Source organism: Mytilus californianus, unplaced genomic scaffold, assembly GCF_021869535.1.
Source record: "Mytilus californianus isolate M0D057914Y unplaced genomic scaffold, xbMytCali1.0.p SCAF_12, whole genome shotgun sequence".
Taxonomy (NCBI): Eukaryota; Metazoa; Mollusca; class Bivalvia; order Mytilida; family Mytilidae; genus Mytilus; species Mytilus californianus.
In genome coordinates, this window is record NW_026262604.1 from 4,090,659 (window position 1) to 4,234,837 (window position 144,179).

Consider the following 144,179-nt stretch of genomic DNA (forward strand, 5'->3'; position numbering starts at 1 on the left):
TTGCTCTTAAATCTGTAGGTTCTGTGTAGTAAATATGTGTCCGTTTTAAGTGCTGCTTTTCGTTTCTATTAACAACTGGCGTATGTGTAATATGGTTAAGCTAGCTAAACAACCAGATTTAACCCCCCAAAATACTCGGAAGATTTCTGTACCAAGTCATTAAATTAATATAACAGTCGCTGTATAAATGTTCCGTTGGTTGATAAAGTCTAACGTTTGATTTTGTCAGTTTTTATGGACTTTCTGTTCATTAATTTGCCTTGGAGTTTGGTATTTTTTCCAATTATTAAGATACAGCAGCCGAAACTGTTAATACATACATCATAGACGTACAATTTATCTGACTAAAACATTAAAATATAAAAATTACAAAGATGCCAACAAAAAAAGTTGTAATTGGTAGTTGAGAGTAAATAATGCACATACTGATATAGTTGATAGTAATTAAAAATATACTTTCAGGTCAAGTTCACAATAAGGAATTTGACAAAGAACAATGCTCACACTTGATCGGAAAATGAAGATGCGTTTTAGCACCACTTTAGTCTCATCAACTCTTATTTGACTAATAATTGAACTTGAATACTTTCCAATTTGATGGTTTGGTTACAATTCCATGGACTTTGCATTTATGCCAGTCTTTTTGGATTTTGTGTTGACACAGTCTTTCCTATGTTTGTTTTCATTTTTAATTTCGAAAATAAGGGTTATGATTTATTGATAAATGACACTATAACTACTATTCGGACTTGATTAAACTATAACAAATTCCAAACGGGTTCGAGCACCACTTTAGAGAATTTTCTATATGTCGATCGCATTAGACGAACGTGTCAAACAAGAACAACAATATACAATTATGGCGCGCTGAGGAGTTGATTATCCAAAATTGTCAACCCGAGTAAGAGTTATTCCACGAGGGTTTTAGAAGTAAAATATTGTAACAGATTGTCAAAACTCTTTCGTTAGAAAACTATTTTGTGTCTATTGACATTTCGCGTATGTACAACAAAGGTAGACACTTTCTGTAATATAGAGATGATCCTGAAAAGGGCCGTTTACAAGAGATATCGTCGACACTAGATGAATCCCCGACGCTTGTTTGGTCTTGTTTCTTCGTCACTTGATGGGCTCCCTGCAACATAAGCGTTGCCATTTTGTTTATTTACGTCTGCGACGTCATTTTCATGGGAGATAACTCGTTTACAAATAAAAAAACTCAAAGGGTTATACGCCGGTGAATAATAGGGTTATTCACCGCTGGTGTAAAGTTTTAAGGTTATTTGTCCTTCCTTGCAATTGAATGAAAATTAACTGAATTATTCCATATCACGTGATAACGTTTTACCCAATAGAATTGTTTGAAATATATGTCAGGTATAATAACATAGATAAACAGGCAACAAACTAATGTCAACATTTAACATTCAAAGTTCTCTTGTTAAGTCCGTTGTCTCTACTTATTTAAACCTATATTGTTGCTTTTATTTTTCTCTTTCGTTTTTTTTGCTTTGTAAATACAAAAAAGATTTTTGAACGAAAAGAAATCAAATTTCTTATTTCCCTAGTTAAATCCCTTTAAAAGGTCCATTTATTAAAAAAATTCAATATTCCCATATTGATGTGCTTTTCCCGGTAATTCGAATAACCAGATCATAATGAAGATGTTTCTTAGAAATATTTTTGATTCAGATATTATTTATTAACTAATATATTTTAACTCAACAAGTGTTAAGTTTTCTCTGTTGTAAAAATGAACTCATGTTGTTCATGACAAGGATACTCATTCCATAGAATTTTGTCGTCCTCTTCAAGAGCTAAACAATTTTCTGCATGATGGCCTCCGGGTTGATTAGTGCCCCAGTCAGTAGAGTCAAATCTTTCCCTGCTCGTATTCCATTCCCATGTTCCTTCTTTTGTAACGTCACAGGCTCCGACAAAATAAACGCGCAACTTTGCTAGAAATAAACAAGCAGAAGAACTAAAAATTCAGAAATTATTGCGTGCATCTATTATAGCGATTTTGTTATTTTATACTAAAATGTGATTTTAATTTTTGCGGTATTGAGAAAAATTCTGTTAAAAAAAAAAATTAAAATGCGAGTAAAAATTATTCCGTTTATAACCCTGTTGCACTTTTGAAATGATTAAAACATGGCAGTAATTTCTGAATTTACATAATTAAATATTTATGCGTGAATTTTACAGCACAAATGCCTGATAGATGATAGACTGTAATGTGTAAGCATGTGAAAGACATCTGATACGTTTGTGCCGATACTTTCATTTTTTGTTCATGTTGAATGAATTTAATATTTAAGTAAAACATTCTTTGGAACTGATTAAATGAAAAAAGGAGATAAGAGTTAGGGTTTTCTGCTTGCATGTTATTACCAACATTTAACATTTGAAAGGAAAAATAATGTGCTAACGGTTCGACGTTACTTTGCCTAAAAAAATTAAATTTGTACTTCAAATGATTAGAAAACAAGGAAAGATGTGTCGAAAAAGAGCTCTTTAATTTGCACTCAACACTGTCAAGGTTCAATTGCAAGGTTAACGTCATTCTGTTCAGTTGTATCACAGAAATGACTGATGAAATAGGAAGACTACTGTTCGTTTATTATAAAACAAAAATTTACTCTATTATATTCACGAAAGACATTGCACCAATAGACAAGAAACAAAATATAAAAGTATGAATTAAGCAATTATTATTAGGCTTTCCAAGAGCTACTTCATTTAATTAAATCAATGGTAAGTGTTTCATTAAAGAGTCGGAATAAAACAATAATCAGTTTCTACATTTAGTCTCAGACAAATATTAAACTGTATTTGGTGAAAACTACTTTTATTGTGAAATCGTTGATGAGCTTTTCTGAATGAACTATATAAAGGTGATAATTAATGATGTTAAATAAAAAAAAAAAATAAGCGCTTACCACTTTAAATATCTAGTTTTGCTGTTATTAATATACTTTGAAATCACTTTCGCATGTATAATTTTTCAAAACATAAGCAAAATTACACAAATAAGTTAAAATTGCCATTAATGGCATTACCTCAAAATAGTGAATCGTCAGAACACTTTACAGACGAAGGTAGATTTTGACATTGAACATTTGTAAACAAAATTTGTTTGGAAAAAAATTGAAATCACACAATTACTGAACTCCGAAGAAAATTTATAATGGCAAGTTACTAATCAAATGGCAAATCAAAAGCTCAAACAAATCAAACGAATAGATAACAACTGTCATATTCCTGACTTGATACAGGCATTTTCTTAAAATTATTACTCCGTTCTAGCCAGTTTTACTTGTTAAATAAGTTTTTTATATGATAAAACGACTACATGTATAGCGTTGCCATTTTTATAGTAGTTTTGTCAATAGCTGATTAATCCTGTTAATGTTATTTTGATACCCTTCAAATAAATCTGTCGAAAGTGATAAAGTTACACACAAATATATCATTAATAAAGTAAATCAGATATTCAAAATATATTTTCTTTGACATGTATTGAAGTAAGTGCAATTATTTTTCACGTTATAGATACCACTAAGTTGTATCGATTTTTCTTTTTTCCGATTTCGTATACCTACAGATATTTCTGAAACATTTCTATTTACATTGTAAGTTATGTATACAGATTGATATGCATCATTCATTAAATAGAAACCATGCCCCTTTTTAAGTTTAGTTGCAGATTCATATCCAATAGCATAGACGACAAATTGCTAAATAAAAAGAAGTAGGAATTGTTGCATGATTGCGAATGAGACAACTTTCAACAAGAGACCAGATGAAACAGAAATTAACACTATAAATGACTGTTTGGACTTCAAAGATGGACAAAACCTCACTGCCAATCACTATAAATTAAAATACCGAATAAATAAATGAAGTAATAATAAAAAAGCATGGGAGATGAGCGGTTTTTGTTTTTTATTTTCGCTCATTTTCCAATGTTTCCGTTTAGAACAATTATAATTTACTAACAATACCAATCAACTGATGACAAATAAAAATAAACATTATGATGATACGTGTAAACGTTATTCCATGAACATACATTAATGTTACAATAAAAGTCCATGATAAAACCCCAAACATTTAAAAAATTTTCCTTTATCATACGAATACATATTATGTAAACTTTAGTGATTAGTCAAATTTGGTAAGTTTTACAATTGTTGAAAAAGGAACTGGGTTCTGGCCACTACAGGTTGTCTTCATCAATCATTTTATAAATTGTACACGTATATACAATAACGGTACAAATGGCAATGATGCCATATCTTCTCTTTTATTAAAAAACCGCTAGGTGACTTAAACTTTACAATTTCGAACCCTTTGTTCAAATCTTCTTGTCAACCAGCAACTCCTTTTGCAAGAGGTCATAACTAGAAGCACAGTATATGGAACGGTCTTATCTTTTTTTTTTTTACGTTTTCAGTGTATTTTCAACTTATGAGTTGAAATCTTACACCGCTTTTTTATAAAGTAACTATTGTGAGAGGTATACTTTTATGTGGTTTATTCTTTGCGGAGATATTGTTTCGCGATTTTCTGTATGGAAGCTTTTATTTGGTTTAATTTTAGAATGTATGCGATGTGGCATAAGTGATAGAGACCTAGGTTTTTTTTAATAAATGTACTTGTTTTATAAAAAGAAACTAAAATTTTACACCAAAATTGTTTATTTTCCTGTCTATTTTGGGTGGAAAGACCTTCAATTCTTCTCTGAACAATTAGTCTTTATTATGAATTGTTTTTATCCTGAACATGCTTGAAATAGTTTCCACTGGACGTTACGCATACATCATTCAATCATTCAACCAATAAAAAAAATGACTGCCGAACGTTTTTGTCACAGTGTCTTGAAGTTTATCGTCACACCTTTTCCTTAGTATTCTGTATAGTTCACGTCTGCATGGTACTGGAACGACAAGTATACCCTTAGTTTGCATTTCACTATTTTTGAAAAAAGATCAAGCCATACATGTTAATGATTTGCATTTTTACATTTACGTTCATATACTACTGTGTTTAAATGAAATGAAACTACATAGTACAATTTGATGTGTTGCTCTTGCTTTAGGTTTACGTGTAGTTCTCTGTGGTTTTTATTGTTTTAATATCTGTGATGCTTATTCTGGTACAGTTTTGTCATGTTGTCTTTCCTACGTTATGTAAGTGTTTTAATTTCAAAATTCCACACTCGGTCAAGTTACAGGGTTAGAAAATTGTCAGATGGCTAACGTATTTGGTGATGTTTTAGGGTTAGACAAAATTCACTATTGTGTGATGCCTTATCAATTTAAATAGCCTATTGATATATTCAATACGGGTAACAGGACCTGCTAATCCATTTAGAGCACCTGAGATTAGCCCTAGTTTTTTTGTAGACTTCGTGTCACTCAGTCATTAGTTTTCTATGTTGTGTGTTGTGTACTGTGAATTGTCGGTTTCTTTTTTAGCCATAGCGTTCTCAGTTTGAGCAAATTAATCTAGATAGAATTCATACATGTCATACTAAAGTAAGTAAAAAATGTATTGGTTAATTGATGTCTTTAATTTCGACGATGATTCTGTTAAAATATTAGTATTGCTTTTTTATGGTAATAAATATAAAATTGCAATGTATAATTCCTACAAAGAAAAACACAATTTTGTTAAGTCAATCCCCTCGTTCATTCGATCACTAACGCACAGTAATAAACCTATATAGAATAGTTGTACTATACATGAGAGGTGTACCTCAAAAGTGCAAGTAAGAATTCATTTATATTAAAATAAAGAAAGGCGAAAGATACCAGTGGGACATTCAAACTCATATTTCGAAAATAACTGACAAAGCTATGGCTGAAAAAGAAAAAAAGACAAACAAATACAAAAGTACATGCAACACAACATAGAAAACTAAAGAGTAAGCAACATAAACCCACAAAAAAATTGGGGTTATGTCAGATGCTCCGGAAAGGTAAGCATATGCTGCACGACATGTGGCACCCGTCTGTTGCTCTTGTAAATACCATTTATGTTAATATTACAAATCCAGTAATACATCTAGTTCGGTAGGTCAGATTCGGGACAAGGTTACAGGATTGTGATAACAACTTTCGGAACATATGTGCTATCATCTTCGAAATGGATATCCAATAACGATGAATCAACCTGCGGTGGCGTCCTTAAAACTTACGAAGGGATAATTTCAACTTCTCTAATTAGAACTCTTGGTTTGATAGCTTTGATGATAGCAGGAACCCTCTTCCAAGGAAATCATGATAGGAAATACAAGCCTTGGAATACCGACAGGGAGACATATTATTTTTATGCAGGCGCTGCAGGAATGTTCCAACATAGAAATGGAAAGTTCCTAATTTGTTAGCTCTTTTCTTGAAAAATTTTGTTTAAACCAAACCTCAATGTCAATTTTTAGATGAAAGGCTAGATATTAGGCACACTTAAATGTATCTGTTGTTTTATTGGATGTATGAGATTAACAATTTTGAATTATTTAGTGAGAGAACATTATCTATATATAGAACGTAAAGTTACAGACTACTGCTGACCTAATTTATTTCTTCAAGTTTCTGTATGAAGTCAGCCTCATATGAATATATGAACAAGTTGACAAGAAGAGGGACACAGTTTGTTCCCATGGGAATGCTGATTGTTTGTTGAAAAACTAATCAAAAAAGATATATTCTTTGAACCCTATGGTTCAATCAAAACTTGGTCTAACCTCATCATGACAAAAAAAACCTACACATTCAGAAAATAAGTCTGAAGAAAAGGAACAAAAACCTGTCTAGATGAAACATAGCTCTCACGTTTGTTTAACATGGTAGGAATTAGCATTTAAACAGGAAGTTCTTAGTTCGTATCAATGTTGAATTAATTGAACATTCATACAACTATCATCATAAATACATTTCCTTTAACTACAAAATGTATGCAAAAGATTGTTTTTACTTTAAAGTATGTAAGCATGTGAAACATCATACACTTTTTGTCTTGTGATCATATGTCCGGTAGAATAGAAGTAGCTTCATATAATTAGTAGTACTGTATTTTATCACTATTATTATAAGATTAAACGCCTTTGTAAAGGAATTTATTGGTGTATAAACTCGACCAATTCACTCACAAACAAATAAAAGTCCGAAGGACATTCATGATAGGTTTGCGATTGAATTGGTACAGTTTATACACTAATAAATTACTTGAAAAAACGCGTTTAATCCTTATAATTCTTTAAAATTGGAGATAAGGAACAAATTTTCCACACACGTACATTGTTTATTTGTGTCATTGATTAGGCCTGGCGCATGAATATATTTGTTAGTAAATGCAAAAATATGTACTCAATGAAATTTGCAATCTGATAAAAAATAAATTACAAAAACTCTTACATGTATTATCATTCAAACGAATGATTTGTGTTTATAATTTAATTTAACGATTAACGCGAAGTGAAAAAAAAAATTGTTAACGTCGATCCGTATTGTGTCATTACCGACGCAATCTTGTTTACATTGGTTACGAAAGAAGTTCGGTCAACGTCGTCTATCAAAATATAAACAACATCAAGAACAAGCCCTCTCGACCAATCATATCAACGTATTCCCTAATATGCAGATCATATAAGAATTATAACGTATGAATGGTTAACAACTTGTTTTGAAGACAATCTGTGATAAATTCAGTAAAAAATTTCACATAGAATGCTAATCAATGTCTTGAATAAAATTTACAAAAGATTTAAATTAAGAAATCAGAAGCTTTCATATATCATTCATTAAAGTTCAAATGTAGCCCCATATTTTGCAACAATAAACACATAGGGTCATGCGGCATATTAGGGCATTCACATGGCCTTGTTTATAAATATTGTAGATTCACACTTAATTCCTACACTGACCCTCTTTACTTTTCAACCCTGTAGTGAAAAAAAACAGTGCGTTCAGCATTCATGTTTTTTTTAAATTTTTTCTAACTTTAGTTGTGATCCATTTATCAAAAAATATTTATTAAACATTATTTACCAATCAGAAGATCACAGGACTTCAGTGAGTGGTCCCTGATGACGTATATTTATTACTGAATGTACTCCTATAATAGAACACTTGTCAATTAAACTTAAAAATTAAAGAGTAGTTCAGACTAACGTGTATACAGTCAATTTGTTTTCATTGCAATAATAAAGTTTATGTTCACAAGTTGTTGTTTTCTTTTTTATTTACCAGCTTTGAAATACTTTTTTGTTATGTAAAAATATGTCATAAATTCCAATCTCTACAATATACTGCCGTATTTGTTGTTCAACTATTTCTTGTTTCATTTCAATTTCTTTTCTTCTGTCTACACTTCTAACGTCAGTGATTTTCGTTGTTGGTATGAACAAATGCAATAGCTTACTCCGATTGTAATAAGAATTCCAATAGCGCATAATGTGTAAATAATTTACCCAATGTTTGAAGGTCCTTCAACTGCAACAAATAATACCGATTTACGTAAATCAATGAGATGATCATGATAGGAACATGAGTACTCTTTTTAAAAAAACAGTTTTACAAAATATGAGATGTTCAAATAAAATTGTAAAAAAGGGACTTCAAGGAGTCATCCATCTGACCCTCAAGACGGAAAACTAATATTATGATATAATAAAAAATACATCAACCGATTTGCATACGGTCCATGCATCAGTACGTGATAAACAAGTTTATAAAGCTAGCTGTTGCATTGTAAGATTAACGTTTGAGAATAGAACATCAAAGTAATGTAACCTGAAGTTAGATGTACTATTTCTTGGAAATCGAAGGTAGTAAGTTATACTAAACTTATATTTACTTTCAGTTACGGCTTGGAGTAGAGTCTTGCATAACATAGATTAAAAAAAAAAGATTAGAATAATAGAAACTGTGTTTTTTTTCTCTGTAAAACATTTTATTAAGGGATCAAATATTTAACCACACCCTTGATCATGACCCTCGTTGCGCAGCTTTTACATTTTTTTCAAAGTGCAGTTGCCTAATTAGAAAGTGTTTTGTGGTGCCAAAAGCTCTAAATATTTTCAGTTCCTTAAATCGATCATTCCTATAAAAGAGGGGCGAAAGATACCAGAGGGACATTCAAACTCACAGATCGAAAATAAACTGACAACGCCATGGCTAAATAAGTACACACGACACAACTTAGAAAAACTAAAGACTAAGCAACACCAACTCAGGGGGTGATCTCAGGTGCTTTGGAAGGGTAAGCAGATCAAACGATTTGCATGAAAAGAAAAAAAATACTTTATAAATTGAGTACTACATAGCCGCTTCTCGGGATTAACTTTCATCAGGAACGCTTTAATCAAACATTTGAAAACCAAGATTTTTTATTTCTTATATTTGTGAGGAGAAATTTTGTTGCTGATATGTTTAACTGCTACTGAAGAATCAATTTCTTATTTGACATTGATACGTGCAAGGGTAAATTTGTCAAAATTCATCAAATAACTTAAAATTTAGAACCGAATAAGTCACGTTATACATGTACTTACCAGTTCTGTTTGATTCTTGGAAAAGATGTGTCGTAGTAAATTCTGTTATAAAACAATCTTTTTTGAGGTTTGTCATTACAGGAAAAATTGACTATCGATAAATATTTTTATAGTGTATGTCACTTTATAAAAAAACAACATACAGTACAATGTCTCATTATCTGTATTTAGCAATTTTTACATAATTGGGCTGTTTTTGCGATAAAACCTTTCAAATACAAGTACAAGTGCTTAGTTGAAACGTGTTGCGTGTTGCCAAAAACTCGACATGCTACAATTTCTTGAAACAGTCAATCCTGTTAAAATGTTTAACAAATGACAATAAAACTATTTATTAAGGGAATGCATGTACAAGGAAATGATCAATCTAGATATAAAAAAAAGTGCATAAATTTTCATTGGAAAAAAATGCCAATAACATCAACTACACATTGTTTTATTATAGATTAATTTTCTAGGACAAGCGAGAACAGATAGAACAGATGTACTTGTTTTACATATGTAAAATGGTATATAGGAAATACAGTGAATTATGTAAACATGTTTTACAGTATTAAACCAGGCGTGTTCCACCATAGTAGAAGACGTTTACCTTCATGTTCATGGCTTGTAGCTATTGTCGTATTCCAAATACATCCGATTGCAGCATCACAGTTGAAAATGAAATTACAATAAACCCGGACTAGGAATAAGAGCTCTTGCAGGAGGGAGATACATTTTACAATTTTGAACAATTTTAAAACATTTAAAAACAATTATAGCTAATTTTTAATGAAGTACGAAGTTGAAGAGCATTGAGGACCAAACATTCCTATATTCTGATGATTTTCCGGAAGGGTAATCAGATCCTGTCGTGTTGCTCATGTTAATGGTTTCAATGGTATGACAAATAAATATGAATAGAATCAACCACCAAAGTCACAGACCTTAGTGATAGACTTTTTATTAAGAATAGAAGTTCAACATAAATATTTGTATTGGCATCAACCTGTCATGTAAAACATGTTAAAAGAGTCTGCCTTTTGAAAAAGAATAAGTCGGTCAGGAAGAGGAGTATCATTTTTTTTTTTATGAAAGGCATGTCTTACGACAACGACAATTATAATTTCGAGCGTTTGTATTATAGTTGTGGCAACATGTTATTTACGTCCTACATTATTCATGTTATTGGAAAATGTCATGTCTTCACGTATGCAAGAACATAAAAAGAATAACACAGTTTGCAGATTACAAAAACCTTTGAAAAAAATATTCAAAATGCATTACTTGAACGAAACTATACATTTTCTTTTTTAAAGATCGATAATAATGAAAATTGTGTAGAATCAGTAAAAAAGTATAATAATTCGAAACCATAAATTGTAAAAGTTATGACATATACGGTTAATGATGTCTTTGCCATGTATGACATTCAACATTTAAGGAAAACTGCAGTACAGGAAAAGACAGAATATATGATGGTTTATGTGGATATAGGACTTATGATACTCTCAGATATTAAACCTCAGCAATCAGTATCTATTCTATTGAGGTATATCTAAAGTTTCCCCTATTCAGTCATTATCCACACTAAACAAATATAACATTTGTTGTTATATATACTGAAATACAAACACTTTTTATGTTATTGAAAAACATAAAAGTAGTAAATGTGGAAATCGGGTCTCCCGTGCACAGCTTAATGTGCGTATGGTGGTGATTGGGAATAACCATGTATTTGCGGCCATAGATTAGTAATTTTAAAGACGTTTTAGTACTTCAGTGACTTTATTTTTTTTTAATCAATCTATCAGAAACTCTTCATCGAGGATATAGATTGAGTACTCAATTTACGGCTATTGTTATCCGGCAGTGTTCTCTTTTTATTAAAACATATTAAACATAATAGAGAATAAGTGGTTTGGGGAGAACTTAAAGCCAAAAGTTTAATGTCCGGCACAAAAAACACATGTTTTTACATTTTGAAAACAGTTTAATATATTAAAATCAAATTGATACTCCACCATATTGGATAAAACCGGAAGTTGGAGTTTTAAAGACAAATGTCCTATAATATATAATGTATCCAATAGAAGCACTAAAGAATAGTTCCTGCATAATATAATGATAAAAGCAATACATTAAAAAACATTTCAATTACCCTCCCTAAAAATACGCTTATTTCAGTACAATGTCCGCCATATTGGATTTTACCGGAAGTACGGTTTTTTTGTCATATAATCTATAAAATATATCCAAACGTAGCACAAAACAAAGGTTTGTGCTGAGTATAATGAAAGGATCTGATTATAACACCCTTTCACATACCAGCCATCGATATAGGGCTGATTTAAGTATAATGTCCGCTATATTGGATTTTACGGGAAGTGGTTATTTTTTTCAGATTGCCTCCCTATTTGAAATCAAAGAGTAATACTAGAGGAAGCTTTGTGCCAAGTTTCATGCTTGTAACAGGATGTGCAAAAATTTTCACGAAGCCGCCGTACTAAAACCGAAAAACCTTTAAACAAGAAAGTAATGTTCTTTTTACTAGTATTTCGAAGTTGATTGACTTACACATATTATTTGCGATATTCATGTATTCGAAATTTGCTTTTGTAGACCTTATTATATAGTTGATCTACTCTGTACCTCATTCTGCATATGACTGCTGTATACTTTGTGTTTATCAATGTACGTTTAAACGACTCCTTAGCTAGAATGAAACATAGAAAAATATTGATGACCTCGTTGTCAAATTTTACCCTATCATGATCAATGATCAGAAATATTATAAATCACTTAAATTTAAAGCTTTGAACATGTTGAAGAATATAAAACCAACTACGATGATAGAAAACGGACAACAATATAGCACACTGTCTATGAAGTAGGATAACTATATTCTCACCGATGTATAAAACTAAAATAGTCAGCACATACCTGTACATACATTACTTATATTTTCATAGTTATAACAGCATTCATAAGCCCTGTAGAATAATTAGTAATATCAATTCAAAAGATACTGATAAACATGCTGAGGTTTTCGTATTTAGGTATTTAAATCATTTGAATGATATTGCTGAAAATGTCAAAAAAAAGTAAAATCCCAAAATTCTGAACTCCGAGGAAAATTCAACCCGGAAAGTCCCTAATCAAATGGTAAAGTCAAATGATAAAACACATCAAACGAATGGACAACAACTGTCATATTCCTGACTTGGTACAGACATTACCTTATGCAGAAAATAGAAGTTAAACATGTTCAAACCTGGTTTTATAATTGGCTATACCTCTCTTCTCAAATGTAGAAAATGGTGGATTGAATCTGATTTTATAGCGCTAAACCTCTCACTTGTATGACAGTCGCATAGAATTTCATTATATTTACAACAATGCGTGAACAAAACAGACATAATAGGTAAAATTTGTTTCATAGATAGCTCACAAAACTTGAGAAAAGACATTCTCTTCATGCCATCCGTCATCTAGATCTACATTCATCAGGAACGCTTCAAGGCAAACGAATATATTTATCGAGCTAAATGACCAATACATACCTTACTAAATTGTTAGATCAACCAAATATCAATATTTCCTGAAGGAGCTGAAACCTTTGTAATTTCTGAATTCATAATCAGCAAATTTAACAAGTTTTTTAAATAAATTATGTTACATGCAGTACTGAAGTACTGACACCTGAGCTGATAATGCACTTGGGACATATTGTCCACTAGTTTTGTTGTGAGTTTCTGCATGACGCAGTACACTTACATGTAAAGGGCCTTAATTTTAAACGAGAAAAAAAGTAAACTCACAGCTATCAAATGACTTTCTAACAATACGCCATGTATACTGTTTTCCAGTATCTCTGTCACGCGTTGAACACATACATGTTGATTAGGTTGTACAGTGTTGTTCCTTCTGAAGTTTTATGGGTACATTAAATGGTCAATTATTTTCATGTCTGTAGATCTCTTAACTGGTCATGATTGTTTTGATTTTTACAGTATCTTTTTCGAGGATTGACTTCTAAGTACAAATGTATATCGAACAGTTCTGCTTTCGTAAGATACTTGTGGATGCAAAGGATCGACTAAAAAGTAAATCAGTAAAATATCATGAATTTTAAACTTAATTGACTCTGAACAATCTCCCGTCCAAAGCTTAAGCGAATTTCAATTAATTAATTGAGGTAAAGATGATTAAAATAATACAAACAAGCATCGGGTGTAGATAATGTATACAAAACAGATTTTTTATATCAAGTTTGAATCTAGTGAACTATATTTTTGATTCTTTTGTATTTCTAAATAGATGCAAAAATAGAAATGAAGAAATACAGTGAAAAAAGGAACAACCAGTTTTCGTGATGATCAAATCAATGTATTGTTCACCAATCAGATATTTTTTAATAACATGTTATGAAATACATTTGTCTACAATAATTGATAGTGTACAATGTTTGCACAATGTTTTTGTTGGCAATACCTTTAGAAAAGATATATTGTCATGAAACAAGATAACTTTGATATGCGACACTATTATCATGATTATAAAAAATTATACTTAGACGATATTCGATATTTTGCTGTTACCTACAACCAGTTCGATTTTTTAGTCGCTGAAATCAGTCTCGCCATAGCTTCCAACGTTTTTTTTTTTTCATTTGATATTTTTTTCAACAATTGAACACCACATGTATAACAAATTATTTCCTCAATGGTCGCATCTATAAACGTGCAAATGATACCACATTCTTGTATCGTTTGACAATATTTTATTAAGGAAGTTTTAGACCTTATTAGGACAAAATTGAAATAAACTACATTTTAAGTCTATTAACGAATGCTTATCCAATATTCTCTTCAATAAGTTAGATAAAAATGCTCTGGACATACTTTCGACTCGTACTATCAAAACGGTATCTAATGCCATTTCAATAGCTTTATTTATAAATGTTATATGTTTTAGAATAGTCTTGTGCACATAATGATTGTTACTGAAGAATGACATATTCTGAGTACTCTAAATTGTCTTTACTGCCCCAAATATAACTTCATTTCGAATTGTCTTTTGTTTAATGTTTGATATATGTAAATTACTTTTGAAATTCACCAAACAGATAAGATATTAATAGATTTATGTAAGAGATTTGAATATAAGTATAATCATGTAATACTGACTTCTGCATTTATCATTAAGCTTAAACAATGTATTGTCTGCACTCTTCACCTCTAGGTCAGTTATTCATTATGTACCAATATAATTCCAATTCTCAACTTTGTATCTTCTACTTTTTACGTTCATATTATTATAACTAGAAGAGTCCCATGAAATTGCGGTACAAATTGGCAAGTGTTGAAACAAAGAGTGTGGTCACAGTAATGAGATGAACACAGCAAGGATTTAGACCCGGTTAAGGCATTCAACTATACTTCTTTAAAGAAATGAAAACGAGGAACGTAGTGCAAAAGACCCAATGCATCTCGATTGGAAAAAAAAAAATATTGATTACCGTAAGGAAAGTGTGGTAAAGTGTGATTTTCAGTAGGTTTTTTTACACATTTATCGCAATAACCGTATGAGCTAAGTAGCACTTGTTGACATTTCTGAAAGGGATCAAAATGAGCAACACAATGGAAAAAACTCTCATCGAAATCGGATAAAAAATTAGATTTAAAACACTTCATCAGGAATCAATCCCTCTTTTATTTCAAGTATTCTAAATCTCTCGACATACCCCAAATGCAGAATATTATTAAGACAAACTCCATTTAAATACATTGAAAATAAACAATATGTATATGCAAATTTGTAATTTCGCAGGCAGTACGTCGAATGAGCATGCGTCAAAGCCTATAAGAGACAGATCAATAACAGTCACCGAATTTGGATATTTGATAAAAAATTGTCGTTTTCTGTGGAAAAGATTGTTTCAAGGAAGTACACAATAAAATTGAGAATGGAAATGGGGAATGTGTCAAAGAGACAACAACCCGACCATAGAACAGACAACAGCAGAAGGTCACCAACAGGTTTTCAATGCAGCGAGAAATTCCCGCACCCGGAGGCGTCCTTCAGCTGGCCCCTAAACAAATATATATACTAGTTCAGTGATAATGAACGCCATACTAAACTCCAAATTGTACACAAGAAACTAAAATTAAAAATAATACAAGACTAACAAAGGCTAGAGGCTCCTGACTTGGGACAGGCGCAAAAATGCGGCGGGGTGAAACATGTTTATGTGATCTCAACCCTCCCCCTATACCTCTAGCCAATGTAGAAAAGTAAACGCATAACAATACGCACATTAAAATTCAGTTCAAGAGAAGTCCGAGTCTGATGTCAGAAGATGTAACCAAAGAAAATAACACTACTTTAATACGTCATATACCAAATCTGTTCGACTTTGTACAGTTTCAGATGTGTGTCTGCTCAATGAAATCTGTCTCTTCAGTAGAAATAAATACTTGTATTTCCAATGATTAACTTTCAAGTAAAGAAAATTTATACAAATTTTACATGTACATACTTTATAATCTGATTCTTACAATAGCCAGATACACGTTGCAAAGACAATGGGGTTCTACTTATCAAAAGTAAAATAACTGCATAGAACTAAATATGTATCATCTTCACATCCGACAAATAATAATGGTGTTCACAGGAAATGGCATTACACACTTTTGTTCCAAAACAATATAGTGATGCAGATGATTTAATAAATAAATCATCTATGTCATATTTACAAAAAGTTAAAACATTCAATATCATATGCATTCGCTTGGAAATGAAATAAAATGCCATTAGTTCATCTAACTTGCAATATATAGTTATCTTATGTTATGTCAGAATATCAAAATCAAAGAAAATCGAAATGTGAATATTTTCTTATGCAAACAAAGTTAGAATTAAGGCAAAGTGTACGTAAATAATTACTCCACAGATTTAAAGAAAAACTTACATGTGGATTCTGCTTTTAAAAATAAATAAACAAATAAAATAAAAAAGGGGGTAACTGTTTTCGTTTTTTTCAGATACAAGCTGTTGAAATTAACATCAAGAATACAAAGCACTACAAAAGTCTAAAAGTCTGAAAAGACCAGTTTTTGTCTTAATTTGCATGAACTTTTACTCGACATTCTCCAAAAGTATGACTTGTGTCTTAATTTTTCTTGACAAATTCTCATTTATATTAAATTTGTATGAAATTTACTCGACATATTCTCGACATTCTGAATATGGTCTTAAAATTTCTTGACAATTTCTTGACATTTGAATACTGTCTTGAAATTTCTCGACATATTCTCGACATTCTTATTTTTTCTCAGTATGGCTTGACATATTCTGAACATTTTGAATCGTGTCTTAAATTTACTTGACAGTTCTGAGTTTTACAAATCATGACCAATATTCATGATATAACTTTAATCTTTATTTCTCTTTATATGATATACTGTTGTTTCAAGTTACACTTCTTTACAACAAAAATAAAAGTTGGGAATGTAAAATAATTGAAAATTTGGGTATATAAATATTTTTACAAATGCAAATATGGCTATGAAATCTAAAGTATAAAATAATTCAAATGTGGGTGTGTTGATATAAAATAATTTCAATGTGGGTTTTTAAATAATTACAAATTTTGATTCCTAAATCTTATAAATTAAATGATTCAAACCAATCATACTGTAGACAAATTTCATTCTACATTCATAATATTCAATGTTGATATGGTAAATAATTATTATACCAAAATGTGGTTTATATAAATAGCAAATTATGATGATATACAAATCATTCATTTAACAGAAGAAAAATTTGTGTAATGTCATCTGTTGGAATATATTAAGTATTACACATGGACAGGATGTTCCCCATAAAATTAAGGTATTCCACACCCCAGAGTACACGCAACTGTCAAATAGAAGTTATTGCTTTACCTGTAATATAGCCATACAACTTATCAGTTGATCGACCATGCCACTACAATTTAAAAAGTTTGTTGATAGATGAAAATGAAAATCATCATTTTGATGAAAAAAAATGAATTGAAATGGATTTTCTTCATCAAAATTATGAATTATTTTAACATAAAAACAAATTGAATAATTCCAAAAGATTAAAAGAAAATTATTATCTACTCCAGGAATAATAAAAAAAATGTATTTATAATGGGTCCCATCAATGATTTCTATAGAAATCATCGGTCTTATGAAATGGTTCTCAAACAGAGATGCATAATATAGATCTAAACATTTTTTTCTTTTCAGGAAGGAGTTATTTTTGAAAAAAAATTATAAAATTCAACACTAAAATTTGAATAAAAAATGTTTTTGGGTTGTTCTAAAAAATAAATAAGGTTTTTGAATCAAGATGGGAACACATTCTTTGACCTAAACGAAAGCCCCCACCCCCCCCCCCCCTCTTTTTTTAGCCACACAAACCCACACGATGAATTGTGGGGTCCAAAAGAGATACAAGACACCTATTTTAGTAAAGCAAATTTGACTGGCAGTTTTGCGAACGGCAAAAATCTAACTGCTGTTTGTCAATACCTTCGACCTATATTCCAAGTGAAAACAATTACTTAAAATAAAAATAAATCAAAATTAAACTACATGGGGGATTATTCAGGGTATTCTAACTTAGTTGCACCAAAAGGGTATCTTACTATACCAAATTAATCCTTGATTCTTCAAAGTTTAGTTTAGCCATAATAAAAAGGAGTATATAACAGCAATAGAATGTCATAAACAGTGCAGAATTAGTCTGTTCACATTTCAGGCAAAATTTATACTGTTGAGATAGTGTCAAGACATATTTAAGACTGTCAAGAATGTGTCGAGACATATTCAGACATTATTTAGAATGTCAAGAATATCTCGAGACATATTCAGACATTATTAAGAATGTCAAGAATATGTCAAGACAGATCGATACAAATTTGAGACAGTCAAGAATTGGTCGAGACTAATATAGACTCTTATCAGATGATACAGGAAGTGTCGAGAAATTTTAAGACAATGTTCATACTGTCAAGACACTTGTCAAGAAAAATCAAGACCTTATTAGACAAATTCATACTATGTCAAGAATTTTTAAAAATTATTCAGACAAATTAAAAATGTCGAGTAAAAATTCATGCAAATTCATACAAAAACTGGTCTTTTCAGACTTTTTGACTTTTGTAGTGAAGGATACATAGGGAACGTCATAAAAAAGGCACATACTTGTATTATTACTTTACTATTTCCTTATTTGGTGTTTCAAATAATTTTTGTAAAAATCGAAATGAACGACGAATCCTTATCAACTATATCGTCTAGACATTTTAGCGGAACAAAAATAAATAAAATTCGGTGACGTTATTGATGTCCACTGTACCGTCACCATGATATCTACTTTATATGGAGAGAGCTTTTATAGGCTGTGCCTGTTGCTCAATCCTTTTCATATCTTAATGAATAAAATATGTTTAAAATCAAATCAAATACCTACTCCGTAACGCTATTATACCATACAATGTCATGACACAAATCGTGAGTGCGTATAACCCATTCTCCTTATTATTGCTAATGCTTAAGCGTAATTTATTGATAAGGAAATAAATTGACTTACTTTAGGAAAATTGCTGCTGTTAAAAAATATGAAAATTGGCAAATGAATATACTGCAAGTGCAAGAAAGTTACTGTTCATACTCCATCTTTTCTAATTAAGACAGGGTTTCATATTTTTGTTTGTTTAAAATGTTGGTATTGTTCTTATAATAATGATTCAAATATCGATTTCCAATCCTTGTATCTATGATGAGTTTATTTGTAACCACTAGGTCAATGTCACTGCTGGTGGAGTTTTTATTCCCCGAGGGTATCACCAGCCCAGTAGTCAGCACTTATGTGCTGAAATGACTTATCATCGATATGGTCATTATTATTAATTAACTGTTTACAAAACGTTGAATTTTTTAAATACTAAGGCTTTTCTACGTCAGGAAAAGGTTACCTTAGCAGAATATGGCAAAACCTTTTAGGAACTTTTGGCCCTCAATGCTCTTCAACTTCGTTCTTTATTTCACTTTAGTATCTATGATGAGTTTATTGATAGAATAAATCAAAAAATATTTCCCATCTGGTGCATTTTACGTTTTTACAAAAGGTAAAATCAAAAAATGATTTTTATAAATGAAAAAAGGAGGAAAATTCAAAACAAAAGTCCTTAATCAAATGGCAAAATCAAAATCTCAAACGAATGGATAACAACTTGATACCTTATAAAATCTATAATAACTGTCAGTTGAAAAACGGTAGGATTTTTTCTATATCTAATACATCATGAACAGTAAATTATAAAACCTGATTATATTTTTCATTTGCTACAACTGTTTTAAGAAAATAGGTGTATGGAATAGATTGAGATGAGAAAAAGGCTTTGAACAGATGTACCTATCGGACAACATGACTGTGCTTCATCATTGTTCAATCATGGACTAAGATAAAGATGGAAGAATTTGACGGTGAAGAATTATAGCTGACATCTTCAGTTTATACATGTTTATCTAAAAATGAAACTGCAGAAAGTATTAAATTTTGGAACAATTCAAACAAAATATTGCATTAATCTGTGAATTTAATGTGTTACATTATATTTCCTTTTTACTTTCACAACTTATTGCATATCATTACAGTTTCTGAATAAATTTTATCATTAGTTAGATACACAAGACGATAAAAACGGGATGAACAAGTCAAAGAAAAAGGAGACAATACTTTGCCAAAATGCATTTATTTAAAATGTAATATCAATAATACATTATTTAACTTTCACTACATTTAACAATTCAATGGACCAAAGAACTAACAAAAATCCGTGGTAAGAATGCTTGTGATTGATTACGTGTCTAACATTCTTGTAACGATCAACTCAACTTCGTTTAAGAATTTTAATCCTGATAAGGAAGTGTGTGTGCATATTTTATTTTCTTAACGTGGCTTGTGGTATATTTAGTGATTACGTATTGCGTTCATGTTAACCTTGTGAAATCACAATAAAAAAATATTAATATAAATACAAAGCTGATGGAATTTTATTCAAAACGTCGTTTGGTTCTTGATCTACTACAGTGAGTATATCGTTACATTAGTAAAGTATGTTTCTATATTTTCTTGATATTGATGTTCTAAAGAGACATTTTTTATGATGTCCGATGTCTTCTAAGATAATATTATGCCAAGTCATTACTAAGTTGATGATTACCTAGAGCTCGGCACTACCTATTCAACATGCAGATATATCGACCAAGTGTTATTACATGAAAATAGAACTTGTCAACTAGGAGAGAGTTAACCATATGCACGCTCTGCTTTAATGTTGATACACAAATAAAAAAAGACAGTTCACAATGTAATATTAACACAATAATTCATTTTGAATGTAACCCATCTTCTGATAGGCTTAAGTGTTTTGTCTATCAGCTCATATACATAGTACATAGTACAATAGCGGTACTTTATGTCTTTTGGACAATTGATTAGTTTTTGCGTCATTCCGTTCTACGTTTTTATTGTTTTGTAGATGTCATAACTTCTACAGTTGACGCTTGTACAGTTGACGCTTCTATTTGTCATTTGGTCAGTTGTCATGGAAACCGTAAGCGGGGAGAGCTGTTTCAAACCTTTTAGATATCATTGCAGGAATTGCACACCCGGAACACCTTGCTGTGGGATTAAACCATGTAACATATTGTGTTGTGGATGTAAATGTTGTACAGAGCCAAGAGGAAAACATTGTTATGGACGTGGAAATGGATGCAAGTGTTATAACGCCAAACGAAAACGACGTCATGTGTCAAATGATACTACGGATATTTCTGCCTATCTTACATATATTGGACTAGATATCAACAAGTGAGTATAAGCAACTTAGATATCTCATAAAAAAGAAAAAAAATGTCACAAAATCATTAATCTTTATAACCATACATATCTATAAAATTTATTCTGAATTGTTGTCCGTTATCGCTTTTTCAATCAATCCCTTGGTTAATCTGAATGGCGCTTTTAAATACAGATGTTTCTAAGTACGGTGGATTCATTTATTTTCGTGGGTACCAATTTACGTGGGTTGCGGAAAATTTGCCTTTTCGTGGATATGTAATTTCGTGGTTTTTCCAAAGTCTGCATACGACCTGATAGAAAATTTGTACTTCGTTAAACATTTAAATTCGTGGTTCACCTGTACCCACAAAAACCATGAACATTGGTATCCAACAAATGATAATGAATACACCGTAAAAGATTGCTTTAAGTTAAGAATAAGGAATTCACTTGACGATAAAGTAAAACATTCTTCACAACCATAATATACAGATAGGGGTTCAAAAGGGCACCACTACAACTGGATTATACACTTAGTTATGTAGTAGGGCATTATTGAATCTTGATTTTGCACTTGATTACGTAGTATATCATCACTGAAACTCGATTAGACACTCGGTTATGTAGTCGGAAATCATTGAAATTCGATTAGATACTTGACTATGAGATAGGCCATCCTTGAAACGCGATTAGAAACTTATATATGTAGGGTGACATCAATGAAACTCAATAAGACTTTTGCTGGTTTAAAAGGCTTAATTTAAACTCGGTAAGACACTTCGTGGTGTGAAAAGGTATCATTCAGACTTGATAATACACTCGGATATGTAGTAAGACATTGTTAAAAATCACTTACACACTTGTTTATACAGTAAGACATCATTGAAACCCAATAAGACACTTAGTTATGTGGTAGGACATCATTGAAACTCAATTAGACACTAGGTTATGTAGAAGGATGTCGTTAAAACTCAATTAGACACTTCGTTATCTATTAAGACATCATTGAAACTCAATTAAACACTTGTTCATGTAGTAGGACATCATTGAAACTCAATTAGACACTAGGTTATATAGTAGGACATCATTGAAACTCTATTAGACACTACGTTGTATAGTAGGACATATTTGAAACTCAATTAAACACTAAATGATGTAGTAGGTGATCATAGAAACTCTATTAGACAAAAGGTTATATAAAAGGACATCATTGAAACTCTATAAGACACTAGGTTATATAATAGGACATCATTGAAACTTTATTAGACACTAGGTTATATAGTAGGACATCATTGAAACTCAATTAGACACTAGGTTATGTAGTAGGATGTCATTGAAACTCAATTAGAAACTTTTTTATCTATTAAGACATCAGTGAAACTCAACTAAACACTTGTTCATGTAGTAGGACACCATTGAAACTCAATTAGACACTAGGTTATACAGTAGGACATCATTGAAACTCTATTAGACACTAGGTTATATAGTAGGACATCATTGAAACTATTAGACACTAGGTTATATAGTAGGACATCATTGAAACTCAATTAAACACTTGATGATGTAGTAGGTGATCATTGAAACTCTATAAGACAATTTGTGAAGTCGTAAAGCATCATTCTAAAAACGATAAGACACTTGATGATGTAGTAGGTGATCATTGAAACTCTATTAGACACTAGGTTATATAGTAGGACATCATTGAAACTCTATTAGACACTAGGTTATATAGTAGGACATCATTGAAACTCTATTAGACACTAGGTTATATAGTAGGACATCATTGAAACTCAATTAGACACTAGGTTATGTAGTAGGATGTCATTGAAACTAAATTAGACACTAAGTTATCTATTAAGACATCATTGGAACTCAATTAAACACTTGTTCATGTAGTAGGACATCATTGAAACTCTATTAGACACTAGGTTATATAGTAGGACATCATTGAAACTCTATTAGACACTAGGTTATATAGTAGGACATCATTGAAACTCTATTAGACACTAGGTTATTATAGTAGGACATCATTGAAACTCAATTAGACACTAGATTATGTAGTAGGATGTCATTGAAACTAAATTAGACACTAAGTTATCTATTAAGACATCATTGGAACTCAATTAAACACTTGTTCATGTAGTAGGACATCATTGAAACTCTATTAGACACTAGGTTATATAGTAGGACATCATTGAAACTCTATTAGACACTAGGTTATATAGTAGGACATCATTGAAGATCAATTAAACACTTGATGATGTAGTAAGTGATCATTGAAACTCTATTAGACAATTTGTTAAGTCGTAAAGCATCATTCTAAAACCGATAAGACATTTGATGATGTAGTAGGGTTCCTTTCAAAACTCAATAAGACATTTGGTTATTTAGAAGGAAATCATTGAAACTTAATCAGACACTTGGGTTTTTAGTAGGACATCATTTACACATATGAATTTATAAGCCTGGTACCTTTGATAACTATTTACACCACTGGGTCGATGCCACTGCTGGTGGACGTTTCGTCCCCGTTGGTATCACCAGCCCAATTGTCAGCACTTCGGTGTTGACATGAATATCAATTATATATCATGTTTATAAATTTACGTATTAGAACAGTATGCTTTATTCGAAATACTAAGGATGTTCTTATCCCAGGCATAGATTACCTTAGCTGTATTTTCACAACTTTTTGAAAATTTGGGTCCTCAATGCTCTTCAACTTTATACTTGTTTGGCTTTTTAACTATTTTGATCTGAGCGTCACTGATGAGTCTTATGTAGACGAAACGCGCGTCTGACGTATTAAAATACAAGCCTGATACCTTTGATAACCATTTACACTAATTACCCACTTGATAATGTCGTCGGTTATCATTGAAACTATGTTAGACTATTGGTGAAGTATTAAGGTTTCATTCCAAACACGATCAGACACTTGATGATGTAGTAGGGTACCTTTCTAAACACGATTAGATACTTGATGTTATTCCACTATATGTAAATATTGATAGCTAAACGAACATTTCATTGGTTGAGACTGTCCCATGTGATATTTAACAAAACATCATATTCCCCTCTGAAAATCATATTCAATTGTCATATTCCCCTTATTCGAATTTCTCAAGATTATACTAGAGTTATCCTTCTTTGAACAAAAAATGATGAATTGAAAAGTCTAGAGAGCTTCCGAATATTTTTGTTTGTAAACAAAAATGGCCAAACGATTTCATGTGGCAGACGACGATGAAATTGAAGAATTGTTACAAAACAAAGATTCACTAAACACAAAAAAAAGTACTGCAGTTGCAGTTAAATGTTTCCGACATAATCTTGAGGAGAGTGGGAGGGAAAACACAAAATTTGAAGAGTATGAACTTTCAGAACTCGACGTTGCACTGAAGAGTTTTTATGCTGGTGCTCGTAAATCTGACGGAAGTTTGTTCAAGAAATCGGCTATTCAAAATGTCAAATACGGATTAAAAAGATACCTACATGAAAAAAGAAACATTGACATAAACAAGGACAATGAATTTACCAAGAGCAATTTGATATTCCAAGCAGTTAAGGTTGATTTAAAGCGCAAGGGCTTTGCTAAAGTTGATCATTATCCTGATATTTCTGAGGAGGATTTACAGAAACTTTACAGTGGTGATACCCCTGTTTTGACGTCAATACTCCTTATGGTCTCCAGTTCAAAGTTTGGTTTGAGTTAATGCTTTTCCTGTGTAGAAGAGGTCAGGAAAATTTACGTACAATGACCAGAGATACATTTCGTGTGAAAAAAGATGCAAGTGGTACGAAATATGTTTACCAAAACAAGGATGAACTAGACAAAAATCATAGGGCCAACACTGATCCATCTGACTCAGTTACAGAAGGGAGGATGTACGAGAAGAAAGGTAATTTTCCATCTTGCTATTTCTTATTATTTTTGTGCATATATACATGTATTATAAGACATTTGTAAGAAGATGTGGTATGTCCAATGAGACAACTCTCCACTCAGCGACCAAACAAAATAGAAGTTTACAACTATAGGTAACTGTACGACCTTCAACAATGTGCAGAACCCATACTGCAGAATAATCCTTGCTTGGTAGATATATTGTTTAGTAACAAAATGTATAAATTTATGAATAGAACAAAAAAACAAATATACTTTATATATGAATTGGCATAAAATACATGAAAAATGCATTATTGCTGAAGAAAAATTACTATACGCGCACAAGAATATTAAAATAAAAACATTAGAACAGATCTTTGACTGCGTTTTTTCATCACAGAGTCTATAAATTCAATTCAATCATGTCAATTATGATATTTCAAAATAAAGAAATTACAGAAAATTTATTTAAATACATGTATAACTGTCAAAAGATAATTAACATACAGAATCAGTAAAATTACATAAATTTTGTCAGATGGTTTCTAATGAAATTGCATTCATTGTAGTTTTAATGTCTAATATGCTTTATTAAATTGCTATCAGAGAGAAAAAAAAACAAACAAAATCTAGTATTAAATATTTTTATTAAATTTTTCAGGTGATTTGAAATGTCCAGTAGCTTCTTTTGAAAATTATATTTCAAAATTGTGTCCAGATCTTGAAGCTTTATGGCAAAGACCAAAAGCATCCTCTGATGTGGGTGAATCTACATGTTATTGCAAATCTCCTCTTGGGAAAAACACTCTGGCTGGTATGATGTCTGAAATATCTCATATTGCTTTATTGTTTATGGCATATACCAACCATTCCATTAGAGCTACCAGCATCACAGTAATGGACGTAGGAGGGGTAACAGGTCGTCACATAATGAAGGTGTCTGGTCACAGAAGTGAAAATTCATTAAAATCCTACTCAAACCGTGTTAGTGATAAAAAAAAGAGGGAAATATCTGATATTTTGAGCAAGGCAATCTCTACAAATAAACAGGAGCATTCATCAGAAATTGAAAATGTAGTTGTTGAAAAAACTTCTGAAGTACTGCAGCCTATTCCACCACAGGAACTTTTAGAACTGTTTTCAAATGATATGGAACTGGAAGAAGTTAATGAAAATGTCTTGAGTGATATGAATCTAATGCAGGGTTTGAACACAATTAATAAATCATGTGATATGAAAGACAATCGTACACAACCATTGCAAGAAAGATGCATGAATGTCCAAATGAATAAAACCAATCAGGTTGAGTGTTGTGGGTCAAGAGGATTTTTTTCCTTTGTTCCAAAAAAAACAATACCTTTTGACACTTTATCACTTTTTTCAATTACTCATAAACATACATGCACATGTAGCAAAAACATTTAATACTCCAGTATTCACATACTTTATTACATGACAATCATACACATGTATTTGTTATAACTTTTTATTTTGTTTTGTTGTTATTGTTGAAATAAAAAGTTGCAGTTATCTTTTATTGTTGTATTATTTTCATTGTTTTCATATTCCATTTCAGGAAGACAAATTAAATGTAGATAGTGGAATAAAACATTCATTTCCCTTGCCTTCAGGAAATATGAAGATTTGTTCACCCTCGAAAAGTCATATTTCCCTCGGGCGATGCCCTCGGGAAATATGACTTTTCTCGGGTGAACAAATCTTCATATTTCCCTCAATCAAGGGAAATAAATGTATAATGTAGAAATGTACCTTTAAAAACTCGGGAAATCACAAGACTATGTAGTAAGGCATCATCAAATTGGTTTTCTTATTTTTCATGTACGTGCAAAAGTTTTTGGCTCAATATTTTGTTGTCGCAGCACGTGTTTATATTTAAAGCTATGTCATTGGTTGACAACGTGCAATTATATCTTACAATAGATTCATTAAATGAATAGTTTACAAAAATTTCGCAGAACAATATACCGTAAACCAAAGGTGGAGCGATAAGAACCACACCACACATCTAGTCAGCTTATGTTGTCTTTTCCAAAGATATACGAATGCAACTTGTTCATGCTAACTATACACATTTTCTTAAGGATTTTTGCTACTCTTGTTTTTTGTTTTTTTTTGCTTTCGTAGGATATCTTCTATTCAAAATGTATTTTTTTTGTTTCCTAATCTTTTTTTTATAATTTTATAACATATAGTGCAAAAAGTCATTTTGAAAAAAAGTATCTATAACGGTCTTTTATAAAAAGCACATATTTAGAATTAATAGAACGAAAATTTAGGTATTAGATTTATGTCATCTTTATACGCATTCTACACTCACAAACGAAAATTTAGGTGTTAGATTTATGTCATCTTTATACGTATTCTACAATCAAATAAAATCAAACTAGCTGTTTATATGTAAAAAAATCACCTAAATTCCCCAGGTTTATTATTTATTTTCTCTTTGTACCTGTACACATCCGGCGAGAGAAATCTTTTGAATTTGTATTGATTATGAACAGTTAATGTACTAAACAATAATGAAATCTATTATATTTCACTAATTGTTTTTCACTCTTTTTCTTATTCAAAGAAATGGCATGATGGAACAGTTTGAGATCAATAAAGCCTTGAAACATATGCATATAACGGAAAACATGACCTTGCTTCACCATTTGTCAATAATGGACGAAGATAAAGATGGAATTATTTCTCTGGAAGAATTTGTTAGAAAAAAGTAATATTTGACCAAGAACATAATTCGTTTTATATCTAAAAGTGAAGATTGAAAAGGTAGAAAGTATTCATTTTGAAATGAAATAAAACAAAATAGTGTTTTACTTCATGTTTTTTCTTCTTCTTTGATTCGAATTATTTTACTTTCGCCAAATATCGACAAGTTTCGTATAACTTAATTTTTTTTTTATTTCTGAATTCAATTTAATCATTGAGTAAATACATAAGACAATTAAAAATGGGAGGATGATAACGAGGGGTCGAAAAGTCGAAGATAAACAATACAACGACAAAAGTAAACTACGAAAAAACCAAAGTCCACAAAACACTTCATACAGAAATTAGCATCCTTTTCCGTTTTAATTGTTTCACATTAGTCACTGCGGGGCCTTTTATAGCTTGCTATGCGGTATAAGTTTTGCTTATTGTTGAAGGACGTACGGTGGCCTATAGTTGTTAACTTCTATGTAAATTGTTCTCTGGTGGAGAGTTGTCTTATTGGCAATCATACCAAATCTTCTTATCTTTATAATTAGTTTCTGCTTTACTAGCGACACCTGCTGTGTTATTTCCGTAAAAATACGTTTATATGTTATGTCATGTGATAAGAAATCGTACAATGGCAGATTGGTGAATGCCTTTTGTGAAACGTGACGTGATTACAATATTCATCATATAACGGTTTGAATTTGAATATAACATTTTTTTTTCGGGAGAAAGGATAGAAAAGACTTCTAGAAACAACACAGAAATTGAAAAAAATCATATAAAATAGCATTAATTACAACACTATAAAAGTAACAAAAAACCTATAAAAGATTTTAGATTGTCATATGTCATATTGACATTCAGATAGATAAAAAAGAACTATGATGTCAACTTTAATAGAAAGCAACCCAAAAGCTTAAAACCAAAAGATTAAAAGAGTTTCATATTATCCATAAGCTTCTAAGAAATTTAACAGAAATATTTAAATATTTGCCCACATAATTTTCGAAAGGCAACAACAGCACGAATTCAGCAAGTTGGCCACTGACGAAGTTCCTAACAAGACACAGAGGTCCCATTGAAGTAACTAAGGCAGTTGCCTCAATAATATCAGTTAAAAAAAAAGAAACAGAAACTACCCCTTGTTATGCAGTTCTAAAGGACATACACTAGAAAAATTTCCTGAACACCATTTCTATCAGCATTCAATGCCGGGCTTCAGAGTTTTTTGTAAAACTAACTTTTTTAGTGGAAACTAGATCTGGATACCTAACAATTTACTGTTTAGTCTATTTTTGATATTATCCATTTGGCTTGGTACTTATACATCCCGTCATTATGTTATTGTGCTATGGTAAGTTTTTGTATTCCTGTCTTTCGTTTTTGCTTATGTGCTTTGTCTTTATGCATTTTTGTCTTTCTTTGATGACATATTTGTTTGTTTTTACAGTGATTCAGTTTATAACACAATGTTGACTGCTGTACCCCAATTTTCGACAATTTTACCGATTATGTCTGTTTGTTTTGTTCACACATTGTTGTCAATCTAAGACTCTCTCATCTTGCAATAGTATTAAAACATTTGACTCTTCTACACTTTACACAAGTATTCCCCATTCCAAACTAAAAGACAAACTGAAAGAGTTGGTATTACTTTGTTTCATTAAAAAGAATGCCGAACGTAGATACAAGTATCTTGTCTTGGGGAGGGATAAATCCTACTTTGTAAAGAATCACTCTAATTCAAACAAAACATTCTCTGAAACTGACATTATCAAGATGCTTGATTTCTTGATTGACAACATATTTGTTACGTTTGGAGGACGTGTTTTTCAACAGACTGTCGGAATTCCAATGGGAACCAATTGTGCCCCTCTTCTTGCCGACTTGTTTCTCTATTATTATGAGGCTGACTACATACAGGAACTTCTTAGGAAAAAAGATAAGAAGTTAGCAATATCCTTTACCTTTACGTTCCGCTATATAGATGATGTTCTCTCACTAAATAATAAAAAATTTGGTGACTATGTTGAACGAATCTATCCCATCGAACTAGAGATAAAGGATACTACAGATACAGTTAAGTCTGCCTCATATCTTGACTTACATCTAGAAATTGACAATGAGGGTCGGTTGAAAACAAAACTTTACGACAAATGAGATGATTTCAGCTTCCCAATTGTGAACTTTCCATTTCTATGCAGCATTATTCCAGCAGCGCCTGCATACGGAGTATATATCTTCCAATTGATACGATATTCCCGGGCTTGTATTTCCTATCATGATTTCCTTCATAGAGGATTGCTGCTCACAAGGAAGCTATTCAACCAAGAGTTCCAAATGGTGAAGTTGAAATCATCCCTTCGTAAATTTTACGGACGCCATCACGAGTTTGTTGACCGTTATGGAATAACCGTTTCACAGATGATATCGGATATGTTCCTTATGTCGTAACTACAATACCCTTCCCTTTTCACGAATGTGACCTACCGAATTAGACTATTTACCGGATTTGTAATAACTTAAGCAACACGACGGGTGCCACATGTGGAGCAGGATCTGCTTACCCTTCCGGAGCATCTGAGATCACCCCCAGTTTTTGGTGGGATTCGTGTTGCCTAGTCTTTAGTTTTCTATGTTGTGTCATCTGTACTATTTTTTGTCTGTTTGTCTTTTTATTTTTGGCCATGGCGTTTTCAGTTTGTTTTCGATCTATGAGTTTGACTGTCCCTCTGGTATCTTTCGTTCCTCTTTTATGTGACTGTCATATAAGTGAGAGGTTTAGCTAGCTATAAAACCAGATTTAATCCACCATTGTCTACATCAGACAATGCCTGTACCAAGGCAGGAATATGACAGTTGGTATCCATTCGTTTGATATGTGTTTGAGCTTTTGATTTTGCCATATGATTAGGAACTCTCCATTTTGAATTTTCCTCGGAGTTCGGTATTTTTGTTATCTTACTTTTTCCAAAGTTCTTTTAAAGTAGATACAATCTACGCATCGTTCCTCTCACAATAGTGTGCATAGCATTTGATTTTTCTACCTTTTACACAAGCATTTCTCATCCCAAACGTCAAGACAAATACATAGATATGGCCCGACTTTGTTTGAAACAAGAATGACCAACAACAAAGATAGAAATATCTTATTGAATGGAGGTATAAATTAAACTTTGAACACAAACCACTCTGATTCAAACAAAACATTCTCGAAACTAACATTATCAACATGCTTGACATCATATTGTTTACTTTTAGAGGACGTGTTTTTAACAGTCAATTGGCATTCCTATGTGAACGAATTGTACTCCTCTTTTTGCCGACTTGTTCCTTCATTCGTATGAGACCGACTTCATACAGCAGGTTCTTAGCAAGAATGAAAAGAATATAGCATTATCATTAAGCTTCATGTTCAGCTATAAAAATAATGTTTCATAATTTGCTCATTTTTAAATGTACAAGAAATATTGGATAATTCAGTTAATAACTCTTTGAGAATTTGATATATGAAATGTTTTTTTAACAATTGGAGACGAATAAATATAATTTAACAGCTTGCTTACTAATGCTATTACGAATTAAACTATATGCATAAGTTATTTAGTATTACATAAATTAATTAAACAAACGGATCAATGCAACATGTATACATAATTTCGTTCATTTCTTAATTTGACTTACAAATCATAATGATTGAAATTCTTGTGTTAATGTGGTTGATGCAGATATGATCGCCAATCTTAGACACCATTTAACCATTTGTTTAGTTTTCATGGCATATAGTTTAATTCGATCCAATTATTCTGTACTTTAGTGTAGACAGCGTTGCCCAGGTGTTCAGATGGTTGTGGAGATGACTGGCTTTTTTTCGGTCAGGTACATATTTCAGCTTAATAACTATCTCCATGCTTTATTTTCAAAGTATAATTATAAATTAATTAAAAACGAGGTGTAAAGACAAATAATCAATGACCTAAAATGATAATAGAATTAGCAAGGGTATACAATTTTAATTTATATGAGGTTTTTGACACTTCTGATGATTGAATGTAACTTGTAAATGGGCCAATAATATCACACCAACTGTTATCTTAGTTAATCTTTAAAATGTATATACTAAACATCTCCAACTTGGTAAATCCAAAGCCTGGTACCTTTCCTATACTTCCACCTGGTACCGGCGTCTGCTGAGCACTGCAGTGTAGACAGCGATTGTCAAGGTGTAAAAAAGTGTTGTTATAACGGTTGTGGACATGAAGCAAAAAGGATCAGACACAAGTAAAACATACTTATAAAGTCTTCTCCAAAATACAATATATATAACAACATTAATTGAATATGAGCATGCATTATATAAAATAAACAACATAAATATTACTACAGTATACTGAAAAAGTAAAGAGGATGAAGAAAGAACGACAGAGATTATGATAATGATGACAGAAATACTAGTTAAACATGTTTTTCATTCCATCTCTTTTCCATTGATTTGAGTTTGATCATATGATTTTTTTTATGTTTTATATGTTTTATTCCTTCATGGTTGATTCCCCTCATATTCTGTTGTAGCCTTTCTTTCTCCTCTCTTGATATTCGTGGGAGAATTTTGTCGGGACGTTGAACAATAATTTATCATTGTCCTCATGTCATGATGTTTACAAAGACCCGTGTAACGTTTAACGGCATTGCATGTGTTTATACAATTTAAGCATGTAAACAACAGAGGACGTTCACATCACAATCATTATCATATTTTCACACTCGTTTATTTCAATGTATGATGTTTGTCAAAGCTAGGTTTTTACAAATTACAACATAAATTTATCTGAATTACACCAATATTCAAATATATGAACACCATATGCTATACCTACTAAAATAATAGATGTTAGTTATCCTCTCCTTTTGTACTACTAATCTTTTGAAGCAAAATGTAACCGCATTAGTGGTTTTAAGGTATAAAGGCACGTGCAAAAAATGGTGACACAATTTCGATAAATTGAATAATTGGGAGTCGCTTGCTGAATGTCCAGTTCTCAAAGTAAGATCAACCTATATGCACATGGGCAATGAAATTCGGCCTTGCAAACAAAAACACACACGAACCTTCAGATAGTTTTGTGTAATGGTCATTTACTTAAAGAGCGCATAACACTCTTCCCCACACAATGCATTGAATTAAACGTTCCCTTTTAGATCGGACGTAACCGTTCCTGTCAGTTCAACTAGATTGATCGAAATCATTCAAATCGCAATGATTCAGTCTTAAATAACAAGCGTATTTCCAAAATCATAATTTTAACACATATAACTTATGTTACATACAAGTAAGTTCAAGAAAACTGTTTCGTTTTGTGTTTCAGTTTTTAAAAAATGTTTGCACATTTAGGTACAAGTTTATCGATGACAAAAACAGGAACACATTCCTGATCTTCTTTTTTCGTGATCTGTGTTTTCTAACAATATATGCTTGACAAACACAAATTGAATATCATGTTAGTTGAACCATGTTGATAAAAGTACAAAGCATTTTCTTTTAACAGTAAAATGAGACTGTATTAAACAAATGGGTTACTGGTTCGTACAGTACGTAAAAATTCACATCCACGTTCGATTGGACAGGGGATATAAATGAACAATGATGAATGTATCTTGGTTTTTCATTAGACTTGCCTATAACTTATCTGATCTTGATTCGCCGTAGAGAAGAGTGTGTAGGTATAATTTTACATAGCAAAATTCCTGCCCTTTGCCTGGAGATATCAGCATTAAATGATATGTAATACTTATATATTTATATCTTTGGAACATCTGCTGATTAATTGTTTTTTTTTTTGTTATTGTCTTGTGTGAGTGTGAGGTATTTTGACACTGGAGAGGTGTTGAATAGTAAAATATTTCATAATAATCTGCGGCACCTAAACCTTGAAAAAAATACTACCTGTCATAGGATATTCCACAAACTGACTAAGATAGCATAACATACCAATACCTTATCAATGAATCACATTTTGAACGCAGGTCATGACCAATATTCCGTCCAATGTCAATCGTCTCAAAGGATATAACCGAGTACATGTGTCTTTAGTAATATATATGGATATTTTCACAAGGGTTTTAAGATATGATATAAGTGTCGTCTTTACGTGCAAGACACTCATGGGTAGTCAGGGTCGGTAAACCCCTTCCCCCTTGTCATCGTCTTTACGGTTTTAGGAATGAAAAGAGACCGAAGAAACCAAGGGAATATTTAAAACGCACACGTCGGAGACAAAAGCCTGAATACAACATCATATTGTTTTTATGATTTAAGAAATAATGGAAGCTCTATTATGTTCTTTTTTTCATGCCAAATCATTTCGAATTGACAGTCAGTAATATTGTGCAACATTAGGGACACGTGTGGAATTCGTAGAATAAACTGATGAAGAGATACAGTATAGACACATAACCCTCATTAAAGGTCGAAACTTGACATCTTGGTTTCGTTTTCGTTTGCTGCATTGATGTTAACCTAGTTGATTTGTTTTCTGTTTACGTTTATTCACATATTAAAAAGGCAACTGGTGAATATGGTGAATAGGATAATTCTTTATTTTGAACTAATGACAATTTTCAGTGTAGAATATTTCTTGGATGTAATGACTTTAGACCTACAAAGAAAACAAATGGAATTAATCTAACATCATAGTTTTTAAACTTCTTACAACATTATTTTTAACACTTGAAATATATTATAAAAACAATACTGACGATTTTCGTCTTGATGTGATTAATGCAGTTCTCATGTTTCTTACCTTAAATGAATTTAAGGTATTCAAACTTCGTTTCAATTTTTTCGAAATTGACGATATATGTTACAGTTCTATATTTCTTAGGGTACATAATGTACCAAGATATAAAGTTAATCAACAGTGAAATATGTATGTGACACATTAATCGTGATATTATCAAGTGAAATATTGAAGCTGATATGGACTTCAATTTTAAGAAATCGTAATTGTTTGTTTGCTTTATTCCTTAGTTATTAATTGTAGTGAATTACAAGTACTACATTTTACATTTGTCTTTTCGGGACCTTTTGTAGCTGACTATGCGGTATAGGTTTTGCTCATTGCTGAAGGCCGTACGGTGACCTATAGTTGTAAACGTCTATGCCATTTGGTCTTTGTAGGGAGTATTCTAATTGGCAATTATACCACATCTTCTTATTTTTATAAAGACAAGTATATATGTAATCAACACACTAAACTATAAAACAAGATTGTATACACGTAAAACTCCAGGAGATAAGAATATAATACTTTAAGGCAGTAATTATATTACCTGCCACTGCTCCTTGGAAACCAGCATTATAATCAAGTGCCACCTCGTTGCGAACGTAGTCTGTCCTAACGTCATCGTATTCATCGTTTTGTCCAGGACCTCCTACTAGTGCACCGTACAATATATGTGGATTCGGATACATCATATCTAGGAAATCATGTGAACAAGTAGCTGGAATTACTGGACATGAGCTAGAAAAAATATTTTCGTATTAGCTATATTGAACCAGCATGAACTTTACGACCAACTGATCTCAACCCAGTTTTTGTTGGGGTTCGTTTTGATCATTTTTTAGTGTTTATATTGTATTGTGTAACTTGTTATCCGTTTCTAGTTGTTTTTCATTTTTTGACCATGGCGTTGTCAGTTTATCATCGAATTATTTGTTTGGTTATACATTTGATATTTTCGACCTTTCTTCTTTGACAAATCGGAAGTTGTTTTGTTCATTTTTGCCTTTGGTTCTGGTTGAGCAGTTTTTCGTTTTAACATTGATTCATTTTCTTTAGTATCTTTTAGTTTTCTTCTTTTACAGTTGACAACGGATATTTTGCTATTTACATGTTTTAGTAGCCACAATTTCCTTTGCCTTTCATCGAGTACTTCAATCCACGATTATTTTACATCGAATTAATTTTAGTTGGAGCACGAACTGCAAAGCTCATCCGGAGTACTGAAGTTTACCCTCGTATTTTGTTGTTGTTGCAGTCAGATTTGCCCAAACAAACAACTTTTTAGCATAGCATTTTGTGGATTGCTGTGTTTTTCTGTGCCTGTCAGACAAGTGAGAGGTTTAGCTAGCTATAAAACCAGGTTCTATCCGCCATTTTCTACATAAGAAAATTCCTGTACCAAGTCAGGAATATGGCAGTTGTTATCCATTCGTTTGATGTGTTTGAGCTTTTGATTTTGCTATTTGATTAGGGACTTTCCTTTTTGAATTTTCCTCGGAGTTCAGTATTTTTGTTATTTTACTTTTTTCTGTCTTTCAGGGTTGTTTGTTGTTTGTTAATCGACGGGTTCTGATTATGATTGCTCTTTTGGTGTCGGTCTCCTCTCTCGTATTGCTCTCTCACATAAGATAAAATATGGTTTCGTGTAAAAAATGCAAGAAAAAGACACTTTATTCATTAGACGTGAGCTGATCAACATTTTGTCTCGAATAAACAATATGTTGTATAAGTTGTCTTTACTTGAAGCTAGGTTTCGTTATCTACGATTGCTTTCAGATCGATACTTTGTATTAATTATGTTAGTTGTTTCTTTTCGTTTGTATCGATCTTACGATTTTTAAACCATTTTAAGCATGTTTTAAAAGTTTGTTTTTTTGTTGGGCTGTTATAAAATTATCCCAGGGTAAGGCAAGTTCAGGTGTCAGAAAACATGTTTAGCCCGCATATTCTGTGTGTGCCTCACTCATGGCAAGCGGTTGTTATTCAGTAGATGTCGCTTCTTACTGTGTGTCATACACTGTTTTTGTTTTTTTTTGTCGTCTGTTGTTTTGTTTCAAGCTGTTGGTTTTTTTTATTGCTTAACCTTTTGTTATATCGGGGTCCCTTAAAGTTTATTAGGCATGAGTGTTGTTAATCGACCGTACAGTGACCTATAGTTGCTAAAAGCTACAACATTTGGCATCTAGTGGATAGTTCTTTCATTGGTAATAAAACCACATCTCCTCCTTTTTTGTTATACTAAGTAGTCACCCGAAAAACAAAAAGAAAAACAAAAATCCATCCGAATTTTTTTTTAATGTTGTTCTCACGTCAGAAGAAACTCTTAAAATCCTAAAATGTGAAAACCAATAAATGTATAAATCATACTTGAGGAGCCAAAAGAAAAAACACGACCCCCACCCACACACACACACACAATAACAATAAAAACAAAAAAAAAACAACACATTTCCAGTTGGGTTTAAAATATAACATTGGTAGAAAATAGAATAACAATATTAGAAAGTGGCTAATTATGGAAATCATATTGGCTTAGTCATTCAGTAAAAGGTGGGCAAATATTTGTGGTTAACATTGGATAAGACATTTCGGATACATTAAACATGTAATATGCAACCGGTACTTTGACGTTTTTATGTAATATGAATATCACTTGTGGATGACCTTCTTATGACCAATTTTGTAGACGTTTAACTTTTTTGGACTGGTTTCTTCTGATAGAAAACGTGTTTTTAATTAAACCAATTATACAAATACAAAATGAAGAAGCTGAAAATGTGAATATTTTACGGACGACAAATGACGCCTAGTGATGGCAATATTTCACATTGTATGCAAGTAAGATCGGCGTAAACAGTGCATTCATACAGAAAAAAAACCATAAGAGAGACAGTCATAATACTTTGCAAGAAAATCCGTTTCACTGACTATTCATTCAATAAATTCAATATACACTCACGCTGCTCTATGATGTTCGTGTGTTGGTGGGTTAACACCGTATCCTACAACATAACTTCTTCCAGTATCTCCTAAGATATAACCTATTTGACTTTTGGCCCATTTTCGGTATTCTGTGGGGTTAATTCCAGCTTCTGCCGCAATAAGTGCAAGAAAAGCTTGATTTGCTAAAAGGAAGAGATGGTTTTTCGAAAATGTATACAAATATGTTAAATGTTAATCCAATGTCGTCGGTGAGTAGTTTATTTTTGTCATTTTTTTAATGTTATGGGTCAATAATACTAGTACATTTACAATTTGAAAGTGATGATCGACTAATGTGCACCTGTTGTTCGATCTTTTGTTTACAATGATGTGTTTAGTATACTATTGATTATCTTATGTCTTTATATTTTTTTGTAAAGGCGTTTTTTATTTTTTTTTCGACTTATCAGCTTGAATATCCCTTTGGTATCCTTCGCCTCTCTATTTATTTCGATATGAACAATTATAATGATGTTAAATAAATTATGTGCATCAAACTGTCTATCATTCTCCTCCTGTCATGTAACAAATAGAAATAATATTTGTAATAAAGTTAAGGTTTCGAATAATTCATAGACTCGGTACGACATTGAGTTTGAAATATTGAATATACATCTGTCTTCAGCAACATAATTCGTGTGGCCTTTTATGTGTCTTTTGATTAATTTAATCGGGTTGTTGTCCGATTTTTTTTTATATTTACCTGCATGTCTGAGAGAACCCCATTTAGTTCGATATGCAAGGCCTTTTGGTGTGTAAGGAACAGCACTTGGACCTGTTGCCCCTGGTAACCAATTTCCAAAAGTAGTTTCAATGTCTTGCTTGTAAACATCCTTCTTGGTGATTTGGTATAGTAAAACCTACAGAAACGATAAAAACAAACTCACTTTGTTTTTCTGACATCAAAACAACATATAGATTTCGATTGACACAGTTTGAGGAAGAGTTACTATTCTGTTGTCGCCATGTTGCAGGTGTATGTACACACATTCCTTTAAAAAATAATACAAGTTTGACTTCTAATACTGACGGCTAAACTTAAAAATAAGTTGTTTTCTCAATATAAAAAGGATCTATTATCAAACTAGGTTTTACAGCAAGTTCAATTTGGTCATCCGACCAAGAAAATCAAACATTCCCCCTCCGAAGTGGCGGGCAATGTCAATATGTCAAACTCAAATTACTAAGAAACATATCGACAGTGACAAAAAGGGCGAAAAATGTAGGGTAGAAATTTCGAAGAAATAACATGAATCATTAAGTCATAACAATGAAAATGTTGTAATGCTACTATGAACAACGAACAAATTACACGGTCGCAACAAAAATATATAGCATTTCCAAAGAGCGTTTAACATACATAAGGTATGTATATATATATATATATATATTTTTTTTAAAGTCGGGAGAGACAAACGTGGTTATCAATTCAATGTATATCCCAAATGAACTAATAACAGAGTAAGGTAATGATCACTACGTTACACATGTTACACAAACTGTTTTCATCGACATTATACCAGTTGGTATTTGATCAGTTTTAGATATTACCGGATAATACATCGAAACCATTACATGCACAATGGTGGTTACAAGAAGACATGTCAATGCAAATCAAACCGAAAAACCCAAATACCAGAATGGCATCTAAAGGCAACATAGACTGCAACAGTATACAGTTGTCCAATACAATGATCCAAGCTGTATGTTAATCGTCCCAAATCATTAAAATGTGAGAATGCATTACGCAGAATTTTCAGAGATCTGCTATCAACAACAAAGTCTTCGCGTCCTGATTCAACATTACACATTAGCAAAGTGTGTTAAGCAAGCAGCAATCAATCAATCAACTTTAATGATGCCGTGAAATTTGTACCGGTTAATGTAAATACTTACCATTGATGCCGTATACTTGTTCTCCTATGATTGCCCCCACTGATTTCCGTGTTGATGAAGAGATTCTGCGTCGGTCAAGTATTGGGAGTTATTTGTTGCTAAATATAACATTCCTGCTCCTACAGCCATTTCATCTTTATAGTCGCTTGTTCTGAAAACAAAGAAGTTGCTGATATCAATATGGCTTCTTTCACTTTTTATTTTCTGACTCGTGAATACATTACACTTCTATTTTTGTTTGTTCATGTCATCAAAAAAATGTTAGGCGATATAATTTGCCTTTGTCACTTGAACTCTCGCGAGACATCTTTTGTGGTTTTTTCTCTTTAACGCTAAACTCAAATCGTTTAATCGGTATAGCGTATCGGTAAACTAGAGTCTTCTAATGTTTACCTTCTTAATAAACAGTAGTCAAATTGTAAGACCAAACGTGTTTTCTGTTTTATTAAACAGTATAATAATAAGTTTAGAGGCGTTGATCTTGTTTTTGTGTCGATTAAATATATCTAAAGCAGTTCATAAATAGAAATTTGGAAATACATAACCAAAACAAACAAATATTACATCACGTTATTTCATTATGATAGCGACTTTAAAAGTTACATGTAGGCTTATAACCTTGGACAGTTGTAAACATGTACACTAGAGATCAAACAGTTTAATTAAGATGAAAAGGTCTTCACTAAACAGACCGATCGAAATCACAAAAAATCAAAAGGACTCAATACACAAAGTATCAATATGAAAGAATTTGCAGTTGCATGATTAAAATATTATTCTTTATTTATTTCAAAGTGTAATACCCATAGCCGGCTCCTTTAACACTATCCCTGAATAATCCTGGATAAGTTTTCCCAAACGTATAAATATCCTTTGAGTGATTCAAAAGCTTTATAGAAAACGCTGGATCTGAAAAAAGAGTGGATATATATGTAATGACTTATATTAGTTGTATCAAATAACGGGTTTTTATGTGTATTTTTGTAATAGGTTTTTCGAGATTTAAGATAATACAAACTTATCCAACTTTAGACGATAAAATTGATGATTAATTTAAAAAAAATAAGCGCCCGCTGTACTATTTAAAAACGTTCCCTTGTGAATCTCTATTTAAAAGCACTTGTTTCTGTATGAATAATTTAAGTATATCGTATTCATCGTAGAGTACTTTAGACGACGAATTTAATGTATGTTGGAACTTCTATACACTATATAAGACAACAACAAAACATACATGTTTGCTAGCTTTACTTGAGTCAAAACATTTGTTCTTAATGTTATTTATTTTAATTTTTCTGTGAAAAAAATCAAATTAAAAACAAAAAGTCTTATAGTTTTGTAAGTCAGACGCGCGTTTCGTCTATTTAAGACTCGTTCATCAGTGTCGATTGAATCAAATTAAATAAAAAACTAAAAATAAAATATGAAGTCGACAAAAAATCTCAATGTAAAACCACGTGATCTCTGTATCTTCTTTCTTTTCTGTATGCATACCTTAATAAACGCTTTACATTTATAGTCAATAGGCGTGTTAACGCTTAAAAGAAACATATTGTTGCTCAAAACAGTGCACTCTTGATTCTGGATAAAATAACGAGCCTTTGTCTTCCGATCACGTGATAGGTGAACAATTCAAACAAGTCAATATGACTAGAAACAGTCAATTGCTTTGCTTATTGTTGAAGGCCGTACGGTGACATATAGTTGTTAATTTCTGTGTCATTTGGTTTATTGTGGAGAGTTGTCTCATTGGCAATCATACCACATCTTCATTTTTATAATTGAAATTGCGGCAATGTTTATTGCCTAAAAACAATATCGAAATAAGTATTTCATTTATATTTGATTTGCTTTTGATTTCTATGTTACAAGATGTGCACTCATGATTATGTTGATACTCACTTCCTACAATATGATATGACCATTACATATAATTTCAAATGTGTGTAAGGTCATCAAAATTCTTGGCTGAACACAATACTATAATGCCAAAATATGCTTGTTTTGAGATCTTTTCATTATTAGACAGACCACAAGCATATCTATTTTTGTATTGAGACTTACATAATTATGTAAGGACAGAATGAATCTTGGATTCAATGCAGTACTTTATAAAAATGGAAATACAGGTTAATTCTGACAGTGTTTCATCAATATTAAGATATGAGCGAAGGCTTTGTTCAAAAACATGTCTTGTCGCCAGCTGTCATACATTACAAGTTTAATGTTAAAGTGGGTAAAATATATTCAAGAGTATCCAATTTTTTCTATAAATAATAAATAAATCTAGAATGTACAACCTTTATCTTTAAACACCATTGATGCGACAGCCATTGCGACTGCGTATTCCCCAGCTACGTCACTTCCTGGTTTATCAGACGTCACTTTAAATGATGGTCTATCCATCGTCATGTCCTCTGGTCTTCCCCAGAAAGAGTGATCAAGGTTACCATCTCCTACCTTTTTATAAGAACATTTTTTAATTTACGAACATTGCAAATGAAATCTGTTAGTGTTTGATTTTGTCAAAACTCTCTATCTCTCTCTCCAACTCTCTCAACCGCAGGATTTAAAAAAAAAATTGATTCGAGCATCTATGAGACAACTCTGCACAAGAGACCAAATGACACAGATATTAACTATAGTTCACAGTACGGCATTCAACAATGAGCAAAGCTCATACTGCATAGTCAGCTATATAGCCCCGAAATGACAAATGTAAAACAATTAAAACGAGAAAACTAACGGTTTATATATATATATATGAAAAAAGTTTTTTCATCAGAAGATTTCAAAATATTGTTCCTTAATTCGCTTTAGTCTCAAAACAAATAGTAATCACTGTATTTTGCACATTCTTCCGTTTTCATTTTAGGATTTTGTGGACGTTATTATTTTTTTGGCAATATAGTTGTCTGTTTTCATGCAACGGTGTTTGTAATATTTTTTTCTATTGGCACCTTGGAATTTCTCACATTCTTGATTGGAATATGCAAAATAAGTTTGAAACCAACGAAAGATAAGCACCAGATATTGTTATTGTCATGATATCATGTAATTACAGAAACAGTCTTTGACGTATCAGGGACAAGGGTTATTACAAGGATTTCCAAGTTTCAGTTAACATCACTTTTGCATAACCTGTTTATGTTATTAAACATACCTGAATATAAAGTTCATTTTTCCCCGTATGACATTTGAGTAACCATTCTAGCGACCAACGAATGCAGTCGTACATTTCATCCAATTGTCCACTGGCATTGTACGCGTCTTTGTATTGAAGGAGACCCCAGGTCAGCAAAGTTACAGCACTGGCTTGTGGAAGTCCAAACTTAACATGATCACCAGCTGCAAAATGATCCATTATGAATCTCGATTTAACATATCTTATATTTTATACAATGAAACTTCTTGTTGTGAACTGTCCATATGAAGCGTATAACAAGAACTTTATATGTATTATGTATTTCATTTTTGATACTAGTACTATAATCCAGGGATTCATGTTACCTCGTGGTATGTTGATACTATTTGTCTCTTTTCAAGGCATCAAATGTAACCTCCAAGTTCTGACCGAAAGTGGTTGCGAATTTGTCCACCCCACATCAAAAAGAACGCCCCACTTTGAAAAAAAATATGATTGAAGCCCATTCTGTGGATAGCTGATACACATGTACACACAACCAAAACTAAGACGTTGAACTTATGGAAGTAATGATTAACTGGGAAAAACTATTTGACGTAGCTCGGTACTTATACATCCTGTCATTGTGTTATTATGCGATGTTAAATTTTTGTATTATTGTCTTTCGTTTTTGCTAATTTGCTTTGTCTATATACATTTGTGCTTTTCTTTGTTGATATATTTGTTTTTTATAGTGATAAAGAATATTACACAGTGTTGACTGTTGTTCCCCTATGTATTACATTTTTACCTATTATGTCTGTTTGTTTTGTTCATACATCGTTGTCAATATAATAGAATTTTAGGCGAATTTTATCCGACTGTTATAAGTGAAATGTTGAGGTTGCTTTAAAACCACCATTTTCTACAAAAGAGAATACATGTACCAAGTCAAGAATATGACAGTTGTTTTCCATTCGTTTGATGTGATTGGGTTTTTGATTTTGCTATTTGTTTAGGGAGTGTCCGTTTTCAATTTTCCTCGGAGTTTGGTATGTTTGATGAATTACTTTCAAATACGTTTCTAAATAACGTTATTTATTATACATTAATTTATGGGTGATCTATTATGTGATTTTGTTAAAGTGCCGAAATTGAACATACCATCATACCATCCACCATTTAAATCCTCTCCATTTTGTCCCCTGTCATTCAGTGCTGAGTCTTCTCTCCACGGTATTGGATTATTAGCAGGAAGTTTGCCCGACCGTTGAGCGAGATAGAACATGATAGATTTCATTAGGACTTCGTCGTAATTGTACTTTGTACCATCGGCTACAAATAGAATTTCAAAGTTAATTAAAACGAAAGGTTTTTTTCATTATCAATGTAACATCTGCTTTTTCGATTGATCAGACAACCACTATATCGTTCTTGAACAACTATCGTAATGTCAAATTAACTGATACCAACAGCTCCTTTTCTAATAAATGACGACGGAAATTGCCAAATAACATCGTTTATCGATCGAAAGATCGTCTTGACTATGCCCGAAAGACCAGATCCATGGAACCATTTAAATCTTCATTAAGAAAACAATGTCACGGTACTATTTCTTTTGTCACAGTTACTTACTATTGGAGGTTATTGGTGGTTTGAAATTGTCATGCCCCATGTTATGCAAATACGCCTGTGCAGAGGGTACATTTCCGTCCTTTGTTGTTCCTTGTATCATAACATCGAACAGGTGATTAGTAGTCTGAATGCCCGTGTGGTCTTTGTTAACGAGATAATGAACTGTTTCATTGCTGGAATCTTTTACATATTCTATACCGACTGGTGACTAAAATGTAGAAAAGTGAACGACTAGAAGAGGACTGATTTGTTATCAATGTTAAAATAGTTAAATCAGATAAGGATTGATTTGTATACGTATTTAATATTAAAATAGTAAAACTTGATACGGACTGATTTGTAGTCAATGGATATATATTGAAACTAGATAAAGATTGATGTGTAGTCAATATTAAACTAGTAAAACTGATGCGAAAGAGGCCACCAAATGACAAATGCTTTTAACATAATAGTAATGTTAACATAAGGAATTACAGGCTATGCAAAATTAATTAGTAGGTCCATTCAGGGTTTTAAATTCACAATAATTTCACTTGTACGACGGTCTTTCAGTTGTAAATAAGTAACAGTTAGTTTTGGAGCTAACATATCAATACAAAGCCAACGTCAGCAAACGGACAAGCAAAAGCAAGAGTTATTGTCGGGTCTCTAATACGTACGCGAAACAGAAATGCTTACTGCAATGGAGTTTTTGTCATATGTGTCTGATGCCATGGAGTTTATATTGCTATTGTGTTTATTGCCTAGGGATCATTCTACTATAAAGGTTATCTCTTTTGTGTGTCACTTGATCTTTAAAAACCAAAATTTGCTGAGCACAATCTTAATTTCCGAATTGATGTTGTCTCCACAGAAATAAAACGCGAATAACATCGTTGTTGTTTATCAATTATATGAGACCACATACGTGATAAAAGAATTAGGTATTAACGATTTATATGAAAACATAAACTCTCAAAACACTTACCAAAAAATGAAAAGAGGATAGCATTAACCTTCAACTTCAAATTCTGAATTTCCCACAAAATACAAACAATTCCATATCGAATGTGAAATCGCCAAATTAGTTATCACATGTTGAGTAGGATCTGCTTACACTTCCGGAGCAGATGAGATCATTAATGGGTCGTAAATCTCAGTCATTTGCTGTTTTTGTCTGTGTTTTTGTCGTTTTACGTTTGTTTGCTTTGACGTTGTCAGAGTGTCATCAACAGATAAGTTTGAATATCTCTTAAATCTTCTATCTCTCTTTTTTCTAACACTTGATTATTCATCTCCAGTAAAATTTCACTTATTTGTAATGTAAAATGTATTTGTGAGTCAAGCGGAAAAATCCAATTTTACATCAAAAAGAAAACCAGATATCATCATACCGTTAATCCCGTGACTGCCTTAGAAAAATCTATTTGAATTTTCCATCCAACTAAATCTTCGGTGAGGTTGAATAAGAAGTGCCCATTGAATCCACCATTACCTATATCCGTCACTTGAACCATAGGTATGACATCGAGTGCACCCACAATGACAGGCAGTAGATACAACCAGTAACACACCATTATCTATCACTTTTGTACACAATCTCAAATTAACAAATTCATAATTTAGAAAATACAATTTATAAATTTCAGTTACCTTTCAAAAGGAGTTGAATCATCTTTTTTTTTAGTCTGATAAAATCAAAACCCTCACCCAATGCATCAAATTATTAGCCCGGTATCTTAAATGAGTTTTTATATAGTCATACACAGTATCTATGTTTTATTTACTTCTGTAGCAAGACATTTAGTGGTGGCAACGATATGCCATGTATCTGTTTGCCCACTTTCTTTTATTGTTGGCCAAGTGATTTAGATTTTTTGTTATACGAATTTATTATATGACTTGTGGATACTATGGATTAATTTATTTTCGTTGGTACCAATTTTCGAGGATTGAGATAAACTTGCACTTTCTTGGATATTTAATTCCGTGGTTTTTGCAAAGTATGCATTTATTTGTTTAGGAAATTTTTAATTCGTTGAACATTCTTGGCTCTCCTATATCCACGAAATCCAGGAAAATTGGTATCCGACGAATTATAATTAATCCACAGTATCCAATACGCCATGTTTATTCATTGTGTGATTATGCAAAAGACTTTTACCTTTACTTGAATTAACTATGACAACAATGCGGAAACAGTTTAAAAATATAGAAAAAAGAAGTCACGTAATATTTTTGATAGATACAGTCAATTAAGGGCCGACCATTTGATTCCATTGAGAGATGGTTGGGGAATAATCAAAACGTATGAATATCATATATTTGGTGTTCACGTCAAATTCATTTATTTTTATAGATATTGCCTGATTGTATGTTTTGTTTTGCTATGTAATTCTTTTGATCGATGATGACTTCAATGTTTCCAAACTCAATTTCCTTTGTTGATAGGTAGCTATATTCATACAGTTTATAATTCTTGTAACTGTATTCTTGTTTAATTAACTGTATATTCTACATACGGACTGCCTAGAGCTACACCAATCGTTATGGTGCGTAGTTATTGCACCAGATGTGCATTTAAACAGTTGATGTCTGGCAAAGATGTTCGAGTCCAAATCAATTAAAGACCCAAAGTATAATACAAACTGGAAGGGCTGGAATAACATGAAGACAAACCACTGACAGTGATGGAGATACATTCTTTAAAGATTTTATTATCATCTCTTATACAATTTGGTTGTAGAGGAGAGTTTATTTGTTTCATAATAAGATATCTCAACCACATTTACGTATTGGTTTATTCTGTAAAAGTGTGTATTGGATAAATGTTTCATAATAATGTTTAGCGCCTGACATTATAACACAGTACTTACCTGTAAATGAATATTCCGCACACTGACTATGATAGAAATGCAGACCAATACCTTATCAGTGATCTAGATTTTGAACTCTTTCATAACCGTTATTTCGCTCAAATAATTATTACGAAAGAATATTACCGATGACACGTGTCTATATTTATAAATATGTCTGGATAATTTGAATAAAGATTTTAGATGATGATATAATTACGTGTTTTAACGCTCTAAACGAAAAAAAGGGAGACGCAATATCAGATAGAGTCGTTAAAACGCCATTCATCTATTGAAAACTCATCATAGATACCAAGTATTAAATGTTGTACCCGGACGTTTCGTCTACAAAAGGCTCATTAATGACACACGAATGAAAACAAATTAAAACAGAAACGAAAGAAAGATATCAAAGGGATACTCACATTCTCAGGTAAAAAACTGACTTACTAAATTTAGATGAATCAAAGATAGTTTGTTTACGTTAATGTTACAGCAACTAAATAATAAAAGTATTCAAAGGACATTCCAATAATAGAATACTCGACTGTGTATAGAAAAAAAAAACAAACATAACTATCCCGATTTTCATCAACTCACTTTAAATACTCAAGATGATAAAAGTTAACGCTTTTGATGCATTTTGAATAGACAGGATGACTCACTAGAAGAACACACATATCCATTGTTATTAGATGTGATTAAGTCTTGTAGTTTTCTATGTTATGTTTTGTGTTTTATTGCTTGTGTTTTGGTTTGTTTTGTTGCCATGACTTTGTCAGTTTATTTTCCACTTATGAGTTCGAGCATTTTCACTTTAGAAAAGAAAAGAACGTATTTTTTTGTTATTGTTAAGCAAAACTAGTTTAAGATGACAGGATACAGTTGCTAATTTACAAATTGTCTCCTGTCATTAATGCCTCAATGTCAAGCATAATAAACATAACTGTTATCAGCACAAAGTGCATGTTTAACACTAGCAGATTTTCAGACAATGGTTGGGGTTGAAGGATCGAACATATCAAAATCAATCAATCACTTTAAACACTACGAAAGTAGCTCCAATTCCTTCTTTTTTTCACATCTTGAACGCTATTGTTTCCTGACAATGGTGTTACATTAAGTTAAATGTAGGATTTATTTAAGACTCAATTGAAAGCTGATTATGTTAATTATACCAGAAACAGCACCTACAAATTGTATTTATTGTGACAACAACTTTTGCTTGGTCAGCCATTTATCATATAACTGAGCCTCCTCGCGGGATGTTTGATTAAGGGATTACATGACCGATTGTATAGTGATTATTTGAGTACCAGACCAAATATTCATAATTATTTGATTATATTGTTGATTATGAAATTACCTTGTTTAAAAAAAGTTGATGATCATGTGATTATATTGGCAATAAAATGATGACTAAATGATTACTTGAACATCTCCATGAGGGACCTCATAACTACAGATGATGTCAAGAAGGAAACAATTAGTCGTGGTTGCTTTACATCAGTTTTGAGAGAAATTGAAGAATTTGTTAACAACTAAATACTAGAACAGTTTTCTGATCATTTTGAAAAAAAAATATTGGAGGAGAGTCTTCCCAGGAGGAAAACGATTGTACGGTTGCTTCACGACGAATTTCAAATATTTGAACTCCTTGAATAATGACATACGATATAAAGGGAAATAAAGGAAAACAATGAAAATGTTACGTTGTGTATTGTGTATCGAAAATTACTCTGAAAAATATTTTTCTATTTTATTTACGTATACTAAGTTGCTGTTTTAAATGTTATGTTAGGACTTTTGCAATGACTAAAAAATATTCCTATAAAAGTACGGAGAAGTATCGATTGCCAATGATAAAACTGTCAACAAAAGTGTAAATGAAATGGATATAAGTAATTAAAGTGAACCGAAGGGCTATCAACAATGAGAAAACCCATACCGTATATTCGTATAAAAGAAAAAAAAAATCTGACAAACATGAACCAACGACAACCACTGAACTACGTTTGCTAGCGGTCAATCATGATTTCTTTCAATTGACCAAATGTGTAAATAAAAAAAAAAGAAGATATTAATATGTATTTGCTGATTATATTTTATATGTTTTCCGTAGATATTTGGTTTCAGCTTCTATAGATTTGTAGGACTTAGAGATTGCCATATTGTCAAACTGTAAAGACAATCAATATATTTTTGAAAAATAAGAAGTTTTGTTGTCGTTGGGTTACCTTCCTACTGAATACGGTCTCTATTTAAGCATATGTTTACTTACAAATTACATGAAACTGAAGATGAAGTTGGGTGTTTTTTTCCATAATCTTTCAATAAAGGTAGCACCGTGTGACATTTATATTTTTTAGGGATATTTTAGAAACCTTTTTTTAACACCTAACTCTTTTTCAGCAACAATCGATAAATTACTACATGGATTTCATATTAAAACAAGTCAACATCGTCTCATATTACCGTAATTTTATATTTAAATTCCAAAGTCTCATCGATCCTAATAACAGAAAGAACAAAAATATATTCGACATAACAAGACCACTACCTTTTAAAAATATTTTTTACGAAGGGGACTGGCAAAACTACTGTGTCTCCATAAACGACACGTCAAAATTGGAGTCAAATTCACCTCCTTTTCTTAAAATCTTAAGTCATTTTTTATAAAACGAAGTTATCTATTTTTTGAGATGCAGCAACTATATATATAGAATTATGATCACAATACCTTCATTGGCTGAAAATAAACACCATGTACTATGCTGATTCGCACATAATTATTTCTAATAATCGTTTGACCTGTTTTAAAAATTTGTCTACAATTTATCAAATGTTGATAATGATGTTTATAAAACACACATAATGCTGCAAATAATTTTGGTGTATGGATCAAACGATCTACAAGACTGTAGCTAAGAGATGTCGATATTATGATTCCGGAATTATTTGTATGTGATGTGTACTTCGAACAAGTTCGCGAATTTATTATCAAGCACCGAATCTAGTTTTTGGATTGGTTGATTTCTGAGTCTGAGATCGATAATCGTGCTCGAAATTATTATGACCACAAGGCCAGGCCTACGGAAAATATTTGCGCCAAATGTCCGTTTATATACTTACTGTGTGTCGCTAGGTAAACTCGATTTCCGATAATAAACACCACGTTTTACATAGTCCGAGATCAACGTACAATAAAGCTAAATCCAAAGTAATGTTCAATACCGTTTTATTTTATCAAAATGTAAATTTCCACTTCAATCAAACTCTGGTGGATAGCTTTCTTATTTGCAATCATCCCACATCTCCAGATTTTGTTTATAATTTTGTGTTTTGTATGCTATGAGTTGTAACAATTCTTATCGATTGGATGTATTAAGTAAAAATGTCAATTTGAGAATTTGATTTCATTGGTAGAAACTCAAGTTATAATTTTGTATGAGACAATCAAAGGTAACCAGGAAAAGTGACAACTGCAAACAACAGAATGTTTTTAGATGTGCAATTTAATAATGAACATTAATTTGACCGACTTCCGTTTTAATACAGATATTTTATTGAATCGAACACAAACATTTTTAGTGTAAATTTCACCACAGTTACAATGATGACCATATTTTATTACTGCGTACACAATTATATGTAAACTAAAAAAAAAGTAGACATGCTTATTGTAACTTTTTACACGGGAAATACAAATAAATATATAAAAAGGAAACGGACATGTGTTTTATCCAATTGTTTTCATTATTTTAGTATTTCAATGTTAACTTTTGCACTAGTACCAGTGTGATTAACGCATTTTCTTTCTCTCTTTTAGTTGTTACTATTGTTTGGATGTAAGACCGTGAAGAGTATTTAATTAAAAGAAAAAATACATTAACAGCAAGTATGATGAAGGTTGAAAGATACGACGATGAATACTGAATGACATTTAAAAATTTCACATTTCAAAATTATTTCGCAGAAGGTGAACCATCGATATAGTTAAAAACTTTGTTAAGCATATATCGGAGGCAATTTTTATTCTTTTTCTGTGACAATATCAAAAATAAAATGCTTGGTTTTATGATTCTCTTCGTATTTGATATGATTCTCTTCGTATTTGATTAATGTATGATGAGTTATTTTGTCATACCATATCGTATTACATGAAGGTCATTAGCACACCGTGTAACAAATTTATTTTACCAACTATCTTCACATGTGGTATTTAGACTAGCGATCTATCAAAGTGATTACGTCTTCAATACTTAGTATTAAGAACCTACTTCCATTTGTCTATACAATAAAAACAAAAGCCAACACTAACAACTTGTTAGCTTTAAACTTGTTTTTTTTTAATTTATTTCAATCGTTCATTATCAATTTATTTGTCTTTTGAAACCTTTCATATTTCTTTTTGTTTTGAAAGGGGAGTAACTCCTTACTTACCCCATATGGTAACTAACCGTATACGGTAACTAATCCTATATGGTAACTTACCCTATATTAGTAGGACACCCTATATCAAATATATATGGTCACCATTTGTAGTCCTTTAATCAATTATATCACATAGATATATGGGATGTGAGATAAATCTCAATTTTATGCGAATGTCATACACGCGAGAGGTAAAGCCAATTATAAAACCAGGTTTTAACATGTTTAACTTCTATTTTCTGCATAAGGAAATGTCTGTACCAAGGTAGGAATATGCCATTTGTGTTCCATTCGTTTGATGAGTTTAAGCTATCGATTCTGTTATTTGTTCACGGACTTTCCGTTTCCAATTTTCCGTTTTTTTGCTATTTTATTTTTTAATACTTTTTTACATTTTCAAAAACAGGAAGACATAAAACTAATTTGCAAAGTTTGTTCAATTTGAAGCGTTCTGGAAAAACGGGCGGGGTACTAAGATTATTATGAGAAGAAAGTATTCTGATATGCATAGATAGTTTGGTTTGCTTCAAGACAAATATAAGAGTTGTTGAAAGGTTAATTTACGTTCGGAAAAAGAGGTACTCATTATGTCCTGAGCATCATTTTCTACAATTATGACGAGGAGCTGTTGCGTATTTGTAAAATTCCCCTAACAACACAAGCGCCAAGTTTAGAATCGAGGTTTACGTGTAATACCACCATCGATTTTTCCCTATTAGTCTTTGTAAAATCTGCATTTAAAAAAAAGATAAAAAAATTGTGCAAAATTTATCTTTCTTCAAATAAAGTAATACTTTACTTATCCTGTCGAGTACTATAGACAAAATGTCACATAACATTTCCTTGCATATAAGAAAATAACCATTCCTGGATGTGAACCAATCAAAATTTATCCCTTTTTTTTCGGTGTACAAGCTTTAGTAACCCTGTAACATCAAATTCATAAAATAGTCTATAGAAACACCAATTAAAAAATAATGGTACTTTGAAACACCTCCAAGATACATGTGTATGACTCAGAAATTTATTACAGCAATGAAATGTAGGATTAATGTCCTACAACTGTCAATTCAAGGGATATTTGTTTTGACCCTTTTTGTATGCAACCGGTTGTGACGTACTATGATTTGATGGTATAACACCTTTACTGTTGGATTGGAAAAGTCAAGGTGAATATGATGTTACACACTAGTCAACCGTTTTGTCTTCTGTTTTAATTGATCATTGGATTACAATGCTGCTAACATACACTTTGTTTTAGTTATTTTGTGGAAGTTGAAGGTAAAGCGGCATCATAAAAATAACACAAATAAATAAACACACATTGATTTAATCGTTTTTTGGATTTACATTTTCTTATGTTTTTTCATGTTTTATGTATTAAACCCTGTTTACCGCGGCGTCCAAAATTGACCATAACTCTCGAAACACTTAGTAATGTATTGTGTCTGAGTTCTGCCTTTCAAACACTCAACGTTAATATAGAGTTTTCTATATCGCCTTGTAACACCTCAATTTTTATGATACTATCAGTTTTGTTTTTGTTTTAACAATTCTCATGTAACCACGTATAATTCTTCTTGTACTTATTTATAGAATTTACATATCCATTTTTACATATCAGTAAGACATACTAATGCTCGTAATGTAAATCCCGTTCTATTTTCCTTCAATGTGACACTGTCTTTCACCCCTCTTTTCTCAAATAATAGTTATCAAATTACCATGCTTATAATTTGATACGCCAGACGCGCGTTTTGTCTCATAAAACTCATCAGTGACTATGTTAGATTATAAAAATAACCATATTATTGATATTCATTTCAACACCGAACTGCTGACTACTGGGTTGGTGATACCCTCGGGGACGAAACGTCCACCAGCAGTGGCATCGACCCTATCAATTAACACTACCACCAAATGGGTGCTTATATGAATAACACGACCGGTGCATCAAGACTGTGGGTCAACTAACTTTTCTTTACAACATGAAAAACCATTATCTGATAGTCGTGTTGCTCAGTCTTATTTTATTACGCGTTTTGTCTTGTTCGTTATTTTTCTCGAATTATTGCCATAACGCTGGCAGTTAGTCTTTTCAAATTTCATCATCCGATTAAATTTTAAGAAGTAATCTAAATAATGCTCATATTGCAAATTTCAACATTTGTATCCTATTCTATTTGAATTAATTCACAATAGAAAATTGAAATATAAATTAAATTAAAAAATGGGATTGCCTAACAGTAGCTGCTTTATATTAAAATTTTGTTTTGACTATTCCAAATTCCGTGTTTTCCTACAAGAATCGGTTACATATAGTTCAGTGAGTTCGATTACATTTTCAATTCCACTTTACCATGTGGTTGCTTGAAGAGGTTTTATTCAATAAAACCAAGCAAAATAAAACCTTACAAACCGAAAGAAAAAAAAAAAACACGCGTTGGCAAGGACAGTTTAGAAAGAATACATTTGTTCATATAATAACTAAGTATACTAACAGAATGTTTCCAGACTAATTAAATTGAAATAGCTCTATTATAACAATACCAGAACTAAGCAAAACCAATTGAGTAATCGCATAAAATGTTTTTTGTTGATTTTTCATTACGAAGTTTCAAAGCTAATACATCTTACAAGCAGCTAGCCGTTAACAAAAATGATATTAATATTGCCATATTGAAGTTTTACTGATTTTCTAACATGTAAGAAATAAGAAAAAAAGGGACGAGTATAAATCGGATTCACTTTATATATGCATACTTAAATCGTACTTTGTGAAAAATTACTCTGATTCAAACAAAAAAATCTCTGAAACTGATATTTTCAAGATGATTGATAACATGGTTGACAACATATTTGTTACGTTTGGAGGACGTTTTCAACAAACAATCGACATTCCTATTGTAACCAACTGTGCTCCAATTATCGCCGACTTGTTCCTTTTAACATGTGAAGCTGGGTTCATACAGAAGTTTCTTAGGAAGAAACAGGGAAGTTAGCATTATTCCTTAACTTCATTTTAACTTTACTTTCCGCTATATAAATGATGTCTTCTCACTGAATAATTCAAAGTTAGGTGACTTTGTTGAACGCTTCTATCCAATTGAACTTGAGATGAATGATACAACAGATACATTATTATTCTTGTATAAATAAGAAAGAAACGTCGGCTCCTTTGGTTTTAACTCCTTTGTCTATGACGTTTAACTTGATGTCAAGCTGATAGGTCAAGTTGACGTTTACAATTTAACTTTTGCTATAACTTCCTATTACATACTTGATGGCCAAAATGTCTTTTGTATTAGGTTCAACAAACTTTTATAAACCGGAGGCAGTTATGAAATCGTCATTTCTGCAAGTCTAGCAAAAATACACTTTGGTGGTGTGAATACATATACTTCTTACAAATATCTAGGATACTTCCAATATGATTTTCCACAGCAAACAAAACGTAAAAAGATCTGACTTTGAAAGGTTTGCCTTTTTTTTACATCCATGCATAATACATATCGATCACTTACTTTAACGTGATAGATATGTATATGCATATATGCATATATAAATATAAATGAGTTTAAATTGAACACAATGTTCAAATCTATGATTGCGTTCGATAAAAACCGCATTTTTATAAATATATATGTATACAAAACGCTATACAAATTACGACATCTGGCATTTTTGGATGTATAAATACCGAGCCACGTCTATATAGGGTTAAGTTTTCTTTTGTGTTATATAGTCATGGATTTCGAATGGAATCAATAGTTGATGTTTACCTGTATGACTGAGCTATTATTATACATATAAACCTCGTATTGTATTACATTTGATAGTGACATTGACACTGCAGAAGGCCATTTTTGTACACCCGCATTATTTGTCAAGACGATTTTATAACATTCTCCTCGTATCTTACCATCTTGAATTAGTATCATAAGAGAGAAGACGTAATACAAGTCAATAATGATTTTATTGGGGAAATAAAATCATGGCTTATGTAGGTTATCAACAGATCAACAAAGGGTCTTTGAATCACCGTTAATTAGACGCAAATACAAAAATGCAGATCAAATCTTAAAAAAAGAATAGATAATGGAAATCGTAGTGTTGCGCAATCGTAATACTCGTTATATGAGTTTTCTTTTTCTGTACATTATTGCTTATTCTAGACGATTCGGTACATATAACATTTGATGGTTGGTCTTTTAATATACTTCTATATATATTTATTCAAGTTCTAATTGTAGGTGAAATCAGCTTTTAATCCCGAGCAAAGTCTTCCAATTTAATTGAACAAACATCCAAGGTTGCAGACCAACATATTATGTAAAAAGCTAAACAATCTTTGTAGAATTTTCCTTTCCTATAAAAATATAGACTACATTACATATAGATTTAAATGAAGAAAAGCTTTTTTAATATCGTTTTTTGAACCAAGTGACTATATCAGCCCTTGAGTCGCACCGTCGGCCTAGTGTCATGGATGTGTGACGAACGTTAAACATAGCTTATCAGCGACGTTACTATGCAAAACAAGAAGCTATCAAAGAAGTTACAATATAAGATCACATATTGTCAACTTTCTACCTCGAAATATCAGCCTTCCTACACATAACACAGATTGATCGTTACGGCTGATAAGTAACGATAAAATTTACAGAAAACTTGATATTATTTACGTGCAATGTACAACAACATTACGACATACAAAATATACAAATGTCTATACATTATCGTAAAGAGTTTTGTTTTCTGTACACTTAATCTATCCCTAATCCAAGCAGAATTATAAAAGATAATCAAATATACATAAACAGTGATCACTTTTACTGAAAGCTATCTCATATAACATTCAAGCTGTTTATTTAAACAACATGTCGTCGGGGCGTCCAAACAAAATCTAAAATATGCTGTAAATCCTTTTTTATTGGGAATCATCATAAAAGTTATGACAATACTGAAAGATAAACCGTTGCACATATCGTTTTAATATTGAGTTAAATTACTGTTAAAACAATAATAAAAAAGCAAAAGAAGTAATTACTTTATAAATGTATGTCCGTCTGAAAAAAAAAGATAGAAACTAAAGACTGAATGATTGTGAACAGCTGTATACTGATAGCCATGTATATAACGTTTTTTACTGGCATGCAAGTAGCTGCTAGAAGTCCTTTGTTAATTTATGTATCAATGTCATTTTGATTTGTTTCTTTTGTTTCCTATTCGGACATTGGACTTGGACGTCTTTCAAACTGAGTTTTACTGAGCGTATTGCTATGTGTTTGTATTTTTCTATATTGGCTAGATGTATAGGCGGAGGGTTAAGAGGATTGCTGCTCACGAGGAAGCTATTAAAACAAGAGTTCCAAATGGGGAAGTTGAAATCATCCCTTTGTAAATTTTACGGACGCCATCACGAGTTGGTTGACCGTTAAGGAATAACCGTTTCACAGATGATATCGGATATGTTCCTTATGTCATAACTACAATACCCTCCCTTTTCACGAATATGACTTACCGAATTAGACTATTTACCGGATTTGTAATAATATAAGCAACACGACCGGTGCCACATGTGGAGCAGGATCTGCTTACCCTTCCGGAGCACCTGATATCACCCCCAGTTTTTGGTAGGGTTCGTGTTGCTTAGTCTTTGGTTTTCTATGTTGTGTCATCTGTACTATTATTTGTCTGTTTGTCTTTTTATTTTTGGCCATGGCGTTGTCAGTTTGTTTTCGATCTATGAGTTTGACTGTCCCTCTGGTATCTTTCGTCCCTCTTTTAAGATCGCACTAAAAATGTTTAAACCTGCCGCATTTTTGCGCCTGTCCCAAGTCAGGAGCCTCTGGCCTGTGTTCATCTGTATGATTTTTAATTTCAGTTCATTCATATGTTGTAGAGTTTAGTATGACTTCTATTTCCACTGAACTAGTACACATGTTTGTTTAATGGCCAGCTGAAGCCCGCCTCCGTGTGCGGGATTTTCCCGCTGTGTTGAAGACTAATTGGTGGCCGTCGACTGTTTTCTACTCTTTGGTCAGGTTGTTGTCTCTTTGACACATTCCCAATTTCCATTCTCAATTTTATTATTATTATTATGCCGTTTATTTCGATTTAAACACAATATTAAACAATCGTTTCTGTTATCATGATAGAAATATATCTTGCCATGCACTTAGCTATACATTTTCTACAAACACCATCTTTATCTATGGAAAATTGGCTATTGAAGGTTATCCAAGTCTCTAGCGTCTTTGCAAGCAGTTGCTATGAGTAAATATGTTTTTATTCAATCAGTTGTAAAAGCTTATTTGTAAACTGGATTCGAAGTAGACTATCTTGAGAAAATCATATGTAATTTCCCAGGTCATTGATAATGTATTAATTGTTACTTTTGGTTCATAGAAAAAGAAAGACATCAAAATGGATTAAACATATTATAAAATAGCGGTTTGTTTATTTGTTAAGAAAATCTTTTGAATTGGGATTTTAAAACTTTTTCAATGAATATCTATTAAACATAAAATCGATTCAATCTGCATACATCAACAGATATTGTGTTACTCTTTTGAAAGATTGTTATAAATTCATAATATATGAATATTTGTAATTTAAATTGTTTAGAAGTTCTTATATATACTCTTCGCAGTCATTGCAACTCATCGATCTTTCCTAAATATAATTGGTGGGGTGTTTTTGTCCTGTCGATATTCCAAAAGTAAGCCGTTACACCTAAATTTGCTTTTTTTATGACCGCTGCATAAAACATACAAGCTAGAAATACAAATATGCCTAAAAAAAAATTACAATAGTGTGTTATATCCTGAATATGTACTAAATATTCCACATTGCAAGAAAACAGAAGAATAATTTAGGAAATTTGAGTCCCAAGGGGCAAAAAACAGAGAAGAATGCCTACCCCCTGGGTAATAAAACAGATAATTTAACTTGTAAATGCTATGAATTTGTTATTTTAACAATAACTGTGCTTGGAAGTTATGCTAAAATCAGATGTTAGCAGTCATTTCTATTAAACTTTGAGTGAATTCATACACCAGACTGGTATCTTCATTCATACAACTTTTGCAAAAATGGCTTTGTTTAAACACTTCTAGTTCATATATTAGCTACATTTTGTTAGATATTTGATTAGAAATGACACTGTTGTGACAAGAATTCAAAACTGACCCTTTGAGGCACAAATTGTTAAATAACAAATAGGCATACAGTAAGATATGGCCTGGAGACAGAGGTCGGATTGGATACTTTCTATAATCTTGAATGTTTGAATGATTAACTACTAAACATTACATTTATAGTATTCTGAAATGCTTTCAATTTGTTATCAGAATAGTTTCAAACATGCACATAGGGTAAGCTGGCAATAATTAAAGTCTTGTTTTCAAATTCTTTAAAAAATTTAAACAGGGGTAGGGGTATAAAACATACTGTAAAAGGAAACTTAGAGTATGTGCAGTGACTATAACTCTGATATATACGCATTGTTGTGAGAAAAAGTATTTTTAAAGAGTTTTCTATTTGAATAAATGTTTGTTTAGGTTGCACTTTGTAAATACAGCTGTTTCTCAAACCACGCCTCTTTTGGGGAGATATATAATATTCATAGATAATTTGATTTGTTGGCATACTGGTTCCCAGATATGATCTCTATGTTTTATCTCATAGAGATATAATTTGGGACTGTTACCAGTATAAACACATATTATTTTAATAAATGTTAGTGTAATTAGATCTTTGAATATTGTTTAAATTGGTATAAAAATTGATTTTGTTATCAGTAAATTAAAATAAAAATAAGTAACTTTGTTTTACACCTTTGCACTTCAACGGAACTAAGTATGTTGGTACCTTAATGCCGCCATTGCAAAAAGTCATGTTTTACTCTGACTTTTTATAACGTATTAATTTACAATAAATTCATTTGATGTTGGATGTGTACTCATTCATATTTTAGTTGTTGGTGTTTTTGTTTAATGTGTTCTGCTTTGAAGAGATCTGATGAGTCAAACCTTTTCAAACTGATTTTCTTAAATGACTTCACGTTTGAAATATTGTTGATCTATATATACTGAAAATGAAAGAGATTCATTTTTGAGGATTTTCGATTCAATGGACATTTTGTTTGGTAAGATGTAGTTTTTATGTTTCCTCATTACTTGAGTCCGATTTAAAAAAAAAAAGAAATAATGCCACATGAAACGAAACCTATAAAAGGTTAAATATATATTCCTTATATTCAATTCAATGACAAAACAAATATAATCCGATCGTGCTCAATTAATACAGAAAATGAAGAAGTTGCTAAAACGTAACAAATGAAACCTCGTCTTAATGAGAACATAGTCTGTGAATTGACACAGTTTTACATAGTTAAATGTTCAACATTTAAAAAGAAAAAAATCCAACGTACAAGTTGGTAGAAAGTTTTTGTTTAAAAATAAATCGCTCAAACATATATGATAATGTTCGCTATCAAACGTTTGTCAAAGGCGAGACTATTCAGAGATGTATCGTTGCTCGTACAAATCAATAAAAAAAAAAACTAAAATTGAAAAATTTATGATAAACTACGAAATTCTGTATTTTTGGTACACTTCACATATGTCTTATATGTCAGTATAACAGAGTCAATTTCCATTTTCCTTGAATTAAGTATTGTTAAAGGAAGATGTCTGTTGTTATTGTGTGGTTTACATGTTGTTATGAACTATTTTATTATTCATTTTTGCGTTTTTCGGTGCGGAGAGTTATTTAGTTTGTTTGTACCGTATTCCTGTAACGTAGTGTTGTCATTTTAGCGATATTGTTTTAACATTGCAATATCAGCGGGCGGTTTGGCTAACCATAAAAACAGTTTCAACCAACCATTGTTTTCTACAAATGTCATGTACAAAGTCAGGAATATGTCAGTTGTTATCAAATATTCCGTTTCTATGTATGTTGACGTTTGTTTTTGTTTCACTTCTGTGTTTTGATTGTTCCGTTGTTTCCTATTATAGCTGATATATTTCTGTCGATTATAACTTGTAATTTTTATATGTTTAATGACTTTTGAAGGCTGTATACTAATGTTGCATTAAGTTATGTCTAAACGAATTACAAAAAGATTAATTAAAGAACATATGTTTTTGCGTTCCATTTCAAAAATAGCAACCAACTTGGGGTTTTTTTTTATATAAAAAATGCTCTTTATATTTGTACCCGGACTTATTTCTGGTATTTTTACCTCCGTTTTAACTATCTGTTTAATCTTAATAACCATTTGTATTTCCTCTCAATTAAGTTTTTCCTCCAATCCAGCGTAAATAATAATAAAATGTTAACATATCCAAAAATGTTTCATGATGCCAGGTATCAGATATGAATATACATAGAGTATTCTTATGTCACGAACAAATAATTAATTGACTGTAGAACTAAAAATCAAAAGACAACGGTAATACAACTTCAGTAAGTGGTGAAACTGATCATTTAAAACGTTGCAATATTTTAAGAAAAAAAGAGAATGGCAAATTTTCAAATGTTAAAAATAGTGAATAATTGAACTATAGTTAACAATCACAAGTCGGATTGCATTTCACAAATATGACATGATCAAGTGATTTTTTTTTCTACACGGGAATACCCTCTAATTAAAGTGCACTTGCTCAATTTCAATAGTTTAAACTAAATAATAAACAGGCATAAAATGCTTGATATCTATTGATTATGTACGACCTTGGTTGAATAATACCTATTATCCCTCGCGACATATAAGTACATAAGATCGGGGTTTGAATTACATTATTGCTTAAAGCAATAAACATGTACAAACGTATTGAGATAAAATTCAAAATAAAAATCAAACTCTTAATGATCTTGTAATTAAGCGACAACATGTGATAATAGTGTATTGTCTAATATAAGTTCGCTATCAAACCTTTGCTGAAGGTGAGACTATTCAGCGTTGTATGCTGTTGCTCGTAGATTTACTACAAATCGATTAAAAAAAAAAATGAGAAATATTTGTGATCAACTTCGATATGCTCGTGTATGTTCTCACTATACGGACATCATAGACATGAGTGTGCTCCTTGGTGTTTGTTTTTGTTACACTACAGTGTTTCTGTTGTTCCGTTGTTTTCTTTCTAAAGTTGATGTGTTTCCCTCTGTTTTAGTTTGTAACCCATATTTGTTTTATGACTTAAGAACCGCAGTATACTACTGCTGCCTTTATTTATGCCTTAACAAATGTACAAAATGATCATTTGAGTAAAATAATCTTGTGCACTCCATTTCAATTAGTACAATAACATTTTTTGTAATCAAAAATGCTTTGTTTTATTTGTACCCAGAGCTGGAATTTTCACCTCCGGATTAAACTATCTGTTTAAAGATGACATTGTTACATAATAAGCATTTCTGTTTCCTCCCAATTAAGTTTTCTATACAAGTCAGCGTAAAAAGTAATCAAAATATTTTATCATATCTAAATATTAAGCGATGTATCAGATATAAATATACACAGTGTATTACTATGACAAGCACACAATATTAATTAACCGTAGAACTAAACATTATAAGACAACATTGATAAAACTTCAGTAAGTGGTGTTATTTATCATTAAAATCGTTGCAATATCTTTAAGAAGAAAAGATAATAGCAAATGTTCAAATGTTAAAAATAGTGAATAATTGAATAATAAGTCGGACTGCATTTCACAAACATGACATGATCAAGTGATATTTTTTTTCTACACGGGAATTGCACTTTAATTTCAATAGTTTAAACTAAATAATAAACAAGCATAAAAGGCTTGATATCTAATGATCATGTACGACCTTCGTTGAATAATACCTATTATCCCTCGCTACATATAAATAAACTAGATCGGGGTTTGAATTACATTATTGCTTAACGTAATAATCATATACACACATATTGAGGTAAAATCCATGATTTAAAACTCTGAATGTACTTGTATCCAAGCGACAACCTTTAGTTCAATCTGTGATAATAGTGTTTTATTTGTCGTTTTATGTATTGTACTTCTATTCGGTTTTTGTATGGTATTTGGTTCATATTGTACTACTCAGAATCTTTTGTGATTTGTTTTAATAGTGTTATGTTTGCTCATTTTTAAACGACGCTTTAATCAACTACATGGTTTGGAAATACAAATTTTCAATTGAAACGTGTGCATTTATGTGAGTGGTATTGCCTTTACTGTATGGTATTTTCGAAATTATGTTTTTAACTGAAAGGGTTTATTGTTTTCCGAGGTTGAACAATCGCGAACGTTTAAGAAAAGAAATAGTTGAAGTTTAAATACACATTCAACAATATTAACAGTCTAATTGGTTTTAATTTTGTGCAATTACACCACTGCACAATTGGTTTTGTATCCGTTATATTCTTTTAGGAGATATCCAATTTGTCAAAATATGTTTCCTAAAAATTCTCCTTTCTCTTGCGTCATGAACATCACAGCTGATATTAAATAAGTAATGAATTCGTGAAAATAATTGAAAATGGGTTTGCTCCTCACAGGAATATATGACTTTAGCAAGATCAAACATGTTTACCAAGTATTTTGAATTTTTATTTTCATACTGTAATCCAAGACATTGATTTGTCATTACAAGTATTGTGACTCGAGCGCTTCTGATAAGTTTGATTTATGCACAATGTATGACTGTCGTCCTTAATTATTTTCGTTTTTCTTTGTTTTTACTCGTGGACATTTTGTACATACGGTATTAACTCAGAAGCCAATAATTAACTTACAACATTTCATGGCTACCTTTTACTCTAAGGGGAAACGATACAGTTTCAAATCCACGATGAGTTTTTTACGAAAATGTGCATAGAAGCTAAACAGATAAACTCAAGCAGATTTTTGTAAAAACATGTAAAATCTTCTTAACATAACTATGCTCTTAATAGACATTTTCGGAAAATAAAGTTTACAATGACTTTCAAGTTGAAGATGATAATTACAGGTAAACTTACCTATGGGTCAACTCAAAATACACAATGTCTCGAAAAATGTCTCAACGAAAACAATAAGAGAAATGATTTTTATCTATATGTTATACTACAATTTTGTCTTTGGCAATTCATAATTATACAGTTGTTATATTATTGCATTATAGACGACGCCGTAGACACCTGGTAGGGAAACGATGTTTTTCAAATATTTTCACGTCATAGATGCTTCTCTTATTAAACAACTTGAGAAATACTCTTTAAAACATATCGTCTAATGAGACAAATTGGAAATGATGTCATGACATTGGCAGGCAACATACAACTTTCCCCGAGAAATAGAGTTATGTTGCTCGTGCTTTGGCAAAGGTCTTATCCCTGTTATCATATGCTAACCTTAATGTTTTGCGTACGCGTTACCAGAATAAATGATGAAATAATTCGGTGCATTCCCGTGTTTTACAAACAGTTTCATAATCTGATACAGTGGCAATCTCTTAATGAATAGAGAGCAAAGATGGGAAACAGGGAAAAGCTCCTAATGAAAATAAGTGCTAGCGCTATTGACGATACCTCAGCGGAAATTTACAGGCCACTAGTTGAGCCTCTGGAGCTTTATTTTTCTAGATATTGCCCCATTCATTGCGTCCATAATCAGGTCGTCATCGATAGTTTAGATAAAATGATTTATATTAATTCCGTGTTTTTGGGACATCAAATTGATGCGAAACAGTTTGCAATGATGATGTCAATTGGGATCAATTGGGAGAAATCCCGAGTCTGACTTCCCTGAAATAATAGTTTTACTGGCTTATTAAATATATCCTTATAGATATCCTCTTTTGACACCCTATTCACCCCAGCTATTCAGCGAAAACCAGACAATTTAAAAAAAAGGTGTCGGAAAATTAGTAATTTAATCAAAGACTACAGAGCCACTGTTCTACATTCGATTGGAGAACTGATGAATTATAAAGTTATGGGAAGTCGTTGGAGACATTCGAGGAGAAAAAAAAAAAACGTCGAAAAGTACCTATTTATGCAGCTTTTGTATGCAGGCTTATTTCGTTGATTTGAATAAAAATACATCTTTTGCGTTATTTGGTTTTTTAATTTGTCAACATTATACACTTTGAAATGGCCCCTATAGAATTATCTATAAATGTCATCATCAATTTAAACCTAAAAATTTAAAATACTTTTCGAAAATGTCTAATATGTACCTTAGTTTTTGGGAAATGATTAAATTTGTACAAAGCTTCAGGATATGTAGGTAAAACGACATTTTTAGCGGTATGTTTATCAAATAAAAAAACATTGACTTTTTAATTGAAATTGGTAAAACGAATCTTCTTACGTAATAAACCTAATGCCATTTCAAAAAAAGGCCGATGTACTCGTCTTCATGTTAAATCAGTTTAATAAATTAAAAAAAGGCGAAAATGCTTATATTGCCAATATGTCACAGTTTGATGTCGCGTAAATGAAAATTTACGCACGCAGCGTTATAACCTCCCCTGTCACTGTATCGTTTACCCTAAATAGTATTGTTCATCAAATTTTTAGACCATTGGAAACACCAAAAACTAACATACCTAAAAGAAAGGATGGACTTATGGAAGATATGGCAATCTGTTTTGGAATTGATTCAGCCTTCCAACAGCTTCCATATGACCGCCATTATTGATTTAACGCTCGTTTGGTGTAATAGATCAAAACCATTATAAATGTGTTCATTTGCAATAATAGAATCCATGCAAACCAAGATATTTATTCAAATTAAATTATACTAGAATTATTTTTGCATTAGTCATTCTTATAAGTGAATTATTTCTTTGCTACAACGTTTAACCATGCACTTACATCTACAACGTTTTAACATAAACCGAACATTTAAATATAACGAAAGACGATAAACAGAGACCATTTTTATTTCAGATCTGCGATAATATCCCAATTATATTTTTCAATTAAATTTTTACAGTATGCATGCTATAATTTCTAGCAAATTATCATTTTTAATAATAAAAGTCGATCGAACATATTATTTTCTAAGTAAAAGCTTGTTTAGACAATTCAATAGCCCAATCAGTTTTTATACTTGTCAGTTTATTAGTGAAATAAATCGTTTGCTAAAGATAGGTAAATATGACCGTAACAATCAAGTCGAATAGATATTTAAACATTTCTTTAAAGATAAAATATAAACTTCGTCACGATTCAATAGGCTACGAATTGAAATACTTTAAACCGTTCGCAAGTCAACACTGGTATTGCAGGTTCATTTCTTCCTGATTCATGGAAATAAAGTATGTGACTATTGATCAGCGGTGTACCACTGTACCTTGTTTTCATTAACAGCAAGTATGTGTTTTTCAGTTTATATGCTTTTGAAGTCATTCATATTTATTTGTACAATGGTCTATTCACAGATCAGTGTGTAAACTTGAAAACAATGCATGTCTTCTAAGTTTAACTTTGTAGATTCAAGTCTGTACAAACCAAAAATCCTACTTATTGATATACCAATAATAAAAAAATGATATCAAACGACCGTATACATACAGTTTACAGTCATGTTGTATAAATTAGTTATTAATCTTGATTACATAGCGAATGCATATTACAACAAGAATAACGTTACATTGAGGTCATTTTATATAAGTTCCTTTATAACATAAGTACCAAATGGAATAAACATTCTGTAATATTAATTCCACTGGCCAGGAACAAATGTTACAGTATTTGTTCCTAACAGAATAAAGGTTATAGAATATTTGTTCCAACAGTTTGTTAAAAAAGTTTCCTGGGGAATGTCTGTCAGGCTGAACAAATATACATTGACAAGCTGTATGCCTAAGACATTATTACATTATATATTATGTTAAAATCATCTGCGCATGTAGGTTTCATACCATCCTTGTTTTAAGGGAGGATGATAAAGAACAGTTCAAATTTAGAAATATAATTGCACAGGTCAATGAAACTTTAACTAGAAAATATTAAAAAAGTTTTTATTCGAACAAGTATGTTACAATGCATACATCTACAAAACAGTTATAGATTTTTAAATACATTATTCAAAATAAATCTTTTTAGATATTGATGAATATTTACTTTGTTATTCATTTTTTCAGGGTTTTATGGATCTTAATCAGGTGCGTACATGATGTACACGAGAAATTACATAACATCAGTTGAGACACTAGTGTTCCTAATGTCGTTGATATTCCATAGTATCACAAGATATCAAAGGGACAATTATATATCGTGTATCGAATAAAAACACAAAAAACTAACCAAAGGAAACTACGATCGGAAAAAACAAAACACCAAAGACTCAGGAACATGAACTTCTACAAAATACCGAAAAGATTATATGCATTTTTTTTTTTATCAAATACATTATATAACACATATCTCTTCTGGTCATATTTAAATATTTAATTGTTAATGACAACAACGAATATGTGAGGATATTTCTGCAGTATTTTTTTTGCAGTTTTACACTAAATGCATGAAGTTTGAGACATAATTCTTTTTTTTATTTTAATGACAGACATAGGGTCATACGCATACATATAAATATGAGAAAATTTGGTATGATTTCCAATAAAAAAAACTCTTCACCAGAGACAAAATGCCGAGGCTAACAACTATGTTTCTGTACGAAGCAAAATATAAACAGAAATGAAATCTATCAAAAGCCCCGCCATAACAAATGTACAACAATTCAAACGAGAAAACAAAAGGTATGCGTTATGTACAAAACAATAAACAAAAATTAATTATGATACACAACAACAAACGACAACTACCGATCTGCAGGCTCTTTACTTGGAAAAGACGTATACATAGTGTTGCGGGGTTAAACAACATTTCTAGTGCAAAAACCTCCACTAGCCGCAAACAGTACAATATAAGGACAAGCTATTCAACTCGCTTGGACAATGCTTAACTTATCATCTATACCAAGTCATTCATGTAATGTGTTTGAGCTCTTAATTTTGCAATTGACCTATCGTTTTGAGTTTTCCTACAAGTTCTGTATATTTAAAAAAGAAGATGTGGTATGATTGCCAATGAAACAACTCTCCACAAGAGATCAAATTACACAGACATTACCAAATATAGGTCACCGTACGGCCTTCAACAATGAGCAAAGCCCATACCGCAAAGTCAGCTATAAAAGGCCCCGAAATGACAAATGTAAAACAATTCTAACGAGAAAACTAACGTACACTAAATTGAACGAAAAACAAATATGTAACACTTCAACAAACGACAACCACTGAATTACAGGCTCCTGACTTGGGACAGGCACATACATACAGAATGTGGCGGGGTTAAACATGTTAGCGGGATCCCAACCCTCCCCCTATCCTGGGACAGTGGTGAAACAGTACAGCATAAGAACGGACTATAAAAATCAGTTGAAAAACTCATTCGATGGATACAACTAGGAATACATCTAACAAAAACAATGAGTGGTACTAGTTTATTCCGACAATAAACAGACATTATTTGTTATTTTACTGTTTATGATTATATTTTAATCATCGATCTGAATCCAACAATCTGTCAGGAAAATTGTTACAATAAGATGGAGTTTCTTTTTGGAAAGAGTTCTAATGATAAAAACAACGAAACTTGAAACTTGTTTTAAACATTGAAGACTACTTTCACATTCCATACATAATTAATTTCAAAATAACCTCCCCCTAAATATAAGTTTTTCTTATCACAAACCATAACATGACATGAAGATAAAAAATGGTTTCATTGATTCACTCAAATTATACCTGATGACGTAGATTAAATAAATATAGGGTCAAAACATTATGATGTAGCCTTGTGGGTTAAATATTGAAATCAAGTCATATGTGATACTATAGTATAGCTTCAATGATTTCACACGTGTGATATTTATATGTTATATATAAACATAATATTGTTTGATCTTTTGTTAGCACAAAAACATTTGTATATTGTAGTGAAATTTCAAAATCTAATGAATCCCATTATATAATCGGGAACATAACAAAAATTGTTCAAACTTTCTGGTTTTAGCTTTACAGTTGTACAATTACTGATCTTAACTCAAACTATTAATATATTTTATAATGAATAACTATATGTGTGTCTGCATATTTAAGAAAAGTTAAAGATCTACATCTGGTAAAATTGTTTGGATTAAATTTTGCAATGCCAAGTGTCGTGACAATTTCATTTACTAATTCAGTTGAATATTCACTGATTGCTACTTTATTCAGATGTACAGTCCGTGTAACGTAAAAGTTAACAATACGAACGATGCCCGAATCATGTACGGACGATGCCCGAACGATGTACGTACGCTTCCCGAACGGTGTACGAATGCAAACGAAACGCTGACCGAACGTTGTACGGACGCTGAACGAATGATGTACGAACGAAACCATGTACCATAAACCATACCATAAACGATAAAATAAGCACCCTTTTATCGTACATCGTATGTTTTTGCGTACATCGTTTCATTAAGCGTATACCGTTTCGTTTAGCGTACATCGTTTCGTTAAGCGTATATCGTATCGTATAGCGTACATCGTTTCTTGGCGTGCATAGTTTCGTTTAGCGTATATGTTTGTTTATTTTTTTAAATATAAATATGAATGGCGTTCTGTTAAATCTTTTTATATAGGTGATAATAGGCGTAACATTTAGATTGGATGCATGTTTCAGTTTTTAATTAAATAATTTAATAAATTATAATTTGATCAGACTCGATGTTGATCCAAACCTATTTACATAAAAAGTTTGAAAAATAAACACTGAATTAAATTTAAACGAATTAAAAGATACGATTATGAATTTTGTTAGCCGTAGAAATACATACTTGGTGAATGTGTGAGTAAACTGCAGCCTGCAGGGTATTCAGTCAACATTTTTTTGAAAATAGCCTAAGGTATTAACATTTTTATTAACCTAAATGAACAATTTTTTTTAGATGGAATTCGGAATAAATCTAATGTTCTTACAAAAGTATATTCGGGGTCTTAAGGTTGACCTTTTGTCCAAAGGTTTGTTAAATATTTTTATGTATTCTCTTTTATCGCATGTATTTTAAAATCGACTGAATAGCAGGGTCGAGTTCAATATCGTAGCGGCTACGTAGCGGCTACGTAGCTGCTATCAATATCTATGTAGCAGCTAGGCTAAAAAGCCTCTAAATACACGTTCAATAGTCATAAATCTACGTAGCACTACGTAGCCGCTACGATATTGAACGCTACCCAGTTTTATCTATATATCGTAATTAAACCATTTTTTTTTTTAGATTATAGATTTTTTTTATTCATTTATCAAATCAGTCGACAGAAACAAATATTCGAGAAATTTCAAATAAGAACAATTACTCGCTATGTGCCTCGTCAACCCTAAACAAAAAATCCCTACCAATGTACATACGATAATGTATTATTTTGACTATAAATGCACTTGACTTTAAACAATCATCAACAATTGTCCGGCAAAAAAACTAGACCCTCTATTCTTTAATTTTCTTATACCATTTTCCTCTCTCCTTTATTTTTCCCGTTATACTCTAATTTTATTTTTTTTTCTTTATTCTCCTACAACTATCTATTATACCTACTTTATTCGGAGCAACCCCACCCTAAATATACATATGATACATGTACACACGGTCTATAGTTCGTCGCTTGTGCCGTTATACACATGTTTGCACAACAAAGGATGTTCTTGTTCATATTTATAACATTTTAAATGTCCTTCTAATAATACATCTAACAGTTGCCACTGGACATTAAACAGATAACTATAAATTCATCCGTCATATTCTCAGTTTTGTTATAATGTGTAAATCCAACAACATGATAAAACAATAATTATTACAGAATTTCACTGCAGAAATAATGGGGAAAATTGTAAACAAAACCACCCAATCACATCCCTACGCCACAAAGTCTAGCCTTTTCACATGTAAATAAATTATTTTCATAAATCTATTTCAAAATAATTTTAAACAATATTAAATCAAACGGTCATTTTTCTTATTTGCCAAAAAAAAACAAAAAAAAACACAAAACAGTTATTTTCATTTCTTATTTTAAACAGATCGATTGTTTTCAATGGTCGGTGCCTGACAACATCTATAAAATCTATCACCATGTTGGCCGGTAAGAAAGCTACATAGAATAGGAAAAAAAACAATGTCCTAGAAGTATTTCCAGGCCATATTTTCCAATTTCTGTTGTAATGTGGTTTAATGCAAAAAGGTTAACTCCTGAATACAGATTTATATCCATCAAGCATTTGGGGTTAATAACAAATCTATGGTAGTCACTTTTTCTTTACTCGCAAAGTATTCGACTAAATCATGTTTTATTTATGAAAATTGATCATTGCTGACGAATGTTAAATATTGATCCCCAGATTTTCAATTGTTTAGTTGTTAGGTTACTGTCTGATCTCGCAAACTGACATTTTATGGTCATTATTTTTTGCACCCAATTGCACCAATTTATTAAAAGGATATTAACGCGACACCGTACGAAAGTCGTGACTTTACACAAACTACTAGTATTTTTTTTTTCTATAACGAAATACGAAACCACTTTTCGCAAATCGCTTTGGGGTAATTGTGCTTCTCTTTTGACAAAATATGGCCTTGTCTCAAAAAAAGAAGTATGATATAATATAGAGTAATATATAAAACTGGACCTGAGTGAAGAGTTGGGAATTAGGAATTCCGAATTTTAATTGAATGTTCTAAATCGTTGTGTATTTCTGATATATGATTGTACAGACTCAAAAAATTTCTTTGTTTTGATGAAATGAAAGGTCACCGTCACCAGCCAATAGAAGCAAAATGGATATAGTAGATCTTTCTAATTTTGAAAACAATATTTCTCTTGCTTTGTTGATAAAAGGGCACTTAAAAAATAGTGAATACTATCCTCAATAGGATGGCCACAGCTGCATGCGGAATTGGGTTTAATATTAATAAGGTTTAAATCTGCTTTTGAAGAACTGCACAATATTTCTCAACTGTGTATCAATGATATTAAGATTTCTATCACCACAACTAAATTAGGAAGTGCGTACTGCGAATAAATTATTATACTCAGTTTACTATTGTCTACAGCAATTTATCACATATAATACCACGTTAACAATTAGGGTGACGGTGTTTGACAGTCTGAAGGAGACAGCATCAATGATTTAATAAGGCAAATCTTTTGTTGTACTCAATCTTACTAAAGTTTTCTGTATTATATTTAATAGATATATATCAGAGATACGATAATGTGGTTTTCTTTTTTATATCTGATCATCTATGATGGGATAATGTCTAATGATATCATTTAACCAGAGACTGAATAATGTAGAAATGACAAATTAAAGGTCACTGTACGGCCTTCAACAGTGAGCAAAATCCATACAGCATACTAAGATATTAAAGGCTCCGAAATGACAAATTTAAAATAAACTCAACACTGTTCAAACATCACCGCACGTCAAATTTTGAACAACAGAAAAACCTGATTGGACATTCGTGACAATTTGTCACGCTTTCATGAATTGGCGTACGTCCTATCAAATACCTTCAGAAAGCTTCCATTGAAATTATTTTACACACAAGTAACTGTGACAGTGTATTTTATTTTTCTTAATAAATAAAAAAAATGTATTTTGCGTTTAATGTGCAATGAAGCCACGGATTCGTAATCTTCAAAAATAGTTCAGAAACGGTTGAAATAAAACAATTATGGCCAGTGCACGTTTATAAAACGGGCTATATTTGGAAATTTTGAGATACTATTAGTACTTGTGTTCTGTGTATAGAATTTTAGAGGTCAATACGACTTTTAATCAGTTGGGTTTTCAATTTTGATAAAAGATGTGTTTTCTTCTTTTCTTTAAATTTATATCATGATTCTTTCCATTATCTTCTGAATATTTTTTAAGATGAATAATCTAAAATTTGTATACCAAACATTTAAAATATTACTTTGCGTTTATAAATAGCATTGAAAGTACAACATCTTATAAACGATACAAATTGACAGAGGTAAATGAGCCACTCTTTCTCATGTTGAAATGGAATATGTTCGTTATTTGATTTAATGAGCTTAACAATCGAAACCCCTGAATTATCGTCTCATGACAAGCACGAAAAATGGCGAAACTGGACTTCCAACAGCGGACAATGATTTCTAATTAAACAATATTCTTTCAATGGATTTTTTAAATGCAATGTAGAACTTATCAATTAAGACATTTCTTATCCCTTTTGAAATTATTTAATCGAATATAAAGTCACATGCACGAAGAAGTTTGAAATTTGAAAAAAAAGGCATGACAGGAGTTTAGAGGGGAAAAAAGGGCAGGATGGGCATCTTGCCAAAAAAGAAAAAGGCATAATGACTTATGTAAAACAAGTCAGGATAAATTAATAACTAAGAAAGGCAGGAAAGAATAGAACGAATAGAGTGTAAAATAAAAAAGCAGGACTACATTTACATTGAGTTTACATTTAGAGAAAAATGCAGGACATCATGTTTCCATCCTATTACGCGTCATTGATGATCTGATCACTACAACAGTTTTACAAAATATTCGTTCCCGTGAAAACTAAAATTTGTTTAACTTTCAAATCATTCATCGAGGTCTCTTCTCAGGATATAACGGCCATCTGTATGTTGGCTTTAAAGTCGACAAGATAACAGGTCAGTCTATTCAAGTGAAATTAAGATTTTTTGCAATTCTAAAGTTCAATGGATAAATCAATCTCATCTTTGATGTGCCACATGGGCATCCCTATAAATAAGACAGTCCACTCGTGACCCATGGCATTAGATATTTTATGCATTTCATTGGATATTTTCTATCACAAATCAGGTCAGCTAATAATCTATATTATTTACGTTTCTGAAGACGATTTTGTATAAAACGTTGTGTTTGATTTCAATTTCTGAAAATTAAACTAAACTTTTTCGAACGTCGGGTTGCGGCTTTATTATTTGTATGAATTCGGGATTTACACGTATTAAACTAACTCTGGAATATATGACCAAACTTTTAGCCAGATTCGGGGGGGGGGGGGGGGGGCGGGGGAATGCTTCAGCAAACACTGTTGAGAAAAAAAAATAAAAAAAAATCATTCTGTATCATAATTTTAATTTGTTAAATATTTGCAACTCTTAAAAAATTTCAAAACCAACTATTTTTTTTTTTGTATTTCTTCATGTTGCATAACTTTAAAAAATGGGGATGTACACGACTCCCCAAATTTAATCTAAAATTCATCTACGTTTCTCAGCACTTTTAATATTGAAACAATACGAAATATCACTAATTTTTTTTTAATCAAATTCGCCGGAATACTGGGAGCTATCTGAAGTCAGTTCATAGGACCTCAGTTTTAATAAAGGCGTGGCAATCCATCACTTTTATCCAATCAACTGTCCTTAATATTAATGATTGGCGTGCAATTGTGTCTGTATCAAGTTAGATAAATATAAATCATATTTCTGGACGTACATATGTCGGGGTTTAGGCTACTTCATTCGATAGTAGTAGTTGAAAAAAAGGATTTTCTGGTTATATCTATTTATAACTGAAATAAAAGTGGCATTAAATCGTAGAGGCAGTCCCTTTTTATGTGAAGAATAGAACATATTGAGCTTTCTGCATTTTCTTCTGTCCACTAGCAAATGTCGGCCTGTACCACTGAAAATATATAACTTCCGCACTAGCAAACACGGGCAACCCAGTTACTAATCTTCCTGCTTCCAACTAAACGTCATGTTCTAGATTGTCGGAATCTTGTTGAGTACAACCATCCCATAACTCACGTGCATATTCCATAATTGGTCTTATAAGTGTTAAGTTTATACGAATCAGATAATTTCGAGTCAATACACATTTCAATTCTTTTTTAGAAATTTAATATTGTGCTTGCACAATTTAAAACGTGTTCTATATGTGTATAGAATTTACCATTGGAATCAAAAGTAATCCCTAAGTCCTTATGACAGGAGACAATTCTACTACTTGATTTTGAAGTTCTATTTTAATATCATCTGGGGAAGAATTATAGGAGAATAGCATAGTAATTGTCTTGTTAGGATTAAAATCAATAAGCCAATTTTTAGACCATGCTGAAATTTGTTCTAAATCGCTATTAAAGACATTCTCTATTGTGTAAGGACTATAATACTTAAATTAGAAAGTGATGTTTCATCAGCACACAATCGAGTTTGACTTATCAAATTACCAGCTATGTCATTTACATGAATAAGGAATAGTAGGGAACCTTATACAAAGCCTTGTGGAACTCCTGCATTTGTATTCTGAAAAGGCGAATATGAACTTGAAACAAAAACGCTTTCTTGTATATTTGAAATATAACTAATTAAGTGATTAAATACATTTTTAAATACATTTTTTTCAATTACTTTTCCCACTGCTGATAATAATGAGATTGGTCTATAATTGGAAATCAGTGATTTGTCTCCGGTTTGAAAATATATATATGCTCAAAGTCAACACATTTTAAAGATGTTTTGAAAATAAAATGGTTAAATGCATTTTTTTTACATAAAGCACAAATAAATTTGCATACATTGTCAGATCAAAATATCTTAAAAACCCCAGTTCAGAGATACCGTATATATTCGACTGAATATACCAAATCGATAATTTTACATTCGTACTTCTTACGTAATAAGTTCTGTGTCCAGGTAAAAAGAACCAACAGATGGTGTACATTCTAATGTGTTTATCACCTTCCATTATACATCTGACGATGACATTTAGCTTTAGGGCCATTTTATTTTCGCATCGAAAAACAAAAAGTTTAAAATTTTGGTTCATTCCTCCTATTCCCACTTTTAATAAATCTGGTAAGAAAAGTTAAAATTTCATGTGGGAATAGGAGGAAAACTTGTGCAAACAAAGGATTATACTGTCTAAACATTGTTTAATTATAACTTTAAATTGACCAGTGTTATTTTGGCTAGATAATAGGTTATAAGTGTGTGTGTATGAATTATGTGTTTTTAATTTAGATAAATATGAAAAAAATAGAAACAAATATAGTAAATTATTTTATTTCTTTTATAGATAAATAAACAGATAAAAATTTTAATGATAGTTTATTGGCGTGTCACCATTTATATACTGTAACACATTTACAATATTTACATATATTATCATAAAAAAATAATCTTAAAAGAATTATGAGAAGAAAAGAATTGAAAACTTTACAGTCTAAAAATTATCGAAATAAAAAATGTCTCCTTCTGTATATATCGTAAATATGTTGAATATCTCATCTTCACTGATCATGTGTTCATAAAGTTCGTTCCTTAAATCACAATAAAGCGGACATTCAAGTAGTACATGTCCCTCAGTTTCCATCTTACTATCACATATAAAGCAAGTCCGTTCATGCATTGGCAAATGTATATTGAGCAGGAGATAACAGTGTTTTTAAATAGTTCACTATTAATTTCGGATTTGAATGCTCTATATATGTCCTTAATTTGTTACCACCACTACGTCTTGCAGAAACTGGATGGAGATCATCCGACCATTTATTTTTAAAATCGATTAAAGAGTTTATATTCATTTTTAGCTAACACTGTAGTTTTAAGAATGTTCGTGTCATTATACCAGTCACCAATATTACACGATTCAAACTAATATTTGAATTTGTACAATCATGCTTTATAACGTCTAAAACTATTATCCGCTCAATGTTCATATACCTTTAACAATTCCAATGATTTATAATGTGTAAGATTCTTTTGAGCACTGACAATTAGGTTGTTGTCGTCTGTTAGCAAAAATGTGCAACCTTTGGTAGCACGTGCCCAAATACCCACATTGTTGATTTTATCAACGTTTTTATCAAACTGGTACTAGGTTCGTTTTGCGTTTGTTGTACATGGAAATCTTGCAAGATGGAAAAGTTTGTTTTAAAATTATCTATCATCTATTTATTTGTTTGGATAACATTTTTTTAGGTTTACAAATTCAATGATTTTTCAATCTTTTATTACTTCTGGTTATCTGACTTATCCTTTGATGAAGAAAAAGCATCTTACAAATGATTTTTCTTTTAAATAATATACTGAAAGTGTAAGAAATATATTTTCTTTCAAAAATACTGGTAAATCTTAGGTGAATTTTGTCCTTTGATGAAGAAAAAACATCTGACAAATGATTTGTATGCCCCATTTATGGACATTATGTTTTCTGGTCTGTGCGTCCGTTCGTCCGTCCGTCCGTTCGCCTGTCCCGCTTCAGGTTAAAGTTTTTTGTCCAGGTTAAAGTTTTTGGTCGAGTAGTTTTTGATGAAGTTGAAGTCTAATCAACTTGACACTTAGTACACATGTTCCCTATGATATGATTTTTCTAATTTTAATGCCAAATTAGAGATTTGTTCCCATTTTCACGGTCCACTGAACATAGAAAATGATAGTGCGGATGGGGCATCCGTGTACTTTGGACACATTCTTGTTCTTTTAAATAATATACTGAAAGTGTAAGAAATATGTTTTCTTTCAAAAATACAGGTAAATCTTAGGTGCATTTTTTATTAACCTTGATTGTTATAAAAACAAATTAGTTATCAGAACATCTATTGTTCTTTGCATGTGGGAATAGGAGGAATAGTGATTTTTAAAAAGTGGGAATAAGAGGAAGACACCAAAATTTTATATACTAAGATAACATTCTGTTGAAAAATCATTTTAAATGTCAACTGATAAGCATAACGTCCTCGCAATTTCTTGTCCAGATCCAGGGACACAGATGTCAGAATGAATAAGAAAACACTTAATTTTTAAACAATGTATTGTAAAATGGACATCAAGAACATTTTGATAGACTAATGTACTAAAAGATTTACTTGTGTATTTTCTATGTTCTGGAAACTTCAACATCCCATCAAAAATACTTGAATGTTAGTCCTAAGTTTTATAAATTAAATGTTTTTTTTTAAATATTATTTGCAAGGCTGCATGAACATTGCACCTATCGTTTTCGTATATTTCCTTTCCGTCATTCATAAGTAAAATGTTTACTGTGACTTCTATATAATGCTTATACAATAATGCAATCATATTATCAATCTAAAAATATTAATCATGGAACAAAAAAGATGAAATTATATATTAAATGACTGAAGCAATTTAAAATTCTAAAGGATATTGTTACAATATTGCCGAAAACTGAGACTACTATAACTGTTATAGTAGTCTCAGCCTAAAACGATACGAAATTGATAAGCAAGTATGACAAACCAGTTAAAAAAATTTTATTTGGGATTATTCATGGTTGACTAGTTCTATATTAACCAGTTGTACGTGTCCTAATTATTAAGAAAAGGGACAGAAAAGTATTAAACAGAAACAGCCGTTTTTTAAAACCATATTTTCAAATTCACTAGTACTGCATGATTTAAACAGCTTAAAAGTGTTTCATTTATTTTATCTTTGTACGTATACGAAAATTTGATAGCAAGTTAAAATTCAATGTTCATGACTAACGAGTATTAGATTTTTTGTGAAATTGATCGATGCGCGACTTTTAACAAATACCGAAAAAAAGAATATGGCGTAAACGTCAATTAATGGAAAAGCAACCCAACGAGAAAAATAAAATTTAAGAGGCAGCTATAAATAGTTTTGAGTTGGAGAAATCATTCATATACCATATGATTCTATTTAGATTTGTGCGTTTTTCGATTTACGAATATGTCAATTAGAAAAAATTAAGTAATTGTACCTAGGTGCATTTAATAAAGCACCTTTTGAACTTATTATTATCATTTTTTTTTAATTGTAATTTTATGTTTATGTATATTTAATGTTACCCGATATGGAGTTCTTTTTAAAGATGAAATTCACTTGAATGGGTATTTCTAGTGTATACAATGTATACATGTATCACACGTACTATCTACATGTACAATATACGGAAATGACACGGCCGTGTATTGTATTTAGTTACTGAAGGAAGATTTATGTCAAATGCATATCCCCGGGCGAAGAATTTACTGGTTTGTCAGAACGGTTAAGTGTAATTTGTACCAACTACCATCATATTGAAAAGGTTTGAATCCCGCCCATCTCTTCTTTTCTTATAATATGAATTGCGCCAATAAATGGAACTTAATTGTGCCATATTTAATTCTAAATGATTAATCTATTTACACGTAACATTAGAATACCCAATTTAAAGGATGTTTGATTTTTTTTAAAAAGATGTGGTCTGATAGAGAGCCCGAAACCTGTCGTGGTTGTGAAGATTATAAATTCCGCCAGGCTTTTATAGAAAAAGGAGAAATTAGATGGAAACATAATGCGCGCTGTTAAATCATACTTTGCAAGGCTGTTTACAGATGACTCGTGCACAGTCATTTTAAATTATGAATAAGATCACATACATGCATCAGAGACATATAATACTAGCCCGTAAATACATGTAGGAGGAGGGAATCCATCAAAACGATGTGCAGAAATACCGCAAAGGACTTCTTAGTGCACTCAGACCAACGTGTATGGACTAAGGACACTAAAACGGTGTTTTAAGATCACAAAGAATATGGATATAAAGTTTTGTGTCAATAGATTTTATTATTTTGAAGTTAAATGACTTTGTAATCAGCACGTGCCACTGGTACAAATCAGGCCAGGATAGTTAAAGAAAAGTTTTTAAAAAATTTAAAACTTTTAACCACAGAGTGAAACTAATGTTAGCTGTCAGATAAACTAAGTCCATTTATAAATAAAATACGATTTATTCTACACAATTTACTTCTGGATACTATCTTGTGATCATACACAAGCTTTTATCCAAGTTTGGTAGAAATTTGGGATATTTTAAGAAAGTTATGTAAATTTCAAAAACTTTAACCACAGAATGAATGCAATGTTAACTGAGAGAAAAGCTAGGTCCATTATACATGTAAGTAAAACACAGATAATCAGGATTTTTTTCTTCCAAAATTTACTTCTGGATACTATCTTATGATCATAAACATTCTTCTGTTGGTAGAAATCATGGATAGTTTAAGAAAGTAATTAAAATTTCAAAAACTTTAACCACAGAATGAATATGTGTGGATTTTGCTAGCCGACGCCGATCGCTATGTTCCGCTTTTGCGACAAAAGTCGCAGACTCGACAAAAATGTAATAAACTGTTATACTTTGAACATGTGTATCTAATGTGCTGGTAAACAAGTTTATACATTCTAAAATATTTTTTAAATAAAGAAATACTAGAGAACTATAAAAAAAAGTGAAGTTTACAAACAAGCGAGAGAAAAAAAAAAAAAAAAAAAATAGTAGAACATACATTATTACATTGAACTAAAAAAAAATATAACAGACAGAAAAACAAAAGAAATACGACAGTAACAAACAGACGAAAAAAATCAGAGAAAATTGAAATATCATAAACATGTTAAATACAAGCGGATTCAAAACGGGTCAAGGTTGAACGAACATGAATTTCTATCGATTACACAGGTGACAATCAACGGAGGGTGGTGGCGCGTGTCGATAAAACATAAAATTACTTTTTTAATTACTATAGATATGATTATAAAATTTGAAACTATGTACTTTTAGAAAGTCTCCTTCTATATGCCCTATTTTTTTTGTCAATTCTATCATTCCATCAGGTCCTTAGTGCAATATTTTGTTCTTATTGCACTAAGGAGGCCCTTTGCGGTATTTCTACTTGTCCGTATAAATACCGCAAAGGACCTCCTCAGTGCACTAAGAACAACAATTTGCAAATAAGTCTATAACATTTGCGCAATTAAATGCTTGTTTTATTGGCGAGAATGAATGCTGCATTTTTTTATATAAAGTGATGCAAAAAAAAAAAGAATTGGCGTAATTAAGTTGCAGCGGAAATTAATTCTTTTTCAGCGAAATTGGATATCGGCCTTCAAAACACCGTGTGTACACTAACAAATCAGTATTCATCTTTTACGCTGTCTAGCCTGAGAATAAAAGTTTTGGCAATTTGTGTAGGATTTTAATTTTAGAATGTAATGAACAAGTAAGAAGATCGTTAAAAGCCTTGAGCGAATCGGAAAATGAGCTATGCACGATTAAAGGAAATAGTTTGGTGCGTCGATATGAAATTTCATAGAGGCATGTGATATTTGTAAAATTTTAAGTCTTTCAATAACAACCATTTGTAGAACTGATTATTTCGATCCTTCAAATATGCGTAAAAAAAGTCATATTATTTAGTCTCTTTCATATATACAATTGCAGTATGTTTATAAATACTGTAGATTTGTATTTGATCATCGATTGCATGCATAACGTCCAGTGACAAATATTTCATGTATTCGCACAAAGAACAAATCAACAACTTTTAGAATACAATTGATTGGTTATTTAAGGTAAATGATTTGCGTTAAAATTGGTGAAACTTGGCCAGAAGCTTACTTCTAGAACAAAGAAATATAAAAAACGGTAGATTTTTTTTTTTTTAATTCTGTATTTTACGCATACATGGACTTAAGCACTTTTTACAGTCAAAATAACAATTTTAACACCGACAGCAGGAATCACAAGCGACGCTGGTACCATAGAAGTCTTCAACGAATTTATATATATCCCTGGCAATTTTCGGTTTATATCAGACTCTGACATTGAGGGGAACAAATACCATGGATGTCTCGTCTTTTTTTTAAATACATTTAGATATAAAACGTGTATCTCATATAAAGCCTCATTTATAGAACATTATATATATAATTTACTGTTTCGAGGAAATATTTGGTGGAGGAGAGAGAGAGAAAGAGAGAGACTTATTTCGCGGTATTTGGTCTCATGTTACAGTGTTTTCATGTCAAAATGTGATGGAAGGAAATATTTCCGCCTTCGTTTTATATAGCAGGGTATTCCATAATGATTTAAGTTGCAGATTTTTTTTTCTATCGGTAAGAAATGGTATACAGTTTGAAATCTACATTAAGTTATAGTACATTTAAAGTAAGTTTATTGCATTGCTAAACGTATGAAACAATTAGTATGCAACAAAATATATAATAAAATATATATATAATTAACAAGTGAAATGTTTCCAATCCAATCTTTCAAATCTAATATAGTCCAAAGGATATAAATAAAAGGTGTTCTTACGGCTGGCGGTAAAAAAAACTTGCCAAAGTGGGGGCATCCGTTTGGTTGTTTGGTATATATATACAGTACGCAACCAACTTTCAATAAATCCAAACTAATAAATGTTTTTTTTTTTAATCCCGCATCTTTTTTATATTAAATTATTTTAACTCAAAATAATAGTTGAAATATCTTTCTGAAATGAAAACCTAACATATATCAGACGCTTAACAAAACGATATACCATACGACAGATGAAACGCTTAACGATATCATATACCATACGATAAACGAAACGCTAAACGCTAAACCATACCATGTATCATACGACAAATAAAACGCTTAACGATACCATAAACCATACGATATACAAAACCCTAAACGATGACATTTACCATACGATGAACGAACGATGAACGAACGCTGAACGAACGTTGTACGGACGCTATACGAATGATGTACGAACGTTGACCGAACTCTATACGAACGATTCCCGAACGTTGTACGTACGATTCCCGAATGAAAAAAGTGTTAACTTTTACGTTACAGGGACTGTAACATGATTTACATTAGATTTTGAATTAAGGCAACAGTAGTTTTCCGATTAATAAGTCCTGTAGATCGATTCCGATGAGTTTTATAAGATCGTTTTTTGTGCCTTTTTGTGAGTTGTTTTCCGCTTTGTTACAGTCGGTTAAACTATTTTAAATAATTGTTTAAAATTTGTTATTTTGTTGTGCTGTTACAACGAGTTAACAAGTCTAAGTTTATATTGTGGTTTCAGAGCCTTTATTGTGCAATTCTAAAAGGAGATGTCTCAGAAGTTCAAACGTTAGTAGAATGAGGCGCCTCCGTAAACATAACGTCATATCCTGACGTAAGTTAATACTACTTCGAATTTTATAAAAATGTCAAGCACTATAAACAATGTTTCCCCGTTTCACACAGCAAGTTCTTTTCAAATTTAGTTCTTTGCATGCATTAGATAACTGCATGCTTTTTATACAATTATACAATTATGGTTGTCAACATTTCAAGTCAGCATAAAAGGTTGATCTTGGTCATTTGTAAACAATAAAACATCTACAATATCACTACATAGAGAGCTTTTTGTTGATGCACAGTTTTCATGCTCCTCAGTTTGAGGCGCATTAGGAATATTAACAAATTTGGTCTAACGTAACGACATACGGAATAAAACTCCTATTAGTATAAGAGAACCAAATGACGACAAAAATAAATCGGAGAAACACAGACAGCATCATGATATAAATATCAAAAACAAGGTTCTTAAAATACTATAAAGAAGAAAAAACATAAGCAGTACGAACAAACAAAAACTGAGGGTGCGGTCAGGTGTTCTAGACAAGTGTATTATAAACTTTCTAATGTAATCAATAAATTTTAAATGTATGTTTCTAATGATCATAACAGATGATGTTTTGTTTACTTCTATGTGATATTGTTGTTTACTTGTTATGCATGTTTCTTATCTAAATAAAACCCACACACATTGTCGATCCTAGAATTTTTTGTTGTTGAAAGTCGCTCCCCTGGGCATAGTGATACATTAACAAAACGTAAATGAAAAAAAAGATTAAAGACTAAATAATAATGAATATCAAAAAGAAGACATCTTAAAATTAGGAACTGACAAAACACTTAAAATGTAATAAAACATACATGCACGCAATTTGTATGTCTATTGTTTCTTCTTCGTTTTATTGTAAAACACAAAGATACAAACTATATTTCATAGTACAGACGAATATCGATTATATTTTAAATGAAAAAATGATAGCAGTTTCGCGTGGTTTTTGTAATGTGATTTTAGGCGATTATACCTCCTACTCCTTTGCTGTGTCAATAAACAAACAATTAAGACACGCAAAATGTTAACAATTCACAACTTACATCACGATATGTTATTATTATATGCAAATCTAAAGGCTATTTCTTTCATTACCGGGCTCCTTCAAGCAGCTCTAATTGCAGATCGCGTCTTGTTTTATAAAATCAAAATTATCAACTTTTCATAACAGCTTATATTACAATGTACATGTAGCAGAATGCAATACAAATGCTTTCGTTTTGCTGCAAAGAACATGACAGACATTATATACCTGTGTGTGACCAGCTTTTTTTCTATTTAGAATTGGAGTCCACTGCATCATGCAGCATTATTGAATCGTCCAGACGTTATACAATTACTTATAAAAGAAAATGCAGATGTGAACCTTGTTGATACAAATGTAGGTAAAATTTGTAATATTTTGTAATTAATTGGATTGCACTTCATTGCATATTCACAGTATGATATTTTAGCAATGTAAATAGCTATACTCTTTTTTCTTTCACAGATTTGCACTGTGATATTGTAGAATGGTATACACAAGAGACGTCTAACAAATGGCTATTGTTATATTATAGTTCGTTTCTGTGTGTGTTACATTTTAGGGTTGTGTTTCTGTTGTGTCGTAGTTCTCCTCTTATATTTGATGTGTTTCCCTCAGTTTTAGTTTGTAACCCGAATTTGTTTTTTTTATCAATCGATTTATGAATTTCGAACAGCGGTATACTACTGTTGCCTTTACTATTCAATTTCTTAGATTAATATCCAGAGCTTTATTAAATGTTTTGATTGAGTATAAACTTAGGATGCAAATTTTAAGCAAAATGGACCTTATACTTTTGGAATTGGGTTATCAAAATTTACATGGTCTATTGATGGTCTGAAATCAACAAAAAATCATGAATTCAATTCAATTGGCAAATCTGTGTGCTGAAAAAAAGTAAAATCACAAAAATACTGAACTCCGAGGAGAATTTAAAACGGAAAGTCCCTACTCAAATGGCAAAATCAAATGATAAAACACATCAAACGAATGGACAACAACTGTCATATTTCTGACTTGGCACAGGCATTTTTAAATGTAGAAAATGTTGGATTGCACCTGGTTTTATAGCGCTAAACCTCTGAAAATTATCATGATAATTTCAAATATTCTGTTTATTTAAGTGTTTTGATGAGTCTTTCGTAGACGATAAATTAATTCTATATATGTATTTTTCCCATCAGACAAAATGTTACAAAATATTACTGTAAAATAAGCCTGTTGCGAATAGTACGCAATTATAGAGACATTAAACTTTTATTTGACGTTGTTTATGTAAAATTACATTATCATTTTAATTATAGTAAATGAATCATGCTAGAATATTCTAGATGGATAGTGAAAGTAATTGTGTATATTTATGTTTTAGAAAGTGCTAGCAAATTCCGGAATTTACGCTGTTACAAAAAAATGGATTATTTATCATTTCTCTAGTTAATTATAGATGGTTCTAGATTTAGAATGTTTTTATAATTTTGGTTTATAAGCTAAGGGTTTTTAGGAATAAAGATCATTGTAAAAATAGTAGAAACAGAAGTATAGAAGTATTATCAGTTGAACTAGAAAGAAAAAGAAGGATTATTTAGCAGTTTATTCCAATGTGGTATTTATTAACTTTGACAAACTGTAAATAACTGTTAGTTATTTGATTAAAGTTATGGTAAGTGATTCCGTGTTCGTCTGATTTCGCCACATCGCCAATATATATTGAAAAGTTCTCAATAGTTAACTTATAATTCACAACAAGAAAGAACATCCCACATACAACGCTACAACATTCACAAAAAGGGAACTTTCGAAAATTACAAAACCACTCTTACTTTACTTTAGTATAATTATAAAATAAGACTTTGAATTTGTTTTATCTGTATGCAGGATACCAAAAATTCATGAAACCTTTATTAAGACCGATATATAGGCGGATAAACAAAAGCTTCGACAAAACATCTGTTTAAATATCATACCACCATTTTGTATACAGTAAAGTATGTCCTCATAAATATTTGATAATGTATATTTTACTAATAGTGTCAATTAAACTTTGAAAATCCTAGCATAACAGTTAATGCGTAGCAACTTAATCTAATGGAGTTGGTAATCAAATGTTGAAACATATAAATGAAAAAGATAGGGAACATTTGAAACCTCCACCTTTTAAACAATTTTGTTTTATCTTAACCTTAAAGACAATTTGAACAATTAGAGCAAAGTTGGTTAAAAAAACTAAATGATAAACCTAATACAATTATTTGATTTTGGTCGGGACAGTGTATGCTTTGTAAACAACAATCGGATAAAAACACAACGTTTTCCTATACCGACAGTATCAAATACTTGGATTTGTGATTAACCATCTTTACAGAACATTTGAAGGACCTTTTGCAGCAGATAAACATAACCTCATTTGAAAATCAGGCTTGTCTTCTTGCTGACTGCATATATATTTGCATGTACAACACTACTGCAGACCAAACCATTAAAATTCCATTAAAATACCATTAAAATACCATTAACAAACCATTAAATCTCACGAATCCATCAAATCGCCCATTACTTTTTGTCAGAAAATTATTAATAGTTTTGTAAAATATGTCATTAGAATAAAGATTAATGGCAAGCATCAATGAAATTACCATTACTTTTTCATTAATTTGACTGAAATAGTCCTCTCTTCACGAGATTAATGGGCATTAAGATAATGATGGGCATTTCTGTAGAAAAAAAAGTAACGCCCATTAAAGTGATAAATAATAACAAACTAATGGCCATTAAATTAAATCAAATCAATGTTATGACTTTTTTAATTTCTAATGGCCATTTATTAGTACCTATATAAGGACCCATTACTTTACATAACTTATATATTAATGACCATTACTTGCCTTGATTTAAATGTTATTATTTTAATGACCATTAACAAACCTGATTTATAAATCAATGTCTATTACTTTACATGATTTTTATATTAATGCTCATTTCATGTTTTTCCATACTCCTAGCTATAGCTGACAGGTTCTTTGTTACTATGTAAGATTTTTGTTTGTTGTTGTGCTTTCCACAGTATCAAAGTTTGAAACAAGGGTCAAACACTGGATATGCAAATGTTTCTATGCATGCATGAGAGTTATAACTTGAACTTGAGCGTTTTTGATGAAGGAAGTAACTTATTCGTCAAAAAAAAGACCAAACTTTCCAGAAGAAACCTTCACTTCTGGATTTCCTTTCAAAACACACAAAAGACGAATCGGTTTTCAACATTGCTGATCTGGAACGACTATAACTAGAATATTTAATAATTCTTCCTGTACCATGATGAATTTCATGATGGAAATAATATTTTTGAATGCTGCTGTTCATCTGACTACATTCTCCTTCACAATTCTTATGTAGAGCTCTATTTTCAGATTAAGATGAAAAACTAATTCCCAACCTAACAAAACAAAGAAAAAAGATCTTGTATTGCTACTCTAGCTACTATATATAAATACAAATTGTATGAAATCACATATGATATAATAATTTTATATATTATCATATGTGACTATAAAGCCACCTTCTATCTAAACCCTGATCAACCAATACTACATCTTAAATAAAAAACCAGGAGAAAAAACACTATATATTCATATTGCTTGGAGTGCAAGATTCCAATAAAAAAAAAACGACCACAAACCACCGTCCCAATATAATCAGCTCAAATACGACAAACTTTTTAGAAAAGCTATTACTTGTAAGGTTGATCGCACAAAAAAAAACATTTTGAATATGGATTAAACTCGGTAAAATTTGACTGACCCGAATTTCCGGATAATTTTAATCGAACGTTCCGGAAATTCGGGTCCATCACATTTTACCGTTTTTAATATTTTATATTCACCGGAAGTGACGTTTCTTGGAAATTCTGGGATGCGATTTTGAAAAGAATATAAATATTTGCCAACCTCAAATGGAATCGTATCTTATTATATCATTTCTTTTGGATATTTGTGGAAACATATTGCATCAATAAGCACAAAAAAGGTAGTACTTTGTAATTATGTAAAATCATTAGCCGGTAATGAAGATTGCATGCAAATATTGGGTCTCAAAGTTCCCCCCAAAATTTGCTCTCAAAGTCCAGACGTAAAAAATGGCTTCAGCGTTATAACGTCGTAGGAAGGCTTTCCAGAAAAAAATAGAATAGCTTTGCAAGACGTCATTATTATTTGGACTAGTGTACACCTTGCAAGGTTTTCATGCATGTCAGACAGTTTTCACTTGACTCGACCTCATTTCATGGATCTGTGAACAGGGCTAAGTTTTCGTGGTTATGTCCATAGCACTAACAGTGGCAGGCCAAGTGTCATCTGACTTTGATCATATTTTCAAGGGACAGTGATCAAAGTTGGGTTTTTGTGTTAGGTCTATTTCTAAAGGGGGAGTCGGACGGCACTTTAAATTGGACCCCACCATGCATAAATTTCAATATTTCCATTAATTGCTCAAGTTATCTTTCTAAAATAACCACCACAAATCAAGCCAGCCATTAAAGTGTTTATGTTGTGGCTTGTAAAGAGTTAAATGGCCATTTAAATACAAACACACCATTTAAGTACAAACCAGCCAATAAAGAAGAAATGATCTATCGATTGAGATAATAATGGCCATTACATTCTTTTATAGATGTACCATTACTTTTTCATGCCAACTTTAATGGTTATTTTTTAATGCCCACTATTATGACTGTCTATTCGTTTTAATTGCTATTAAAATGGAGGAATGGCCATTAAAAATCCCATTGAAATAATGGTGCAAATAATTACGGTTCCATTTAATGCACATTAAAATTTTGAAAATAAAATTCATGCCCATTAACTGTTATAAAATAGAAATTAATGGCCATTATATTTAGTTTCCATGGTAAAATTGAATGGCCATTATCTGGTAAATTCATGCCCATTAATATATTTATGAAACAATTAAGGGCTTATACTTAATGGCCATTAGTCCAAGTTCCATGGCTTTATTTAAGGGTTAATATTCATTTTTTTAATGGCAAGACGATCAATTTAATGGAAATTTACCACATTAAATGTAACCGTAATTTTAGACCTAATTTAATGGGTATATTTCATGGCTCATTAATGGGTATTCTCACAGTAGTGTAATAAATACCGCAGTTACTATAAAAAAAAAAGAAGCTACAATTATCAACAATTAACAAATAACTTCACGTTCGGCTATAACGTATGTTCGTTTAACAATTCATACTTTGATGATTATGCAATTACATCCATCATATTTAACCTACCAAAGTTAAGTTATTGTGTTCCTATATTGGCTTCAACCTGGACAATGGGACTAGGGCTAGAACAAACATGTTCGGCAAAAGATATGATTTCAATGTTTCAACTGTTCTATAATACGACCTTAGACCAAATCAATGACAAATAGGAGTTCTTAATTGCAATGAAACCCAAATCTCAATCTTGAAAACTGACTTATTCATATGTAGGTAGTTGCATAATTAAGTTTTAAGGCAGTCTGTCATTTACATAGTCAATTGTAAAAACATTGCATTTACCAGGTAACCTAATCAAATTTAACACAAGGCCAGGTGTGTGGCCCCGATGTATAGCCAACACCCCTTCATATCTAAGCCTAATTACAATGACTACATTTAATAATTGCAATAGCACATGATTAAAAGGTAACAAATTATGTTCCGGGGATGTTAAGTTGTTCTATGCAGCAATAATATGGAAATGCCTGTTGATAAATTATATGTCCCAGTCGATACATATATTCTCCTCTGGGCGCTTCGATAACCTTCTTTTACATAGATATAAGAAGATGTGGTATGAGTGCCAATGAGATAACTCTCCATCCAAGTCAAAATTTTATAAAAGTAAACCATTATAGGTCAAAGTACGGTCTTCAACACGGAGATTTGGCTCACACCGAACAGCAAGCTATTTTACATCTTCATTATCTACTAGGATTACATTTCATTAGCGCTATTCTTTTTCACTGCCTGTTTAAAAATTTTTTATGCTTTGACAAGTGATGCATAAATACTTTTTTTACAATATACAGACTGATAAGTAAAATTGGTGATGTAGCTCTATTCCGGTTTTTTAAACCAGTAAGTTCGGAACCATTACATGTTGAAAAGAGGATTTTCTTTTCAAGGAATTGATGCTATCAACAACACCAACGCTCTTCATCAGAAAAAGGAAGCATCTAAAATTCCACTTTATTTTCTTTATTATTCTCTTGCTATCGTATCTTACAGTTACATCAAAACGATGGAACCTGAAGTATCTTACTTTAAGCATGTATTGCAAGACCATGATTTAAAAAAATACCTAAAACATCCACTGACATGTGAGTGTTCCACTCGCCTTTCATGAACAGCTCCTTTGGCCATTTTTACAAAAATATATATAAATATATGTAATTCATGTCAAATTAAGTTTACTGGAAATCTAAAATTAATTCGACATGAACATCTCCAAAAGTTGATATATCATGGTTCTCAGTTCAAAGAACCCCAGCACTTAAATTGAAAACATAACTTAAAAAAGGTTCAGGACTACGAAAAAAATGGGCTTAAATTATATAAACACTCTGTAACGTTTACAATGTAACAAGAGGCATACCCATGATACAAATAACAGTATTAAGGAAGATAGAAAAAAAAAACATATACATAATATTGTCAGTTACTTCCTAAAATAATAGTTAAAAAAAACAGGAAAATACCATATATAATTTTTATTATTTATTTATTTTTCAGGGTAGGAGACCATTTGAAGTATCTGTCAATTATAGACCACAGAATCATAGAAAAAGAGTTAACTCAGAAGTAAGGCAAACACGGACAATACATATTCATGTACAGGCACCTTTTAAAATGTGTTTTTGATTTTGTTCAAAAGTTTTGAAATCGTTCATGACACACATGTTTCGAAATATAATTACGTTAATTTAGTACACAAAAGGTCTCTATACTCACCTATTTTTAATGAAATAGTATTTAATAAACCATTAATTTTACTAAAATCCTCGAAAACACGTTTATTTACTTTACTAAGATATTTTTCAGTGCCAAGATTCCTCAGATGATGATTTTGGAATTCGGACGCTGACAGCAAGGGTGAGAAAGAAAAATGTAATGATAGAGAGTAATGAACTTCCGATGATTCAGTTGCTTTGTCGTAATAATGTTTCTTGAAGAAGTGGTATATCTTGATTTGTAAAATACAACTACGAAAACATGTTTTTATTCAAACTTTTGGATTTCATTAAAAAACATCTGGATTTTGACTGTTGTAATAGATGACGCCTTACTATGTTATACAAGTATATAAAATGTAATTCAAAACCACTATTCAATAGGTATAAGAAGATGTGGTATGAGTGCCAATAAGACAACTCTCCATCCAAGTCAAAATTTATAAAAGTAAACCATTATAGGCCAAAGTACGGTCTTCAACACGGAACCTTGGCTCACACCGAACAGTAAGCTATAAAGGGCCCCAAAAATTAAACATTCAAGTCTTTTTGGCATACTCTCATTCCTATTTTTCGTTTTTTTTTTATTCTCCTCAAATTCGTTTTTGATTACAATGTCCTTCACACTTGTTGTATTCGTGCGAACCTGATGAATCGTATGCAGACTTACCACATGATAAGTCTAGTAGGTTTAATTTTGTTTTTAACTAATCCAAATTTACACCATTGGGTCAATGCCGCTGCTGGTGGACGTTTCGTCCCCAATGGTATCACCAGCCCAGTAATCAGAACTTCGGTGTTGACATGAATATCTATTATATGGTCATTTTTATAAATTTCCTGTTACAAAACTTTGAATTTTTCGGAAGACTAAGGATTTTCTTATCCCAGGAATAGATTACCTTAGCCGTATTTGGCACAACTTTTTGGAATTTTGGGTCCTCAATGCTCTTCAACTTTGTACTTGTTTTGCTTTATAACTATTTTGATCTGAGCGTCACTGACGAGTCTTATGTAGACGAAACGCGCGTCTGGCGTATTAAATTATAATCCTGGTACCCTTGATAACTATTTACACCACTGGGTCAATGCCGCTGCTGGTGGACGTTTCGTCCCCGAGGGTATCACCAGCCCAGTAGTCAGCACTTCGGTGTTGACATGAATATTAATTATAGGGTCATTTTTATAAATTTCCTGTTACAAAACTTTGAATTTTTCCGAAAACTAAGGATTTTCTTATCCCAGGAATAGATTACCTTAGCCGTATTTGGCACAACTTTTTGGAATTTTGGGTCCTCAATGCTCTTCAACTTTGTACTTGTTTTGCTTTATAACTATTTTGATCTGAGCGTCATTGACGAGTCTTATGTAAACAAAACGCGCGTCTGGCGTATTAAATTATAATCCTGGTACCTTTGATAACTATTTACTGTCATCATTTTCGATATTGCCCGTTACAGACTTTGCATAAAGGTTCGCATGAATAAAAACTGTGTGAAAAGTAAAATCACCAAAATACCGAACTCAGAGGAAAATTCATATGACCCTAATCAAATTGCAAAATCAAAAGCTCAAACACATCAAACGAATGGATAACTACTGTCATATTCCTGGCATTGAACAGGGATTTTCTTATGTAAAAATTGGTGTAATCGAGAAACGCTCCTTTCGTAAATTTTCATTTTTCAATAATTTGTGAATGTCACACATCACAATTCAAAGTCAAATATATCGGTTCATTATTGGACACAAGTTGTTGTTGATCTCTAGGATACATGGAACCACGATTTAAATTTTCAAATTAATACGAAATTTCCATGACAATGTATGCTATTGGTAAAACCATGAAATGAAATATCATTGAACATGCAAGTTTTCCACAACCCACGAAAATTGGTATCAAATAACAAATTAATTAAGGCATAGTAACTGTATTTCTTTACTTTAAAGATAATTTTATTCCAATATTCTTGTATGCATAGTGACATATGGGTACCAATTGCGCGCCTTTATTATCAGACGTGTTCTTGCACTTTTATTAATTACAGTCCATGACCAACATGGCTTTTAGAATACACCTTTAGGTTATATATTAGTCAGATTATGTATTATATTGTTAGTTATGATATTTTTGAGACTAGATTTCAGAACTGACTATTTGAGGCAGAAATGGATAAAAAATGTTATGATATAAGGATAAAAGTGTTTTAAAGATTTTTTTATTTGAAAACTATTAGCTTAGTTTGCACTTTGTAAATACAGCCGTTACATAAACTCCACTTCTTTTTTGGAGAAATTTAATATTCACAGATATGTTGTTTTGTCAACCTATTAGTTCCCAGAAATTATCTTTATTTTTCACTTCGTAGAGACCCAACTTGAAAATGTTTTAAAAAAAGTTAAAGAGCAATGGACATTTAAATCTAGAAAGTAAATTGTGTCACATCTAATTGATGCAGTACAGGACATATCATCTTAAAGAGTAGGGAATTTCAATATGTCATTCTCTTGTTTGATGGGGAAAACTTTGTTGCAATGAATACTTGGCACTCATACCACATCATCTTATATCTATTTATATGATTACCGGCTTTACATTCAGATAAGGAATTCCTGTAAGCCATAAAATATTAATAATGAAGGAGTATATAACAAACCACTTATCTTACTGAAACCCTCCAAAACACGTGAACTTACATTACTTAAATATTTTTCAGCGCAAAGATTCCTTAGCTGATATTTTTAGAAATTGGACTCTGCCAGTAACGGTGAGAAAAAAACATATGTAATGATAGATACTATAGAACATCTGCTGATTTAGTTGTGTCATTATTACGGGACAGTTTTTTAAAGGGATATATCTATATTAGTAATTGCCTCTACGGTAACTTGATTTTTGGTTTCACAAAAAATCTTTGGAACTTGTTTGTTGCAATAAACGAGGCCTTCTTAGATCATATATATGAACAGTTGTATCACTACTCGAAAACGTACACACACAAAGATATAAATACAGAAAAAAGGTCAACTTTTGGCAGAGGAAACTCATCAAAGATGCCAGGCAGAAACTTATGTACCCCAGACTTATCAGTGACGATCAAATAAAAATCTGTATCCTTCATAATTTGTTTTCATAAATTTTGCGGTGTTAAACCATTGGTTTTTATCTTGATTACGCAATATATAGAAAAATTCATAGTATTAAATATGCACAATTATGTAATCAACGAGACTCATAAACCTATATTTACATAATAGTAATCGAAGAACTGGTCATTATAGTGATAAATGGACTGCTGACAGGACAGTGGTATTGACCAAGACAGTGATAATGACTGAGACGTATGTTTTTTTTCATTGAGGAACCCTGTTTTAACAAATTCTCATAAATTAAAAATGTTCGAAGCAAACCCGAGTTATTGAACGATTTCTATAGCAAAGAGTGAAGACCAGTCGTAGTATTACATGTAGCTATAAGTCACTGCCATTTATGTAAGTGCAATTTTTAGTATATGAATACTAAATAAAGTTTTTTTTATAATTTTATAATATACGAAAACATATGGTAAACAATTCAACAACTTAAATAAAAACAGGAAAATGTTTTATTAAAGGGAAATCTCCCCAAACAGAGAAACCACGACCCATCGGCCATTAACATGTGGAAGTTCATAAACGACCGGTTTTCTGGTCCGTTCTGTTCTGTTAATGACCGACGGAATTTATTACTGAAGAATAATGAATACCATGTGAACACTTTTTATCCAATAAGAGAAGCTCATTCTTAACCGATATGAAATAATACAAAATATATAAGAGTCACTTACTTGGTCAAAAAACACATTCGCACAAAGTGACGTTAAATAACACACTTAAAACATTTTTGACACATATTGCAACAATATGACTTAAATTGTTGCCAGTTTTCATGGAAACTGCGAACTTTTTTTCTGTTAAAAATGTTGAACCCTAGTGTATATATCTTAAGATGTATTAAGTAACAAAAACCCTCACCCTCATTAGTTATATGTTTATAACGATATCATAAACCAGTAAATGAGGTAACTTATATAAGATATCAATATAAAAAAACAATCACTAAACAAGTTTAGTACGATTATTTTAGGTTTTTTTTATATTTCAACTAAAATGTACATTATTCAAAACATCTGCTGAAACAGAAATGAACATATTATAATATTTTAGCTTATTGTTTATATTTCAGGATTGGAGACCGTTTGCCGTACCTGTCAATCATACGCAATATATTCATAGAACTAGTGTTAACTCCGAGGTAGGACAAACACGGACATAACATATTCATGTGTAACTGCTTGTTGCAAAAGTCAGAAAATTATTTGAGACCCACAATTCTCAAATTATAATTTCGTTAAATTAGTAATAAAAAGGTCTGCATATTCACATATCCTAATATTACTAGAACAATCGGGTTTTGAAGTAAGAATAATTGTCATAATATACTTGGTATAGTAAACTAACACCATTTGATAAATCTGAACAAAAACAGAGGCGAAAGATAACAAAGGGACATTCAAACTCATTAGTCGATAATACACTGACACCGCAATGGCTTAAACAGAAAGAAAAAAAAAACACATCAGATAAACATTAGTACACACAATACAACATAGAAAATTAAAGACTGCGCAAAACGAACCCTACCAAAAAATAGGGGTGATCTCAAATGCTGCAGAAGGGTACGCAGATCCTGCTCCACATTTGGCATATGTCGTGATCTCATGTTACTACAAACCCGGTTATAAGTTTATTTCGGTATGTCACATCCGGGTAAAGGGGATGGGATTGTTGTTACGTCATAAGGAACATATTCGCTATCATCTGCGAAACAGATATTCCGTAACGGTCAACCAACTCGTGATGGCGTCCGTAAAATTAACGAAGGAATCATTTCAACTTAAACACTACTTGGAATTCTTGAACTTATAGCTGGTAAGACGCAACACCCTACGAAGGAAATAATGATTGTAAATACAAGCCATGAAGTATCGTATCAACTGGAAGATATACACTCATTATATGGACGCTGCAGAAAAAGTGTTACTAAAAAATGAAAAGTAAACAATTGGAAAACTGAAATCATCTCTTTTACTCATAAAGTTTGGTTTTCAACCAACCATCATCGACTGTTTTGTAATGTAACAGTAAATATCACCAGGATATTGACGCATGAACTTTCAAAAGTGTAACTTGACGAATCGTACGAAACGAGACCTGCTGTTTTATACATAGGAATGTTTAAATCTAACATAAACACGTTGATTGAAGTATCGTCTGCATGCAGTTTAAAGAATATATTAGATCTATATTGTGTCTGTATCGAACTCCACATAATAATAAGGCAATGTTTTCTACAAAAGCAAACGGTGCACTCAATAGTCAAGACTCTGTTTGGAAAAAATGAGATTCCACAAGGATTTGGTAGTTGAGGATATATGAAATTAAGGTTCATGTGTGGAAATTGCTTGTAATTGACGGAACTATAAATATGCCTGTGCTGACAAGAATTATCATTGATATGGTCACATTTCTAAATTAACTGTTTACAAAACTTTTGAATTTTTCGACCTCAGGAATATATTTCCTTAGCTGTATTTGGCAAAACATTTAGGAATTTTGGTCCTCAATGCTCTTCAACTTCGTACTTTTTTTTACCTTTTTAACTTTTTTGGATTCGAGCGTCACTGATGAGTCTTTTGTAGACGAAACGCGCGTCTGGCGTATTTAAAAAACAAACTTTAATCCTGGTATCTAAGATGAGTTTATTTATGGGTCTCAGTGACATTAATTACACCTTTCAATTTCAGCAAATTGTTTCTATTTTCTATTTAAAAAGTGAGAAGCTAAACGTTAGCTAAAACATTCTTTTTGGAAAGAACATGTTAATCTTATGATGTTTTTTTTTTCCTGAACAATTGAGCGAGAGGTGCGAGTCGAAAAACATTATTTTTTGTCCTGCTAAAAAAAATAAATTCTTTAATGCAAGTTTTGTATGAGGGTAGATTTTTATGTTAAGACGTAAGTAATAAAAATAATTACGCACTTGACTCCTAGATATCATTTTGAACCATGGAAGTGAAAATAAAATCAGCAAGACTTTCGCGAAAAACATAAAACAACATAAAAAAACCATTATCTCCCCTATTGTCAATCTCAATGGCCAAACAAAAACAAACAGTAAATGGTCATGACTCAAATGAATATAAAATTTAAGATTTAAACATGAAGTTTAAAGCTAAAACTATAACATAATAGTTATAGCCTTGACATTTGAATCAAGTGTAAGGGACTTTTCGAGGACTCTTTGTTTCTCTTCTGCATCAAAGCTATCTTTGAAAAGTTAGGCATATCGCGCATGGAACATCCATTTAATATCCGAAAATAAGGAAATATAGTGTAAATTCACTCACGTCTAATACGTTGCTTACGTTTACCATGATTACATACATTTGCGCGGGAATTGTTCATGCATGTTTTTTTAATGTTAAAACCAATTCATTTTAAGGAGTTTCTTGATGTATAGTACTTTAAATTTCTCGACAATTTGTTTGGTTTAATTTTATATATCAAAGACTATGCCATCATCAAATTGTTTACGTGAATCAGCAAAGGTTGCCAGACTAAGATGCAACAATGTATGAAAAAATTGAGGGAAAAAAAACAAAACGGGAAATTTTCATTTAAATCTAAGTTTAAATGTAAACAAAACGAGCGAACACGTGAAAGTCCGTGACAGTTCAAGGGGAACCCAAAGTTGACTTAACAAACATACACCCTGATAAACAATTTTGATTTAGAAACAAGCAATTAGATATAATATAAATGTCTACAAAACAACAGCAAACCAACACATAGACGATAATCCCAATCAATTTAAATATAGTTCAATATAAACATAGGGGAACAACCATTTCACTTCGGGGAGAGGAGTACATAAACAATCTTCCACTATGTATGTTCTGAATTTTAATACTGATGATTTAACAGTAAACATACTTGGATGAAATCGAAGATACTCATTGAAAAGAAGATTCTTTATGTAAGCTTACAAACTCTGCTGTATGTACTCAACACAGGTCAACACGCAGAAGTATGACACAGGGGGAGGGAATTTTTGAAAATGAAGTTAAGAAAAAAGACCTGTATTATGTGTGTGTCACTCTTGCAGTTTTTTGTCAAAAACAAATTCTAAAAGTCAGGTTTTAAGTTTATTTTTTTTATATTTGGGGAGCAATATATTTGCTTGTTTTTTCTGAGGTTGAATAATGCAAATACGTATTTAAAAAATACAATCTTTTATTTTAGCGGTATTTTCGTTTTCTGACGAGGTCTTTTTTGGCAAATTTGTTTGAGTTATCTCCTTCCAATGGTTGTATTATAGTTTACCTCGTATGTACCGAAATTCCTATGTCCTACGAAAATTCAAGTTTCACCTGTGTCTTTGCATGCAGTATAATGGTTCTTGTAAGGCAAACATTGAAGCAAAACGCCATCTTAGTGCGATGACAGCCTTGATTAAGATTACAATGATCATATTTTGGAAATAGTCAAAATAGAAGATCCCTCAGACGTACGTACCTTTCGTCAAATTGTAAGAAACATCTATTACATTCGTTCTTTGAGATATGTTCGTTCATCAATATCCTGGTCTTATATAGTAGATAGTTTTAAAGGAATGCAAAAGCTTAATTCCATCATTTTAAACCATGCAACATATAACTGAGATAATACATACTGCACTTTGATCAAATAAAAAAAATATACAGGATACATATTGAATAAAAATATCGTAAAATATTACTGTTATAGGACAACTTAATGAACCACAAATCGTACTATATTCCCCAAAATACGTTTATGTACAGTATCTAAATATTTTGTAGTGCGAGGATTTCTATTATGATGATTCTGGAATTTCGACACTGACATCAACGGTAAGACAGAAATATGTAATAAGACTATAGAACATCTGCTGATTCAGTTGTTTTGTCTTAATTAAGGAATAATTGAATTACAGTCATATCTTGATTAGTGAATTGCAAATACTTGGGTCTTTCAAATCTTATTATATTTGAGTCGTTGGAATTTGAGTGTTGCAATATATTAGTCCTAATTATATCATATATGACAACATGATAATACACTGCTTCTCGAAGACAATAGACGTACACACACAATGCCATACATATATTGTCAACATATGGTAGGCAAAATTCATAAGAGATGCCAGGCTTATACTGTTGTACCCCATATACGTGTTTTGTCAACCAAAGACTCATCAGTAACGCTCGAATCAACATACGTATCCTACTGGTTTTTTTTTTGTGAGTGTTAATTTAAATTCAATATATTTAACATGTACAAATAGATTTATATCAACGGAATTCTCATCAACTCACACTACAAAATTTAAGAGTCAACTACTGGGTTAAAAAAACACCTGCACAATGCTACGGTAATAACTTATTTTGGAAATTTCGTAATAACTTATTTTGGAAATTTCTCCTGTGTCCACCTTTTATTAAACCCGTGTTGCATAGTCTCATTCTAAACTTATTGTTGTTTTTTTTTGTTTTTTTTTTTTATTCTCTTCAACTTTGGTTTTGATGTCCCGCAAACTAGTTTTATTCGAGCGCACCTGATGACTGTTATGCAGACGTACCAAATTATCAGTCTGATATGTTTGAGGATTATAACCAATACAATTATACAGTCATCATTTTACATGTTCGTTTTATTTGCTACATAAATGACACAAATGTGCTAACTGATAACGTCAAAGTGAGAGTTCTGTAAAATTGTCTAAGATATTAAAGTAGCATTTATTTTATGCTATATATTTTGCTTTTAATAATAAAAATATCTAAAACATTGAATAAAAAAACACTTTGAAATGTAACATCATATCGCATATTAGAATACTTTTACTTAACAAAGGAACTTCTAAATGCTTGTATGTTTAAACTCTATTCAATTTCAGACAAACGAACTTAGGAACGCACTAAGTAAGTATACTGTGTTTAATACATGAGTACACCATGAATTTAACTCCGGATTAAACGCATGCTTAAAGGAATTCATTGGTGTATGAACTCGACCAATTACTCACATCTAAGGACTTTCATGATACGTTTGTGAGTGCCTTGGTCCAGTTTCTACATCAATAAATTCCTTTAAAAAGGTGTTTAATCCTTATACTTCTTATAGGAGATAAGGAATTCATTTTCCATTCTAACTACCTCTATCATGTGTTGGCATGGCGCACGCATATAATTGATGGTTAAAAAACATTATGTACTCCTTGAAATTTGCTATCTTATAAAAAATATCTGATTTTCATTCAAATGAATGTTTTTCGTGTTATATTTAATTTAACGACTAACGAGAAGGGAGAATAAATATCTTTATATTGAGCCGAATTGTGTTATTATCGTCGTCATTTTGTTTACATTGTTTACCAAAAGTTGTTCGAATATATTCGTTAATCGAAAAATTAATAACGCCAAGAGCTATTGCCGGAAATCCTCTCGACCATTCATATTAACGTATTCCTTAATATGCTTATCAGATAAATTACAAAATAATTCATGTTAGCAATTGAAATTCATGGAAATGTCCAAATGACCTCTGCTGTTATATTGAAAGTTTAGCTGGGCGTTACAATGAACTGTTTCATTTCTAAAAAAAAAAGATTATAAATAATACACCAAGAAAAATAAACCGTGTGTGTGTCTGTAAGATTTTAGCAGATCTAAGATAAAGTCAAACATTTTCAATAAACAAAAGGTCTTGCATGATTTATTTCTTAAATTAAATCTACACCTGTGCTCAATCCTTTTAATCATCAATCCAAACACTTGCAATTTTTTATTTACAATTTGATTTTTGATGGCTACAATCGACCGTTAATACCAAATCTAACATGCTGTAATTCAGTAGTGACCTACAATGATAACTTGCCGTAATCAATAAATATGCTTTTGAAGAGATTTGAAAATAAAATTACACCTTCTACAAAACGTCATTTTACCTAGATATAATCCGAATTCGAAAAGTTGACATTCAGTGTTAGAGTTTTCAATTGAATGACGTCATGCTTTGACACCATTGCGCCCTTATCATTCGTGGAAATATTCGGAATTTTATTTAAATATTATTTTATTCACTTTTTCAACCATAATGTACATTTTGTTTTGTCATTGAATTAAAGAGAAATACATATTGGAGACTATGCTCGTATAAAATAAGGAGATGTGATAGGAATACCAATGGGACACAAACGTTAGAATGAAGTGGATGTAAACCATTATAGGCAATTATACGGTCTTCAACAATGAGAAAATGTAAAATATGAAACAATTTAATTGAAAAATAAAACAGATTAATTCATAGCAAAACAGTTTACGAAAATCATATATGACTAACAGGTACCAACGACGATCACTGAACTACATGCTCCAAACAAGGGACAGGCACATTAAGAATATGACGGGGTTATACATGTTTGTGAGGTCCCCTTTTGCTGACTGCTTTACTCCTATTTTTTGACATCTTATGTCTGTTTGTTATATAGATATAAGAAGGTGGTACGAGTACTAGTGCTAATGAGACAACTCTCCATCCAAGTCACAATTTGTAAAATTAAACAATTACAGGTCTAAGTACGGTCTTCAACACGGAGCCGTGGTTCACACCAAACTGCAAGCTATCAAGGGCCCCAAAAATGACTAGTGTTAAACCATTCAAACGGGATACCTATCGGTCTAATCTATACAAAAAACGAGAAACACTTATGAACCACAGCAACAAACGACAACTACTGAACACCAGATTCCTGACTTAGGACAGGTGCAAACAAATGCAGCGGGATTAAACGTTTTAATATGGACCAACCTTCACCCTTATCTGAAACAAAGGTGTTACATCACGACATAGGAAGATACACTATAAAATATCAATTGAAATGATTTAACTCAATCAAAAGACACATATATTAACACAAGTGAACATCCACTGAACGGATACATTTGATCTATGATACATTTTAAATACAAAATCGATGAAATAAGGGGTGAAAATGGAGGTCACAATAGTATACCGCCGTCAGATATTAAACAATTAAAAAAAAAAAAAAAAACAATAAGCTATACAAGATAAACACAGGCGAATGAAAATAATTGTGTAGTAAAGTATACCGTAAAAATGAAAAAAATACTTTTTACAAAATTAATGATTTTGTTGTTCATAGTACGAAGAAATGAAAATTTATAGTCATTCCAAACTCTTATCAAAGCTGGTATAAAGACGAGATATAACCCTGGATAAGTGAGCATTACATAAAACAAGAGGCTCTCAAGAGCCTGAATCGCCCACCTGTTATTTTTTGCTAAAAATCTTTCCACAATGATAATTTTGCTTTTCAATATATATAAATGAGTGTCTTAAAGATTCCATTTACAAGTTCTTTGTATCTGTCATATTTTCTTCAAAAGCGAAAACAATGCATTTTACCCCCTATGTTCAATTTTAGTCATAGTGGCTATGTTTCTTGACGTACAAGGAAATAAAATACAAAATTTATACTAGATATTCTGAAACTCATTCAGCCTTACTTTTACTGAAATTGATTCAGCAGTTTGAAAGCAAGCAAACTAGATGAACAAATTCAGAAAAATTGTCCATAAAGGGCAGTAACTCCTAAGAGGGTCGATTGACAATTTTGGTCATACAAACTTTTTATCATTAATAATATTCAATATAATAACTAAAAACTTCAAAATTTCCTTAAAATTACCAATTTAATGGCAGCAACCCAACAATGGGTTGTTAGATTCATCTGAAAATTTCGTTGCTGATAGAACTTGACCTAATGAACAATTTTACTTCATATCAGATTTGCTCTAAATGCTTTAGTGTTTGAGATATAAGCCAACAACTGCATGTTACCCCTATGTTCTATTCAAGCCATGGAGGCCATGTTTTTTGACAAAACAGAAAATAAAACACAAACTTTATTCTAGATACCCTAAGGATCATTCAGCTAAAGTGTGGTTAGAATTGGTGTAGTAGTTTCAGAGAAGAAGATTTTTTAAAGTTAGAAAACATGATAAACCAATGTGAAAAATTGTCCTTCAAATGCAATAACTCCTTGAGGGGTTAATTGACAATTTTGGTCATTTAACTCATTTGTAGATCTTACTTTGATCAACATTTTTGCCGTTAACAGTTTATCTTTATCATTAATAATATTCAAGATAATAACCAAGAACTGCCAAATTTCCTTAAAATTACCAATTTAATGGCAGCAACCCAACAATGGGTTGTTAGATTCATCTGAAAATTTCGTTGCTGATAGAACTTGACCTAATGAACAATTTTACCTCATATCAGATTTGCTCTAAATGCTTTAGTGTTTGAGATATAAGCCAACAACTGCATGTTACCCCTATGTTCTATTTAAGCCATGGCGGCCATGTTTTTTGACAAAACAGAAAATAAAACACAAACTTTATTCTAGATACCCTAAGGATCATTCAGCAAAAGTGTGGTTAGAATTGGTGTAGTAGTTTCAGAGAAGAAGATTTTTTAAAGTTAGAAAACATGATAAACAAATGTGAAAAATTGTCCTTCAAATGCAATAACTCCTTGAGGGGTTAATTGACAATTTTGGTCATTTAACTCATTTGTAGATCTTACTTTGATCAACATTTTTGCCGTTAACAGTTTATCTTCATCATTAATAATATTCAAGATAATAACCAAGAACTGCCAAATTTCCTTTAAATTACAAATTTAGTGGCAGCAACCCAACAATGGGTTATCAGATTCATCTGAAAATTTCAGGGCTGATAGAACTTTACCTAATGAACACTTTTACACCGTGTCAGATTTGCTCTAAATGCTTTGGTTTTGGAGATATAAGTCAAAAACTGCATTTCACCCCTATGTTCTATTTTTAGCCATGGCTAGCCATGTTTTTAGACGAAACAGAAAATAAAACACAAACTATATTCTAGATACCCTAAGGATCATTCAGCTAAAGGTTGGTAGGAATTGGTACAGTAGTTTCAGAGGAGAAGATGTTTGAAATAGTTTACACCAGACGGACGACGACGACGCACGACGACAGACGACGACGGACGCCAAGTGATTGCAAAAGCTCACCGTTCCTTCGGAGTTCCTTCGGAACGGTGAGCTAAAAAAAACCATCACAAATAGTATCAACAGGTAAAATTAACAAGAACTTACGATTTGAGAGTACTTGCAGTCACGGACAGCTAGTTTAAATCCAAAAACAATCAGTAATAAAAAAACTATGCATCAGAGACTAAAATCAACTAAGAGACATCACAGGGACTTGTACAATGCCAAAAATAAATGTATCGACAGGTAGTAGGATAGTTAGGAGTTAACCTCTTTATGCTCTTTATAGAAAAAAAATGAGCGTGTATGTGTCTTTAAGCATCCCTCTTAAAAAGAATATTAATTTAGTTATGTTTTAATTTGCTGATGACAAAATCGATATTTGTGCCAATGTAAAAGAGGGACGAAAGATACCAGAGGGACAGTCAAACTCATAGATCGAAAACAAACTGACAACGTCATGGCCAAAAATAAAAAGACAAACAGACAAATAATAGTACAGATGACACAACATAGAAAACTAAAGACTAAGCAACACGAACCCCACCAAAAACTGGGGGTGATCTCAGGTGCTCCGGAAGGGTAAGCAGATCCTGCTCCACATGTGGCACCCGTCGAGTTGCTTATGTTATTACAAATCCGGTAAATAGTCTAATTCGGTAAGTCACATTCGTGAAAAGGGAAGGGTATTGTAGTTACGACATAAGGAACATATCCGATATCATCTGTGAAACGGTTATTCCATAACGGTCAACCAACTCGTGATGGCGTCCGTAAAATTTACGAAGGGATGACTTCAACTTCACCATTTGGAACTCTTGGTTTAATAGCTTCCTTGTGAGCAGCAATCCTCTATCAAGGAAATCATGATAGGAAACACAAGCCCGGGAATATCGTATCAATTGGGAGATATATACTCCGTATGCAGGCGCTGCTGGAATGTTGCTACATAGAAATGGAAAGTTCACAATTGGGAAGCTGAAATCATCTCTTTTGTCGTAAAGTTTTGTTTTCAACCGACCCTCATTGTCAATTTCTAGATGTAAGTCAAGATATGAGGCAGACTTAACTGTATCTGTAGTATCCTTTATCTCTAGTTCGATGGGATAGATTCGTTCAACATAGTCACCAAATTTTGTATTATTTAGTGAGAGAACATCATCTATATAGCGGAACGTAGAGTTAAAGGATATTGTTAACTTCTTATCTCTCTTCCTAAGAAGCTCCTGTATGAAGTCAGCCTCATAATAATAAAGAGTAAATATATATTGTAAAATATATTCAAAGATGTAATTACAACATTGGAAAGATAACTTTTACTAATAAGTTTGTTGAAAGGTTCGATGAGTTTACACGGATCATAAAGGGATTTCTGCGCTTTTAGTACAATATTACCGTCAAATTTAGGATATGAAATGCCATTTTTAATAAGTTTTTCTACAGGAAAAGCCAAATTTACTCATCAAATTTATGTATCTATGACAGAATTTATTAAAAGTTTTAAGTAATTTATGGTAACGAAACCCCTGACATAATAATTAACTAATGATGCATTGTTACGTTAGTTAAAATCAATGACATCACTAAACACACGGGCATAACGAACGAGTTGGGATATATAAACACCGTATGATAGAGTCAAAGGAACATCGCCGCCTAAAAAAGGAAAATTAACAACAGGGAATGAAAAATCGTCTCTTTTGTCGTAATTTTTATTAAATAAATCCATTATGGATACATGGATACAAAAAATTGACTCATCAGTGACCCTCCAATAAAAATATGTTAAAAAATGCCTAATAAAATACAAAGTTGAAAGGGCATAGAGGAACCACAATCAGGGTTTCAAACTACAGCAAGCTTTGCATAGTTTATTTTAAATATTCGGAATAACCGTTTCACAGGTGATATCAGATATGTTCCTTATGTCGTAACTACAATACCCTTCCCTTTTCACGAATGTGACTTGCCGAGTTGGACTATTTGCCGGATTTGTAATAACATAAGCAACACGACGGGTGCCACATGTAGAGCAGGATCTGCTTACCCTTCCGGAGCACCTGAGATCTCCCCCAGTTTTTGGTGGAGTTCGTGTTGCTTAGTCTTTAGTTTTCTATGTTGTGTCATCTGTACTATTATTTGTCTGTTTGTCTTTTTATTTTTGGCCATGGCGTTGTCAGTTTGTTTTCGATCTATGAGTTTGACTGTCCTTCTGGTATCGTTCGTCCCTCTTTTATCTGTTGCCGGGGTAAAACTCTTTTGTATTTCGAAAAAAATAATTTTGGTTATGACCCTATCAATGATAATTAATGTCATCACATATAATTTGGTGATATCCTAGTGGCATTGATTCAGTGTTTGTGAACATAATCATCATATAGATACCATGATTAAAATGCGTAGTTTTCAACAATTTAGTCTGCTTTTAGTGGCATCCATTTGACGTAGCTCTGTACTTATACATCATGTTATTGTATTATTTTTCTATGATATTTTTTTTATTTTTGTCATTCAGTTTTGCTAATATGCTTTGTCTATATGCCTTTTTGTGATTCTTTGTAACATATGACGTGTCTCTGAACTCATACAGTCTGTCATTGTGTTATTGTTCTATTATAATTTTTGTATTCTTGTCTTTCATTTTGCCAATATGCCTTTTTGTGTTTTTTTCTTATAAATGACGTTGCTCTGTACTTATACATCCCGTCATTGTGTTAATTGGTAATGGATACTGTTTGTTAATATATTGTTTTGTTTCTAGAGTGATTTAGATGATAAAACACTGTCGACTGCTGTACCGCTATTTTTGACATTTTTACCTATTGTGTCTGTATGTTCTGTTCACACATCGTTGTTAATAAATGGAATTTTATGCGACTGTCATACAAGTTAGAGGTTAGCTAGCTATAAAACCAGGTTTAATCCACCATGTTCTACATTGTTATCCATTCGTTTGATGGAGATTGAAGAAAAATTAATATTTGTTAACTTAAAATCTTTTCAATTAGCATTGTCAAATTAGTAGTTGCTGAAAGGGAAATTGTGGTCAAAAAGCTAACTTTGAAGATATGTTTTGTTTTTCTAGGTTTAAATGATACATATAACAGTACGACAAGTGATGACAAAAAAAGAAGTAAGTAAGACTTTCGATATTTATTAAATAAAACGTTCGAAATATCGTTTGTTCTCATTCTTTGCGACTTAAATTGGGATTCTTTGTATTGAGATATTGGAAAATGTTTGTAATTGTTGCAATGAATTACAAATGAAATAATAAACGGATTCTAGAACACTACACATCTGAAAATAGTTGAAAAGTATGAAACATTAGTAATGTTACGGTAAAATGTTGTCGCTATTTTTACTTTCCAATTTGAAAATGTTGTTAATCAAAATAATGAGCTACTCTGTTTTAATCATTGAAATATCCTGAGGTTGAGAATGTTCATTACATAACCGAACAGTCAAACAGGAATTAAATGACGTGTTTGATTTCTGTCATGATTTTAACTTAATTAGACAGGGTTTATCAAGGAATCATTAAGACTTCATAACAGCGGCATTCCGGCTTTTTGTATGACAATTGCCTATATCCTGTAGACGTGCCCGGTCTTGCTTCATTTGACTAAATGAGGTACACAAGGTTTCTACAGTTGGTATGTGTTTTCCAAGTGAATAGGTGGGGCCTCGGTGGCCGAGTAGTCTAATCAGTTACTACTGTAATCATTAGTCAGTCAACACTGAGGTTGTTAGTTCGAACCCCGCTCGTGCGGGTGCACTCGACTATTAATTGACTAGAGTTGTTAGTTTTCTTATCGAAGATCGGTGGTTTTCTCCAAGCAAACCAGCTTCATCCACTAATAAAATCTTGCTGCACGAAATAGCTCAAAAACAGTGCCTAAAAGTGGCGTTTAAACACAATATAGATTGAATTTCAAAGTGAATATTGTGCAATGTTTAATGCAGATTCTTCCAGGAACAGCTAATATACACTGCATACCCTTAATCGTTTACACTGCTAAAAAGGGGGGGGGGGATCATAAAGCAAAGATATAGATAAGCAAACAAGGTTAACAATTATATTCATAGTATATTCAACACTAAAGATACATACAGAAAGTGACTAAAATGTCGATTATCTGTACAATCATTTGCAAATAAGGAATTATCTCACATTAAAAGGTGACGAACACTTACATTGAATGTTTCTTAATCAATGAACAACATAATAGATAGTACATCCACGTATAATTCAAATACAGACACATTTTTACATATACCAGGTATATTATAAAATAGAATTGATGTGTAAAGCAAACTATTTTCCTATGAAATATTGTCCCCAAGACAATATTCCATGACTATATATCATGAGATATTGTCCTAATATATGGTCAAATTTCTATTGTGATAAGTTGTATGTACATCAACAATATTTCACAGATAAAAAGTATGCATTTTGTCCAGTTACTGGGAGGTTATATTTTGTTTGTATTGAGACAATATTTCATAGACAGAATGTCATCAAATTTTGTCTCATGGGACATTTATTCATGTTAGATATTGATATGTTAATTGACTGATTATAACAAATACACACACATTGATATCCAGTTACATTGTACTCTTGTAACTTCAAAACTCAATCTGTAATTTATCATTTATAAAGTATCTATGCAAGTTTAAAACTAGCTTATGTTAAAATAGATATTAGTTTACGTGTATTATTATATGTGAACAGAATCAAAATATAAATTTCGTATTTGTACTCGTAAAACAATTTCAGTTATGTTTCTTAAAAATGTGCATGCTGCATTTTGTGTACTTTTTCTAATTTTGCAATAATTTGATTACTAACTATTTCCATGGACAGTATTTCATAGTGAAATATTGTCATGGACAGAATTTCATTGTCATTATAGTGAAATAGTGTCATGGACAGAATTTCATAATGAAATATTGTCATGGACAGAATTTCATGATGAAATATTATCCATAATATTAATTAGATAATGTGGCTCAAAGTTCTAATCCGAAGAGATATTCTATTTCTAGGTTTTCAAGATATCAAAAAGTCTATTGAGAAAGAAAAGCCAAGTAAGTACGATACTAAATAACAAATGGTGATAACTTAAAAAAAACAAAGTGCGGCCTTTATCACATTTGTAACGACTTCCATTGGAGCATTTAACAGAAATGTATTGTTATGCTTATTCGAAAGAATACAGTATAAATAGTACTCCAAGGGTGACTGTTGGCCAATATTGTCTTCTTCCGACGGCCGTAAAACCCTCGCCTCGCTATGCTGTAATTTTGCGACCACGTCTGGTCAGAACTTGGACTTTAAATCCAATGCCCCGTGATGAAAGCCACACTCTATCACATTAAGAACCTTTGCAACAACGCTGTTGCTATGCCAGATATATTTTCCTATATAATATACCCTTATTTTCGAGAGGCAGTTTAATTCAACGATCTTTATCCCGGATAGGTTCTATTAAAAGACATATCTATTGTATTAATTGTTTCTTAATTCAGGCGTTAAACATACATGGAATATTTGCAATTTAACATGAACCAATCATCAAAAGGAAATACTCTGATTCGTTTTCGATATGGAATTTGTTTTAACCGAGCCAAAATAACAAAAATATAAGCCCATCCTATCCATACAGTCTGATACACCTTTAAAAGGGAAGGTTGGGAAATAAACATAAAAAAAGTTGTGCCTAATTTGACACAGACTATGTATGCCTGGGGTATATACAAGATCAGCCTCCAATTTCTTTAATAGTTATAAAAAACTAAACCAGCGGAAAATAGCAGCATCAATAATATGATGTCAGACGGTAGACAGGGGATACCTTATCATTCACTAGACTGTGTCGACAAATCATATACATAAGTCTTCGAAGACGTCATGCTACATGATATATTGAAGGCCATACGGTTGCCTATAATTGCTGCTTCATTAGTAAGCTGAAGAATGGTTTCTTATGGCCAATATCATATCTTCTTATTATTATTTAGGTTTATAAGTTGTGTCTTGTAAGGGTTGTACAGCTAAGGTTATCTATTCATGAGGTAGAAAAGCATTAGTATTTAAAAAAATTCTTAAGTAAACAGTTGATTTATAATTATGAACATATCAATGATATTTCATGTAAACATAGAAGTGCTGACTTCTGGGCTGGTGATACCTTCGGGGGAATAAAAACTCCACCAGCAGTGGCATCGATCCAGTGGTTGTAAATAAACTCACCCTATATACCAAGAATTAAATTGTGTATTTGCGCCAGACGCGCGTTTCGTCTACAAAAGACTCATCAGTGATGCTCGAATAAAAAAGTTAAAAGATAGAATTAAGAATATACAAGAGGCAGCCAGAAAGAATTCGGATCATGAAATTGAATCAACGTTTTTACATGAAAATTTTACTGAAAATGCTGATGTTTAAGTATAATGCTTGCTAGAATAAAAGTAAAATAACAAAAATACCGTACCCCGAAGACAAGTCAAAACGGAAAGTCCCTATTATAATGGCAAAATCAAAAGCTCAAACACACCAAACGTTTGTTCTCTTCTGTTGTCAATTCAATCAATGACTCCCAACCTGACCAAATTCATTTTTTGGTTAATAGAAGAAAAATCTTTTCTGGCCGTTACAAACCAAAATATAATGACATTCGAAAAAATGCCCATAGTGATAAACTATCCTGTTCCGAAAGTTGTAAAGCTCAATCATACTCAGTTTGGGTTTTATTGCGACTTCTGTTTAGAGAATTTGATGAATTTTCACTGGATGTTTTGGTATATGCAAATTAACATCCATGCTAAATGCACTGAAAGAAACACGTGATCAGTTCAATGACGTGTTCCCGGTTTCTTAATTAGATATAGATGATTCGATAGACGTCAGTCGAAAACTTACAACAAGGCTGTATGGTCCAAAAGGAAAGTCCAAACGCTGCCATAACAATCTGAACAAGTTCCGGGTTAAATTAGCCACGTGTAGAGATTCCAGCTAGATCCGACTCATACCTTGTGAAGCATCATCAAACACTACGTCTGTATGTCTTCTTTCCAAACCAAAGTCTCGGATCGACTTTACATTTTGTTTAGAAAGATATGAATTATGGTCTTGCATTGGTATTGTTTGAAGGTCAAATTTCATCTGACTTTCTTCAAGATTTGATCTGCACGTGCAAAGGAAAATCAGTTCACAGTAAGGGTTGTGTGTGTTTTGAATAGAATTTATCCTGTACTGAACTTTGTCAATGTCAAACATCAGACTTTTGCAAAAATATCAATACACACCTGACAGAGGCTGATGATGATAATGATAAGGATGCTTGATTATCTGACTTACAGTTGAGATCACTTTTAACCTCTCATTAGAACTGTCAGAACAATGTGTCATAGAGCTGATCAAACTATCCTAGAACAGTTCAATCTAGAACAGTTAGAATCACTTCTAGGTAAAACTGACCAAATCACTTCTAGGTAGAACTGTCAGGATCAGTTCTAGGGTAGAACTGTCTAAAACTGTTCTAGGTAGAACTGTCCAAATCAGTTCTTGTCGTAGAACTGTCAGCGGAACTGTCTAAAACTGTTGTAGCCGTAGAACTGACCAAACCCATCAGGATTGTAGAACAGTTCTTAATGAGGTCACTGCAGTTAGGGCATCTCACTAGTCACCGTTCAATTTAATATATATTATATTTTTGACTTATTTATATTTAAGACAAAGAGTTCTTAGAACTGTTCTATGGATAGAACTGACTAAATCAATTCTAGCCGTAGAACTGACCAAATTAGTTCTAATCGTAGAACTGTTCTAGATGTAGAACTGTTCTAGCCGTAGAACTGTTCTAGCCATAGAACCGTTCTAGTCGTAGAACTGACCAAAGATAGAACTGTCTAAAACTTTTCTAGGATAGAACTGTCTAAAACTGTTCTAGGATAGAACTGTCTAAAACTGTTCTAGGATAGAACTGTCTAAAACTGTTCTAGGATAGAACTGTCAGGATCAGTTCTAGGATAGAACTGTCAGGATCAGTTCTAGGATAGAAATGTCAAGATCAGTTCTAGGTAGAACTGTCTAAATCAGTTCTAGATAGAACTGACCAAATCAGTTTTAGGTTAGAACTGTTAGAACTAGAACTGTCTGAAAGGTGTCAGGGTGACAGTTCTACATACTGTCCTAGAACAGTTCTCCTGACAGATTCTGATAGATTTGATGATAGGTTAGAAGTGATCACCACTGTATTCACATCTTGAACATGCTTATGACTTTATGAAACTTATTTTATCTTCAGTTATTATCCCCTTTTTCTGTTATTCATACGTTTATGTAAGTTTGACAGAAAACGCTATTTCCGTTTCTTATGATAGGACGATCTTGACATGACGAATGTCAAATAACGTCAAAAACGTTGATATAATGCTTATATATTTCATAAATCTCATATAGATACATTTGGATTGAAAAAAATAAATATTTTAGACAGCTTTAGTCTGAATTGAAATTTTAAAAACAAATTATCAAATAGCCAGTGGACCTTAAATCAATGAAATTAACTTTAACCCATCCTTTACTCGACTTAAAAGTTTTGCAAAGTAACAAGCCGTGTTAAGACTTCATGTTTATGAAAAAACAAATATTACCAAAGTTCAAGGCCATCCTTGTATCGAAACTAAATGAAGTCACAAATGAACAAAAGGTGTTATCTAAGAGAAAACGTCAATTTTAACGTTAAAAAATTACGTATTACAAAAAAAAACTGAATTCCCTTCAGGCTACGTATATACTAAATGAAACATTGTCCTCAGCTATCTAAATATATTTTTCTTTTCTGAATTTAACCCAAAATTAACATTTATGACAATATTTGGAAATATATAATTGTTGATCTTTAACCGCAATTATGCAAAATTCTGACCACTTCTCAGGATTACGGCAACATTAATCTGAAAGTTTACAATTTTCTCTTTTCAGTGATATATAATTCAGCCGTGTGTTCGGTGGGTGCATTAAATTAATTTTTTTTCTGATTCTACCGCTGGTCTATTACATATGTTATACAAAAAAAAGCGAGAGTCTTGGTCCTGATTCTGATAAAGGCTTTGATTATAATCTCAATGAATTTCTTTATCAAAATCATGACCAAGTACAGAAAAAATGACAACATTGTCTTCTACATCATCACAATCCTCACGACGACCATAGGGTGCCCAACTGGGTCGTCTGGAGTGCTGTCCAGAAATGGTCCACATTTCAATAGCTGGGACCGGATCAAATGATGCTATATCGTCAGTGTGAAACACTAATTTAACCATTCGCGATCTTCTTCCCAGAATTTTTTACATTTACGTTTCCTTTTGTCAATTTCATAAACGTTTCCGTTCTTCCTTTTGAATGTCATCTTATTCTAATTTTTTTAGTCCGGCGGTTTAACTCTTTCCACATTTTGTGTTGTTGTGAAGGACGCTCACCCTAGATATTAATTATTTAATCAATTGTAATACTTAATACCCCCAGTAGCGTGTAATTGATTTTGCAGGTAAATTGTATTGTAAACAAACCGAGATTGCGATGCAATCAATGATTTTTATCGACAAATTTCTACTGGTTCACCGGACCACCAGCTGACAAAATCTACTGGTCCGACGCAAATTCTACTGGTCTCGGACCACCGAACCAGCGACAATTTCGACCTCTGAGTCTTGTATAATGTAACATTGGTCCTTTAGTCATTTTTTGTTTTTCGCCAAGGCAGTAATAGTTCGTTTTCGACCTTTGAGTTTGAACAGCCCTCTGTATCTTTAGCCTCTCTTTTGTAACACTAGAAGATATTCATCTTAACTATCTGTATGCAAAAAAATTTGAAAAAAGGCAAAGATAATCATTGGAAAAATGTCATTTCATTGTAATTTTGAATTTCAGAAATGGATGATTTAGTGAGTATCATATCAACATGAAACTTAAATTGTATTGTATGCAACTTGATGTTTAGCAAAACAATTAACATATCGATTAATTGTACATACGGCTTACATGACTATGCACTACTTGATCTTTTAAACAGTTCATATAAATCTTGTTCAGTAATATTATCAAAAAGATGTTCGGCCAACTGCTCACAGCATAGAAACCAGAAAATAAAAAAATACAGAAAATAAAAAAATACAGAAATTAAAAAAAGAGAATAATAGAATTAAAAATACTGGCTTCCAATAATTTTATTACTTGCAAAAACTCGAATTGTGTTTGAAAGATTTATTGTCGATCCTCTGAAGCCAAAGAAAAAAATTGAGTTATACATCAGTTTGTATAGTTACACCTACAAGCCTGACCTCTCCATAAGTTGTCATTTGAGTTCTTGGCTGACAGATGCTCGGGTAATTTTTTTAATAAGAAAGGTAGGAAAGTTTCCCCACAGGACATTAAGGAAAAAAACCCACATATAATTGGTCCCTATCATCACTTGTTTCTGGTAACTTAAGCTTAAGTACAGGTCAGTTTATAGATTGATTGATATTTGCATACTGTCATATTATATATGCATTACTTGGTACTAGTAGATTGTATTGATTTGTTTTCTACATTGAATGATTAATTGATTGGAAGATATTTTACTGTCAAGAGATGCCCATTTCATATTGATTAATTCATTGATGGATAGTTACTCTGTTGTTTTTGGTTCTTAGTAATAACAAAAAAAAAATCAGTATATGTTTGTTTTCTGTTCGTGTTTTGATTTTCCTTTGCAATGCAAAAGATACTGAAGGCATCTTCAACCTCATAGTTCAAAAACAAACTGACAATACTATGGAAATTAAAAAAACACATAACCAAAAAAAAAAATAAAAACAAACACCAGTATACAATACACAACTTAGAAATCTTTAGACTGAGCAACCGTAACCACACTTGAATTTAGGGTTGATCTCAAGTGCTCCGAACATGTCAGCTAACCCTGCTCCACATGATGAACCTTGAACAGAAAATAGTATTCAGCAATATAGGTCGTTCAGTCTCGTTGCAAAAGGTAAATGTAAGGTGTGGTTACTGGTTTATATACCCATTTACAATATTGATTTTATTCATTGTAAAATCAGAATCTGGTCTCATGCTTCTGACTTAATAATAAATAAAAATAAACTAAGTTTGATTAGTGTAAGAAGGGTTGACATTATTATTTTTGTTGGTAGCTCAAAGTGATAATGAAAACAATAAAAAAATCGAGACTAATATTTTAAAAATGATTTCTCAAGGAATTTGTGCTTTTAAGTGCCCAATTGGATAGAAATAATACCTACATTTGATGTGTGTTTTGATTTTGCTATTTCTTCTAGAAACACGTACATGTAATGACTAAAAACCTTTTTGCAGATGTTTTTTTACAGTCATAATCACTGAGTTATCTAGGAATAATAGCCTAACAAATATTTTGTTTTATCGCAGATCAATAACAAAACAGAAAGAAAACTACTCGTTGCTGATAATTTACGAATTGGAATGGAAATTGCATTTGGACGAATGAAAATTGCAGATACTAGCTACATCTATAAGCATCATGGGATTGTCATAAAGATTGATAAAACCTGCAATAGATTTGAAATTGTTGAATTAAGGGCTACTGAGTCAGCTTTCAATACATGTTTAGCAGTATTATGCACAAATAGTCAGCCTAGCGTTCAAAGAACAACACTCAAATTTCATGATAGCCTTTTCTACTGTGATTACCAAGATTTTTCTTTTCCGAGTAAACTTGTTAAGAAGAGGGCTAAAAAGATGGTCTTAATTTTTAACAAATCTGATGTAGAGTATAACTTGACGAAATTTAATTGTGAACATTTTGCATGTTACTGTGCAACTGGACTGGCAGTCAGTAAACAGACTTCAAATGAGAATCTTGAGGCAACAGAATCACTTAATAAAGCGTAAGCTGTTGATAGTTATACTCTATATTTTAGTGTACAAACTAATGTCAACTGTTGGCAAAGCTGATACAATAAAACATTTGTACTTCATAGAACGTTATATTTGATTTTGAATTCATTATGCTGATAATTTCGACAGACGTTTTAATCCATTGGTCATGGTATTCGGTGTACCACTGTAAAACAATACTCATGTTGACATTCTTACATAGCTTGACTGTGCATTCATTTAAATATAATATTTTAAATATTGCTTGAAATGGTTGAAGGGAAAGACACTTTGACTTTTATTTCTTTTCCAAACTATTTCAAACCCTGAGCAATATAAAACAAGGGTTGATAAGCATTTTTAGTATGCATGTAAGCATCATCCTATAGAGTACTGATTTATCTAATCTGATAATTGAGGAAGCAGCCTACAACTGTATGTATATTATTTAAGACAATCAAACTATTACACACTCATTCTTATGAAAAACATAATAATGTCAAGATTTACGTTAAAAAATATAAATTATAGAGGGTACAAAAAACAATATATTATGTTTTAACGGGAATCTGTCAAATCTATTTTTGTTTGTAATTACAGACTGGGAATGTATATTGATATACAAATAGAAAAGTATTCTAACAAAACACAGAAACCGTAAGTATGAATAACAGAAAAGGATATTTCATATTCATCACTTAAAATTGCTTTCATCAATTTAAATAAGCAGAGAACAAAAAAAAAAGGTAGAATAACAAAAATACCGAACTCCGAGGAAAATTCGAAACGGAATTTCACTAATTTAATGGCAAACTAAAAAAAATGGATTACAACTGTTATAGTCCTTACTGTGAACATGCATTTTCTAATGTAGACAATGGTGGATTTAACCTGGTTTTAAAGCTAGCTAAACCTCTAACTTACATGACAGTCGCAAAAAATTCAATTATATTGACAACGATGTGTGAACAACACAAAAAAAAAAACACCAACATGATAGGCAAACATTAAAAAAATAAGAGTACAGCAGTCAACATTGTGTTTTGACAAACAAATATGTCAACAATGAACTGACTTAAAATCCAGAATGCGCTAATAGTTGTGCAAAGACTATTAAATATATTCGGGAATACTTATGTCCTTTAAAATTTGAGCTATTCTAAGGATAATAAAATCAGACGTCATTGTAAAGAAAACATGGTGGGTACAGATCTGCAAAATCATCTATTTAATAACACGTTTTATCAAGCTGAAATCGTACAAACTATGTGTCATCTTTATTCAGTATAAAGTTGAATAATGCTATATTACTTTTTTTTGTTAATATGTCTTTTTTATCGAATTCAGTCATTTCAGTTGGTTTTTAATAGTTTTTCGTTCAATTTGGTTGTCGTTTATTGATGTGGATTATAAGTTTTTGTCGTTTTTTTAATATAAATTAGACAGTTGGTTTTCCTGTTTGAATAGTTTTACACTAGTTGTTTTATGGCCCTTTATAGCTTGCTGTTCGGTGTGAGCCAAGGCTCCACGTTTGACCTATAATTGTTTACTTTTTACATATTGTGACTTCGATGGAGAGTTTTCCCATTGGTACTCATATTACATCTTTTTACTTCTATAATATTAAAAAGGGTTTAGTTGACATAAAAAGAAATTGCAAAGATATCCAATAACTAATCAATAAAAGTCTAATCATTTATAATTTTGAAACGTTTATCCATGCATTTTACTGATATGCTTCAAAATAATTTGTCTAAATAAACGGGGTCAAATTTTTAACTAGAATTGTTTTTCATTTTTTAATTATTTCTGAGACAAAATCTGCTTTTGAGACTTGACGAAATATAAAACTATTATCCATATTTTCGAGTGTTAAGATTTGAAAAAGTATAAACATGTTCATCGTAGAATTTAGTGTTTCAAATGTTTTTCCCTTATTTTAATTTTTAACCATTTCGAATGGTTCGTGTACGATTACAACTTTACTAAAGGTGAGGGGGTGCTAGATACTAAGTCACATTTAAACTAAAAAGTCGAGAAGAAAAAACTGTCAACGTTGTGAAAAAAAAAGAAAAAGACAAATGGACAAAATGTCCACACAATACTGATAAATTAAGCAATACAAACATCAACGAAACTGGATAGAAGTCACGTGTTCCTGAAGGTTAAACATTTTCTGTTCGATATTTGTCAACCGTCGTGTTGCTTATGTAGAAACGCACAATTTAAACGACACAACACTGTTCCGTAATCAAACAAAATCAAGGAGAAAGTAAATAATTTTTTTTTTTGGTTATTGATCTGCAACACAGTATACTTCATTACAAGCTCATGTCGACTTTTTTTGTTTAATTTTTTACATTTTAAATGTGTTTTTCTATATAATTTTACCGTTGCCTTTAAATAATGTTTTTATTTTAATTTTTCTTCCAGCAGTCCCAGCGGTAAAGTACTAGAAACCATGAGACCAAGAGAAAGATCTTGTGTAGTACTGTAACACATTTGCCAAAGTTGTGTTTATGAAAAGAATAACCGATACTATGATTTTGAGTATTTTTTTTTATCATTTACGGACATATTAAAGACTAAAGACTAGATTGTTCAAGACATTTCAGCTACGAATAAGACAAACCATAAAATTTGATTGTTTTGGTTGAAACATTGTTAAAGAGGAATATAAAACTAATGTTGTGCTACATGTGATATGAGCAGTCATTTTGATTGAATTTCGTTACAATAGCAAAAACCATCGATGATGTTTTATTGACTTGCAAGTCATTAGTATGACCTAATTTCAATCCGTATGCATGTAACTTCAATTTGATCATGAGAGGATATGAGAAACGCAAGTTTTATTTATTAAAAAGAACAGGATGTCAACATTGTTAAATTAACCAACAGAGACACCAGTAATAAACAATTTCTTTAATTATCTCACCCACAAAATTGTCATTCTTATATAGGTAAAACGATGATATTTATAACTTTTCAATCTATATAATGAAACCAAACAGACCTAGAAAAATAGTCATCATAAAACCTCGTGTGCTTAATTTTTTATTAATATTTTGAAATATTTTAATATCGATTTATATTGCCGTATTAAAACAATCAAAACACTATCATTTGTTCTCTCTCCTCCACAGAAATCACAATCAAAGCACTACCTGATGTATTCAAATAAATTGTTGTACACAATTATTTGTGGGAGGGAAGATCTCCGATCAATTATACTGTTTATTTTTGTAGCTTTTAATTTGTTAATGTAACAATGCCTTTTTAATGTAATGGTTTGGGAAAATTAAAGACGAACTGTGTAAACGAAATTTTTGAAGCCAATTACGTATTATAATGTCAGGTATCTGTTCACCATTAATGACCTGTATAAGGCATTTCGTTATTCCGCTTTTTTCCATGTCAGATATTTGGTGTTTCGTTTATATTCATTTATTTACTTAGATATAGACTGTGTGTACTTTGTGTTTACCATGTCAATATATTCATCGCTACGATGAATTCTAGGTTTTCGAATTTAATTTCCATGTTGATAGGTAGCTATGCAGATTACAGTAACTATATGTCAATAAGCACAACCTTAAACTACGTATTTAAGGAGTGGTTTCTTCATTTCAATTTTGAAAGAAAAAGAAGACTATGGACACAACTAATTTTTGACTGTGTTCTGGTCATTCAATTAAAAAACACTTCTCAAAAGGAATAAATGTAAAATTGAGAATAGAAATGGGGAGTGTGTCAAAGAGACAACAACCCGACCAAAGATCAGAAAATAGCCTAAGGCCACAAATGGGTCTTCAACACAGCGATAAAATCCCACAGCCGGAGGCGTGTTTCAGCTGGCCCCTAAGCAAAAATGTGTACTAGTTCAGTGAAAATGGACATCATACTAAACTCCGAAATATATAAATGAACTAAATCATATAAAACTTACAATGGCCAGAGGCTCCTGATTTTGGGACAGGCGCAAAAATGTGGCGGGGTTAAACATGTTTTGCGAGTTCTCAACCCCTCCCCCCTTGCTAATACCTCTAGCCAATGTAGGAAAAACAAACGCACAGCAATACGTACAGTAAAAATGTAGTCGGAGAGTCCACGATGTATGTCAAATGTTTGATATTTCAAAGATACTGGAGTACGCACATTAAACACAAAAGCGGTAAACCATGGGAACAAATGTAATTATAATAGGACGTTCTTCTTTCGCTTTAGAAACTTAGCCATGTTCTTATTCAAATAAAACATGGGCTGATTGAAATTGCAACGTCAGCTGTGTTTTGAAGAAAATCAGAAATTAATAAATGAAAAGCGTGATTGATTATATTTGTATTGCCACAAACATTGCAAATGTTAAAAGACAATAGATAAAATTGGAAATTATATTTGATATTTCAATTATTACTTGTTAACAAAGCAAGAGTTTGTTGGATGGAATCTGGTTGTTTTTATTTCCATAACCTTCTAATTTCTAATGAAGGTTAAACCGCGTGACATTAACTTCTTTTTTGGAATGTTTAATAAACCTCTATTGTAAATGTAACTGGTACTGACACACAGTAAAGATAATGCTTTGCTTGTTTATTATTATGTTTTATTTTCAAAATCAACAATAACTTAAAAAACAACCATCAGAACTTCAATTCACTATCCGAAAAAAATAGAGCAGTAACATATTATCTAGAGTGCTATAAGTCTTTCTTCCATTGACCAAACAGTAATGTTACCCTAGTAGCTCCTATCCCTTGAATAAAAATATAAAGTAATTCATTAAAAGGCTACATAAAAGATTAAAGAATTTAAACTCAGAACTCTGATTTTATTCAATTGATATGATTAATTCCCCTCCTCCTCCTTCTCATCATCATTTGTTCTTTTTTGCTAATTGTTTTGTACATAAATGGATACCTTAACTTTTTTGCGTTATTTGTTTTACCTTAAATCGATTTGGTGCCTTTATAGCTTTCTATGCTGTATGAGTTTTCCTCATTGTTGTAGATTACAACTTCAGTGTAACTTAGTCTCTAATGGAGTTTTATCATTTATTATCATACTGCCGCTTTTTTGTATACTTATATACTTTCGATGAGAGTCTAGATGAGAAACACCCTCGTGTTTGAAAAACCATTGATAATTTATAGGTAAAACGTAGATTGTGCTACCGTTTTTCTAGCTAACAGATTTTCACATATTGTTTTGTCATATTATAATCTTCATCAACAGCATATCATAAATTCATAACTGCAGATTTGCGATAATAAACAATTATTATTATAAACATGTTTCAAAAGGTGTGGCGACCCATTGTCAAACAAAGAAGCGCAAAAAGGCATATAGACAAAGCATATTAGCAAAATTGAAAGACAAGAATACAAAAAATTACAATAGCACAATAACATAATGACGGGATGTATAAGTAGAGAGCCACGTCATATGTATTAATGATCCACAAAAAGGCATATAGACAAAGCACATTAGCAAAAATGAAAGACAAGAATACAAAAATTATTAGACCAATTACACAATGAGGGATAAATAAGTACCGAGTCACGTCTAATGAATATCACCAAAAACAGACTGAACAATAAAAGTAATATTCATCAAGACAAATAAAAGAATAATATAACACGTTATTAAGACGATAAACAACGACAGTACCCAGAATCTTTACTTCATGACCATCGTGTATTTTTTGTGAAGTTGATACGGAATATTTATCAATAAGGTCTTTGTACCTTCCGATGAACTTTTTTAGAAAAAATTATAATGCTACTGCATCAAGTGTGATACGAAAAATGTCATCCAGAGTCAGATTAAAGTTAATATTAAAAATGCTATGGAAAAACAGAAAGGAGGTTCTTGACAGGCTAAAAACTTATATGATGATGTTTTTCAATGTTTTCATAAAGCAAAGATACTACAAATTTCGCACATAAATTGTTGTAAAACTTGTAAGAATACTTTTTTATTCTTTTTTGCACTTCCCGATATAAATTACAAAGTCATTCCATTTCTTATGCTTAGTTATTTCGTAACATGAGCTTTTTTATCACTTTGTTCCTTATTTTTATCAGTGAAATTAAATTTGGCCGCAATTCGTGATTAATTATAAAAAAGAAGATGTGGTATGATTGCCAATGAGACAACTCTCCACAAGAGACCAAATGACACAGAAATTAAGAACGTTTTTGTAACTATGGATTTAAACTAAAGTTTGTCACTTTTTGTTACCAAACATATGCATCTGTCCTTAGCTGTTGTTCAGTGGTTGTCGTTTGTTGGTGTGGTTCATAGGTGTTTGTCGTTTTTTCTTGTTTTCTGAATTAGATTGGATCGTTGGTTTCCTGTTTGAATTGGTTTAAACTAGTTATTTTGGGGTCTTTTTATATTTTGCTGTTCGATGTGAGCAAAGACTACGTTTTGAAGGCGATACTTTGACTTTAATTGTTTATTTTTATACAGTGTCTTGGATTGACAGTTGTCTCCTTTGCAATCATACATTTTCTTATTTATAGTAACAGGTTAAACTGTATGAAACTTTATGAAAATGTTTATTGCTATGCCGAGATGTTTTTTCAGTATTTAGAAATTGGTATCTGTCTTAGGAATTTCGATAACGGCTACCGTTACCATGGAAACTCCAAAATTTTCAAAATGCACCAAACTTTATGAAACTTTACAATAATGTTTACTAGCATGTGCAGAGTTGATATTATATTTTGGAATTTTTAAAATGGTAGCAGTTACCATGGAAACGACCAAAATGTCAAAATTTTTCAAAATGCTTGAAACTTTCTGAAAATTTACATTAATTTAATAGTAACTGCCATATGAAGATGCAACTTTCGATTTTGGAATTTTTAAAATGGCTGCCGTTACCCTGGCAATGGGGGGACGAGGGTGCCATCCGTTATTGCTCGCAATCACAAATCTAGTGTTTGTTCCTTTTGGATTCCGATAATAGGGTTATGGTGTTTTAATACCTTGGAAACGGCCAAAATGTCAAAAAATTTTCAAAATGCTTGAAACTTTCTGATAATTTACATTATTTTAATGGTACCTGGCATGTGAAGACGCGATGTTTGACTTTGGAATTTTCAAAATGGCTTCCGTAAACCTGGCAATTGGGGACGAGGGTGCCATCCGTTATTGCTCGCAAACACAAATCTAGTGTTTGTTCCTTTTGTATTCCGATAAAAGGGTCATTGTGTATTAATAGGAGACAAAAAACTCTATTCGCATTCGACTTAACTATAACAAAAGTATAATACTTTCATGTCAGGTTCACAATAAGGCATTTGACACAGAACAATCATCACAATTAACTGCAAATTTCAACATACTTTTAGCACCACACATGTGTTATCTAGTTTTATTTGACCAATAATTGAACTTGACTACTTGCCAAATCGATGGTTTTTGGTTACCATTCAATGGACCTTGTATATCTGCCAGTCTTTTCGGATTTTATGTTGGCATAGTCTTTCACATGATTGTTTTTTATTTTGGATTCGAAAATAAGGGTCATGGTTTATTGATGAATGTCAGTTTAATCACTATTCGGACTTGTATAAACTATTACATATTCCAGATGGTTTCGACCACCACTTTAGAGAATTATATTAACATGATTAATGTCGATCGCAGTAAACCTAAAAGTTTAACCAGAACAACAACATAGATTAAAAGGCAACAAAGTAAAGTCAACATAACATTTAACTCCGTTGTCTGTACTTAATTAGACCCATAGTGTTGCTTTAATATTTCGGTTTCGTTTTTTGCTCTGTACATACAAAAGCATATTTGAAACTTCTTATTTTTCTAGATAAAACCTTTCAAAAAGTGGATCTATTAAAAACAATTCAATATTACCATATTGATGAGCTTTTCCCAGTAACTTGCATAACCAAATCATAATGAAGATTTTTTGTAGAAATAAGTTCAATTCAGATATTTTTTTTATTGTCAATTATCTTTTAAGTCAACAAGTGTAAAGTATTCTCTGTTGTACAAATGAATTCATGCTGTTCATGACAAGGGTAATCATTCCATTTAAAACCGTCGTCTCCTTCAATAGCTAAACAATTTTCTGCATGTTGTCCATTCGGTTGATTAGTGCCCCAGTCAGTAAAGTCAAATCTTTCGTTGTTCGTATTCCATTCCCATGTTCCTTCTTTCGCAACGTCAGAGGCTCCAATAAAATAAACGCGCAACTTTGCTAGAAAAAAAATTATATTTTGGATGAACTATACCACATATATTCCTGTTTTTCATCAATATATAGACATAAAAAAAATTACTAAATCATACATGTATTCAGGGAAATGTTTTCATTAAAAAAAAGTTTAATCACATATTAATCTGAACTTCCAGCCAAAACTTGACAATAATTACTGCAGGTTTTAAGCAGCTTTAAGATGATAGACTGTAACTTGTAAGCATGTGTACGACATCTGATACTTTGTTTTGTTTTTTCAATGTGCTGAATCAATTTAATATTGTAGTTAAACATTTCTTTGAAACTGATTGAATGAAACATGAGATAAGAAGTATGGTTTTCTGCTTGCATGTTATTTCAACATTTAACATTTGAAATGAAATAATATGTTAAACAAAATAAATCTGTAACCGTTGCTTTACTTCAAACATACCATTTGTATTCAAGGTATTAGAAACAAGGGAGAGATGTGATGAAAAAGAGTTCACAAATCTACACTCAATGTGACGGTCATTCTGTTCAGTAGTACCATAGAAATGACTGATGAAATATAAGGACAAGTTTTGATTTATTATGCAATTGTTTCTATTTTATTATGTTCACGAAAGATATTGCACCGATAGACAAGAAACAAAATATAAAAGTCGGCGATTATTAAAAGGCTTTCCAAGAGCTACTTCGTTTAAAAAATCAATGGTTAGTGTTTCATTAAATAGACAGATAAAAAAAATCAATCGAAGAATTTAGCCTCAGACAAAAATTAAACACTTGTTTTGTGAAATCTTTGATGAGTTTTTCTGTAGGAAATATATAAAGATGATAATTAAATGATGTTAAATCAGGAAATTAGCGCTTACATGTACCACTTTAGATAAATGGTTATTCTAGGTTTGCTGTTATTAATATACTGTTAACCAACTAATTTTCGCGAAGGATTTATTTTCTCAACTTTCGCAAGTAGAAATATAACGTGAATATAAATCGCCGCGAATGAATAAATGTAGGATAAAATTAAACTAAGTCAAGTAATTTAAAAGTTGGTTGAAAGTAAATATGTCTTAAACCTATACATTTCTCTTTAGATGTGCTGCGATGTTTACATATTTACTCTGCTGTATTACCTCGAAAAGAAGTCGTGTTTTTCTTATAAATATATCGGACTGATATGGACGTGTTGAAGGATATGAACATTCTATCTTTGTAAGATAATGGTATGTTTTCCATTTGAGGATAATATAGCTTTTTGAAAATGTGAACTCAACTTAGGGTAAACATAACTCAATTGCAACGAACAATATAGAACAAAGACGAGAATTAGCTAGCTTACCAATTGAACCAATTGAAACCAAATGATCTTTTACAAATTTGTTTGTACCAGAGTCTAGTATCTCCAACAGTCTTCCATGAAAAGCCCGGCATCGTAGCTATACGTTTTATAAAATAAAAATTGAACACTTTTTTACAATTTATGTTACTTCCAACAAAACAGAATATTTACAGAATAAGTTTTAAATGTAGATAATTTGATTTCTTAATGGTCATTACGGATATATGTAACTTAAACTAACATAGTTTTTTCCCTTTTCTTAACCATGGAAACAGAAACGGAGTACGAAATGCAATATGCAGGTCTTCGAAAATATTCGAAAGAATGTTTTTATTTCTACAAAAAAAATGTATCTTTCTTTCTTTTTATTTATATTTTATTTTGTATGCTGTTTCTGCTTTTCTTTGTATCCGATTTAGACCTGTTGCATCAGTTGTGTGCGACAAATGTAAGAAATAGCCTTTCGGAATGGACGAAAGCGATGTTCTGATTTTTTTATATGGATTACTAATGGTTTTTAGTTCGAATATAGGTTTTTCCTGACTCATACATTCGCAAAAGGGTAAATAGTTAATGCATAATCAGGTTTAATGTTAATGGTAGCAAAAGATAATGTTTGGGAATATGCCAGGCAACACGTAAAACACCCTTTGTGAGAGATAAAATTTGATAAATAGTGTCCGTATTCCTCAAAATGTATAGATAATGATCATACCATACAATTGATACCAAAAATGTCATTCAGAGTAGGATGAAAGTTAATACTATGAATGAAAGGAACAAAGTCGAAGGAATATCGAGAAAGGCCAAAATTGGTCCTTATATGATTATGTTATTTCCATGATTTCATAAAGTAAAATACTACAAATTTTGCACATAAATAGTTGTAATATTGGTAGGAATACAAAATAACTTATTTTCTTTGCAATTCACTATAAAAATGACATTAATTGTGCTTTTGTTGTTTTGTTACGTCAGTTGTTCAATTTTTACCCCAACTTATACAAATATTATCTACTTTGGCCGCAATTCGTGATTAATCTTTGACACCTTTTAGTGACAGAACATTTTTGATTGTAGGTTGTCAATCTTTCATACTATTAATTAGTGATTTGTTTTGCCTAGAATATAGACATGTGAACTATATATATTTAAGAACCAGATCGTGACCTTTCTGATAATCTATGATAAAGTTGAAATTCAAATCTGTATTTTGCCAAAAGTCAACATTATACGTTCATATCGCAACACATTGAAACCTTTATTTATACGATGTCTGAAAAACAGTGTCTTTCCTTTACAACGATCTATAAACAAGTAAAGTTCGTTTTACATGAAGTTAGAAATTGTTGTCTTTTTGAAACGTTGCAATAGCAAAATCAAAAGAAACCAAAGCAGTTTACGACGGAATTATGCTATTAAAATTTGACTCATATCACGCGAACCTACGTTGATAAAAAAAAAGAAATTGACCGTGCATGAAAATTGCATTAAGTCCAGTTCGATTAGGAAATGTATTAGTCATGTTAGGTTTGAAAGGCGACATTAAATTAAATGCGTGTTTGGGAGTGAACCAACCCTTTGTATAACACAATTAGAAAATCAGCATGTCTATGAATAAATGTATTCATATCTAGAGATTGCTTCTACTTTGCTTCAATAAACAGTTTATATGTTCTTATGAAAATTTAAAATAAATAGTATATTAGATCTTGTCTTACATAAACAAGCACAAGTATTACAAGTGTAACACTTAAAGTGCATAAAAAAAATCATAAAAAAATAACCTCTGCCTGTATCCAATCTTCTTTTATATCAGAAAACATAAAACAAGTATTTCTCCATAACACCCATCCAGCATGACATTTTCCTACAAGTGAAAATAAAACTTAGATTATAAAACTAGTGTCTCTGAAGAGCATTTGTGCATAACATTGATGCGAAGCATTTAACATATTCCAATATTGTACCGCAAAAATGGCTTTAACTCCAGTAAAGTGACTGCTGATGACCATGGTTAAGCAAACTTATTTTAGATCGTATTTTGTTCATCATTTGTATAACTTACAGTTAATATATATCTACTTTTAAAGTTTCTGCAAAAATACACAAAAGCGGGTTCTAATTGTTATACAAAGAAAAAAAAACTCTGGCGACTGATGATTTCGACAATTTTGATGTTGGTATATGTTTTCCTGCCAATCATTTTGATATTGATAGTTTCCGCATATTCTTAACAGTTTTCACGAAACTAAAACCTGCAAAAATCTTTAAACCTTTGTGCAAATAATAATAAAATACAAATATTTTACTCATATTTAACGTTGTCATTAACTATGTGTAAAACTGTATGTCAATAATGTTAATTGCGATATCTTTATGACATCTTTGTAACAACTGACATTATGCACTAAAATGTCCAAAGAATATCAGTCTATTTAATAATTATAAACTGAAAAGAATTGAAGAATTACTATTTCGGTAATTTAAGCAATGAATTGAAAATCAAATTTATTTATCTATCGACAACTATACAAGAGAACAAATAAACGATCGTTACTTTTAGTCGGAAGAAAACGTTATATAATTTTCAAATATGTATACAGGTTAATGGTACCAGATAAATTCGATTTAAAAATATAAAGACAATTCAATGACATTGATCAAAAATGACAAGTCTACACTTCATGATCCCTATCGTTTATATACAACGTTGTTCCTTTGAATGATACCGGGCATATAAAGTGTACGCCAGACGCACGTTTTGTCTAGAAATGACTCGTCAGTGAAGTTCCAATCAAAGAGATTTCAAACAGTTTTGTCATTTTACTATTCAGAACCAATGTTGTAAATAAAAAAGAAAACAACTTTCAATATATTTTTAAAGTTCATTTGATATTTGACATTGATACATTGATAACAAGATCTACAAATTCTCAATGTATACTGCAACTGTTCTATTTAAGCAGTCAAATTGCATTGACCGTATACTCCATATATAAATATGTGATATACAGTCACTGACATATATCGCTTTGTTTATATCGTTAACAATGTGTTTCTACACATTTTTGTTTAGATCAGTAAAATATACGTTTGCGGAATTTTTACGTCGTCCGCCTCAAAATCCAATTTGATCGTTTTAATAAAACAATCTTATTTTGAAAAGTTGTAAGAGCAGAAATATGAAGAGCAGATATATAATAGAATACAAATACATTGTCTCCAAATATGAATAGTATTGCACGAGGCTCATAACAGGATAGACATTTTGCTTATTTAAATTCCTTGTACAAATAATTTTATATTTCGAGACAAATTATGGTATTGCTATATTTCTTTGATTTATTTTAGAACTTTATATCTAACAGTTTTTGTATAGAAAACCCTACAATTACTATTTTGATCAATTCTATCATTTCTGTCTACCACTTTTATGTCAATTGCAACTAGATGGAACTTTTAACAATAAATACAACATATACAAATATATCTTTGTTTTAGTTCAAAAACGACTTTTACAGGATTGGAATCCATACGAACCTGTCATAATAGAAAAACTGCTATCTTCAGAATAATACATGATTATCATAGTTTTCGTCAGCGTACATCATAACACATCAAAGTAAATTAAAATAATTACCGTGAACGCCAGCAATAATGGTTAGAAGAACAAGACAATACAAAGTCGAACTATTCACCATTATAATTATAAACCTTATACAAAGATAAGATAAAATCTCAATGGGTCATTTCCTCACCTATATTTCTTAATAGAAACGTGCATCAACACAATTCTTTATAACCAAAAGTATGTTCTTGATATTGTTTCCAATTTTACAATGTATAAGACAAAATCAAAATGTATAGATTTCTTGCTTGATATCTGTTCGTTTTGTTATTTATTGTACCGTTTCGTTTTTGAACTTTATAACATTGTGTACAAAGAAGGAGAACACACTTTTTTATACTCCGGAAAGCATACCAATCAGCGTTAAAGCTTTTTTTTTAAAGAATCTAGATAGAAAAAAACGATTGGGTTAGATCTAGATCGCCAGTGCCCCTCAGCTGAAGTAAAATAAGATGATTGTACAACATTTGCCATACAAAAAAAAACTCGTCATATTTACTAGGTTTGAAATTGTGTACGCCAGACATGCGTTTGGTGTACACAAGACTCATTAGTGACGCTCGAACAAAAAAAGTGAAAAAGGCCAAATACAGTTCGAAGTTGGAAATCACTAAGAACACAAACTGGCTTAAAGTTTTGCCATATACAGCTATATGTAAGGTAACATATTTAGAAACTCATTAGTATTTCGAAAAATCCAAAGTTAATTTATAATTATTAACATATCATTTAAATACGTTGTACAGAGCATCCTATTATTCGAAAATAGTTCACATCTAACTCAGGAGTGAAACACATTGACCGGATACTCACCAGTCAAAAACTAAAGCCGTTATTATGCTGATGTTTAGAGGCAGGATATGTGCTGAAAAAAAGTTATAGATCTGTGTACCTGTAAAGGAACATAATTATGATAAATATATGATTTATAATAACAAATTTTTGTATGAAAACATTATTATTTGTTTTGATAATTTTCACACAGATGCGAAAGACATCGTATCCCCAGTTTTTTTTTTATATATCAATTTAACTGATGAAAGATTTCCATATCTGTTTTAAAATTTTCAACATCCATATACATTTTCTATGATGGGACGAATCCATTTGATCATTTAAAAATGCATCAAAAATAATATGAAAATTTGTTTTAAGTTTTGAATCAACTCCTATCATTTCTACTTGTAAACATAACAAGCAAAGAAGAGCACATGTAAGATATGTAATATGTTAACCACTTCTCCAGATTTAACTAGTAATTTAACAGGAAATGTTAAATATACACAACCTTTTGAGCCTCTGATCTGTTCCTAGGACCGTTTGTGTTGGCTTCTTTCTGTCAGCTACACTCGACAACATTTGCATTAATGGATCAATGAACACCGTTCTGATAAGAATGATTCGCATTTCAGGGTTCTTTATAACCATTTTAATCAACTGGACTATGATCTTTCCATTTCTTTGAAATTACGCATCATCGAGAAAATATACCATCCAAACCAATAGCACTATACTAAGCACTCCTTTCCGAAAAGATAGAGAACATTTCAGGATATTGGTACTAGGTACTACATCTGGTTGCATGATAACATTAAAAAAGTAGGAAAGTCCAGCCTGAAGTGATGTTAATATCGTGACCTCATTTAATTCTAACTTAAGATTCCAGCGTAGTCATATATGCATGTACCAAAATATTAGCATTCGCCCAATGTAAAAAAAGTCTCCGAAATCTAGATCGGCTTCTGGAAGCTTTGATGACCTTCTATCAAATCTTCATTATACGCTAGAGTTACATTACATAACAACTACAATTTTTTAACTGCCTGTTAATTTTCTAAAATGTTTGAGAGATTATACACTTGACAAGGGATGCATAAAAATATTTCCTCAATTCTCTGATTGGTCAGTATAATTTATGATGTAGCTCTTTTCCGTTTTTTTTAACAATAAGATCGGAACTGTTACATGATAAAACTATCGTCCTTAATATGCAAGAAATGTTTTCCACTGGACGTTAAGCGACCAAAAATGAATCAATCATAATAAAACTAAGAAATATCTTTCATTTCAGTTTTCTTATAAAGGGATCGATACTATCAATATCAGCAACGTTCATCATAAAGAGGTAATACAAAATAATAGCATACGCTATACATTTACTGCTTTAGGATACCATATGGCGTATTTTGATCAAAGTGAACTGATAGGTAGATCATGCTTCAACGAGGACAAGTGATCAGTATGTTGGAGTTTCCTATTGACAACATATTTATTGAATTCGGAGGTAGTTTTTTTTTTAAATTGTCAGCATTCCTATGGGAACGAACTATCTGTCTCTCCTTATCGACCTCTGCTTATTTTCATATGAGTCGGAGTTCCTTAAGAGATTGTCAAAAACAAGAAGGTCAAAGAAGCCAGCTCATCTAATGTCACATTCAGATTTATAGTTGATGTTCTTTCCATCAACAATGCACACTTATCTAATTCGGTTCCATTGATATATCCTCTTGAACTAGAAATTAAAGAAACAACAGACACGACTTTGTGTGCTTCATTCTAAGACTTAGTACCAGAATTTATGACTAAAGAGACGATTTTAATTTTCAAATAATAAAATTTCCTCAACCGAATCAGCAGATATAAAAAGAAATAAAATAACAAAAACTACTGAATACAAAGGAAAATTCAAATCGGAAAGTTCCTTATCAAATGTCAAAATCAAAATCTAAAACACATCTAACGAATGGGAAACAACTGTCATATTCCTGACTTGGCACATGCATTTACTTGCAGTAATTACAGTCTGTATAAAAAAGAAGATGTGTTTTGTGCATGAACACACGAAAGTGCAGTCTCAAACTATGTAGCAATTGGAAAGTTCGGTACAATTTAGCCTCAATGATAACCAGGCACTATCTTTATTTTGTTTATTTAAATAATTAAATTTTCAATTCAGGTTTTGTTCATTCTTTCTTTGACGATAATTTTTTAATGTTCGCTTCGTTTTGAATGACTATTGCTTCACTAACGTTCAAATACAGTTATTTTGTGCATATACAGGACATATAAGTGAACGATCCATACTATATGTAGGTTCTACGAGGTATGTTGACCACGACTATGGACAGGACTGTCAATAAAAAAGCAGGCATTTTTGATAGCAACAAACATTTATCAGGTCACCTATAAACAACTCAGGGAGTTGTTACAAGGGTTATTTAACCTGCAGTGCTTTTCAGTTGTGATGTATATTTACGCAGTCTCTGTTGTATTAACTCAATCTCATTCCTATTATCTTTGGATGTATGTCTATGCAGTCGCCGTTGTAATAATTTAAACTGTTTAAATTGTGATTTTTTTAGAATTATACAAGGGTGTCTAGGTTTTTAATTTGTATAACTTTAAAATATTGTTTAATTTTAACTAAAATATATTGATATGATATTTGGCGGCATTTTGTCCAAGGTTATGGTTGTCTTTCTGATATTGATTAACATCTCACCCCTTTTGTTATTGATTTTGTATTTGCATTGTGTCATAGATCAAATTAATTCGTTCGGTGTATGTTCACTTGTTTGTGTTAATATGTCTTTTGATTGAGTTAAGCCGTTTCAATTGATATTTTATAGTGCGTCATTCTATGTTGTGATGTTACACTATTGTTTCAGGTAAGGATGAAGGTTGGTTCCTATTAAAACGTGTAAACCCGCTGCATTTGTTTGCAGCTGTCCTAAGTCAGGAACCTGATGTTCAACGGTTGTCGTTTGTTGATGTAGTTCATAAGTGTTTCTCGTTTCTCGTTTTTTTATATAGACTAGACCGTTGGTTTACCTGTTGGAATGGTTTTACACTAGTCATTTTGGGGGCCCTTTATAGCTTGCTGTTCGGTGTGAGCCAAGGCTCAGTGTTGAAGACCATACTTTGACCTATAATGGTTTACTTTAACAAATTGTGACTTGGATGGACAGTTGTCTCATTTGCACCCGTACCACATCTTCTTATATCTATATGATTCATTTTACATCGTCATACTCATACAGAAATATTTATTGATACTTTAATTTAATTCTTCCTTTTTTTTAATATTGGTGCTGTTTCGTACACTATTTAGGTGTATATACACATATGTATGCACACGTAACGATAAATGACCGCATGAAAAGATAATACATTCAGAATCACATTTAAGAAGAAGAGGGAGTGCACGCGGTCACAAATGGTTGTTTACGTGTTCTTTTTAGAATGACTAATATGATATGTGTTACACATTCAGTTATTTTGCGCATACACATGACATACAAGATATGCGCATTTCCACATAGCGATATAAACATGATAAACAGTTGTGTAAATTTTCTTAGCTTTCCCTATAAAAGGAAGTTATTGAACAAAGTTTCATCAGTCAGTTATCTTTCAATGATCTATTTTTAAACCTATTTTTCCCGTGATAATCTAGTTTGGGTAATTTAATCTCAAAGTTATGTCCATATTTAGATATATATCAGATTATTTGAAACTTGAAATCATTCATTTGTTTACGACGTAAAATAAAAAAAAAGATGATATTCAAAGTTATACATGTTAATTTCGACCAATTTTCAGAAAACGGCTTTTCACACTTTGGCATTGTTTGTTTTACCGTTGCCAATCATATGTATACAACCGATTTGCTTCACCAATACTACGGATTATTTGTGCTGGAGCTTAAACAATATACAATTCATTGTTCCTAAAAACACAAGTCTGCTAATTAAGGTCAGTCTGTTCAAAGTATATATTATACTTAACCTCTTCTGCCGAGGAATAAATTGTCATATATATAGATATAAATGTTACTGATGTAAAATTAAACTCCATTATATTAAGTTTGAATGAAGTATAAAAAAGAAGATGTGGTATGATTGCCAATGAGACAACTCTTCACAAGAGACCAAATGACACAGAATTAACAACTATAGGTCACAGTACGGCATTCAATAATGAGCAAAGCCCATACCGCATAGTCAGCTACAAAAGGCTCCGAAAAGACAAATGAAAAACATTTCATACGAGAAAACTAACGGCCTAATGTCTCCCGAGTCTGTCCTTTCTATTTATAAGAAATTAATCAATAGACAATTTCAGCATTTAGTCATTTTAAAATCTTTGAAAAGAGTACATCTGAAACTGTAAATGCTATCTAAGCATATAATCGTTCTTAGAATTACCAGTAGTTAGATGCATCTCAACTAAATCATTGTGTTAAATCATTCTAATAATATCAGGCCTATTTGTTTCTTTACTTAACCCCTTTTCAACTTTCAGGCTTTTTTTTTCTTCACCCATAGACCCATGCGAACCAGTGTGTGAAACTCGTGAAAAAGACCAATCTTATGATTTAAAACACCAGATATTCATTTTTTCATCATATATTTATCAAATCAAACAGTGAGAAGGCAAAATCAATAATAAAAATAAAGAACATCAACATTAGAAAATATACCAAAACGGATGAAAGATAATAACGGGAGTATTTACAATTGGTCTTTGCTATGTAAGCTCTACAGCGGACTTAAATATAGGAAAATGCCATTGAATCGTTTAACTTCTTTTAACAATTTATGACTTTATCTTAAATAATGTTTTGAACACAGATGAGAAAATGGTCCATAAATGGTTTTTTGCACTTCTAACTTCACATTACTTGTACCTTTAAAATCTGTTGACTGTAAGTGTAATGTTCTTTCATCATGTTATATTTTACAACTGATGCACTGGCGATTAAGTCGACTCCAAAGAGCTCATTTAGTAATGTAACATTCAGAATTGTAAAAGTTGTGCTCTCTGATAATTTTTTAATTATTAAGTGTTGATACTTTATGGCACTGAACATGAAATTAATTGCAAGATTTTTCATTAAAACTATATTTCACCATACTCAAATACAACAATCCTAAAATATAATTCAGAAATAAACATGTTATGATTCATAAAGGTAGTATATAAGCAGAAAATAAATATTCTTTTAAAAAGTGTAGTGTCCGTTATTAGTTAATTGATATTCTACGGTTAATAATAAGCTATTTTCTTTATAGATTCGACAGTAAACACTTACATAATACAAACATTTTGCACCTTCTTATTAGAATGTAGTCGGTATAAATGAAAATATGGTTACGGACACCAGAAAAGTGATATAGTGCCCGTTACCAGGATAACATAAGACAAATTTTTCATTAAATATGGCTGAATTCATAAATTATGTGATGTATGCTTTCTGTATTATCATAATCGTTTGATTTAAAGTTTTGAAAAATGACGAAAACAGTTGACTGTTTAAAACATTTGAGCTTACTGAAATACTTGTCATGCTAATTTGAAACCAGAACATCTTACTGTAAAACACTAATTTTGGTATTAGTCTGTCATAAACTCGAAAGAGGTGTTCTTTTCACTACAAACTGCTCCGAGTCTGAAAAGACCATATTTTGTGCTCGACGATTAAGGTCGAGAACAGATTTTACTTGACAAGACTCGACATTATCTCGCCAGTACTTAACTGCATTTAAAAAGTAAAATCACAAAAATACCGAACTCAAAATTCAGAACGGAGAGTCAAATGGCAAAATCAAAAGCTCAAACACATCAAACGAATGGATAACAACTGTCATATTCATGACTCGGTACAGGCATTTTCTTATGTAGAAAATGGTTGATTAAACCTGGTGTTATAGCTAGCTAAACCTCTCACTTGTATGACAGTACGATAATTACTTATCGATTAAATCCTTAAATTTGACAGCAATACGCCAAACTACATAACAACCTAGGATTCAATAAGATCAATATACAACTGAGATAGCTGTATAGTTTTATGAAAATCCAAGTTCATTTGAAAAAGTAATAAACAAATTTAAAGTTGACTATCTGAATTCAGTCCGAACTGAAAATTCTAACTTATTTAATTACCTATCAATTAAATCCTTAAATTTGACAGCAATACACAAAACAACATAACAGCCTGGGATTCACTAAGATCGGTATATAACTGAGATAGCTGTATAGTTTTATGAAAATCTAAGCTAATTTGAAAAAGTAATAAACAAATTTAAAGGTGACTATCTGAATTCGATCCAAATTGAAAATTCTAGCTTTTTTTTACCTATTTATTAAATCTTTAAATTTGACAACAATGAACAAATCTACCAAAAAACCGGGAATTTTGTAAGATCAATATATAATTGAGTTAGATGGGCTGATTCAGACCAGTCAAGATTAAATTTAAAGATCAAGTTCGAGTCTAGACAGGTCGAGACAGGTCAAGACAGGTCGAGACTGGTCGAGACTGAGTCAAGACTGGTCGAGACAGGTCGAGACTGGTCGAGCATTTGTCGGGAACATTTCTGACTACACCAAGATTATCAAGTACTGAATCAGACTTATTAAGTAAAGTCGAGACTAGAGTCGAGTACAGTTAAGTGCAGTTATATACTGTTGAGATTATGTCGAGTCTTGTTAAGTAAAATCTGTGTTCGACCTTACTGGTCGAGTACAAAATATGGTCTTTTCAGACTCTGTGGAGTTTGTAGAGTTTGTATTGATAGATTTTAAAAATCATCTTAATTAAATGTTTGTGTGGTTATATCTTCAGATAATTTGTAAAGTGTCCGTAACCAAGAGAATTTTTTTTCTGGAGCCAAAACATTAAATATCTTTATTCTTTTTTATTTGAATTTCATGATTTGTCTTCCTCTCATTGAAATCTGCCATGTATACCAGCATGTAGATTTGTTCAAGATCTGTACTTGACATTAGTATATGATATTTTATAAAACTCACTTAAAATTTGATTTAAAAAAATCCATATATCATAAAATAAATTAATGTGAATATTTCCAAAAAATATGCTTCACCCTAATATATTCCAAAGAAAAAAAAACATATAAATTAATGTTGCAAACTTTCTGAAATTTTGACAATTAAAGTCTAAGAAATATTCCTGCTGCTCTAAGTCTTCATGTTCCTGTACTAAGGACTAGACTAAATGCACTGAAACGTCTCTCACAACACTGTGGTGAATATTACGATCAATCTTTACAAATTTGATATATCCACAATAAGTCAACCTCAGAGACATAGAATATTCATTGAATTATATCAGATATCAATGTAAACGAAGTACGTTTTGTAATTTATGGCGCATGTTAAAACCCCAAAAAAAGGTTCTCCTTATCTAACCAAACGTTTTTTTTTCAAACGTGAATTTTTCCATGATAGCATTCGTTGCTGCAATATTTTGATGTTTTGGTGCAATCCGGATACATACTGACAGATACTCTTTAGCAATTATCATCCTACGTTTTTTTTAAACCAACGGCAACACTAATTTTCGTACCATATTCCATTTGATAACTGTGTAGCATTCTTTAGAAACTATGTGTGCAACCTCCTCTTTTTCTATCTTATTTTGTTATGTAGTGACAATAAACACTACCTAAATAAATACCTGAACGATATTCTCGTCACTTCAAATATCGATAACGTCATGTAACTTATACGTTCTTTTACGTTCTATTTTCCGTCTTTTCTTTATAATAATATTTGTCATAGTATAACAGTAATGATGGTTTGATTAAGTTCCATGTTTGTTTTTGTTGTTGTTGAGAGAATATAAGAAATTATAAGAATTTTGCAATTTCAGAGGATAAATAATGACACTCATGATACATCTTTCTGTGTTTGCGAATTATTGAGTTTCTGATGATAAAAATCCATAAAGATGAAGACAAAAACAATTAGGCAATTGCATTAGAAAAACTGAGTGGGTCGACAGGACAAGCTTCTCCAGATATGCATGCATTAATTCAAAAATGTGCGCACGGACAACCCTTTTACACGCCAATAAAACTACAAAAAGATGCATTAAACATTGTTCAATACTTATAATTGAATTTTCCAAACATGTGGATGTTCGGTTAATTGTATTTAAATAGCGTATGTTTTGCGGGTGGCGATGTCAAATATCATCCGATCTGTATCCAGTACACTTAAACATATTCATTAATTGATCAGCAATTTTATTTTTTTTAATAACAAATTCAACAAAGAAATCGCTGAAAAACTATTTGAGTCATTAATTAGGTTGAAAACAGACATATTAAGCACACATGTGTATGTCCTATTTCCGACGCGTAGTAATTTGTCCTGACCATATGGAAGGTACAGCTGGAAAACATGGAATCGTTCAAAATTCATACACTATTCAGAGTATTTGTCAAATTGTTAGTATTCTGACTTGAAGGTAATACACTTTGCTGAACGGAACCTGAGTCCAGAAAAAGGAAAGAGGGCAGTCAAAGTTGTAACAGCCGGTTAAGGTGAGGTGGCACCTGTTCCTGCTGTATTTTGTGATAAAGTAAGACTGAATGATTTTTTTGCCTACGGAACAATGGCGGTTGTAACTTCTTATTGGTGATTCGTTCCGATGCCCAGTCATGTAAATATAGTGTGTAAGCTCGTGGCCGGCGTCGTTCATACACTGAATAGCTGTCACTCGGTTACTCGAAAAACAGTGAGCGGTGAAACCCGTTCTTCATTTTTTTATTCTTGCCAATATCAGACATGAAACTGCTTTATGTGGGGATTTGGCGTATTGATCTGTCCTTGCTCTAAGTTCTATCAATGCAGAAAGTGGACAAATATCGTGTCAGCCACAGTAAAGTACATATACTTGTCTTCTTCACTTGAAACTCCATCCTTGATGTTTTGGAGGTTGTTTCATGATTTATCATGTTACATTTATCACCATCGGCATCAATTTTGAAAGCAAAACAGTGTAAGTTCAACTGATGATGAAAATTTAAACTTCTCGACACAAAATGTATGGCAAGACAATACAACACTTTTATTCTTAATACAACCGGATCTTTAATGTCCTTAAAAATGTATTTGCTATTCAACCGGAGGCCTTCAAGCTCCATAATGTCCTTATGTTTGGTTGGGCAAGAAATTCCAGTTGCAACCATCATTTTGAGTGTACTTTCTATTATAATGTTGCTTTGTTTGAATTCGTTGTCTTTAACTCTATCAAAATCTTTATTAATGTATCTTAAGTGCCTGTTGAGAGCAGCTCTTACATTTTTTAAGGTATTTTTGTGATATACGCTTGCATGTTATTGGGGCATATATTGCGCTCTTTTTTATGTTTTTTTTTCTGGTTTTACCTCGGCATACAAATGTCGAAGTGTGTTGTTGAGGTCAATGTAAGTGACACAGTTCAAATCTTAGTGACTACCTGAACGGAAAATCAAAAACTAATATTATTACAATCATAGCATGGCTATCTTTAATGAGGGTTGTTATTGTGTTGTGCACACATTTTAAGTAAGAAGCCATTTTAAGTAAGAACCCATGTTTTTTACACTAAACCTACCATTTTGTATGGTTTTTGTTCATGTCAACTAATATCGCTTATTATTGTTGTGAGATCTTCGCACTATTAGAAACCCAAACGAAAAAATATGAAAACAAACTGTGAAAATCACCAAAAGTCGCTGTTAGATCAAAAACAGAAGTCTTAGTGCATAATAAATATCCACAAAATTAATTAGAGTTTAGATGACAAGAAAACAAAAACAATTAAAAATGGATAAATTCAACCACAATTTTCATTTCTCACAATTGTATAAATATTTTAGAATAAAATAACTTCATCTTAACCATAAATATTCTAAATGTACATGTACTATCTTTAATATGCAAATGTTCAATCAATGATTGACAGATGTTCTACTAAAATAGCGCTCTGTTTTTCTGAATGACTTAAGTGAACATATCATGTGGCAGATCTACATTGAAATTTTAATGAAATAAAAGTGTTTCAAATTCATTTATATTTCAGTTTCTATTTAGCAAATTTATTTGTAACATGTAGCTGAAGTAAACATTATTATCTAAACTGTTTTGTGTGGTAAGAAGTTGCCTACTTTTACACAGTTGTCCTTGATACTAATAAATATAACTAATGTATTGTTGACGGGGATTACCAGTTTTCCTGCCGAAGGTCGATGGTTCTTTGGGCACTTCGTGGGCCTCCACCAACAAAAACTGATCGTCTCAAAATACTTTAGCAGCAAATAGTGCTGACAATTGCGTTAAACACCAACAATCAATGAATCATCCCTGTATTACAATGTACTAATATGTTAACTATTCAGGAAGTGTAAGTATTGTTATTGCGAATTGCTAGTATTTCCAAATAAAAATTAATGTAAGTAAATATAATTGCTACATGTCTCAATTTATTTACAAGAAATTACGTAGTTTGATAAGACTAAATACTTCGGCCAGGCATAAAGAACATTTTTAGTGGCTAGCTTATAATAGCTTTCAATTCCTTAGACAATGCACTATGCAGTATAAGCAACCAAGAAAACATACAAATATTGAATTATCAAAGTTTCGTTTCCAAACTTCCCCCTTAAAGCATAAATTTCCTGTGTATTATATCATTTTACCTTTTTGCACTTTTAAGATTTGTGTTTTCTCAACCTAATATTGAATACATACAATTTGTTTTAACATATAACAGCTAAAAAGGCTTTTTGCAGATGGCGGTATTTTGGGCAACTGCATGGGTTGTTATAATTGGCTGTTTAGTTACCAAGAAGCGTATTTGCAGTAATTTTATGATGCCAAAAACACTACATGAAATATGTTATTTTGTTTTATGGTGAATAACAAAAATTTTGGTTTCTACGCATTTTATCATTTTTCTTGGACTTTCTGGAAAACGATACTATTTATTAAAAATCCGATATTACTATTTTAAAGTGCTTTTGATAAATAATTATTAACATCAGTTTCATATTTCCATACAAAATATTTTTATTCAGAACACAGACTATGCAAAAATGCTGACATTATGTAAAATTAGAAATGGTCTGTCCTTGACCTTTCATCGTGATATGCGGAAACTGCACCATACGAATATTTGACGACCGGGCAAAAAAGATAATGCTTTCCAATGGTATATGATTTAGCCGTATGTTAGGTGGGTGCATTAAAAATGAAATGTTCTGGTTAATGTCACTCGTCTCAATGAAAAGTTAGAAGTTATGAATATTCATTTCCCATTATTTTTAAGAGTTTAAGATGGAAGTTTATCTGAAGGTACTGGAGTTCATCCTCTTCCATTGGCTTCCATCGTTTAGGGCAAGATGGCAATACAGAGTCCTGGGCCTGTAGGCCAGCTGATGAACCTGGCTGGATTGTTTCTTGCGGCTCAGATGGTGGTAAGTTCAGCTCAGAAATAGACTCAATTTCTATGTCTAGTAAATCAACAGGTTGCAGCTCAAAAAGGTAGTATATATTCTTCGTCGTCGAATGTTATTTCTGCTGCTAGAGTCACCAGATAATTACCAAGACTGTCCTGATCAGACATTGTCGATGCAAAAACTTGCTTTTAGCAGTAGCAGACGATTTTTTTTTGTATTAACTTCCGATATTAAAATACCAGTTAGTTTTACTAACGATCTATACGGCAACATTTCTTTATTTGAGTTATTGATAAATTTGTTATTTTATTGAATTTTTAAAAGCAATCTTTATTATTTATGAAAACGACAACCCGAAAACATGTAAATTACATTATCTGCATTTGTGTGCATTTGTGTACATAATCGATCAATGAAAAAGTAGTCCCGGTAACTGAAAATGTTTTTGGCTCATGAAATTTCAATGTCATAGGCATGACCAATCAAAATGTAAGACTGATCGCAAATTTACATCTGATGTAATTCTCAAACACATGACAGGCAATATAGATGTTCCTAAAAAAAATGCTTACTAATTTATTCTAAAAAGAGTTCTTCTAATAAAAGATATGCAAATATTCCACATGACGGTGAACAACGTAAATAGCGTAAAATTTCCTCAGCATTCTAAATAACACGGAAAGTTTCAGGTTATGAAATACAACTAGCTGAACCAGTTATACTTAGGTGTGTTCTTTTTATTTTTAAACTTTATTTTCCCATGAAAATCCATTGTTGGTATATAAAGTAAACGTAAAACGTATTATTTAATCATTTATTAAACATTTTCTAACTGACGTGCAGAAGAATATTCACTAAAAGGTAAAAAAAAATATTGAAATTGTTAACTTTAAACGTTGGTTAGGATCGGGAAACCACTTATCACTAACTTAAAAGCAAAATTTAATTAGTTAGTTGATGACAAGGAGTATACATTATTGTGGTTCACTTCAAAAGCCCTAAATGTCATTTTCGAATTCCACAGACAAGGTTAACCTTTTTCATGTTTTTGACTACATTCTCTAGAACATTTTATTATGTTAAGTCATGCTTTATTCAATTAAGGACAAATAGGTATGGACATACTGTTATACTGACCGATATAACGCAAGCTGGTAACTAGTTTTGAATACAAATGTTCTAAACATAATGGTCTCAAATTCTAAGATAAAAAACATAATTCAATCTTTACAGATCTAATACACTTTTATATAACTGTGGATTCATTATTTAATAAGAAGTAAAATAACAAAAATACTAGTATAGAACAACTTTTGTCAGTGTCTGAGACTATTGTGTGGTAACGTCACTCTGGTGTTACTATAACCTGAATTAGCATAGAATAATTGTATTTTATCCATAGCCTTGACTTAAGACATACATGGTTGCTCATTTGCCTGGATACCGAACGTTATTTCCAGTGTGCATATATGTTGTGTTAAAGTTATCATTTATTTAAATTTTAATTTGTACAAAACAAATTGTACTATAAATGATAGTACGGACTTTGTTATAAGAAAGCATTGTGACATACTATCGAATTGTTATTCAATGACCACAGAATAAACCTTATTTACAAAATACTGTAAATTCAGAAATTATTGCATGTATTTATTATTGCGATTGTTGAAGAATAGACAAAAATGCGAGTTTAATTATTGCGATTTCAAGAAAATCTGCAAACAGATATATGTATCAGATATCAGAATGCGAGTTCTTATTATTGCGATACTCACCCAGTCGCATTATTCGCATTAATAAAAACATCGCAATAATTTCTGAATTTACAGTACAAAAATACCCAGATGGAGATAGAAAATATTATTGATACATGCATTCCAGTTAAATCCGACAAAATACAAAAATACCAAGATGGAGATAGAAAATGTTATTGATACATGCATTCCAGTTAAATCCGATAGTATAATAGAAATTGGCCTCAGTGAAAATTCTGATAGAATAATAAAATTGATCATAGAGACAATTATAATAGTATAATCTGTGACAATCCTGATAGTAATATAGAAATTAGCAAGGGAGTAATCAGGATGACACTGACGTTGAAACGCAAATAATACTTCCCAGGAAGCGTTCACTGTCTGGTCAACAGATCCAAGCCGAATATCTAATCAAGAAAACGATACAGAAATTAGCAGAACTTGCTGTGGATACAAGATATTTGTCCCGAAATCAAATTGAAACTGTCTTAGGCACATCTATATTCGACGCAACGGTTCCTGAGCTTCAACTTTCGCTACGTGGAGCAGTTAAAAGGCTTTCAAAAACTGTTGGTCTTGAGTTTCATCCAGGTAAATGGACAGGGGTGCAACATTTTTAAATGTAAATGTAAAAGCAAAAGATGTTATGCAATTCCCGATGCCATAATTTACTCACATGCTCAAACAAATGAATACAAATGTTCTAAACATAATGGTCTCAAATTCTAAGATAAAAAACATAATTCAATCTTTACAGATCTAATACACTTTTATATAACTGTGGATTCATTATTTAATAAGAAGTAAAATAACAAAAATACTAGTATAGAACAACTTTTGTCAGTGTCTGAGACTATTGTGTGGTAACGTCACTCTGGTGTTACTATAACCTGAATTAGCATAGAATAATTGTATTTTATCCATAGCCTTGACTTAAGACATACATGGTTGCTCATTTGCCTGGATACCGAACGTTATTTCCAGTGTGCATATATGTTGTGTTAAAGTTATCATTTATTTAAATTTTAATTTGTACAAAACAAATTGTACTATAAATGATAGTACGGACTTTGTTATAAGAAAGCATT

General features: G+C 31.6%; 1 protein-coding gene and 3 long non-coding RNA genes across 4 annotated transcripts; 3 read left to right on the plus strand and 1 right to left on the minus strand.

Annotated features, from left to right (window-relative positions):
* Positions 1-19,919: 19,919 nt before the first annotated feature.
* Positions 19,920-28,105, plus strand: LOC127721234 (uncharacterized). The gene is made up of 3 exons (XR_007991086.1): positions 19,920-20,064; positions 21,123-21,454; positions 27,907-28,105. It is a non-coding gene; the product is annotated as an uncharacterized LOC127721234 (long non-coding RNA).
* Positions 28,106-34,549: 6,444 nt separating this feature from the next.
* Positions 34,550-44,175, minus strand: LOC127722247 (endoglucanase F-like; the record flags this gene model as incomplete). The annotated part of the gene is given in 9 exon segments (XM_052229143.1): positions 34,550-34,554; positions 35,367-35,557; positions 37,779-37,944; positions 38,505-38,661; positions 39,698-39,848; positions 40,501-40,606; positions 41,998-42,157; positions 42,861-43,045; positions 43,986-44,175. Coding segments are annotated over 9 exon segments (1,311 nt in total), but the record flags the coding sequence as incomplete, so codon positions are not given.
* A 21,760-nt stretch (positions 44,176-65,935) lies between these two features.
* Positions 65,936-109,054, plus strand: LOC127721235 (uncharacterized). The gene is made up of 12 exons (XR_007991087.1): positions 65,936-66,083; positions 66,857-66,877; positions 82,669-82,761; positions 84,038-84,136; positions 90,558-90,626; positions 90,867-90,917; positions 93,493-93,543; positions 95,001-95,069; positions 98,698-98,748; positions 99,795-99,819; positions 107,043-107,090; positions 109,013-109,054. It is a non-coding gene; the product is annotated as an uncharacterized LOC127721235 (long non-coding RNA).
* A 6,376-nt stretch (positions 109,055-115,430) lies between these two features.
* Positions 115,431-119,900, plus strand: LOC127721236 (uncharacterized). The gene is made up of 3 exons (XR_007991088.1): positions 115,431-115,903; positions 116,493-116,549; positions 118,326-119,900. It is a non-coding gene; the product is annotated as an uncharacterized LOC127721236 (long non-coding RNA).
* Positions 119,901-144,179: the final 24,279 nt, after the last annotated feature.